The sequence below is a fragment of the Phyllobates terribilis genome, unplaced genomic scaffold, assembly GCF_046119375.1.
Source record: "Phyllobates terribilis strain yellow unplaced genomic scaffold, ASM4611937v1 Scaffold_5__5_contigs__length_657084704, whole genome shotgun sequence".
Lineage (NCBI taxonomy): Eukaryota > Metazoa > Chordata > Amphibia > Anura > Dendrobatidae > Phyllobates > Phyllobates terribilis.
In genome coordinates, this window is record NW_027362765.1 from 5,982,828 (window position 1) to 6,117,251 (window position 134,424).

The 134,424-nt window shown below is 45.3% G+C and overlaps 2 protein-coding genes across 3 annotated transcripts; both read left to right on the forward strand.

Moving 5' to 3' along the window:
- The first annotated feature begins 3,591 nt into the window (after positions 1-3,591).
- On the forward strand, positions 3,592-94,833 carry LOC141271723 (uncharacterized). Its single transcript, XM_073681818.1, has 12 exons — positions 3,592-3,677; positions 6,820-6,910; positions 9,023-9,156; positions 9,286-9,465; positions 9,549-9,672; positions 9,755-9,852; positions 10,051-10,141; positions 11,679-12,513; positions 28,242-28,260; positions 36,817-37,587; positions 58,101-58,106; positions 92,198-94,833. Exons 3-12 carry the CDS (start codon positions 9,079-9,081, stop codon positions 92,762-92,764), a joined length of 2,769 nt encoding a protein of 922 aa, XP_073537919.1. The 5' UTR covers positions 3,592-3,677; positions 6,820-6,910; positions 9,023-9,078; the 3' UTR covers positions 92,765-94,833.
- On the forward strand, positions 61,360-91,995 carry LOC141271718 (gastrula zinc finger protein XlCGF66.1-like). Of its 2 annotated transcripts, none has more exons than XM_073681813.1 (6): positions 61,360-61,444; positions 82,418-82,567; positions 82,697-82,879; positions 82,968-83,091; positions 83,175-83,272; positions 91,824-91,995. In XM_073681813.1, the coding sequence occupies exons 2-6, from the start codon at positions 82,490-82,492 to the stop codon at positions 91,857-91,859; spliced, it is 519 nt and encodes a 172-aa protein (XP_073537914.1). In that variant the 5' UTR covers positions 61,360-61,444; positions 82,418-82,489; the 3' UTR covers positions 91,860-91,995. The 2 variants fall into 2 exon arrangements, with proteins under 2 accessions (XP_073537914.1, XP_073537915.1); XM_073681814.1 differs by having other exon boundaries at positions 91,827-91,995.
- Positions 94,834-134,424: the final 39,591 nt, after the last annotated feature.

A 134,424-nucleotide genomic window follows, 5' to 3' on the forward strand; every position in this document is an offset into this window, starting at 1 on the left:
GCGTAATGCTACTCAGACAAGGCAGTGGGGGGTAAAATAGCGTGGCAATACTTTATTGAACCACAAACCGGACAATAAACACACAGAACAGTCCCAGCAAATACCCAAGATGGTACAACATTACACAGTCTCACTGTTCCTTCTCCGCCCGCCTGGGATAGAACAGCTGCGACTTTGGAAACTTTCAGGGCCGACTACCTCAACCAGTGGCCTTCCGCTTCTGGTGGGCCCCCACAGAGAGGAGGTAGTGGCAAGCTTAGGAAGCTAGCAGTCCATCGAGGTACAAGACCAGGAGCCTTGAGGGTCCAAATCTGGCCTCTCCGAGAGTTTCCATGGTGTAGGTGGGTCCCTCCTAGCAAACCCAAAACAACATATCCATGGGGCCCAGTGACTTCTTCGTTGTCTCCTGGACTCCCCAAAAGTATCCATGGTCTCCATGATGGTTGATGGAGCAGATCCGAATCTTTCCAGTAAGTGCCGGAACCCTTCGGCTATGTGCCCACGATGCAGAAATGATGCAGAAAATTTCTGTAGCATTTCTGCATCTCCCTGGCAGAAAAAACGCATGTGGATTGTACATGCAGATTGTGCATGTGTTTTTCCTGCCAAATACATGCGGATGTGAAGCGTTCTTCACATGCGTTTCCGCATGCGGGTTGACAAGCGCTTTCCAAGCGATTTTAGCATCACTTGGAAAGTGCTTGACAACTAGGTCACACTATATAAATCCATGCAACCGGCATGGATTTATATAGTGTGACCTTAAAGAATGGTTAAAAATAAAAAAATAAATCTATACTTACCTACCTGCTGGGAGATCGCGGGACACTGTACTGAAGGGCCTGCCGTCACATGACTGTACTATGGTACCATCCGCACATTGAAACGCATATAATCCGTGTGTACTAATGTACTGACACGGATTTTATGCATCTCAATGCAAGTCAATGGCGGCGATTATGCTGCGTGTCCGCAAAATTAATGGACATGCTGCGGATTTTTGAGCGCAGCATAAACGCTGCGGAAAAATCCGCAGCATGGGCATTGACAGTGCGGCTTTTCATTGAGGACAATGGGGGGCGGATTACCAAGCGTTTTTGAGGCATTTACGCTGCGGAGTTCTGCAGCATAAACACTTGAAAAACGCATAGTGGGCACACAGCCTTAGACTAGAATCATGTAGAATACAAATCTGTGTCTCTTTAAATGCCATGCAATCCATCTACTTTCCTGAAGGATGTCTCCCATTATCCTTCCAAAGTTCTTCTGAATCTCAGCCCCAAGACTCACTGCTACAAAAAAAACAACACATGTCCCTTCTGCTTCTCCTTGATTCTGTCTGCAGCACTACAGACATCCCAGTTTATATTTACATCTGTATATGCTCATCAGTCACAGGGTGGGGAAAAGCACATGGCTCAGCTATCATTGTGTGAGATAGGCTAGTTACATAGTTGGTATCACAGGGGCTGTTGTAAATAAACTTTCAGCTGACTAGTACAATTTGTCATTAGCATAGTAAACATGATTGTTTCCAAATGAATAGAATTCAGCATTCAGGGTTATACAAATACTATGACCTTTAGAAATAAACATGTACAAGACAATTTAAACACAATAGTGTATTTCTCCTGACTTAACAAAATCTTAACATTTGGTTTACTAAGATTATCGCTACAGAGACCCCTGTACAGGAATATTAGGGCTGCAGCGACATCACATCTATTATACAGAGAATAGCGCCATCTCCATAGCTCTGTACACAAGGACATAGAGATCAGACAAGGTCCTCATATTCAGGCAGCTTCTATTCTACTCCAACCCTCTTTATAAGAACAAGATCAGAGTCTCATTATACCGAGCAGAGAAGCTCCAGGGACAAAGACCCCGTCTGCTCCTAACACGCTGGGGTCCCGGAGTATCCAGCCACGGGGCCCGGATTCTCTCATTTGTGGCCCCAGCGTTTTCTGTAGAATAAATCCCTTTCTCATCCAGTCCTGTAGTAATGACTTTATTAGGTTTTGTAGGAGGGTTCGTCTGACTCCATCTTATGTTATCAATATCTGTGCGAGAAACAAGAGACGTCCGAGCGCAGTTTTACCGAGTGTCCAGTGTCAGTTCTCCTACAGTCTGATAAAGAGCTGCGGTGTCTCCGACAGAACCTGGGGGGTATACAGCTGTATACAGCGTACACACATGGCTCCATACACACATGGCTCCGTACACCTCAAACACACACAGCTCCGTACACACACGGCTCTGTACACACGCAGCTCCGCTCCGTACATCTCTTACACACACGGCTCTGCTATATCCACACTGTAAACCCCTCCTGAATTGGCCGGCTGCATTGTTTCATCTGATTTTATATTCGAACAAGTAATGAGCGCACCCCGATGATTGATCAAGTATCGAGCAGTGGCGAGTATGCTCACTCATCACTAATATTTACAATACATCGACAGATATTGCATCTCTCATACACGCGCAGCTCCGCTCCGTACACCTCGTACACGCGCGGCTCCGCTCCGTACACCTCATACGCACGCGGCTCCGCTCCGTACACCTCGTACGCACGCGGCTCCGCTCCGTACACCTCGTACGCGCGCGGCTCCGCTCCGTACACCTCGTACGCGCGCGGCTCTGCTCCGTACACCTCGTACACGCGCGGCTCTGCTCCGTACACCTCGTACACGCGCGGCTCCGCTCCGCACGCCTCGTACACACGCGGCTCCGCTCCGTACGCCTCGTACACACGCAGCTCCACTCCGTACGCCTCGTACACACGCAGCTCCGCTCCGTACGCCTCGTACACACGCAGCTCCGCTCCGTACGCCTCGTACACACGCAGCTCCGCTCCGTACGCCTCGTACACACGCGACTCCGCTCCGTACACCTCGTACACACGCGGCTCCGCTCCGTACGCCTCGTACACACGCGGCTCCGCTCCGTACGCCTCGTACACACGCGACTCCGCTCCGTACGCCTCGTACACACGCGACTCCGCTCCGTACGCCTCGTACACACGCGGCTCCGCTCCGTACGCCTCGTACACACGCGGCTCCGCTCCGTACACACGCGGCTCCGCTCCGTACACCTCGTACACACGCGGCTCCGCTCCGTACACCTCGTACACACGCGGCTCCGCTCCGTACACCTCGTACACACGCGGCTCCGCTCCGTACACCTCGTACACACGCGGCTCCGCTCCGTACACCTCGTACACACGCGGCTCCGCTCCGTACACCTCATACACACGCGGCTCCGCTCCGTACACCTCGTACACACGCGGCTCCGCTCCGTACACCTCGTACACACGCGGCTCTGCTCCGTACACCTCGTACACACGCGGCTCTGCTCCGTACACCTCGTACACACGCGGCTCTGCTCCGTACACCTCGTACACACACGGCTCTGCTCCGTACACCTCGTACACACGCGGCTCCGCTCCGTACACCTCGTACACACGCGGCTCTGCTACATCCACACTGTAAACCCCTCCTGACCCCACACATAAACTTCAGCTCATCCAGCACCATGACAACCAGCACAGCAGAGTCCTGCATCCACTGAGGCCCCTGATCATGTGACCCCTGACTCCTCCCCTCCTGTGACCTCATCACGGCTCCTGTGCGCACAGAGCAGCCATATATGTGGTGGCGGCTCTGCAGGTGGAGGTATGTGGAGACTCCATTACTGGGTGCAGGGGGTATTAACCCCTTCAGCACGGAGACTCTTTTGGGGTCTTGTGTTGCCCCTTTATAAGAATCATAAGGTTTTTCTTCTGTTTCCTGTAATAGATACATACGACCCAACTATGGAGACAGGAAGGGGGGAAACGTATTGTTCTCATAGTACAGGACCCCTTTACTGTCCCCCCAGTGTAATGCCCCCATTATGCCCCTTATGCAGGATGTATGATGCCCCCCACACAGTGTAATGCCCCCATTATGCCCCTTATGCAGGATGTATGATGCCCCCACACAGTGTAATGCCCCCATTATGCCACTTATGCAGGATGTATGATGCCCCCCACAGTGTAATGCCACCATTATGCCCCTTATGCAGGATGTATGATGCCCCCACACAGTGTAATGCCCCCATTATGCCCCTTATGCAGGATGTATGATGCCCCCACACAGTGTAATGCCCCCATTATGCCCCTTATGCAGGATGTATGATGCCCCTACACAGTGTAATGCCCCCATTATGCCCCTTATGCTGGATGTATGATGCCCCCACACAGTGTAATGCCCCCATTATAACCCTTATACAGGATATATGATGCCCCCACACAGTGTAATGCCCCCATTATGCCGCTTATGCAGGATGTATGATGCCCCTACACAGTGTAATGCCCCCATTATGCCCCTTATGCACGATGTATGATGCCCCCACAGTGTAATGCCCCCATTATGCCCCTTATGCAGGATGTATGATGCCCCCACAGTGTAATGCCCCTTATGCAGGATGTATGATGCCCCTACACAGTGTAATGCCCCCATTATGCCCCTTATGCAGGATGTATGATGTCCCCACACAGTGTAATGCCCCCATTATGCCCCTTATGCAGGATGTATGATGCCCCTACACAGTGTAATGCCCCCATTATGCCCCTCATGCAGGATGTATGATGTCCCCACACAGTGTAATGCCCCCATTATGCCCCTTATGCAGGATGTATGATGCCCCCATACAGTGTAATGCCCCCATTATGCCCCTTATGCAGGATGTATGATGCCCCTACACAGTGTAATGCCCCCATTATGCCCCTTATGCAGGATGTATGATGCCCCTACACAGTGTAATGCCCCCATTATGCCCCTTATGCAGGATGTATGATGTCCCCACACAGTGTAATGCCCCCATTATGCCCCTTATGCAGGATGTATGATGCCCCCATACAGTATAATGTTCCCATAGTATCGCCTGAGGTCCTGCAGTTGGAATAAGTCCTGAGGTTTTACAGTTGGAGTAATCCCTCTGGAAAATGGTTTTCCCTTTGCCTGCTCCCCTATATGTATACCCTCGAGCATGTATACAGGCATGTAGGGGAGCAGGCCTTACCAGATATCGAGGCTTTGTACAGTAATATACCGCATGAGGATGATATCAGAGGAGTAAGACCTTTCTTGAAATCGAGATCAATAAAGTGTAGCAGACATAATGACTTCATGGAGGATCTTCTAAAATTCACTCTTACTCATAACTTTTTTTCTTTTTGACAGGAAGTACTTCCACCAGCTCAGGGGTACTGCGATCGGGACCCCCTGTGCCCCCTTTTATGCTAACCTGTTCCTGGGCTGGTGGAAGGAAACCAAAATATTCAGTGATTATCAAGTGGTGGCATCCATATATTGGGGTGTGGTATAGATATATTGATGACATTTTTATCATTTGGTCGGGACGAGTGAACAATTTCTTGAATTTGTCAGGGAACTCAACATCAATAGAGTCGGCCTGAGATTTACAACGGAGTTTATTTATAACCCGTTGCCTTTCCTGCATGTGCTAATCAAGAAAGAACTGGATGGGACCCTAGGGACACTCATCTACCATAAACCTACAAGCACTAATAAACTATTGAAGTGGGATAGTCACCACCCCATCTCCCTGAAAAAAATAATACTCAAGGGCCAATTTTTATGGTTGAGAAGGAAGTGTTCAAATGTCACAGATTTTAATATACAGGCAATAGACATGAACACCAGATTCATGGAAAAAGGTATCCACAGTGCATTTTGGATTCCGCATGATTGTTTACAGAAAAAAGGAGAGACAGACACTCCTCCATACCTATGCAAGAGACCAAGAAAAAGATGGTATAACACGGGTAATAAGAACTGAGTAACCGTATCTTTAATATCCTAACAAACACTAGGATGCACTCGTGGCCGACCCGGACTTGAAGGGAGCTGTGGGATCTATTCCCACAATAACTTCCAGAAAGGGTCTGTCAATTAGAGACCATTTAGTGCATAGTGTCTATAAAAACCTGCGCCCAAGGGGACATGGCTAGATAGAAGAATCTGCGGTTTCTTTAGATGTGGAGAATGTACATGCAATTGGATGAGACCATGTAAATCTTTCTCGAGTTCCTCTACCGGTAAAACCTTTTTCCAGAGGGAGTATTTCAACTGTAAAACCTCAGGACTTGTATATATGGCCATATGCACCTGCTCCCAAGATAATATAGGCAACATGACCAAGACGGGATCTATGAGGAGGGTGGTGGAGCATTTGACCAATATACGCCATGGTCGGGACACCCCATTATTGATACACATGAACAGTGCACATCGAAGTGAAACCTGAGACCTCTCCAATTGTATCATTGAGGTGGTTAAACCCAATGTGAGAGGAGGTGATCACGATAGATTTGTCCTCAAAAAGGAAAGTGAGTGGATTTCCAGACTGGATTCACTAGCCCCGAAGGGACTCAATGAGAAAATTTCATATGCCTGTTTTGTGTGAATACAGCCCCATTCTGGATTACATTTTTGGGTTTTATACTCTATTCATTGCTACTCAGTTCCCTGTGAATGGGGTTCACTTTTGTTGTACTTTATCGAGATATCTGAGCTTTTATATCAGAATTATTTCTTATCAGTTACTTGTATATTCTACGTTTACTATTTAGTAATTAACAAGTATGATGATCCTTGTGTATCTCTAATTATGCAATAGGGTTCAAATTTGACCATTTAGGAATATACTGAGGGCCATCATCCAATATTTTTTGTAGTGATAAAGTAAATCTACATGCCTATTGCATGATGGGAGGATGTGCAATATGTGACTCTGACTCACTTTTCACAGCCAGGCCGTGAGACGGAATACTCAAGGAGTCCGAAGTCAAAAGCCAGGAGGGAACGTCATAAACAGAGGGAAGAGGCAAAGGCATAGTCAGGTAACGTTCCGTTGGTCAGAATAGCAGGAGGATAGCGGATCAGAGCAGAAGGGGTTAGGCAACAGAAGTCCCATACACAGAACACTTAGGCACAGAGCCACAAACCTCACACTAACTGAATGCACATCTGGCAGAAACAGCCCAGTTAAGTAGCCTGGCAGTCACCTGGGATAATGAACACCTGAAGATAGCCAGTGCCTCCCAGTCTCAGATTGGACAGCTGAGCTGTCAATAAACACACTGACAGCTTCAGCACGCCCCTGTACCAGATTGGATGACTGAGCTGTCAATCAAAGTACCGACAGCTTTAGCATGCCCCTGTACATGATTGGATGGCTGAGCTGTCAGTAACTGCATCCCGGACACAGTGAGGGGTGGAACCGTGACACAATACTAGTTTTTAACCTCCCATGATGCTGATCTCAGAGACAAGACTTTTCTATATTGGTGGAATGCAATCCAAATTCATTATGCACTTCGGCGTGGAACGCATTCTTCCGGACATGGGCAGTCGCAGATAGGAGACTGGGATGCTCTTCAGCGTGGAACGCGCACATCCAGGCATGCGTAATCTGACAATGTTCCTAGATTCGCTCCGGCGTGTAACACATAACTACGGACTTGCGCAGTCATAGGTACGAGTGGGGCGGTGGCAATCAGTTTATCTGGCGTTTCAGTGTAAAGCACGTCACTTCCGGACATGTACACTAGGGGATGGACATTATCAGACCTCTAGTGCATGAGAAGTAGCGTAAGCGCAGTACATTATTGTAGACAGACTCCATTCTATATACACTATGACAATTCACCTCTAGGAATAGGAATGGGTCTCTTAGCCCGGGGAGGGGTTTTGGATGAAGTGGAATATTCCACCTGGCTATTAGGCTCACTCCTGAAGAAGACGTTTCAGCTGCCTTTGATTCAGCCTGTCTCATCTGTTTCCCTTCAAGCCAGGACTCGCGTTTTTTATTTGTCTCAGCTATTTGAGACAGTTTTGCTTTCTTAGCTTTTGGATTAATTTGCCCAATTGATGGTTGTTTTTTGGGTGGCATTTTTAAAAGCAGTCCTTAGTATTATGACCCTTTATAATCACCTCACACTGATCAGAGATCTAATAAGTGAATCTATACATAAAGCAGAAAGTGTATCACTTCCTCACAGTAAGACTCTTCTAGTTGTCCATAGCAACCAATCAGAGCGCAGCTTTCATTTTACATCAGCAGCTTCAATGTTGAAAGCTGCAGTCTGGTTGCTATTAGTGATGAGCGAGTATGTTTTGTTAACCCTTTCGCCGAGTATACTCGGCCGAGCACAGAGTATTTATAGCGTGCTCGGGCTTTAAGTTTTCTTGCTCCTTGAACATGATTTGCGACTGTTTGACAGATTTAATACATGTGAGGAATGCCTGTTTTTCCAGCATTCCTCACATGTATTAAATCTGTGAAACAGTCGCAAATCATGTTCACGGACCGATGAAAACTTAAAACCCGAGCACGCTATAAATACTCTGTGCTCGGCCGAGTATACTCGGCGAAAGGGTTAACAAAACATACTCGCTCATCACTAGTTGCTATAGCCAACCAAAACGAACTTACTGTGAGGCAATTCTCAAAAATGAGCCCCAAGTTACCTCTGCAACAGCCGTTGCTATAATTACAGACTTTAGACCAACTTATCAGGTTGCCCCACCTTAGTGATTATATGGTTGCTGCCCCTATAAGAGTGACTCTTTGGATGCAATCTCTCTAACTCTTTGAGACCCTTTAGGCAAAAACTGTGGTTTTGCTTTCAACACACAGACACCCATTTTTTCCTTTCTTTCTATAGAGCCTAAATTCTGGGGACAAATCTTGTCAAGGGGAAAAATTTTGATGTTAAAGACTGACCGCGCAAAATTTCACTCAAACCAGATGAAAAATGTCTTGTATTCTACGGGCTCCACACACATATTTACTGCTTTATATATGTAGATATAAAGAAGAAAACTAAATACTGTAAAATAATAAATATCATATGTTTCCCTTACTACCTCCAGTAATTGTATTATTACACAGGATTTTTATGATGTTACATCGACTCATCATCTTCTCATTCATGTCCCTACAATATCAGATCCTCTCAGTGAAGATCTTCTATATAAGAAAATTTTCCTGATTCACCCATCAAAGATGGATATGGATAGAGACAAGATGGCGGAGAGGATATTACACCTCACCCTAGAGATCCTCTTCCGGCTTACTGGAGAGGTGAGAGGTTCTGATGACGTCACATTACATCATTCTTATCTATGGGAATAACAGATGGACAGAACTGGAGAGGTGAGGACTCTGGAAATGTCTGGAGTGAGATTTATTAATGTGTCTCTCCATAACCAGGATTACACAGTAGTGAAGAAGACCTCTATTGAGCACTGTCAGGACCCTGTGTCTGAGGGATGGGGAAGACCCCTGAGCCCAACCACGGGGTGTCCACCCCTTCCCCTGATACATGAGGACATTAATGAGCAGAAGATCCTAGAACTCACCTACAAGATGATTGAGCTGCTGACTGGAGAGGTGACACTGCTGGAAATGCTGGGACATTTATACAGTAACGCTATGAAGGGATCGGGGGGTGACCTTATCATTGTATGTGTCAGGTTCCTATAAGGTGTCAGGATGTCGCTGTCTATTTCTCCATGGAGGAGTGGGAGTATTTAGAAGGACACAAAGATCTGTACAAGGACGTCGTGATCGAGGTTCCCCAGCCCTTCACATCACCGGGTAATAGACAGGACTAAATACACACAGCCCATAATTGTATATATGTAAAGAATGAATTCAGTCCCTTATGTGTTTCCTCCAGATCTATCCAGTAAGAGGACAACACCAGAGAGATGTCCCCGTCCTCTTCTTCCACATGACTGTAAACAAGAAGATCCCAATGTTCCTCAGGATCATCAGGTAGATGGAGGGAAGGTGTCATGAGATCTCCCCTATGATGTGTAGACGGCTGTGAAGGTCTTATGTTCTGTCTTGTTTTATCCACCAGTATTATATGTTTTATACTTGTGTAATGAGAACAGTGGAGATGGCAGGATTAGAGCTGATCATAGATGTGACTTCTCCATCTGTCTGTGACTTTTATAATATTTGTTTCAGGGTGAAGATCTGACCCATATTAATACTACGGAGACATATGTGAGGTATGATGAGCGGTGTAAAGAGGAGATTCCTACATATGACTACCCAGGTGAGTAGTAACCACTAAATACAGAAAAGTAACAGATTTATCTCAGTCACTGGCTGTGGCTGTTATATCGGTCGTGTAGTCCGGCAGTATCACAATCGTGTGATCACCATTTTGCCTCTAGACCACAACATTCTCTTCCACCCAAAACTGTACAAATGACTTCGGGCATTGAAAGCCTTCCTCTATAGAACTTACAACCTGGAGGATCCCGTTACCCCTGGCGTTGGAAGACGCTGACTGTGACCTGCTCAAGTCTGTAAATTACAAAGCCAAATGACAGCGTACGTAGAATGAGCTGAAAAGTTAGAAAATCACTTGAAAAAAAATTATCATGATGGGCCTTTAAGAGAAAACGGAGGGTAATGATGGTGTTGGCTTCTTAGAACCCTGATATCTTATTGGATGAATCTACCTTCTCTCCATTCTGTGCTGCTGAATGGTCCCTACTCTACCAAGTCCAGTCTTAGTGGCCAAACTTGGCTGTAATATACATTTATTCACACCTACAGAAGATGTGTTGGCATGGCTATAAAGTACATTGTTTTCAGTCCTAAGGAATTCAGATTACCTCACAATCTCTCCTGAAATGGGGAGCACTAATACTTACTCTACTCTCCTGAACAGAACTCATAGTAGCTCCAATGGTCCATAATACATGAGTGCATCTCCGGTTTAGCGTTGTGGTTCTCTGCTGATACATACGTTCTTGATGAAACATGTTTTTTTATTCTATGTCTATTTGTTTACAGTTTTTCATTTTTTATGATTTGTGGTGGGATTGGCCTGTCTCACTTATGTGAGTCTGCAAGTCCCTGATAGTCTTTAAAAAAAGGTCTCCATTGACTCCTGCCTCCTTTCCATGTTTGGGAGGCAGGATGAACAAACAATTGAACGCCACGCTCCATTGGTTCATGCTATGAGGTTTTCTATTAGGCCTGAGTTACATCAGTGTATGGTATCTGATACGAGAGCATCAGATGTGATATGCTATTGACCCTCTGCTCCTGCTCTGCTTCGATCAGGAGCCGAGTGTCATGCTACTGTGCTGCGATTCTCTTGCATGAGATGATAGCAGCACAGGTGCAGAAGAGATGGAGAAAGTATTTTCTCCATCTCCTCCATGGTCTGACCCGGCGTATATCGGACTGCACTGGGTTGACATCCGTGTGCAGTCCGTTGTTTCACTCGCACCCATAGACTTGTATGGGTGTGAATGAATCGAGTATTGCTGCAAATCGCAGCATCCTGCAACTGTTTTCTCATGCCGAATCAGCATGAGTAAATAATCGCTGATCTGATCTGGCCCATAGAATAACACTGGGTCGAGTGCTTTGTGATGTTTTAGCGCATAGCACTCGGCCATGTTAAACAGTAGTATTACTCCGGCCTTAGACTGTGAACTGTCATTGTCTTGGTGAATAATTCAATATTTTTACATAACTTGCCATTTCTACCGACAGTTTAAGTAGAAATGTTTAAAAATATAAAATTCGAGGATATTTTATTCAAAAATAATAATTGGTTTTATTCTTGGCAGATTACTGTACCAGGAGATCAGAGGCACAGCTGACATCTTCAATTTTTAAATTAGATGAGCTTGAGATCCCACAGGATACAACTGAAGTGAATTCCATTACTCCAGATATACCATCATCCCTTCACAGCAAAGATCTATCATGTGATCCTTTGAAACAGGTCCTGTCTTCTGATTCATTACTGACTACTAAGGAAAATCAAAGTCACGAAATAAGCATTAAAAAACGAACTACTCCTAAAGCTAAGAAGCCATTTTCACAATCAGAATATGGAAATAGTTTTCCCCTCGAAAAGTCTTTTCTTAAACATCCAAAAATTCACACAACAAAGAAAATATTTTCTTGTTCCACGTGTGGAAAATGTTTTAACCAGAAATCAGGTCTTGTTAAACACCAGAGAAGTCACACAGGGGAAAAACCTTTTTCATGTTCAGAATGTGGGAAATATTTTACATGGAAATCAAATTTGTTTCAGCACAAAAGAACTCACACAGGAGAGAAGCCTTTTTCATGTCCAGAATGTGGGAAATTTTTTACCCGGAAAGCGAATCTTGATATCCACCAGAGAACGCACACAGGAGAGAAGCCTTTTTCATGTCCAGAATGTGGGAAATTTTTTACCCGGAAAGCGAATCTTGATATCCACCAGAGAACGCACACAGGAGATAAGCCTTTTTCCTGTTCAGAATGTTTAAAATGTTTTAATTTTAAATCGCTTCTTGATAGACACCAGAGAACCCACACAGGGGAGAAGCCTTTTTCTTGTTCAGACTGTAGAAAATGTTTTAACCAGAAATCAGATCTTGTTATTCACCAGAGAAGTCACACAGGAGAGAAGCCTTTTTCCTGTTCAGAATGTGGGAAATGTTTTGTGAAGAAATCTTCTCTTCTTAGTCACCAAAGAATTCACACAGGGGAGAAGCCTTTTCCATGTTCTTAATGTGGGATTTGTTTTACACAGAATTCATCTCTTAATAAACTTTAAAGAAGTCACACAGGGGAGAAGTCTTTTTCATGTTCAGAATGTTGGAAATGTTTTAACTGAAAAGTGTATCTTCTTAAAGGGGTTGTCCACTACTAGGGCAAACTCTTGTCATTCCTTTTTAGCCTCGTTAAAATAAAACCACTCATACTCGCCTTCCGTGAAGGCGCGCTGTTCCAGCGGTGTCTGCTCTCGTATTCCCAGTTTTCATGTGAAGTTGTAACATCACATGAGCCCTGCGCCCAATCAGCTTCAATCGACTTCACTGTCCCTGACTTCGGACATATTGAACATCAACCGGAAGCCAGGGCTGCTGCTGCTTTCTGATTTCCTCTTAGTGTTCGATGTGTCCAAAGGTTGGGACAGTGATGCCAGCGCTAAATGGCCGCAGAGCTCACATGACATAGCAACACCACATTAGCCTCGGAAACGCAAGTGCTCACACCACTGGACCTGCACAGGCATGGGACATTTGTATAATTGTTTTTATTTTAACAGGACCAAATATGAGGAATGAGAAGGGGTTGTCTAAGTACTGAACAACCCCTTTGAAGATCAAAAATCCCACACAGAGAGAAGCCATTATAGTATCTAGAGTGTGAAAAAAGAATTACTGGAACATTTTATTTTGTTAACCATGAAAAATAACTCAGAAGAGGAGAAAAGGTATAACAAACTGTACAAAAACATATAACAGACAAGCATATAATTAAACGAGAAAGGAAAATTACTTTAAAACTTTTTTTTTGACTATAAGATACAGTTTTAGCAAGAAAAAAATCTAGCTAATAAGTGAGTGCATCTTCTAGACAGTGTCCTTCCAGATCACTGAGAGAACTGCTCTCCCACCTCCAGCCCCACACTTATCTAACTGATTAGTGCAGAGCAGGAGAGGAAAGTAGCGGGATCTGCATAGAGGCTGCACATCCTGAGTGAGCAGCTGAAGAACCTTCTAATTGATTAGCTCAAGGAACTTCCAGATCACGTAATCTAATCACATAACCTGGAAGGAGCTGCAAAATGGGGTAATGTATATACAGTATATGTGTATGCAAATGTGCATATGTAGCAGAGGTGTGTATATAAATGTGCATATATAGCAGAGCTGATTGTGCATGTACTGTCCATGCAGCAGTGTTATGTGCTTGTCTGTAGAAATGCTGCATGGGCAGGAGCTCATCATATTGATTGCCCGTACTCCTTTCCTGTGAGCATAACACTACTCAGACAATGCAGGGTGAGGGTAACACACTCCGGTAAGACTTTATTGGTCACCAACGGTTAACAGCATATGGTATTAGGTATTCAGTGACGGTGGTAAGTATGCCTCTTTGAACCTGCTGCAAGTAAGACGACTTACCACAAGTGGTCAGGGAATGGCAGAATAATATGCTTATGAACTTGCCCTGGATGAAGGCATATACCAATGGGGGGTGACACTCGAGTTAATTAAATATAAGACAATTTATTAAGACAAAATGATAAAAATAGGTCTTTTTGGTAAAATAGTTAAATAATTTAAAAAGGAGGGATGAGGGGACGTGTCATATGGGTATAGTTGGAGGGGTGACCGACGTTCTTCTCACGTTGTAGGACGAGTTTGCCCCTGGTTAAAAAGAGGATAAGTATTAAGTGAAAGTGAGGGGGGTTTGGTAAACAATTCTTAGAGAGTGTATTATTGGAAGCTACAAATGCGATACGCGCCCTAGTGGCACTCTGGACCACTTCTCCCGACCTTGTGTAATTATAATTGATTTGATGGTTATTGATGTACTTTAACCGGCATATACAGGTCTGGCAAAAATTAAGACACCACTGCAAAATTTTCAGTTTCTCTGATTTTTCTCTTTATAGGTATACTTTTGAGTAAAATGTACATTGTTGTTTTAGTCTACTGACATGTATTCGAAATTCAAAGCAAACATTTTGTATTTATTTGCAGGAAATGATAAAGCGTCAAAATGTTAAAAAATAAAGTGCTTTCAGACCTCAAATTACTCATGTTTTAACTGTGAAATCAATATTTGGTAATATTTGGTGGACTAACCATGATTTTTAATCACAGCTTTCATTCGTCTTGGCCTGCTTTCCACCAGTTTTTCCATGTTTTCCAATAGAAAACTGTTCAGTGGTCTGATTTTTGCCAGAGCTGTATACTGTTTTGTTAGGTATTTTCTATTCATGTGTATGGCACGGTTTCCTTTAGTTTAAATCCTATGACAGGGTGATAAGCATCTATTATTAGCATTGGTGATGGTGTGATATTTGTTCACTCTAACACAGTGGAACTATACAGGATTTAGTATTTATATGTGATACATATTTTTTTGATGCCCTGTTGTGTCTACCTGCTGTCTATACGATATGTCGGTACTTACCCACTGCAATAAGTATATAGTGCATGTGATTCCCCAGATGTATCTACACTTCCCTCTTGTTAAATTTGTCATACAAAATAGATGCCCCCTAGGTCAGGTTTATATTCTTGGTACAACTTATTTTTCGGTTTTTAATATTTTTATTATTTCTGCTCAGTACAATTTGTTATATTGTATCTCTATTTGGCTGTAGGCTCCTAATTTTTTCTATGTAGGATTTATGCTTGATACATAGGAAGGCCCTTGATTTATCGGTCTTATATCGGTACCTTTGCAGCCTTATTGTTCAAGATATACTGATGGCATTGATTACTGAAAAAATTCTAAACTACTGAAGGTTCCAGAGAGTACTGTTGCAGCAATAATTCGGTAGTTGAAAGAACATTATTTCACCATCAACCGGCCACAGCCAGATTTCAGACCGAGGAGTGAAACAAATTAACCTAAAAATTGTTCAAGAGCCAAGTAATATCTGAGGAAAGCTACAGGAGGACCTGGAATCAAGAGGTAAAATTGTTTCAAAGAAAACTATAAGTAATGCACTCTAGCTCCATTTCTGAACAAAAAGCATGTTCAAGCATGTTTAAAGTTTGCTCAACAACATGTAGACAAGAATGTGAAATATAGTAAGGTCCATATATATTTGGACAGAGACAACATTTTTCTAATTTTGGTTCTAGATATTACCACAATGAATTTTAAACAAAACAATTCAGATGCAGTTGAAGTTCAGACTTTCAGCTTTCATTTGAGGGTATCCACATTAAAATTGGATGAAGGGTTTAGGAGTTTCAGCTCCTTAACTGTACATAGTCTGATCAGATGAGACCAAAAGTGAACTCCATATATGGATGCCATAATACACACCAAGTTTTGACGCTAAAACGCACTACATGTCACCCCAAAAACAACATACCAACAGTGAAGTTTGGAGGTGGGAGCATCATGGTGTGGGGCAGATTTTCAGCATACGGCACCAGCAAACTTCATATAATTGACGGAAGGATGAATGCACAAATATACAGAGACATTTGTGATAGAAAATCTGCCATCTTCCAGGATGATGAAGATGAATCGAGGGTTTACATTTCAGCTAGATAATGATCCAAAACACACAGCCAAGGAAACTAAACTGGTTTCAGATAAAAAAATAAAGCTGCTAGAATGACCCACCCAATCACCTGACCTGAATTCAATAGAAAATTTATGGAAGTAACTAAAGCCCAGAGTTCATAGAAGAAGCCCATGGGATCTTAGGATTTGAAGAGTGTTTGTGTTGAAGAATTGGCCAAAATCACGCTTGAGCAGTGCTTGCTACTAGTTTCTCCATACAGGAGGCATCTTCAAGTTGTCATCACCAACAAAAGCTTTTGTACAAAGTATTACTTTTATTTTTCATGATTACACATAATTAAATTTATGGCTATCTATGATTTGATTTTTTTACCTGTGTGGATTAGATGGGTTGTTACCGACAACTGGTGAAAATTTCATGTCAATAGCACCTTTAGATAGTTAGGTCCAAAAAATATTTGGACAGTGACATAAGTTTTGGAATTTTAGCTGTTTACCAAAACATATTCAAGATACAATTATATAATCAATCTGTCCTTATAGTGCCAACTTTCAGCTTTAATTTGAAGGTATTAACATCCTAATTGGAGTAAAGGTTTAGGAATTACAACTATGTTATATGGAGCCGCCTCTTTTGGACAATTCTCAAAAGCTCTTTCATTGGCTGTATGGGCTCTTCTCTCATTAATCTATCATCAATGAAGCAAGTAAAAGGTCTTGAGCTGATTCCAGGTGTGGCTTTTGTGTTTGGAAGCTGTTGCTATGAACCCATAACACAGAAAAGTTCTCTCAATGGAAGTGAAAAGATCAAATCCCCAAAGGGATTGGAGAAATGTTAGGAGTGACCAAATCAACAGTTTGATACATTCTGAAAAAAAAGTGCACTGGTGAGTTTGGAAACTCAAAAAGTTGTGGATGTCCACTGAACAAAACAGTGGTGGCTGATTGAAGAATCCTTTCCATGGTGAAGAAAAGCCCCTTTACAATATCAACCGAAGTCAAGAACACTCTCCAGGAAGTAGGTGTTTTTTAGTGTCTAGGTCCAACATAAAAGAGAAGACTTCAAGAGAGAGCAAATACAGAGGGTTCACCACAAGGTGCAAAGCATTAATGAGCCTTAAAAATACAAAGGCTAGATTAGACAATATGAGGCGGGTGTGTAGTACCGTGCCACGGCCACTACCAGAAGACGGCTAGCTCAGCAAGTGAGTATTTCTGGACGGCAACAATAAGTGATCGGCAGGGGAGTCGGGTGTTTGACCCCAACCCATCAAACATCGATGACCTATCCTAAGGATGGATCATCAATGAAAAAGTAGTGGACAACCTCTTTTAGTTGCCCCATTACTTTTGAGCCCTCGAAATGAAGAGGCTTTGTAGACAAATGGTTGCAATTCCTAAACGTTTCACAGGGTATTTTTGTTCAACCCCTTTTTTTGTATCATTTTAAATCCAAATTAGTGGCCTGCAGAGCTTAAATCACAAATATTCAGTCACTTTCCAAATACTTCTGGACCCAACTGTATTCATATATTTTCTAATCATGAGCAAGCATGCTTGCCACTGCTCGATACTTAATAGATCATTGCGGTGCTCGGATTTTCAATCAAATATCTCTGGTGCCATAGTTCCTGCCCCACATGTTTTGCGGCTGTTAGACAGCCAATAAACATGCAGGGATTGCCTGCCTTACAAGGTAAAGCCGTATTGCCTTGTTGGCTACTGGAATTACTGTGATTGGCCGGCCGCATTGCTTCATCTGGTTTTATACTCGAACAAGTAATGAGCGCACCCCAATGATTGATCAAGTATCGAGCAGTGGCGAGTATGCTCACTCATCACTAATATTTACGATACATCGACAGATATTGCATCTCTCATACACGCACGGCTCCGCTCCGTACACCTCGTACACGCGCGGCTCCGCTCCGTACACCTCGTACGCACGCGGCTCCGCTCCGCACACCTTGTACGCACGCGGCTCCGCTCCGCACACCTTGTACGCACGCGGCTCCGCTCCGCACACCTCGTACGCACGCGGCTCCGCTCCGCACACCTCGTACACACACGGCTCTGCTCCGCACACCTCGTACGCACGCGGCTCCGCTCACCTCGTAAGCACGCAGCTCCGCGCCGCACACCTCGTACGCACGCGGCTCCGCTCCGCACACCTTGTACGCACGCGGCTCCGCTCACCTCGTATGCACGCGGCTCTGCTCCGTACACACACAGCTCCGCTCCGTACACCTCGTACGCACGCGGCTCCGCTCCGCACACCTCGTATGCACGCGGCTCCGCTCTGTACACCTCGTACACACGCGGCTCTGCTCCGTACACCTCGTACACGCGCGGCTCTGCTCCGCACACCTCGTACACACACGGCTCAGCTCCGTACACCTCGTACACACGCGGCTCTGCTACATCCACACTGTAAACCCCTCCTGACCCCACACATAACCTTCAGCTCATCCAGCACCATGACAACCAGCACAGCAGAGTCCTGCATCCACTGAGGCCCCTGATCATGTGACCCCTGACTCCTCCCCTCCTGTGACCTCATCACAGCTCCTGTGCACACAGAGCAGCCATATATGTGGTGACGGCTCTGCAGGTGGAGGTATGTGGAGACCCCATTACTGGGCGCAGGGGGCATTAACCCCTTCAGCACCGAGACTCTTTTGGGGTCTTGTGTTGCCCCTTTATAAGAATCATAAGGTTTTTGTTCTGTTTCCTGTAATAGATACATACGACCCAACTATGGAGACAGGAAGGGAGGAAACCTATTGTTCTCATAGTACAGGGCCCCTTTACTGGCCCCACAGTGTAATGCCCCCATTATGCCCCTTATACAGGATGTATGATGCCCCCACACAGTGTAATGCCCCCATTACGCCCCTTATGCAGGATGTATGATGCCCCTACACAGTGTAATGCCCCCATTATGCCCCTTATGCAGTATGTATGATGCCCCCCACACAGTATAATGTTCTCACAGTACCGCTTGAGGTTTTACAGTTGGAATAATCCCTCTGGAGTTGGTTTTCCCTTTGGCTGCTCCCCTACATGTAGACCCTTGAGCATGTATACATGCATGTAGGGGGGCAGGATTTACTAGATATCGAGGCTTTGTACAGTAATATACCGCATGAGGATGGTATCAGAGGAGTAAGACATTTCTTGAAATTGAGATCAATAGAGTATAGCCGACATAATGACTTCATGGAGGATCTTCTAAAATTCCCTCTTACTCAAAACTTCTTTCTTTTTGACAGAAAGTACTTCCACCAGCTCAGGGGTACTGCAATGGGGAGCCCCTGTACCTCCTTGCATGTTAACCTATTCCTGGGCTGATGGGAAGAAACCATAATATTCAGGGATGATCATAAAGTGGTGGCATAAATATATTGGGTTGTGGTATAGATATATTGACGACATTTTTATCATCTGCTCAGGGACGAGTGAACAGTTTCTTGAATTTGTCAGGGAACTCAACATCAATAGAGTGGGCCTGAGATTTACATCTGAGTTTTTTTTACCAGTTTCCTTTCCAGGATGTATTAATTTAGCAATAACGGGATGGGACCCTAGGGACACTCTACCATAAACCTACAAGCACTAGCAAAATATTGAAGTGGGATAACCACCACCTCATCCCCTTAAAAAAAGGAAAACCCAATGGGTCAATTTTTACGGTTGAGAATTAACTGTACTAATGTCACAGATTCTAATATACAGCCAATATACATGAACACCACATTCAGGGAAAAAGGTATCCACAGTACATTTTGGATTCCGCACAATCATTTGCAAAAAAAGGGGAGAGACAGAAACCCCTCCATACCAGACCATGAGACCAAGAAAAAGATGGTGTTTTAAAACCTCCCTTTGCCAACCCGCCTGACGTCACTATTACAAATATCAAAGAAGACTGACCGTCACTGCCAAAACAGAAAACTGGTGTGTACAGGTGCTTACTAAGAGTAGCCATCTCCATATATAACAATCAAATAAAGTAGGACTCTGTAACGCTAAGTATGCAAATATGAAATATATGAAATTTGAATTGCATTACTGCTGTAGAAAGTAGAAATAACTGAGAAATCTTAGCGCTTAAATTGGCCAATTCATGTGTACCCGGCAGCCATGATAAGGAGTTTCTCATTGCCTGGGCCTAACTAGTGTGAATCCTCTCTTAGGCCGGTTTCACATGCCCGTATATTTCCGGGACCGGAAAAACTGGTACCTGAGATATCCGTGTGTGGCAACCGTGTGCCGCCGATGTGCTGCATCAAGATCACACGGAATGGCGCCTGGGAATCAGCGCTACAGTTAGCACTGTTCCCAAGGGCCGGGTGCTGAACACTGCCCTCATCCTGGTTCCCTGGACAAAGAAGACTTACCGTCCCTGCACCCCCCTCCTCATCTTCCATCTCCAAATTGTCGTCCAAATTGTGACAAACTGGAAACACTGCCTCAGTGAAGCGGCAACAGGTTCTGTTGAAACTCATTTCTTAAGGTGACAAACAGCACACCACTGCAGAGTTGTTGAAAGGTCTAACAGACCAAGCAAATCTGTGGCTTTCGCCACTGAACCTACAACCAGGTATGGTTGTGTGTGATAATGGTCTTAACCTGGTGGGGCTCTGAAGCTTGGCAAGCTCGCATACGTACCATGCCTGGCCCACGTGCTCAACTTAATGGTTCAGCGTTTTCTGAAACCTACCCAGATTTGCCTGAGCTACTTGTGACAGTACGCCGCCCTTTCGCCCATTTCCCCAAGGCAGCCAAAGCTGTTGCCGGACTAGCAGTGCTGCAGCAGCTCTCAAGTTCGAGCTCACAGACTGTTGTGCAATGTGACCACGCATTGGAACTCCATATTACATGTGTTGGCAAAGCTTTGTGAGCAGCAGAAAGTTGTAGTTGAATACCAGCTACAACATGCCCGTCGGTATTCCGGTCAGCCTCCGCACATCACAACCGACAAGTAGGCATGGATGTCCGACATCTGTGAGGTTATACAAAACTTTGAGGAATCGACAAAGAGGGTGAGCGGCAATGACGCCATAATCAGGGTAAACAACCCGCTTCTGTGTCTACTCAAACGCTCGCTGCTCACAATTAAAGAGGAAACTTTGCATGTGGACCAGGTGGAGATGGAGGAAGAAAGTAGACAGGGTAATACTACCCAGCCCAGCCTCATCTCAACTTCTCTGGATTGGATGATAATGAGGAAGAACAGGAGATGATTGCCTATGCTACAGAGGGTACTAGCCACACCTGATTCATCCTATCTGTTTAGCGTGAATGGGCTGAAGAGGAGAAGGAGAGCGAGGAGGAAAATGAGGAGATGGATAGTAGTCCTCCTGGTGAGGACAGGGAAGTCTGTTGGGAATCTGGCACACATGGTTGACTTTATGTCCCGCTGCTTTCCCGTGACGCTTGCGTTGCACGCAGTTTGACCAATACTGATTACTGGTTGTTCACTCTTCTTGACCTATTCTACAAGCCGAACTTTCAATCTCTCCTTCCTGCAATGGAGAGGGCTAGTAAAATGGTGCAATAACAGAAGTCCCTAGTTGAACAATTAGTACAAAAATTACCATCTGACAACACTGGCAGCAGAGGTCATAGTTCCTTGGACAACGAAGGAGTAGAGATGAAGGAGACTCAAACCAGGTCACATAGAGACAGGGGGAGACTATCAAAGGTCTGGGACAGTTTCATTAGATCCTCCCAGTTCCCTGATGCACGGGATACTCTAACAAGGAGGGAAACGTTTTGGAACAGCATCCTCCATGATTCCTCTGTGCCATACAACTATTGGATATCCGAACTGGACATGTGGCATCAACTGTTTCTCTACACTTTGGAGGTGCTGGCCTGTCCTGACACTAGGGTTTTGTCAGAGTGGGTTTTTAGTGCCGTTGGGGCATAATAACTGATAGGTGCATCCTTCTGTCAAATGAAAAGGCTGACAGGTTGACTCATCAAAATGAACAAAAGCTAGATTGGCCCAGGCTTCTCAACCCCATCGGATGAGAGCAGCAGAACATAAATCCAATTAAAATGTTCCTTTTTTTTTGGTGTATTCCCATACACCCCTTTTCCACTCAAACAAATGTATACGGTTCATGGTTTATTATTTTCCGTGTCCTCCTCCTCATCCACCATATCAACAGGGTGATCGTGAGACCCTCGCTCTTATATTTTACAGGGTGTGTATGATGCCCTTCGTCATCATTTTGAGAAGCCTACTTCTAAAAATCTCTTACACGCACACATATATATGTGTATAATCCCTATGGGGAAATGTTTTTCAGCCCTTGCACTTAGTGAATAGGCTTTACTAATCTAGGAGTCCCACTCCTTTCAACTGGGAAACAAATGTTTTTTGAGGCCCTCCTCTACGTCTCTTCTAAGGCATATTGAAGTCCCTCCTTCTAATTTTTGGCCGCCCTTGCACTTAGTGCATATGCTTTATGACTCGGGAGTCCCACTATCTAACAATTTTAACAGAATGTGTATGAGCTCTTTTTATGTCTAATACAAGGTGTATCAGAGATCCTTTTCCTTCTAATTTTTGGCAGTTCTTAATAGGGAAAAGAAAATATGTAACCTGAAAAGGACTTTTGTTTTAGGTTGCTGCAGCAGTAAATATTGTAGTGCGGGGGTGTTCACAATGTGCGGTAATGAGGAAGTGACCTAAGGAAAGTTCAACTTAAATGTCTTTATTTACAAAAGCTCACAACTTAAATGCAAATGATGTCCTCTGTATTGCAGCTGGGTGGTCCAAACAGCCCGTATAAACTGGTTGACGTGGGCGACTGCAGCGCTGTTTTCCTCTGAGGTGTGCCAGTTATGTTGCCTTCACAGGCCTGTGTTATGCCTTCACACAGGCTTGCAGTGCACAGAGCCTCCTGCACTGGAGCAAGTAAACAAGCCACTGACACTTCCAAACCTTTGCTGCTGGTTTTTAAATTAAAACTGTCGACATGAGCCACTTGTAAGTCCCGGGCTGGAGGGAGTGATCCGCCCCACTTCCATCCTGTAGATCACTCCGAAAATAAAAGCCCATGTTGGGTCTTCTTAACCCAACTTCTTAAGCTTGACCTAGTCCAATCTTACTTTTATTTTGCACTACAACCACAGCTGTGTCTGTGATTGCAATGCACTCTAGCGGGTTCAATAACCTTCTATGAGAATGCTGGGGGATACATACCATCTCTTGCATATGATCCTCCTCACTGCCTCACAATGGACTTTACCAGTCTAGGAGACACACTCCATACAAATGGGAAAAATTTCAGAAATCTCATGCATACTATTCCTTTTTTTTCCTGACATGGAAGACTGCTGCATTTTTGAAACAAGCAACATGTCAATTCTTTTAGCATTTTTCCAGCGTTTGTGCTGCATTTTTTCAAAATTGAAAGCAATGAGAAAGTGCAAAATGCAGTAAAAATGCTACGGGTGAACATAGCCTAAGGAGTGGAGGAGGCGGTTTTTTTTTCTCTTTTTATTTTTGCCGCTATGGTGCCCATAAATTGAGAAGGCTCGTGCGGCTCAGCACCAGACACCATCTCTTTTCCCATCATCACAATTTCAACGATCTCCACATTCCCACGATAGTGATGCAATTGAAAAAAATAGTAAATCAGGGAGTCGAAAACTCGCTGACCCACCAATCAGCCTTTGCCTGTGAGTCTGAGACTCCGTGCACTGCAGGCACAATGACGTCACACCTGTAGGGCCTCAGTACTCACACTGTAAACAGTACTGTGTTGTTTTTTTTAAATATCAGGAATAGTGGGGGCATCATATTACGTGAAGGACTGTGGGGGCTCTCATACTGAGTGGGCGGCTGGTGGGGCCATTATACTGAGTGTGGGTCTGTGGTGGACTGTAAGGGCCTCCATACAGGGTGGGGGTTCTCATTTTGTGTAGCAGGCTGTTGTTGCCATAATACTGTGCGAGGTCCTGTGGGGGCCATCATACTGTGTGGGAGCCCTCATTCTGAGCTACATGGGCACACAGGAGAACAATTTTCTTGGTGATGAGTCAGATAGAGATAAGTAAGTGAGAAATGCAGACCTTTGGTCTATCTGGTTGCAAACTTAAATTTATATGGTGCTGTGTGTCAGGAGGGAGATATCAGATCTGATCCGATCTGAAGGAAAGCAAAGATTTAATGGCAATGTGAATCCAAATTCCAGGCAGGGAGCATAGCCGAGACAAAGAGCAGGGCGAGGTCCTTATCTCAGGCCAGGAGGCCTACTTGAACGGTATGGAAGGTCTAATTAAAGGGGATTAAGTTAAGGAAGGATTCCTTATCTTAGGCCAGGATTTAATCAAGGTCTATACTAGAGAAGAAGCCACAGTGTCTCTAAAGTGGGACGCAAGTTCTCCTACTGAAAGCTGAAGAAGCTGTGCCACTGCAAGGTGTGTGTGGCCCTCATCGAATGGACTTTGAGAGCACAAGTAACGAGTCGTACCAATGCACCTCAACCAATGAGGTCCTCACAAATCAACTGGGAGTTGCTCTGAGGGGCCATAGTGACACATCTCGACCGGTAAGGTCCCCACAGGGTATGAAGTGCCTTCCCACATTTTTTTCTTGCTGGCTGTCATAGCTTGTACAAACAAGTTATGTACCACCACATGTAACTGGAAAGTTCCTGACTCTGCATAATGCAGGAGAAGCATTCATAAAGTGTTGTGCCTGCTATCTGATGTATATAACTCTCATCAGGTTCTTGTTAAAGAAAAGTTTATTTTTAGACTTTGGTCTCCCGCATTCGACTCCACTCCAACTGGTCCGGACCTGCCAAGTACAACAGCAGCATGTGGTCTGTAGAGTCGGGGAATATGACTCGACTAAATATATATATATATATATATATATATATATATATATAATATAATATATATATTGTAATGCAGCTTCTTGCTGCATTGCTAAAATGTCCAAGGGGTGTGTTCTGGCTGACCATTTACCTCCCCCTCAGGTGACTGATCACATGAGTGTGACATCATCACAGGTCCTGTGTGCACAAAAGGATATATAAATCCTGGTGGTTTTGAAACAGTAGAGAGTGAGAGGCCTGGTGATGCCTGGAAGGCAGAGGCTGTATCCCTGTGTCCCGGATACCAGTAGCCTTGGAAGGCAAGAGGCTTGGTAGGCCTGGAGTGATGCCTGGAAGGCAGAGGCTGTATCCCTGTGTCCCGGATATCAGTAGCCTTGGAAGGCAATCGGCTTGGTAGGCAAGAGGCCTGCAAGGCGGAGGCTGGATCCCTGTGTGTGTGGGGGGGATACCGGTAGCCTTGGAAGGCACGCCACCTGGAGACTACGTCTGGGGAGCCTTAAAGTCACAGCTGTGGCAGAACAGAGCTGATAGAAGCAGCTGAGACCCGGCAAAGGTAAATCGGCGCTATAAATGAATATTGTTGCTGTACCTTGCTGAAGTCTGTATTTGAAGCCAAGCAGGCATAGCTGCCACTGGAAAGGCTCTAGGATACATGTGTAACATTCCTGCGAGCTACTAAGATGGACTGTGTTCTAAGCGGTTTATGATGTGTAATAAACTGCTGAACTTCATATTACCGGAAAATGTTGCATGTGTGCTTTAATTGACCTGGTGAAGTGAGTGCCCCCAGCATGATGAATAGCGCTACCTTACAATATATATACAGTACAGACCAAAAGTTTGGACACACCTTTTCATTTAAAGATTTTTCTTGAAGGAGTTCCCAGAGATGCTTAGAACGTGTTGGCCCTCTTGCCTTCACTCTGCGGTCCAGCTCACCCCTAACCATCTCGATTGGGTTCAGGTCTGGTGACTGTGGAGGCCAGGTCATCTGGTGTAGCACCCCATCACTCTCCTTCTTGGTCAAATAGCCCCCCTTACTCAGCCTGGAGGTGTGTTTGGGGTCATTGTCCTGTTGAAAAATAAATGATGGTCCAACTAAACGCAAACCGGATTGAATAGCAAGCCGCTGCAAGATGCTGTGGTAGCCATGCTGGTTCAGTATGCCTTCAATTTTGAATAAATCCCCAACAGTGTCACCAGCAAAGCACCCCCACACCATCACACCTCCTCCTCCATGCTTCAGAGATATATATATATATATATATATATATATATATATATATAAATATTCAACTATATACAGTACAGACCAAAAGTTTGGACACACCTTCTCATTTAAAGATTTTTCTCTATTTTCATGACTATGAAAATTGTACATTCACACTGAAGGCATCAAAACTATGAATTAACACATGTGGAATTATATACTTGCATGCTGGTTCAGTATGCCTTCAATTTTGAATAAATCTCCAACAGTGTCACCAGCAAAGCACCCCCACACCATCACACCTCCTCCTCCATGCTTCACGGTGGGAACCAGGCATGTTGAGTCTATCCGTTCACCTTTTCTGCGTCGCACAAAGACACGGTGGTTGGAACCAAAGATCTCAAATTTGGACTCATCAGACCAAAGCACAGATTTCCACTGGTCTAATGTCCATTCCTTGTGTTCTTTAGCCCAAACAAGTCTCTTCTGCTTGTTGCCTGTCCTTAGAAGTGGTTTCCTAGCAGCTATTTTACCATGAAGGCCAGCTGCACAAAGTCTCCTCTTAACAGTTGTTGTAGAGATGTGTCTGCTGCTAGAACTCTGTGTGGCATTGACCTGGTCTCTAATCTGAGCTGCTGTTAACCTGCGATTTCTGAGGCTGGTGACTCGGATAAACTTATCCTCAGAAGCAGAGGTGACTCTTGGTCTTCCTTTCCTGGGGTGGTCCTCATGTGAGCCAGTTTTGTAGCGCTTGATGGTTCTTGCTGCTGCACTTGGGGACACTTTCAAAGTTTTCCCAATTTTTCACACTGACTGACCCTCATTTCTTAAAGTAATGATGGCCACTCGTTTTTCCTTACTTAGCTGCTTTTTTTTTGCTGTAATACAAATTCTAACAGTGTATTCAGTAGGACTATCAGCTGTGTATCCACCAGACTTCTGCACAACATAACTGATGGTCCCAACCCAATTTATAAGGCAAGAAATCCCACTTATTAAACCTGACAGGGCACACCTGTGAAGTGAAAACCATTTCCGGTGACTACCTCTTGAAGCTCATCAAGAGAATGCCAAGAGTGTGCAAAGCAGTCATCAAAGCAAAAGGTGGCTACTTTGAAGAACCTAGAATATAAGACATATTTTCAGTTGTTTCACACTTTTTTGTTAAGTATATAATTCCACATGTGTTAATTCATAGTTTTGATGCCTTAATTGTGAATGTACAATTTTCATAGTCATGAAAATACAGAAAAATCTTTAAATGAGAAGGTGTGTCCAAACTTTTGGTCTGTACTGTATGTATATATATATATATATATATATATATATATATATATATATATATATATCCATAAATATATATATATATATATATATATATATATTTTTTTTTTTCTCCCTTAGAGGTCGGGGAGCCCAATAACATCTATTGCTGTTTGACCTGTGATTTCTATCTACGCCACTGTGTATAGGATAATAGAGTATATTAAAGTTGTTATGGACGAGACTTAACCACTTCGGACCAGAGCCTGTTTTTGCCTTCGTGACCGGGCCAATTTTTTCAATTCTAACCACTGTCACTTTATGATGTAATTACTCTGGAACGCTTCAACGGATTCCCCTGATTCTGAGATTGTTTTTTCGTGACATATTGTACTTCATGATAGTGGTAAAATGTCTTCGATATCACTTGCGTTTATTTGTGAAAAAATCGGAAATTTGGTGAAAATTTTGAAAATTTTGCAATTTTCAAACTTTGAATTTTCATGCCCTTAAATCAGAGAGATATGTCACACAAAATAGTTAATAAATAACATTTCCCACATGTTTACTTTACATCAGCACAATTTTGGAACCCAAATTTTTTTTTGTTAGGGACCTATAAGGGTTAAAAGTTGACCAGCGATTTCTCATTTTTCCAACAAAATTTACAAAAACATTTTTTTAGGGACCACATCATATTTGAAGTCACTTTGAGGGGTCTTTATGACAGAAAATACCCAAGTGACACCATTCTAAAAACTGCACCCCTCAAGGTGCTTAAAACCACATTCAAGAACTTTATTAACCCTTCAGGTGCTTCACAGGAATTTTTGGAATGTGGAAGAAAAAAATTAACATTTAACTTTTTTCACAAAAATGTTACTTTAGACCCATTTTTTTTTATTTTCACAGGGGTAACAGGAAAAAATGGACCCCAAAATTTTTGTGCAATTTCTTTTGAGCGCGCTGATACCCCATATGTGGAGGCAAACCACTGTTTGGGCGCACGGCAGGGTTTGGAAGGGAAGGAGCGCCATTTGACTTTTTGAATGTAAAATTTGTTTGAATAATTAGCGGACGCCATGTTGCATTTGGGGGGCCCCTAATGTGCCTAAACAGTGGAAACCCCCCACAAGTGACACCATTTTGGAAACTAGACCCCTTAGGGAACTTATCTAGATGTGTGGTGAGCACCTTGCACCCCCAGGTGCTTCACAGAAGTTTATAATATTGAGCCATAAAAATACAATTTTCAAATTTTTCCCACAAAAAATGTTTTTCATTCCCTAATTTTGCATTATCATAAGGGTAACAGGAGAAATTGCACCATGAAATTTGTTGTGCAATTTCTCCTGAACACGCCGATACCCCATATGTGGGGGAAAACCACTGCTTTGGTGTACGGCAGGGTTCGGAAGAGAAAGGAGAGCTATGTTGGCTGGGATAGGTTGCAGACACCATGTCACATTTGAAGAGTCGCTGACATGCCGAAACAGCAGAAACCCCCACAAGTGACCGCATTTTGTAAACTACACCTCTCAAGGAATTCATCTAGGGAAGTAGTGAGTATTTTTTAATTTTTAAATTTATACCATTGGGCAGTGAAAAAAGCATAATTATATTTTTACCGCAAAAAAATGTTTTACCCTCAGATTTTACATTTTCACACAGGGCAATGGGTAAAAATGGTGCCAAAATGTGTCACACAATTTCTTCTAAAAGTGGCAATACCCCATATGTGGCTGTATCGTACCGCTCAGCCATACGGCGAGATCTGGGGGGGGACGGAGCGCTATTTGACAATTGGAGAACAAATTATTGTAGAATAGGCATTTGGATTTGGGAGCACAAAATTTTATGAATTTCTTTTGGGGGGCAAGCGCCATTTCGCTTTTCCAGAGCCTTTCTGCTACCAGTAACTTGGAAGTCCCTTATATTTTTAACAGATGATGGACCTGAGTGGGGACTAGCTTTTTTTGAGGACTGAGTTGAAGCTTTTATTGGGAACATTTTACGTAACATTTATCCGGCGCTCTAGGCTGAGCACTTACTTCGGGGTTTCCATCTAAATTTCCAAGTGATGTAATTCAGATGAAACCCCTGCAGGATCCATTCACTGTAATGAGGCAGCAGAGTTACTCTGGACTCCGTCTGGCCTCTGTTTAGCGGTGTCCTTTTTTTCAGAAGTGCACAAAACTGTGGCCAACCACACTTTTATGCACCCCTAAAACAAATGACACCGTGGGATCACAGGCCAGACGGCATTCACAGTGACCTATATCTGCCTCATTACAGGGAATCTTCCGTCATGGGTTCCGTCTGAATCACTTATTTCAGAGATTTACACGGAAACTCTGGCGTAAGTGCTCAGCGCAGAGCACAGGATAAATGTGAGCAGAGCATTACTGCGATCTTTGGGAGACATAATAAACAAATCAGTAGCAGGTGATTACTTTATTCTTCGGGTCGGTGAGATTACAGAGATACCAGATTTATATCGGGTTTTTATGACTGACAGCTGTCACACACTAAGAGATGCTTTTTTTTTTGCAAAATCTAGTTTTTGCATCGCCATATTTTGAGAGCTATAATTTTTCCATATTTCGGCCGACAGAGTCATGTCACGGCTTTTTGCGGGACGAGTTGACATTTTTATTGGTACCATTTTTGGGTACGTGACATCTTTTGATCGCTTTCTATTCCGTTTTTTGGGCGGTAAAATTAACAAAAGCCAATAATTCAGGAATTGTTCTTTGAGGGGTTTTTTTGTGCCGTCCTGCGCGTGGTAAAAGTGATCAGGCAGCGTTATTCTTCGGGTCAGTACGTTTACAGCGATACTACACTTACTGTATATTTTTTTTTTATGTTTTAGCGCTTTTACACAATAAAACAATTTTATAGAAAAAATATTTTTTTTGCATTGCTTTATTCTGAGCGCTATAACTATTTTATTTTTCGGCTGATGGAGGTATATGGCGGCTTTTTTTTTGCGGAACAAGATGACGTTTTCAGCGGTACCATTTTTATTTCCATTTTGCTTTTTGATCGCATTTTTTTCCACTTTTTGTTTGGCGATATGAGGAAAAAGCATAGTTTTTTGCTCCGTTTTTTATTTATTTTTATTACGGTGTGCACAGAAGGAGTTAATTAGTGTGACAGGTTTATAGCTCGGGTTGTTTCGGACGCGGCGATACCAAATATGTATACTTTTTTTATTTTTGCATAAACATACGGATTTATCGGTTTAATATTTTATTTATTTATTTTGTTTTGTTTTTTTAACAGTTTGAAAACATTTTTTTTTATTTTTTTCACATTTTTTCTTAGTCCCTGTATGGGACAATAATTTTTATTTTTCTGATCACTGATCTCATGTAATGTAATAGACATATATTACATTACATGAGATCTTCACTGACTGTTTCACAGTCAGAGTCTCCTGCCTGGCTTCAGAAGCAGGCTGAGCCAGGCAGGACACCATATATGGCAGAGCTGGAGGCGGTCATGTGACCTCCAGCTGCCATAGCAACCCAAGGTCCTGGAAGGTATCAGGGTCTTCGGAGAGGTAAGTATACCACCCCCTCTCCTCCTGCTGTCTTCTATATGCCACGATCACTATAGATTGCGGCATATAGAAGACAGCAAAGGGTTAACATCACTGGGACCTGATCCAATCAGGTCCCGATGATGTTCCCTGTCAGAGCTATCGCTCTGCACCGCTACCGCAGCGCTTGCAGGACCCTGGGGGTCCTGAGCGCTGCGGGACCACCCACCGTTTTTAAACGTCCGTGCTGCACAGAGCCCAGGCAGCGCGGACGTTTATGTACAGTGGGCGGTCGGGAAGCGGTTAACTAACATTGTGCAGTGACTCTGTTTTCCGTATAGTGATGGATATTTTTTGTTGCTAAATCTTTTATATTGTTTTTTCACTTTTAACCTTTTACTAAACTTTTTTAAACAATTCTGATTAGTGCGATCATACAACATACAAGCCTCTGATTGCTCCGGTGATGCACTGTACTACTGTAGTGCTGTGTATCATCACTGCCTGTCAGTGTAATACTAACGACCCCATACACATGAGATAAGTGTTGGCTGAATGGTCATTTGGCAGATGGCTATCTCTCCTAACTCCCCTATACACACAAATGTTCAAGCTATGGTTGGTATAAGAGAGTCGGCTCCAGACTCCTCTACAGGAAGAGCAAACGGATTAGTCTCTGAAATTCAGGATGCCAAATCCTTCTCTGCCCTGACATCATAGGTCAGAAGGCCCCAAATAAATTATATAGTCAACCAAACCTCCCAAAAATCAGTGCTTTCATGCAACTTTAGTCTAATGTGAATAGGGGGCGATAAAAGGTATTTTATTGGAAGCTGTCTCTGGCCCGGCATAGTAGACTTTCATACATTGCAGGCCCAGACACCATTATTAGGCATTTAAGTATTGTAGTAACTAAGTAGCCCCAAACAATCGAGTACTTGGGGGAGGAGGGGCATTTAGCCCATCTGTGTCAAACCTTATTAGATGCCATGTTTGCTTTTGACAGCAGCAAGTGGTTAAACTACCAGGGTTTTTATTACAGCCGCACCTGTGCCATCCCTGCGGTGTACATCTATGTTCTGGTGCCCAAAAGAGTTCATTTTTTTTACAACAAATGTTTAACGTGTTAAAAAATAACAAAATGTGTTCTTTGGTATTTGCATGTTTTTTTCTTTTTACAAGAATTGTTGGTGCCAATAATATTTACTTTTTTCTGGTGTTTTTCTTGTAATATAGGAAAGCCTAAGGCCAGAAATAAACCCCATAATACAATGTACATGGAGACTTTAGTATCAAATCATTTCTGTCCACGGTGTTTGTGCAAACAAAACAGCTTTATAAATGCCTCAAACTTCTGTGTGTGAATCAGACATGAGATCTAACGTGATAGAAGATTACAGTCCGGGGAAGACGGGAAACATTCATATAGACGACCGGTGGAGATGTAGTCAGTGACAGACTGTGGCTAACTATGTTTTAGAGCCGTAGTAGAAGATGTTGTCCTTATTATGAAGTAGTTATTTCTCATGTCACGTGTAATGAATATCTCCTGCAGTATTGCTAATGCCGATTCCAGTGTCGGTAAATGAGACGAGAATTAGCATCATGGAAGATGAGTCTATGAGAAACGTATTCAGCTGCATACTCCAAGGAAGAAACTGCTTGTTGTCTGTGGCCTAAAATATATAGGTTTTATTACTAGATGTAAAGAAGAAAACTAAATACTGTAAAATAATAAATCTCCTCATATGTTTCCCTTATTATCTCCAGTAATTGTATTATTACACAGGATTTTTATGATGTTCCATCGGCTCATCTTCTTCTCATTCAGGTCTCTACAATATTGAATCCTCTCAGTGAAGATCTTCTATATAAGAGAATTTTCCTGATTTACCCATCAAGGATGGGTATGGACAGAGACAAGATGGCGGAGAGGATATTACACCTCACCCTAGAGATCCTCTTCCGGCTTACTGGAGAGGTGAGAGATTCTGATGACCTCACATTACATCATTCTTATCTATGGAAATAACAGATGGATAGAACTGGAGAGGTGAGGACTCTGGAAATGTCTGTAGTGAGATTTATTAATGTGTCTCTCCATAACCAGGATTACACAGTAGTGAAGAAGACCTCTAGTGAGCACTGTCAGGACCCGGTGTCTGAGGGATGGGGAAGACCCCTGAGCCTAATCACTGGGCCTCCACCTCACCCTCTGATACATGAGGACATTAATGACCAGAAGATCCTAGAACTCACCTACAAGATGATTGAGCTGCTGACTGGAGAGGTGACACTGCTGGGAATGCTGGGACATTATACAGTAACGCTATGAAGGGATCGGGGGGATGACGGTATCATTGTATGTGTCAGGTTCCTATAAGGTGTCAGGATGTTTCCGTCTATTTCTCCATGGAGGAGTGGGTGTATTTAGAAGGACACAAAGATCTGTACAAGGACATCATGATGGAGGTTCCCCAGCCCCTCACATCACCAGGTAATAGACAGGGCTAAATACACATGACCTATAATTATCTGTATGTAAAGAATGAATTCAGTCCCTGTATGTGTTTCCTCCAGATCTATCCAGTAAGAGGACAACACCAGAGAGATGTCCCCGTCCTCTTCTTCCACAGGACTGTAAACAAGAAGATCCCAATGTTCCTCAGGATCATCAGGTAGATGGAGAGAAGGTGTCATGAGATCTCCCCTATGATGTGTAGACGGCTGTGAAGGTCTTGTGTTCAGTCTTGTTTTATCCACCAGTATTATATGTTTTATACTTGTGTAATGAGAACGGTGGAGATGGCTGGATTAGAGCTGATCATAGATGGGACTTCTCCTTCTGTCTGTGACTTTTACAATATTTGTTTCAGGGTGAAGATCTGACCCATATTAATACTACAGAGACATATGTGAGGGGTGATGATCAGTGTACAGAGGAGATTCCTACATATGACTACCCAGGTGAGTAGTAACCACTAAATGCAGAGAAGTCACAGATTCTTCCCAGTCACCGGCTGTGGCTGCTTTATTGGTCGTGTAGTCCGGTCGTATCACAATCGTGTGATCACCATTTTGCCGCTAGAGCATAGCATTCTCCCCTAGTTACTCATTTTTCTGATGGAGACTGTTGAGTTTGATCATTTCAGTAGATGTGTTATTGTCTATAGTCACAGTTTTTTACTACAGTAGTTAGTGCCCAAAATACTGATTTAACCCCTTCCTGCAGCCAGATTTGTGTTCCTAATCAGGGCCCATTTTTCAAATCGTGTGTCACTTTATGTGGTGATAACTTTGGAATTCTTCACAAAGGATAATAGGAAACAAATGGACCTTACAAATTATTTTCAAACTTCTCTTGAATCCGACAATCCCCTATATACGGTTGTGCACTACTGTCTGGGCACATGGCAGGTTTAGAAGGGAAGGAGCGCCATTTAGCTATTTGAATGCAGATCTTGCTGGAATAGTTTACAGACACAATGTATTGGGAGCACTGTTCATGGTCACATGGCAGCTGAAAAGATGGCTACCATCTACTCCGGAGCTATCTACTCCGTTTTCCAGATCCCAGGGATTGTCTTGCTCATCACTTATTTAACCCCTCTACATGGATCTGGAGTTACACAGAGACCCTAGGCTTGCGCCTCGGTGTTACCTGCTATTCTGTGGAGTGAGATGGAAAGAAGAGTAGTCAGATAGCCGGGTCAGAACCAGGAGGACAGAGAAAATACAAAATCAGAAGACACAAGAGTAGTCAGTAAACGGGCCGAGGTCACAAGAGGAAACAAATACACAAGCCGGGAGCTGAGCACAGAGGACTGAACCAGAGGAGAACAAGGCTGGATCTGGCAGCTTCCAGCAATATGCTTCCAGCTTTAGTAGGGTGTGGTACTCTCCAAATGGCTGAAGCAGGGAGCAGATTACTCCAGCTGGACAGCACACACACCCATACTGCCAGACTGGATGGTACTACAGGTCCCAGGCACCCAAATCATAGTGGCTGGACAGAGCCTGTGCTGCCCAGAGCTTCTGGTTCTGACGCCGCCTCCATTACCAGCGCCGCCTGCAGGATGAATAAGTCAATAAGTCATTGCCTGATGATAGAAACAGACGTCACAGGAGCAGATCCCAGAGGAGATGGGACCCACCATTTGCAGAAGCCCTTATATGTCACAATGTCAGAAAACCAGGGCTGTAGAAATCCCCATAAAGTGACTCCATTTTGGAAATTATAACCCTCAGTGAATTAATCTATAGGAGTAGTGACTATTTTGACTCCACAGCCAATTTCCTGGAAATTAGCACGCAGTGAATTTTGGTGAGTGAAAATTGCAAATACGAGGGTCAGTCAATAAGTAATGCCTCCTATTTTTTCTCATTTTAATTGGCAAGAAATTCAAATGCAATTAGATAGGTTGAAAACCACAACATTAACGATTAATTTGTCACTTTTCAATATAATCTCCATCCATTTCCACAGTCTTAGTTTAACAAGGGCATGTATTCCAGCATGGTAAAAAGCATGGTCTTGCTTCCTAAGCCATTGACGCACGGACTTTTTCACGGCCTCCTCAAACTCAAAGTGAATCCCATGATGAGCTTCTTTTAGCAGCCCGAACAGATGGAAGGTCACCACGAATGATGTCATCGACTCGCTGAATGTTGCTTGGAGTCACTGCAGTTACTGGCCTGCCACTCCGCATTTTGTCAGCCAACGGTGATGGCCCTTCAGCTGTGTTACAGTGACAAACCCATCGTCTAACAGTACTGACATCCACTGTTGTATCACCGTACACATTTTTCAGTCTCTCATGAATTTGAATGGGCGTTTCACCTTCTGCGTGCACGAATTCAATCACAGAACGTTGTCTAATACGAACATCGATGTCAGCCATTTTGCAAACAGATACAGTCCTGCCACCTGTTGGTGCAGGAAGTTGCAATTGCTGTGGATTGGAGAAGAAGGTTTGAGGAACTGTGCCAAATTCGAATATTTAACATAACTACCTTATTTAAGGAGAAAAAAATAAGAGGCATTACTTAATGACTGACCCTCGTATATTAATTTATTACCCAACACATAGTGCCCAGATTGTGCTCCAGGAGACACACACCGTAAATTAAGTGGGTTCTTCTCACTATATTAATGCCAAATACATGGAGGCTAAATGTGGTTTGGGCGCACTGCAAGGCTCAGAAGCTGAGGGGAGATTTGACTTTGGGAGAGTGGATATTGCTGGATTGGTTTATGGAAGCCATGTTGTTTTTCAAGAGCCTTTGAGCCACTAATAATATGAAAACATCTGTTTTTCCACTGATAGATGATGGACCTGAGTGGAGACTTGTTTTTTGTGAAATGAATTGAAGTTTTTATTGGTATTATTATCACTTACATAACATTGGTATGAAATGGAATGTAAAATTCAAGGATATTATATTAAAAAATAATATTTTTTTTATTCTTAGCAGATGACTGTATCAGGAGATCAGAGGAACAGCTGACATCTTCAATTTTTAAATCAAATGATCTTGAGATTACACAGTATACAATTGAAGTAAATACCATTACTCCAGATATACCATCATCCCTTCACAGCAAAGATCTGTCATCTGATCCTTTGAAACAGGTCCTGTCCTCTGATTCATTACCGACTACTAAGGAAAAAAAGAGTCACAAAATAAGCATTAAAAAACGAACTGCTCCTAAAGCAAAAAAGCCATCTTCACATTCAAAACCTGGAAATAGTTTTCCCCTCAAAAAGTCTCTTCTTAAACATCAAAAAATTCACACACCAGAGACTAGATTTTCTTGTTCCAAGTGTGGGAAATGTTTTAACCATAAATCATATCTTGTTTGTCATGAGAGAACTCACACACAGGAGAAGCCATTTTCATGTTCAGAATGTGGGAAATGTTTTAACCGGAAATCAGATCTTGTTAGGCACCAAAGAACTCACACAGGGGAGAAGCTTTTTTCATGTTCGGAATGTGGGAAATGTATTAACCAGAAATCAGATTTTGTTAAGCACCAAAGAACCCACACAGGAGAGAAGCCTTTTTCATGTTCAGAATGTGGGAAAAGTTTTAACCGGAAAGCAAATCTTACTAGCCACCTCAGAATTCACACAGGGGTGAAGCCTTTTTCATGTTCAAAATGTGGGAAATGTTTTAACCGGAAAGCGAGTCTAGATATCCACAAGACAACCCACACAGGGGTGATGCCTTTTTCATGTTCAGAATGTGAGAAATGTTTTAACCAGAAATCAGATTTTGTTAGTCACCAGAGAACTCACACAGGGGTGATGCCTTTTTCCTGTTCAGAATGTGGGAAATGTTTTGTGAAGAAATCATCTCTTCTTAGTCACCAAAGAATTCACACAGGGGAGAAGCCTTTTTCATGTTCAGAATGTGGGAAATGTTTTGTAGAGAAATCAAATCTTAATAAACATCAGAGAACCCACAAAGGGGAGAAGCCTTTTTCATGTTCAGAATGTGGGAAATGCTTTAACAGGAAAGCGCATCTTGAAAGCCACCAGAGAACCCACATAGGGGATAAGCCTTTTTCATGTTCAGAATGTGGGAAATGTTTTGTTGAGAAATCAAATTTTAATAAACATCAGAGAAGCCACATAGGGGAGAAGCCTTTTTCATGTTCAGAATGTGGGAAATGCTTTAACCGGAAAGGGCATCTTGATAGCCACCAGAGAACTCACAGAGAGGAGAAGCCTTTTTCATGTCCAGAATGTGGGAAATGCTATAACCAGAAAGAGCATCTTGATAGACACCAGAGAACCCACACAGGGGAGAAGCCTTTTTCCTGTCAAAAGTGTGGCAAATGTTTTGTACAGAAATCATCTCTTCTTAGTCACCAAAGAAATCACACAGGGGAGAAGCCTTTATCATGTTCTTAATGTTGAATATGTTGGAAATCAACTGTTAATAAAAATCAGAGAAGTCACACCGGGGGGAAGCCTTTTTCATATTCAAAATGTTGGATATTTTTAACCGAAAATTATATCTCCTTAAAGGGGTTGTCCACTACTAAAGCAACCCCTTGTCATTTCTCATGTTTGGCCTGGTTAAAATAGCACTCATACTCACCGTTCCGGCGCTGTTCCTGCGTTGTCATCATTCACATTTTCGGGGCCCATGTTAGGTTGTTACATCACTGGAGCCCTGCGCCCAATCAGCGCCGGATTCACTGTCCCCTTTTTCAGACTTATTGAACATCAACAGGAAGCCAGGAGTGCGGCTGCTCTCTGACTTCCTCTTGATGTTCAATTTGTCCAACTGTGGAGACAGTGACGCCAGTGCTGATTGGGCATAGGGCTCACATGAGCCCAGGGAATGCAAGTGCCAACAATGCTGGAATGGCGCCGGCATGGGAGATTAGTTTGTGTTTTCACAGAAGAAAACCTGTATGTGTTTGAAAATGTGCATATTGCTCCCCCATCTTAATTAAACAGACGTGATAGAATTCTAATAATCCTTCTACACTGATTGGGGACAGTTCATCAGCATTTCTTTACGCGCAGACACTAATGTCTTCCTTGCAAATAAACTCCACATGTAATTGATGAGAACCGACTCATATCCATTGCATCCACACATGTCGTCCTCCACACCCTGTGGTTCCTGTGTTAAATCCAATATAGTGTTGGTGGCCTGGTATTCAATCCGTTGAAGCTGGCACAGTTCCTGTAGTTGCCATTTCTTGTTGCGACTATGCATCCACTCTGGTACTCTTCCCAAGGCGTAGCTTCTGGGGTTGGACATGGTAGCATCTGAAACCTGCTATGTATGCCTCACCTATGGTCTCCTGGGTCTGTCTATATTCCTCCCTGGTTGTGGAACCTTTGAACGGTGTCTACAACCACTAGTCCCCTGCAGCTCCCCCGGATCGGCCGGGCTGAGTAGTATCCCACCGCTGCCACCAAATGTGAAGACACGGGGTCTTCCATGGACATAATACTACTCAGACATCATAGAGTCAAGCAATATGGCAATACTTTATTTAACCAAAAACCATAACCATATAGAACAGTCCCAGCAATGACCCAAGATGGTGCAAAATTACACAGTCTGGCCCCTGCGCTTACCCTTCCAGGACCAACTACCTCAACCCCGCACCCCGCTTTGGTTGGACACCCACAGAAAGGAAGTAGCTGCAAGCTTAGGAAGCTGATAGTCCATTCAAGTAAGTGGCCAGGAAATCCGAGGATCCTACCCTGGCTTCTCCGAACATATCCATGGAACCAGGTGACTGGATGGTACCAACCTGGCTTTCTCCGAGTGTACCATGGGTTCCAGTTGACCAAAGGGTCCCACCTGGCAACCTCAAAAAACATATCTGTAGCATCGGCGTCTCTGCCTCGTACTAGGCAGAGACGCCGTCCCTCTCACCTCCCCACTCCTGGCGCGGCGCCCTCCAGCGCTTCTCTCCCCGCTGCTTCCGGCACGCGCTCCTTCCCCGGCAGTGTGCTTAGGGCGCGCGCGCTCCCCCGCTCTTAAAGGGACCGCGCGCGCCGTCCTAAGGAGTCCTCGGCCAATTGCCGGAGGACCTCCCATTTATAAGGCACCTCCTCCAAAATGGAGGTACCCGAGCAATGTTGTTTGCACTGTGTCTCACCTGTGCTTCAGCCCTCAGGTTCCGCTGCTAGCCTGACTTCTCGTCCTGCCTGCCAGCCTGTTACTTACCTGCCTTGTCCGTCAGACCGCTCACCTGGGAGCGTCTCCTACTTACCTGCCTTGTCCGTCAGACCGCTCACCTGGGAGCGTCTCCTACTTACCTGCCTTGTCTGCCAGTCCGCTCACCTGGGAGCGTCCTTCAGTTACCTGCCTGTTACCTGCCTCGTCAGTCAGACCGCTCACCTGGGAGCGTACACCAGTTACTTGCCTGTTACCTGCCTTGTCTGCTGACTGCTCACCTGGGAGCGTCCACCAGTCACCTGCCTGTCTCCTGCCTCGTCTGTCAGACTGCTCACCTGGGAGCGTCCTCCAGTTACCTGCCTGTTACCTACTGTCTCCGTCAGCCTGCTCACCTGGGAGTGCCCGCCAGCTACCTGTCAGGTACCCGCCTCGCCTGTCTACCCAGAGACTGTCCCGGTCACTTGCTGTGACCACCTGCCTATCTACCCAGAGACTGCCCCGGTCACTTGCCGTGACCACCTGCCCATCTATCCAGAGACTGCCCCCGTCACTTGCCGTGACCAACTGCCTGTCTACCCAGAGACTGCCCCCGTCACTTGCCGTGACCACCTGTCTATCTACCCAGAGACTGCCCCGGTCACTTGCCGTGACCACCTGCCTGTCTTCCCAGAGACTGTCCCTGTCACCTGCCGTGACCACTTGCCCGCTTACCCAGAGACTGTCCCCGTCACTTGCTGTGACTACCTGCTTGCCCTCCCTGGGAGTCACCCGCTTCCTTACAAGGACTTCCCCCTTGTATTGCAGCTCAGAGGTTCCACCTCCCAGACCCGTTACAGTTTGCTCGGGCCATGGAACCCGGTGGCACCCAAGCTCCCTCGCTCTCGGACCTATGTCATGAACTGTCCCGTCAGAGGTCCCAACAGGAGTCCATCCTGAGTCACCTGCGGAATGTCAACTCTCGCCTGGACACTCTGACTGCTCCACCAGCAACTACCGCTAGTGTCATGACTCGCAACCCGGCAGCGCCGCTGCCCACCAATACCATGGCATCCTGTCCCGGACCCCGGCTGTCTGCACCTCCTCGCTTCGGAGGCGACCCCGCTCAAGCTCGGGGCTTCATAAACTAGTGCACCCTGCACTTTGAACTCTTGACTCACCAGTTTATCTCCAACCGGGCCAAAGTGGCATTCATCATGTCCCATCTCACTGGGGAGGCACTGGCATGGCTTAACCCCCTGTGGGAGAGAGGGGATCCCCTGGTGTCCGACCTGTCGTCTTTCCTCATTGCTTTCCGGAGAGTCTTCGATGAACCGGGACGAAAGACCTCATCTGCCTCCTCTTTGCTACGTCTCCGTCAAGGGAGTCTCACCGTGGGCCAATATGCCATACGGTTCCGCACCCTCGCTTCTGAGCTTGCCTGGGATAATGAGGCCCTGGTGTCCGTCTTCTGGGAGGGTCTTTCCGGTCGGATTAAAGATGAGCTCGCCGGTCGGGATATTCCTACCACCCTGGATGACCTGGTGTCGCTGGCTACCCGGATTGACATCCGGTTTCAGGAACGCACCAAAGAGACCACCCATGAGAGAAGGTTTCCCCGCCTAGCTCCTACTTTCCAGAAACCTGTCTCCTCTTCTGTCACTCCCCGGGCGTACTCACCCGAGCCCATGCAGATCGACCTGACCAAGGTGGTCAAATCTCGCCAAGAGTCTCGCCGAGCCGAGGGGAGCTGCTTCTATTGTGGCAGTAAGGAGCACCTGATTCGTTCCTGCCCGGAGAGGCCGGGAAACTCCAGTGTCTAGGACCGCTCGGAGAGGTCGCCCTAGACAAAAATAAATCCTCTCCAACCCTGACTTTGTCTGTATCTATCTCCTGGGGAGAGAACCGTCACTTTGAACTCGCCCACCTGGATTCTGGATCCGCTGGAAACCTCATCTCCCAGTCTCTGGTTGAGAAATACTGTATTCCCACCAAGTCTCTGGCTGAACCCTTGTCGGTCGCCTCAGTGGATGGAAGACTCCTTGCGGTGACCATCCTGCTCGCCACGGAACCCATAACCCTGCAGGTGGAAATGCTACACTCTGAGGTAATCTCCTTCCATGTGTTGCCCGGACTCTCCCACTCCCTATTGCTAGGTCTACCTTGGCTCCAGACACATGAACCCGTGTTGAACTGGCAGTCCGGTGAAGTACTCCGGTGGGGGCCGGACTGCCATAAGACCTGCCTGGTTCCAGTTCGTCCGGTTCGTCCTCCACCTACCCCAGTTAATTTACCCGGTCTTCCGGCTCCTTACTGGACCTATGCTGACGTCTTTGGTAAGAAGGAGGCAGAGACATTGCCACCTCATAGGCCATATGATTGCCCGATCGACCTGGTACCTGGCGCCACTCCACCCCGTGGGCGTATTTATCCGTTGTCTGCGGCCGAAACCCGGGCCATGTCTGAGTACATAGAGGAGAATCTGGCCAGGGGATTCATCCGGAAGTCTACTTCCCCGGCTTAAGCCGGATTCTTCTTTGTCAAGAAAAAAGATGGCTCGCTACGCCCCTGTATTGACTATAGAGGACTCAATCAGATCACGGTTAAAAATAAATACCCCCTTCCGCTCATCTCTGAGTTATTTGATCGCTTTAAAGGCGCCAGGATCTTTTCCAAGCTGGATCTACGTGGAGCGTATAACCTGGTCCGTATCCGTCAGGGAGACGAGTGGAAAACGGCATTTAATACCCGTGACGGACACTATGAGTACCGTGTGATGCCCTTCGGTCTCTGCAATGCTCCCGCCGTCCTCCAGGAACTGGTCAACGACATCTTCCGTGACCTTCTTTACTCCTGCGTGGTGGTATACCTGGACGACATCTTGGTCTTCTCTCCGGATCTTCCCTCACACCGGAGGGATGTTCGTCAGGTCCTGCTGAGGCTCAGGCAGAACCACCTCTATGCTAAATATGAGAAGTGCCTTTTTGAGCAGACCTCTCTTCCATTCCTGGGCTATGTTATCTCCCAGACAGGTTTGCGAATGGATCCCGAGAAGCTCTCTGCTGTTCTAAAGTGGCCCCGTCCGGAGGGCTTGAAGGCGATACAGCGATTCCTGGGCTTCGCTAATTACTATCGTCTCTTCATTCCTCACTTCTCGTCTCGGACTGCGCCCATATCTGCGCTCACCCGTAAGGGAGCAAATCCCAAGATATGGCCACCCGAAGCTGAGGAGGCCTTCCTTTCCCTGAAGCAAGCCTTCTCCTCTGCCCCTGTGCTGCACCGTCTGGACTGCAACAAACAGTTCTACCTGGAGGTTGATGCTTCCTCCTCTGGAGCCAGAGCGGTGCTCACCCAAAAGTCTTCTTCCGGGAGAATGGTAACCTGCGGCTTCTTCTCTAAAATCTTCTCCTCCTCTGAGCGCAATTACTCCATTGGAGACCGAGAACTGTTAGCTGTTAAATTGGCACTGGAGGAGTGGCGTTACCTGCTTGAAGGGGCTCTATACCCGGTGATCATCTACACGGATCACAAAAACCTGGCATATCTCCAAAATGCCCAGAGACTTAATCCACGTCAGGCCCGGTGGTCTTTGGTTTTTGCCCGCTTCGATTTCATTCTTCATTTCCGCCCGGCGGACAAGAATGTCAAAGCTGATGCCTTGTCCTGATCCTTCCTGTCCTCCGACCAAGAGGAGGAGCCTATGCACATTATCGACCCCTCCAAGGTAATGAATGTGGCCCCCCTGGATTTGACTCGTCTTCCACCCGGCAAGACGTTCGTGGCGCCTCCTGACCGTGAGAAGGTTCTTCACTGGGGTCATTCTTCTAAACTTGCTGGGCATGCCGGCCAAAAAAAGACCTTCCTACTCATTTCCCGGCATTACTGGTGGCCTACCCCGCGTAAGGATGTGGTAGACTTCGTCTCTGCTTGTTCATCTTGTGGCCGCAACAAGGTTCCCAGACACTTACCAGCTGGTCATCTCCTGCCGCTTCCCATACCTGTTGCCCCGTGGCAACACATCGCTATGGACTTCATTACCGATCTTCCTGTCTCTGCCGGGTGTACTGTCATTTGGGTGGTCGCGGACTGCTTTTCTAAAATGGCCCACTTCATTCCCCTGCCTGGTCTTCCGTCTGCACCTGAGCTGGCTAAGGACTTTATCCGCCATATCTTCCGTCTTCATGGCCTACCCCTCCACATCGTATCGGATCGAGGGGTTCAGTTTACCTCGCGCTTCTGGAGAGCCACATGTAAACTGCTGGACGTCACCCTGGACTTCTCCTCCGCTTACCACCCTCAGTCCAATGGTCAAGTGGAGCGGATCAATCAGATCCTTACCAGCTATCTCCGGCACTTTGTTAATGCCCACCATTCTGATTGGGTGGACCTCCTCCCTTGGGCCGAGTTCTCTTACAATAACCATGAGAGCGAGTCCTCTTCCAAATCCCCGTTCTTTGTTGTCTATGGCCAGCACCCCCGGATTCCGTTTCCCGTCTCCGCCTCTGTGGACAACCCTGCCGCGCAGTCTCTTGTCAGCGAGTTTTCTACCATTTGGGAGAGTACCAGGTCCGCTCTTCTTCTGTCCTCCGAGCGGATGAAGAGATATGCTGATAAGAGACGTCTGGATCCGCCTCAATTCCGTCCGGGAGACAAGGTTTGGCTCTCCTCCAAACATGTACGGCTCAAGATACCCTCCTACAAGTTAGGTCCTCCCTTCATCGGCCCATTCGAAATCCTCAGGCAAATTAATCCAGTGGCCTACAAATTAAAACTCCCGGCCACCTTACGGATTCCTAACTCCTTCCATGTATCTCTCCTCAAACCCGTTGTCTTTAACTCTTTTTCCAATAATCCAGGTGCCCCTCCTGCTCCGGTTTCCGCTGATGACGTCTTTGAGGTAGAGAGTATTCTGGCCTCCAAGAGGGTAAGAGGAAAGACCTTTTTTCTGGTAGATTGGAGGGGGTTTGGTCCTGAGGAGACAACTTGGGAGCCCAGGGAAAACATCAACGCCCCGCTTCTCCTTGAAAAATTTCTTTCTGGCCAAAAAAAGAGGGGGCCTAAATGGGGGGGTACTGTAGCATCAGCGTCTCTGCCCCATACTAGGCAGAGACGCCGTCCCTCTCACCTCCCCACTCCTGGCGCGGCGTCCTCCAGCGCTTCTCTCCCCGCTGCTTCCGGCACACGCTCCTTCCCCGGCAGTGTGCTTAGGGCGTGCGCGCGCTCCCCCGCTCTTAAAGGGACCGCGCGCGCTGTCCTAAGGAGTCCTCGGCCAATTGCCGGAGGACCTCCCATTTATAATGTACCTCCTCCAAAATGGAGGTGCCCGAGCAATGTTGTTTGCACTGTCTCACCTGTGCTTCAGCCCTCAGGTTCCGCTGCTAGTCTGACTTCTCGTCCTGCCTGCCAGCCTGTTACTTACCTGCCTTGTCCGTCAGACCGCTCACCTGGGAGCGTCTCCTACTTACCTGCCTTGTCCGTCAGACCGCTCACCTGGGAGCGTCTCCTACTTACCTGCCTTGTCTGCCTGTCCGCTCACCTGGGAGCGTCCTTCAGTTACCTGCCTGTTACCTGCCTCGTCAGTCAGACCGCTCACCTGGGAGCGTACACCAGTTACTTGCCTGTTACCTGCCTTGTCTGCTGACTGCTCACCTGGGAGCGTCCACCAGTCACCTGCCTGTCTCCTGCCTCGTCTGTCAGACTGCTCACCTGGGAGCGTCCACCAGTTACCTGCCTGTTACCTACTGTCTCCGTCAGCCCGCTCACCTGGGTGCGCCCGCCAGCTACCTGTCAGGTACCCGCCTCGCCTGTCTACCCAGAGACTGTCCCGGTCACTTGCTGTGACCACCTGCCTATCTACCCAGAGACTGCCCCGGTCACTTGCCGTGACCACCTGCCCATCTATCCAGAGACTGCCCCCGTCACTTGCCGTGACCAACTGCCTGTCTACCCAGAGACTGCCCCCGTCACTTGCCGTGACAACCTGCCTATCTACCCAGAGACTGCCCCGGTCACTTGCCGTGACCACCTGCCTGTCTTCCCAGAGACTGTCCCTGTCACCTGCCGTGACCACTTGCCCGCTTACCCAGAGACTGTCCCCGTCACTTGCTGTGACTACCTGCTTGCTCTCCCTGGGAGTCACCCGCTTCCTTACAAGGACTTCCCCCTTGTATTGCAGCTCAGAGGTTCCACCTCCCAGACCCGTTACAATATCCATGGGACCAGGTGACCTCATTGTCCCAACCTGCTTTCCCCAAATGTATCCATGGGTTCTGTGATCGTCAATGGCGCAGATCTGTATCCCTTTCAGCTGAGCCGGGGTCCTCCTAAGCTAACATCCTGTATCCCGCTTGATCGAGCCATGTGTCCTGCATGCTGTCCTAAAGAGTCTCTCAATCTACTTGCAGCATGACAGAAATCCCTTTTTATATTTAAATCTGTGGCTCATTCACAGGTATGGGGGGAAGGTGGCAGAGGCTTAGGTTTCATTATTTGAGCATTTAATCGATTTGCATAGTTTGTCCTCTGTTTTGCGAGTCAACAAGCCACAGGGCTCACACAATAGTTAATCAACATATATAGCAAAATTGTTCAAAGACCATACATCTCTGTCTCACAAAATTATCAGGGAATAAGTTGCAGTAAATATCAACTTAAGTGTCAACATTCAGATAATATGACAAAGTCTCCTGACTTACTGAAAATAGACGTCTGAATAATTAAGATTAAACTCTGTGTTACAGCAAATGTGCATATGTAGCAGAGCTGTGTGTATGTAAATGTTCTTATGTAGCAAATCTGTGTGTATGTAAATGTGCATATGTTGCAGAGCTTTGAATGTATGTAAATGTGCATATGTAGCCGAGCTGTTAATGTATGTAAATGTGCTTATGTTGCAGAGCTGTGAATGTATGTAAATTTGTGTATATAGCAGAGCTGAGTGCATGCATTGTCTATTCAGCAGTGTTGCGTGTGTATATATGTGCGCTGTAGAGTGTTCATTAATGTTCTTGCTGTGAACCTATATGTGAATAAAACACATGGTGCAGAGAAACACTAACAATAGATCTACTAGTTCCATATTGTACCCTAGTACATTAAAATGTGTAATATTCACCCCTCCACTTTACACCAGCAAGGAAAATTTAATTAGTAGAAAAAATATTTTTCCTTTTTTCTGCAGTCTTAACCTTGGATGTGTCTTATGATTAGGTGTGTTTTATAGTCGGCAAAGTATAGTATATTAGAATTAAAAATATATGCAGTTACTAATATCTTTAATCCAAAAAGCTATATTCAATGTGCATTCAATATTTCACATTGTTATACAGTGGGTGAAATAAGTATTGAACACGTTGTCAAGTACACACTTCTCAACATGTGACGTGGGGTGTGCCTGCAAGGGTTAATTCATCTCCTCACACTCAACCCAACACTCAACCTCTGTTCTAGGCTATAAAATGAGCGTAAATAACACCCCGACTTGGTCCGCACACCCCGGTTACAGAACACGATGCCACCTCTCATCAAACCCCAGGTGATAAGTCCCCTAAATACAGTGGGTACGGAAAGTATTCAGACCCCTTTAAATTTTTCACTCTTTGTTTCATTGCAGCCATTTGGTAAATTCTAAAAAGTTCATTTTTTTCTCATTAAAGTACACTCTGCACCCCATCTTGACTGAAAAAAAACAGAAATGTAGACATTTTTGCAAATTTATTAAAAAAGAAACACTGAAATATCACATGGTCATAAGTATTCAGACCCTTTGCTCAGACACTCATATTTAAGTAACATGCTGTCCATTTCCTTGTGATCCTCCTTGAGATGGTTCTACTCCTTCATTGGAGTCCAGCTGTGTTTAATTAAACTGATAGGACTTGATTTGGAAAGGCACACACCTGTCTATGTAAGACCTCACAGCTCACAGTGCATGTCAGACCAAATGAGAATCATGAGCTCAAAGGAACTGCCCAAGGAGCTCAGAGACAGAATTGTGGCAAGGCACAGATCTGGCCAAGGTTACAAAAGAATTTCTGCATTACTCAAGGTTCCTAAGAGCACACTGGCCTCCATAATCCTTCAATGGAAGAAGTTTGGGACCACCAGAAGTCTTCCTAGACGTGGCCATCCAGCCAAACTGAGCAATCATGGAAGAAGAGCCTTGGTGAGAGAGGTAAAGAAGAACCCCAAGATCACTGTGACTGAGCTCCAGAGATGCATTGGGGAGATAGGAGAAAGTTCCACAAAGTCAACTATTACTGCAGCCCTCCACCAGTCGGGCCTTTATGGCAGAGTGGCCCGACGGAAGCCTTTCATTAGTGCAAGACATGAAAGCCCGCATAGAGTTTGCTCAAGAACACATGAAGGACTCCCAGACTATGAGAAATAAGATTCTCTGGTCTGATGAGATGAAGATAGAATTATCACCAAAAAGTTCTAAGCGGTATGCGTGGAGAAAACAAGGCACTGCTCATCACCTGCCCAATAAAATCCCAACAGTGTAACATGGTGGTGGCAGCATCATGCTATGGTGGTGTTTTTTAGCTGCACGGACCGGACGACTGGTTGCAATTGAAGGAAACATGAATGCGGCCAAGTACAGAGATATCCTGAATGAAAACCTCTTCCAGAGTGCTCTGGACCTTAGACTTGGCTAAAGGTTCACCTTCCAACAAGACAATGACCCTAAGCACACAGCTAAAATAACAAAGGAGTGGCTTCAGAACAACTTTTTGACCATTCTTGACTGGCCCAGCCAGAGCCCTGACCTAAACCCAATTGAGGATCTCTGGAGACCTGAAAATGGCTGTTCACCATCCAACCTGACGGAACTGGAGAGGATCTGCAAGGAAGAATGGCAGAGGATCCCCAAATCCAGGTGTGAAAAACTTGTTGCATCATTCCCAAGAAGAATCATGGCTGTACTAGCTCAAAAGGGGGCTTCTACTCAATACTGAGCAAAGGGTCTGAATACTTATGACCATGTGATATTTCAGTTTTTCTTTTTTAATAAATTTGCAAAAAATTCTACATTTCTGTTTATTTTCTGTCAAGATGGGGTGCAGAGTATATTTTAATGAGAAAAAAATGAACTTTTTAGAATTTACCAAACGGCTGCAATGAAACAAAGAGTGAAAAAATTTAAAGGGGTCTGAATACTTTCCGTACCCACTGTATGTTAGTGTCAGACAATCAAAAAGGCCACACACTCTCTGAAAGGCTATGGATTCTTTAAAGCATACAAGGATCAAACCTATTAAAGATTTTAAGCTTTAATATAAAAATATACAGTGTTTACAAATAAAGGTATAAAAAGGTAAAAATAAAACCACACAAATATGCAAAACAGCTATAAAATAAAAAGGGATAAATAACAGAATGCCTTAATGTTTACATCTACAATTAAGTTCTATTTCCTTGAGGGAAGGGGAATGAATTCTGAATCAGACCGGCACATCAGGCCCTCACATGTGAGCAACTTTCTTTTGTGCAACCCATTTTTTATATGCCTGGTCCTAGGCTCATGTTTCCTGGACGGACTGGATTAGAATATTACAATTGCTGGTCTGTGACTGGATCCTGGGCTAATTTAGGGGCAAGCACTTTGCATTTTAAATAGTTTGTGTCTCAGTATTCTTCCAGGAGACCCCACTATGGTTCTGAGTTCCAGCAATAAGAGTAGGCAGACATTGTCTTTGTGTAGAGACGGTCATGTGGATGCTAACTTAACTAGTTATTTTACTGCTGTTCTACATTTCCTTTACAATGATAAGTTTCCTTCACACGCATTTCACCAATTTTGTAACTAAATATATTTCTAAATGTGCTATTGACATGAAATTCTCACCAGAATGTCACACAAGAAAGATCTCATCATGGGTAAAACCAGTGAGCTGTCTCAAGACCTATGCAACTTTATTGTTGCAAAACATACTGATGGCATTGGTTACAGAAGAATTTATAAACTACTGAAGGTCCCAGTGATCACTGTTGCATCAATTATCCGGTAGTTGAAAAAAACATAATTTCAGCATAATTGGCCATAACCAGGTTTCAGACAGTTTTAGAAAGAGGAGTGAAAAGAATTATACAAAAATTGTCCAAGAGCCAAGGATTACATGAGGAGAGCAGCAGAAAGACCTGGAATCAGCAGGTACAATTTTTTTCAAAGAAAACTATACTCCTCCTTCATGGCCTGTGTTATGCACACGCCCGGACTGACTGGCGTGTGCGGGTGTTGTGGTTCCACTGGACCATGGACCGGAGAGTGCCTGGAGGGGCGTGACTAAGTATCTGGCCGATCCGACCAAGGTGGCACGACGGCATACGACGCCAGTGCACCAGGGAGAAACCGGGCAGAGGGACCAGGTGCTACTCCAGGTCAAACTCCGGACACGGGGGTTGACCCACACTGGGATTACTGGAACAGGCAGGTTAGGCTGGCACAGACTGGTGGATGTAAGCAAACACGGCAGGTATGCAGATGGGTGGATACAGGCGAGTATGCAGGCAGGGAGGTACTGGCCGAAAGGACGGGCTGGAGCACAGAGAGGTTAAGACCCAGTACAGACTGGGTCACAGAACCGCAGATGCGGTAGACAACCACAGCAGAGGGAACGCCCGAAGCGGTGGGCAAGAACAGAGCAGGACGGGGCTGCAGGAGCAGCGAGCACAAGCAGGGCAGGACAGGACTGCCGGAGCAGCGGGCAGAAGCAGGGCAGGGCGGAAACCGCAGAAGCAGTAAGTAAGATAAGAGCAGAGCAGAAACCGCAGGAGCGGCAAGCAAGGCAAGAGCAGAGTGAAAACCGCAAGAGCGGCAAGCTAAGCAGGAGCAGAGCGGACACCGCAGAGCGGTAAACAAGGCAGGAGCAGAGCAGAAACCGCAAGAGTGGCAAGCTAAGCAGGAGCAGAGCGGACACCGCAGAGCGGTAAACAAGGCAGGAGCAGAGTAGAAACCGCAAGGGCGGCAAGCTAAGCAGGAGCAGAGCGGACACCGCAGAGCGGTAAACAAGGCAGGTGCAGAGCAGAAACCGCAAGAGCGGCAAGCTAAGCAGGAGCAGAGCGGACACCGCAGAGCGGTAAACAAGGTAGGAGCAGAGCAGAAACCGCAAGAGCGGCAAGCTAAGCAGGAGCAGAGCGGACACCGCAGAGCGGTAAACAAGGCAGGAGCAGAGCAGAAACCGCAAGAGCGGCAAGCTAAGCAGGAGCAGAGCGGACACCGCAGAGCGGTAAACAAGGCAGGAGCAGAGCAGAAACCGCAAGAGCGGCAAGCTAAGCAGGAGCAGAGCGGACACCGCAGAGCGGTAAACAAGGCAAGGGGATAGGACTCTGTTCACAAAGAACAGACGGAGAAGGAAAGGCAGAACCAGAAGCACGCACAGTACTTACATAGAAGTAGCGAGCGTACACTAAATTCACAACAGAGGTACAGAGACGACGAGAAGGAATTTAGGAGCAGGTTCAGATTCTGCAGAAAGACGCAGAAAACAGACATAGAGGGAAAAGGGAGACAAGGTTAAAGTAGAAACGTGGCACAGACAACAGGGAACAGAGGAACGGGAACAGAGACAGCAAGGCAGGAACACATCAGGACTCTGTTCAGACGGGAACAGATACCGCAAGGCAGGAACACAAACAGGACTCTGTTCAGACGGGAACAGATACCGCAAGGCAGGGACACAAACAGGACTCTGTTCAGACGGGAACAGATACCGAAAGGCAGAGACACAAACAGGACTCTGTTCAGACGGGAACAGATACCGCAAGGCACAGACAGGCAGATCTAGGAAGGCGAAAGAACAGGCAAGAAGCGTGTTCACAAGAACAGACCACAGTTCAGACACAGAACTGGAAAACAGGCAGGAAAACAGGATAGGACCTGGCATGTCAGAGACAAAAAGCCAACTGACAAGAAACAATGCTCAGGCGCCATCTTGAGGAAGAAGGTGGTATAAATACCCAAAGATGGACAGCAATAGGCTGAAGGTGCAACAGGGGCGTGTCCGCAGCAGGTACAAGAAACAGGAAGTTCAGCGGGCGTCGCCCTATGCAGCCAAAGTGGAGCAGAGCAGAGCACAAGGAAAGAAACCAGACCAGGAAGCTGGGTGGGAGATGAAGTTTGCGATCTTGCATGATGAGAGATGGAACACCATGCAAGAACGCCGACAGGTATGCTACAGTACCCCCCCCCCCTTACGCCCCCTCTTCTTCAGGCCTGCAAGGATCTTCCGCAGGGAATTTGGGGGCCAATCCCTCTCTTCAAGGAGATTACTTCTATTGTCCACAGGAGGAGACAAAACTGGTCTTATAATCTGGATGGCTAGGATGCGACTTCCCATCCAGCCATCTTCAACAACAGATGAAACGGGTGAAGTACCAGTAACAGCACACAAAAAAGTCTCTCTACATTTATTTTTAGGCAGCACCCCAAAAAGTTCAGGAGACAACTGGAGGTCCTCTGCCGGGTTGGAGGGGTGCAGAGACTCGGGGGTAGCCTCTGCTTCGGGGTACATCTTGTCAAGCTCACAGGATGAAATGGGCAAAGTATCAGGTACAAGGTGTAGAGAAGACACTGCCTCTTTGTTATGTGATGGTACCCCGGAGGATTCAGGAAACAACTGGGGGTCCTCCGCCAGGCTGGAGGGATACCGAGACTCGAGGGTAACCTCTGCTTCGGAGTACACAAGGTCAGACTCACTGGAAGAAGCGGGTGAGGTATCAGGTACCGAGTAAAGGAGAGTCTCTGTCCATTCGCTATCAGGTAGCACCCCGAAGGGTTCAGGAGACGACTGGAGGTCCTCCGCCTGGTCGGAGGGGTGTAGAGACTCGGGGGTAACCTCTGCTTCGGAGTACACTAGGTCGGACTCACTGGAAGAAGCGGGCGAGGTATCAGGTACAGAGAATAGGAGAGTCTCTGTCCTTTCGCTACCAGGTAGCACCCCGAAGGGTTCTGGAGACAACTGGAGGTCCTCCGCCTGGTCAGAGGGGTGTAGAGACTCGGGAGTAACTACCACTTTGAGGCACCCATTGTCAGGCCCACAGGACTGAGCGGACGAAGTATCGGGTACCGGGTGTAGGGAAGTCTCTCTCCAATTGTCATCGAGTGGTATCCCGGAGGCTTCAGGAGGTAACAAGGGGTCCTCCGCCAGGTAGTAGAGGTGTACAGACTCGGAGGTAAACACAGCTTCGGAGCATCCTTGGACATGCACACTGGTTAAAGTGGGTGTAGAATCTGATGCCAGGTGCAGGAAGCTCTCCTGTGTGGACTCTGGATGGGTAGCAGTCTCTTCTGGCTGGAGAACTGGTGCACCACCCACGCACATCACCCGCTGGGGCTTCTCCGGGATACAGGAAGATGAAGCTTCAGTAGGGACTTCAAGGTTGGGGTCAGGAGGTCTCAGGGAGGACAGACCCTGGCGTGACGGCTTGCCTCTGCGTCTAGCACGTCTGGACTGCCTCTTGAGGTTGGGAGCAGTATTCCGGAGAGTGTAGTCATCCTGAGTGGATTCAGGGCAAGCAACAGTCTTTTCGGGCAGGAGAACTTGTGCGCTACCTATGCACATTACCCATCGGGGCTGCTCCGGGATACAGGGAAGTGAAGCTTCAGCAGGGGCTTCAAGGTTAGGATCATCGAAAGCCAAAAGGAAGGCCACCAGGAAGGCCTGTAGGTCAAGAACGATAGGATCCTGTGCTTCCCATAGGGGGTTGATCCATTCCAAGGCATCACCCGCTAGGTTGGACATTATAAATCCCACCTTAACCCGATCAGAAGAATAAGCATTAGCATAGAACCGGAACTGCAGCAAGCATTGCCACACAAACGCACGGCATTGTTTTGGATCCCCGTAGTACCGTGGTGGATCCGCGGGAGCAGGTGCAGCTTCAGCAGGGACTCCAGGGTTGGGGTCATCGAAGACCATTAGGAAGGCCACCAGGAAGGCCTGCAGGTCAAGGACGATAGGATCCCAAGCTTCCCATAGGGGGGTGACCCACTTCAAGGCATCCCCCGCTAGGTAGTCAATTATAAATGCCACTTTAGACCAATCAGAAGGAAAAGAAAGAGGGTAGAACTTGAAGTGCAGCATGCATTGCTCCACAAATGCACGACTTTGTTTTGGATCCCCATAGTACTGGGGCGGATCCGCAGGAACGGGTGCAGAAAGCTCCATCTGGACGGGTGCGAAATTAGCCTGGAACTCAGCTAGAGAAAAAAAAAAATATATATTTATTTATTTTTAATGCACGTATTAGCTGGAAAACGTCTCAGAGAGCGAAGGCCGTGGGGCTCAACGGGAACCATGGCCTGAGCATGCTGTTATGCACACGCCCGGACTGACTGGCGTGTGCGGGTGTTGTGGTTCCACTGGACCATGGACCGGAGAGTGCCTGGAGGGGCGTGACTAAGTATCTGGCCGATCCGACCAAGGTGGCACGACGGCATACGACGCCAGTGCACCAGGGAGAAACCGGGCAGAGGGACCAGGTGCTACTCCAGGTCAAACTCCGGACACGGGGGTTGACCCACACTGGGATTACTGGAACAGGCAGGTTAGGCTGGCACAGACTGGTGGATGTAAGCAAACACGGCAGGTATGCAGATGGGTGGATACAGGCGAGTATGCAGGCAGGGAGGTACTGGCCGAAAGGACGGGCTGGAGCACAGAGAGGTTAAGACCCAGTACAGACTGGGTCACAGAACCGCAGATGCGGTAGACAACCACAGCAGAGGGAACGCCCGAAGCGGTGGGCAAGAACAGAGCAGGACGGGGCTGCAGGAGCAGCGAGCACAAGCAGGGCAGGACAGGACTGCCGGAGCAGCGGGCAGAAGCAGGGCAGGGCGGAAACCGCAGAAGCAGTAAGTAAGATAAGAGCAGAGCAGAAACCGCAGGAGCGGCAAGCAAGGCAAGAGCAGAGTGAAAACCGCAAGAGCGGCAAGCTAAGCAGGAGCAGAGCGGACACCGCAGAGCGGTAAACAAGGCAGGAGCAGAGCAGAAACCGCAAGAGCGGCAAGCTAAGCAGGAGCAGAGCGGACACCGCAGAGCGGTAAACAAGGCAGGAGCAGAGTAGAAACCGCAAGGGCGGCAAGCTAAGCAGGAGCAGAGCGGACACCGCAGAGCGGTAAACAAGGCAGGAGCAGAGCAGAAACCGCAAGAGCGGCAAGCTAAGCAGGAGCAGAGCGGACACCGCAGAGCGGTAAACAAGGCAGGAGCAGAGCAGAAACCGCAAGAGCGGCAAGCTAAGCAGGAGCAGAGCGGACACCGCAGAGCGGTAAACAAGGCAGGAGCAGAGCAGAAACCGCAAGAGTGGCAAGCTAAGCAGGAGCAGAGCGGACACCGCAGAGCGGTAAACAAGGCAAGGGGATAGGACTCTGTTCACAAAGAACAGACGGAGAAGGAAAGGCAGAACCAGAAGCACGCACAGTACTTACATAGAAGTAGCGAGCGTACACTAAATTCACAACAGAGGTACAGAGACGACGAGAAGGAATTTAGGAGCGGGTTCAGATTCTGCAGAAAGACGCAGAAAACAGGCATAGAGGGAAAAGGGAGACAAGGTTAAAGTAGAAACGTGGCACAGACAACAGGGAACAGAGGAACGGGAACAGAGACAGCAAGGCAGGAACACAAACAGGACTCTGTTCAGACGGGAACAGATACCGCAAGGCAGGAACACAAACAGGACTCTGTTCAGACGGGAACAGATACCGCAAGGCAGGGACACAAACAGGACTCTGTTCAGACGGGAACAGATACCGAAAGGCAGAGACACAAACAGGACTCTGTTCAGACGGGAACAGATACCGAAAGGCAGAGACACAAACAGGACTCTGTTCAGACGGGAACAGATACCGCAAGGCACAGACAGGCAGATCTAGGAATACGGCCCCTAGAAGGCGAAAGAACAGGCAAGAAGCGTGTTCACAAGAACAGACCACAGTTCAGACACAGAACTGGAAAACAGGCAGGAAAACAGGATAGGACCTGGCATGTCAGAGACAAAAAGCCAACTGACAAGAAACAATGCTCAGGCGCCATCTTGAGGAAGAAGGTGGTATAAATACCCAAAGATGGACAGCAATAGGCTGAAGGTGCAACAGGGGCGTGTCCGCAGCAGGTACAAGAAACAGGAAGTTCAGCGGGCGTCGCCCTATGCAGCCAAAGTGGAGCAGAGCAGAGCACAAGGAAAGAAGCCCGACCAGGAAGCTGGGCGGGAGATGAAGTTTGCGATCTTGCATGATGAGAGATGGAACACCATGCAAGAACGCCGACAGGTATGCTACAGCCTGTATGTACGCTCACCACTCAAGACTCCATTGCTCAACAAAAAGTATGTTTAAGCGTGTTTTAAAGTTTGCTGAACAACATTTAGACAAGAATGTGAAATACTGGGAGAAAAAAGTCTGGTCAGATGAGACCAAAATTTAACTCTTTGGATGCCGTATTACACACCATGTTTGGTGACCGCAAGGCACTGCATGTCACCACCAAAACTCCATAGCCACATTGAAGTTTGGAAGTGGGAATATCATGATGTGGGGCTATTTTTCAGCATACGGCAAACTTTATATCATTGAAGGAAGGATGAATGGACAAATGTACCGAGGCATTCTTGATAAAAATCTGCTGTCATCTACCAACATGATGAAGATGAAATGAGGGTTTACATTTAAGCAAGACAATGATTCCAAACACACAGCCAAGTAAACTTTCAATAGATTTCAGATTAAAAAAAATAAAGCTGCTACAATGACCATATTAGAGGTCTCAAATCTCCCAGTGGGTGACAGATTCCCTTTAAAGTGGCGAGTCTCAACTTTAATTTAAGGGTAGTCACATCCTAATTGGAGTAAAGGTTTAGGAATCACAGCTCTTTAAAAACCCTTTGCAACCTATGACGTCTTAGTACGTCATAGGCTACCTCCCCCGCTTCAGTGAGGGCTGAGCCCGCACTGAACCGAGCACGTCAGCTGATTCTTACAGCTGACGTGCCCGCAACAGCCACGGGTGGAATCGCGATCCACCCGCGGCTGTTAACATGTTAAATGCCGCTGTCAATCTCCAACAGCGGCATTTAACGCGCGCTTCCGGGAAGCGCGTCCTAAGCCCCGCCCATCGGCAACCCCGTCATGTGATCGCGGGTCACCGATGGGTGGGCATGACATCCCAGGGTCTGCAGCAGACGCCTGTGGTTGTCATGCGCTGGTCGCTATGAGCGCCACCTAGTGGTCGGCGCTCATAGCACAGGACCAATTCTGCTATATGCAGGGGATCTGCTGATCCACTGTATGTAGCAGAGGCGATCAGATAGTTGCTGCTTCTAGTCTCCTACGGAGACTATAGAAGCATGCATAAAGTGAAAAAAAAGTTTTTAAAAGTATAATTTTTTTTTTTTAAAAAATAAAAGTTTAAATCACCCCCCTTTCGCCCCATTCAAAATAAAATATTTTAAAAAAAACCCTACATACACATATTTGGTATCGCCGCGTTCAGAATCGCCCGATCTATCAATATAAAAAAAGAATTAATAAAAACGGTAAACGGCGTAACGAGAAAAAAATTCTAAACGCCAGAATTACGTTTTTTGGTCGCCGCAAAATTGCAATAAAATGCAATAACGGGTGATTAAAACATCGGATCTACCCCAAAATGATATCAATAAAAACGTCAGCCCGGCGCGCAAAAAATAAGCCCTCACCCGGCCCCAGATCCCGAAAAATGGAGACGCTACAGGTCTTAGAAAATGGTGCTATTTTTTTTTTTTTTACCAAATTTTGGAATTTTTTTTCACCACTTAAATATAAAAGAACCCATACATGTTTGGTGTCTACGAACTCGTAATGACCTGTAGAATAATAATGGCTGGTCAGTTTTAGCATTCAGTGAACGTGGTAAAAAAAATAAATAAAAAACAACTGTGGTATTGCACTTTTTTTGCAATTTCACCGCACTTGGAATTTTTTTCCCGTTTTCCCGTACATGATATGGTAAAACTAGTAATGGCGTTGAAAAGTACAACTCGTCCCGCAAAAAATAAGCCCTCACATGGCCATATTGACCAAAAAATAAAAACACTATGGCTCTGGGAACAAGGGGAGCAAAAAACGAAAACGCAAAAAAGGAAAATGCTCTGGTCCTTAAGGGGTTAATATGGAGCTGCCTCTTTTTCAAGGGACCAAAAGTAATTGGACAATTATCGCAAAAGCTCTTTGACTGGCTGTATGGGCTCTTCCCTCATTAATCCATCATCAATGAAGCAGATAAAAGGTCTGGAGCTGATTCCAGGTGTAGCTTTTGTATTTGTAAGCTGTTGGTGTGAACCCATAACACAGAATGGAGCTCTCAACAAAAGTGAAAAGATCAAATCCACCAAAGAGATAGCAGAAAACGTAATAGTGGCCAAATCAACAGTACAGTGCATTCTGCAAAAAAAAAGTGCACTGGTGAGCTTTGGAACTCAAAAAGGTGTGGACTCACTGAAGAAAACAGTGGTGGATGATTGCAGAATCTTTCCATGGTGAAGAAAAGCCCCTTCACAATATCAACCTAAGTGCAGAACACTTTCCGGGAAGTATGTCTTTCAGTGTCTACATCTACCATAAAAGATGAGACTTTATGAGAGCAAATAAAGAAGATTCACCACAAGGTACAAACCATTAATCAGGCTTAAAAATACAAATACCAGATTAGACTTTGCAAAAAAAAACATCTAAATAAGTCAGTCCAGTTCTGGAAAAGCATTTTTGGGACAGATGAAACCAAGATCAACCTGTACCAGAATGATGGGAAGAAGAAAGTATGAAGAAGGCTTGGAATGTCTCATAATTCAAAGCACAGCACATCCTCTGTAACATATGGTGGAGGCGGTGTGAAGGTGCGGGCATGCATGGCTTCCAATGGTGCTGGGTCACTAGTGTTTATTGATGATGTGATTGAAGACAGAAGCAGCCGGATGAATTCTGAAATGTACAAGGTGATACTTTCTGCTTAGATTCAACCAAGTGCAGTAAGGTTGATTGGATGGTGCTTCACAGTACAGATGGACAATGACTCAAAACATAGTGCAAAAGCAAAGAAGTAGAATATTCTGCAATGGCCAAGTCAGTCACCAGAGCTGAACCCCATTGAGCTGCATTTACAGGCTTAAAGAAGTTGTCCACTACTTGGACAACTCCTTGTCATACCCTACACTTGGTCCGGATAAAATAAAAAAAGCTTATACTCGCCTCCCGTGATGTCGGGACTCGCAGTCCCAGGGCTCTCGTGCGGTTGTTGTGACACGTGAGCCAGGCCCCGAATCATAGCTGGCGTCACTATCCCTGCCTTCGTACGAATTAAACATGAAGAGGAAGTCAGAGATCAACTGCAGACCGGACTTTCTCTTTATGTTCAGTTCGACAGAAAGCGGGGGGATAGTGACACCAGCGTGTTTGATGACGTCCACGGCTTCCAGACTTCAGGCAGTAATTACAGCAAAGGATTCTCTACAAAGTATTAAACATGAACATTTTATTTATGGTAACGTTCATTTGTCCAATTACTTTTGAGCTCCTGAAAAGAGGAGGCTTTGTAGAAAAATGATTGCAGTAACTAAATGTTTAACAAGATATATTTGTTCAACCCCTTTAATTAAACCTGAAAGTCTCCACTTTAATTGCATCTCAGTTGTTTCATTTTAAATCCAGATTAGTGGCCTGCAGAGCTGAAATCACAAAGATTCACTGTCCAAATATTTCTGGACCGAACTGTATTCATATATTTACACTATATGGACAAATATTGCATCTCTTGCCCCCAAAATAAACCCAAAATGTTGTCCTGCCCCTTTTCCTAACTCACAATCCCAAAATAGACAAGGACATTCGGAGTTGCCAATCCTCCCTCTTTTGTAGACTTCAGGAGATAAAGCATCTTCAGCCTCGGCTCTTTACTTCTCCTACAAACAACATGGGGAGAAAACGAAACACTTTTTTTTAACCAGTTATTTTTTATTCTAGTTTTTTTTTTATGAAGGGGAATTACAAAAAAATGTCCCCAATCCCCTTTCCCTTCTCCCAATCCATAATGCTGGGGTAAGATTATCTCTACAGAGACCCCTGTACAGGAATATTAGGGCTGCAGCGACATCACATCTATTATACAGAGAATAGCGCTATCTCCATAGCTCTGTACACAAGGACATAGAGATCAGACAAGGTCCTCATATTCAGGCAGCTTCTATTCTACTCCAACCCTCTTTATAAGAACAAGATCAGAGTCTCATTATACCGAGCAGAGAAGCTCCAGGGACAAAGACCCCGTCTGGTCCTAACACGCTGGGGGCCCGGAGTATCCAGCCACGGGGCCCGGATTCTCTCATTTGTGGCCCCAGCGTTTCTTGTAGAATAAATCCCTTTCTCATCCAGTCCTGTAGTAATGACTTTGTTATCAGGTTTTGTAGGAGGGTTCGTCTGACTCCATCTTATGTTATCAATATCTGTGCGAGAAACAAGAGACGTCCGAGCGCAGTTTTACCGAGTGTCCAGTGTCAGTTCTTCTACAGTCTGATAAAGAGCCGCGGTGTCTCAACCGAACCTGGGGGGTATACAGATGTATACAGCATACACACGGCTCCGCTCCGTACACACGGCTCCGTACACACACGACTCCACTCAGTACACCTCATACACACGTGGCTCCGCTCAATACAAAGATGACTCCACTATGTAGATACATGGCTCTGGTCTGTATACAAACCGCTCTGTACACACGGCTCCAATCTCTGTACACGTACGGCTAAGCTCCGTAAACAGTGTACACACGCGGCTCCGCTCCGTACACCTCGTACACGCGCGGCTCCGCTCCGTACACACGGCTCCGCTTCGTACACCTCGTACACGCGCGGCTCCTCTCCGTACACCTCGCACACACGCGACGCGGCTCCGCTCCGTACGCCTCGTACACACGCGGCTCCGCTCCGTACGCCTCGTACACACGCGACTCCGCTCCGTACGCCTCGAACACACGCGGCTCCGCTCCGTACGCCTCGAACACACGCGGCTCCGCTCCGTACGCCTCGTACACACGCGGCTCCGCTCCGTACGCCTCGTACACACGCGGCTCTGCTCCGTACACACGCGGCACCGCTCCGTACACCTCGTACATGCGCGGCTCCGCTCCGTACACGTGCGGCTCCGCTCCGTACACCTCGTACACGCGCGGCTCCGCTCCGTACACCTCGTACACGCGCGGCTCCGCTCCGTACACCTCGTACACGCGCGACTCCGCTCCGTACACCTCGTACACACGCGGCTCCGCTCCGTACACCTTGTACACACGCGGCTCCGCTCCGTACACCTCATACAAGCGGGGCTCCGCTCCGTACACCTCGTACACAAACGGCTCCGCTCCGTACACCTCGTACACACACGGCTCCGCTCCGTACACCTCGTACACGCCCGGCTCCGCTCCGTACACCTCGTACACACGCGGCTCCGCTCCGTACACCTCGTACACACGCGGCTCCGCTCCGTACACCTCGTACACACGCGGCTCCGCTCCGTACGCCTCGTACACACGCGGCTCCGCTCCGTACGCCTCGTACACATGCGGCTCTGCTCCGTACACCTCGTACACACGCGGCTCTGCTACATCCACACTGTAAACCCCTCCTGACCCCACACATAAACTTCAGCTCATCCAGCACCATGACAACCAGCACAGCAGAGTCCTGCATCCACTGAGGCCCCTGATCATGTGACCCCTGACTCCTCCCCTCCTGTGACCTCATCACAGCTCCTGTGCGCACAGAGCAGCCATATATGTGGTGGCGGCTCTGCAGGTGGAGGTATGTGGAGACCCCATTACTGGGCCCAGGGGGCATTAACCCCTTCAGCACCGAGACTCTTTTGAAGTCTGGTGTTGCCCCTTTATAAGAATCATAAGGTTTTTGTTCTGTTTCCTGTAATAGATACATACGACCCAACTATGGAGACAGGAAGGGAGGAAACGTATTGTTCTCATAGTACAGGACCCCTTTACTGCCCCACAGTGTAATGCCCCCATTATGCCCCTTATGCAGGATGTATCATGCCCCCACAGTGTAATGCCCCCATTATGCCCCTTATGCAGGATGTATGATGCCCCCACACAGTGTAATGCCCCCATTATGCCCCTTATGCAGTATGTATGATGCCCCCCATTATGTAATGCCCCCATTATGCCCCTTATGCTGGATGTATGATGCGCCCACACAGTGTAATGCCCCATTATGCCCCTTATGCAGTATGTATGATGCCCCCACACAGTGTAATGCCCCCATTATGCCCCTTATGCAGTATGTATGATGCCCCCCACAGTGTAATGCCCCATTATGCCCCTTATGCAGTATGTATGATGCCCCCACACAGTGTAATGCCTCCATTATGCCTCTTATGCAGTATGTATGATGCCCCCACACAGTGTAATGCCCCCATTATGCCCCTTATGCAGGATGTATGATGCCCCCACACAGTGTAATGCCCCTTATGCCATATGTATGATCCCCCACACAGTGTAATGCCCCCATTATGCCCCTTATGCAGGATGTATGATGCCCCACACAGTGTAATAACCCCATTATGCCCCTTATGCAGGATGTATGATGCCCCTTATGCAGGATGTATGATGCCCCCACACAGTGTAATGCCCCCATTATGCCCCTTATGCAGTATGTATGATGCCCCCACACAGTGTAATGCCCCCATTATGCCCCTTATGCAGGATGTATGATGCCCCCACACAGTGTAATGCCCCTTATGCAGTATGTATGATGCCCCCACACAGTGTAATGCCCCCATTATGCCCCTTATGCAGGATGTATGATGCCCCCACAGTGTAATGCCCCCATTATGCCCCTTATGCTGGATGTATGATGCCCCCATTATGCCCCTTATGCAGTATGTATGATGCCCCCACAGTGTAATGCCCCCATTATGCCCCTTATGCAGTATGTATGATGCCCCCACAGTGTAATGCCCCCATTATGCCCCTTATGCTGGATGTATGATGCCCCCACACAGTGTAATGCCCCTTATGCAGTATGTATGATGCCCCCCACAGTGTAATGCCCCCATTATGCCCCTTATGCAGTATGTATGATGCCCCCACACAGTGTAATGCTCCCATTATGCCCCTTATGCAGTATGTATGATGCCATCACACAGTGTAATGCCCCCATTATGCCCCTTATGCAGGATGTATGATGCCCCCACACAGTGTAATGCCCCCATTATGCCCCTTATGCAGTATGTATGATGCCACCACACAGTGTAATGCCCCCATTATGCCCCTGTGATCAGGTGACGTGATGTAACGCATAGACAAACCCTCTAACCGAATGTTACTTTACTGACAAGGATGATGGTCCAGACACATATAGGCCATTCTGCTCTCAGGCGTGGAACTCATTACTACGAGTTTATCTGGTGTTTCAGTGTAAAGAGCGTCGCTTCCGGACATGCACACTAGGGGATGGACATTATCTGACCTCTAGCTCATGAGAAGTAGCGTAGGTGCAGTATATTATTGTAGACAGACTCCATTCTATATGTCTTTTAACAATTCACTTTTAAGAATCGGAATGTGTTTCCTAGTTTGGGGAGGGGTTTGGATGAAGTGGGATATTTATACATGGACACCTGACTATTAGACGCACTATGCCGAACATCATCAATTATCATCCCTGTATTAAGCCTCCTGATGAACGTGTTGAGGAAACACGTTGAGGCGGATGAACCATTCTCTGATGACTATCATACCCTTTCCTTTATATATACCTTGAGACATATGTGGTTCTATTTAATGCATCAGTGTACTTTTTTGATATATATCAGGGTTAACTCCGGCTTCTGAGGGAGAGCCACAGGTGAGTGGAGGCGCCATTGTCGTTCCTTAGGATGCCAAGCTCCGTGTTTAGGCAGGATAGGGTAAGGTAGTGACTGTATCAATTATTCAGCAGCATCATTGTTTACATCTGTTTATATACAACCACTACAAGCCACTCAGCTTGTAACTTTGCTAGTTTTAAATAGATATATATGTGTGTTGTTAGTCCAGTTTTCAATGCATATATTTAAAAAGAAAAGTTTTTAAGATTTTATTTTAGGGGAGTTTTCCCACAGTATTGCCCCTTATACATACAATATGGTACCATCCACCCCACCGACTACCCCGACTACTATACTCACTTAGGCCACGGCCCACTATCAGTATCTGGTCAGTAGTTTTACCCTTCATCATGACAGCACCGTACAGAGAGAGAGTATCTGCCCCCAGGAACAGGAAACCTACTAAAATAAAAGGGGCGGCACCTCTCTTCCTCCCCAGTGTGGTTTCCTGTTCCTGGAAGAGGATGCCTACGGTGGAACAGTATACCTAGGGAGATTTCTCCTGGTGCCGTTCTGACCCGGTAAACCTGGCAGCCGGAGGGCTGTTCCAAGAGGTGGGGGCACTTTTCTTGGAGGAATCGCTCCAACCGGAGCGCGGGACTTCCACGGGCCACCTCTGGATTCAGAGGTTGGTGCTGAGAGGACCGCAGAGAATCGGGAGCGCATAAGAAAGATTAGCGCCGGTTTGCAGAACGGCGCATGCGCGGTGCGGGGTCACTTACGGGGGCATAGTGATGCCGGATATGACGTCTTTGAGGGCTACAGGGCGGTCTGCTTCTGGAGGAGGAGACCACTGATTCACGTGGCTTTGCTTTGTGCGGAGGTCGCCGCAGTAAAATAAAAAAAAGAGAAGAGGAGAGACCAACCCCTGCTCCTCCCACACTGATTATAAGTGGCACATGGTGTGGGTCCCTGAGCAGCTGAAGGGCGCTTGGTATAACATTGCTCAGTGTACTACTGCTCTAAGTTTTTGGTGTTCCAGTCCCTGCGGAGAAGATGGAGAATCCAAACATGGCATAAGGAGATGAGCCAAGCCCTGCTCCTGGCGCGGTAGTTCCGGGGCGGGGTGTGTGTTTCTCCTGCACACACACACACACACACATACTGACTAGTGTCATTATCTATTTTAGGATAGACCCAGGAAAACAGTGACCAAGACAAAAAATAAAGCATATGCCTTATGCAAGGAAGCTTTAGTCATACACTAAAAAGCTTTGCCGGGCCGGTATAGAGAAAACAGTAATGGAGGAATCCCCGTCTCTTTTTCAGGAGATAAAAACCTTAATCAAAGACGAAGTTAAAAACACTGTAAAAAAGGAAATACGACATACTCTGGGTCCGTCCACCTCCTCAGGCGTACAGCATACACACTCAGACATTAGCTCAGGGTAATTAGTTGACTCTGATAGTTCAGAACCATCTTCAACTGATGGGGAATATGGCCAACCTTGCTTCCCGGTGTAAGAAACGACAAAACTACTAAAAATCATTAGGTCTACTATGGGGGTAGAGACCCCGAGAGAGCATAGATCTGTGCAGGATTCCATGTTCAGTAACCTGGAGGAGCACAAACATCAGGTGTTCCCAGTCCACTAAAACTTACTTTCCTTGATAAAAAAAAGAGTGGAAAAAAAACAGTTAAAAAGGTGTCAGTCCCAAACACACTTAAACGGAAGTATCCTTTTGAAGATTAGTTGACTAGTGTTTGGGAAAGATCCCCAAAGATTGACATGGCTATTGCCAGAGTTTCTAAGGAGGTAGCCCTTCCTTTTGAGGATCTAGGTTCTTTAAAAGATCCTTTAGATAAAAAGGCTGACACTTCCCTGAGGGGCATATGGGATGCAGCAGCAGGTTCCTTTAAGCCCAGCATCGCAGCCACATGTACTGCCAGGTCTCTAGTAAAGTGGCTACAAGAACTGGAGTCCCAGATAAGCAATAAATGTCCTAGGGAACAACTCCTGGAAGCACTCCCCACTATCCAGAAAGCAGCTTACTTCTTGTCTGACGCCTCAGTAGATAGGGTGAGGTTTGCGGCCTGGGCCTGTGGTCTCTCAAACTTGGCACAGAGAGCCCTTTGGCTTAAGAATTGGTCAGCCAATTTCCAATCCAAAATGAAATTGTGCCATTCCCTGCCAAGGTGACTATTTATTTGGGACAGTCCTGGACGACATATTAGAGAAGGTGGCTGATAAAAAGCAAAATTTTCCCCCTCCCTCTCAAAAATATAAAAAATCCTTTCAAGGGTCAACAACTAGGGGGGAAGAGGGGGTCAGAGAGAAGAAGCCAGAGAGAGGATAGTGGAAGAGGGGGTCGAGCCTGGAGAAGAGACAGGAGTCAGTCCAAGGGATTCCTGTTTAATAAGGGTACCATCTACAAAGGGGGGCCCAAACACTAATGATGTCAGTTTACCAGTGGGGGGAAGATTAAAGCAGTTTTTTCATCAGTGGGCCTCGCTGCCCGCTACTCAATGGGTAGCGGATCCCCCCGTTCCAGAGGCTTAAAAATAATTTTTTCTTCCATTCCCCCACTTTGGATGATAGAGACCCGGGTAGGCAAGACAAAGCAGATTGCATTAGAAGCGGAAATCATAAAGTTACCAGACAAACTCGTGTTAGTCAGTGTGCCAGAGCTAGAAAAAGGAAGAGGATTTTACAGCAATCTATTTCTAATAAAAAAAAAAGCCTTATGGTTCCTACAGAACAATAAAAAATCTAAAAGCCTTGAACGTATGTATAACAGAAAAATTCAAGATGGAGATTTTGAGATCGACAGTAAAGCTTTTGCACCTCTTCTGTTTCATGGCAGTGATAAACTTAAAGGATGTATACTATCACGTCCCAATCCACCCAGACCACCAACAATATCTCAGGGTGGCCGTAGAATTCCAAGGCGACCTCTTGCATCTGCAATATCAGTGCCTGCCATTTGGGGTGTCACTAGCGCCCAGAATTTTTACCAAGGTATTGGCAGAAATGACATCCTATGTATGGAAAAAAGACATTAATAGTGCCATACCTAGACGATTTTTTAATAGTCAAGGACTCAGAAAAAGCATGTACTGTAGCAGCCAAACAAGTTCTATCCATCATAACAAGGTTGGGTTGGATAGTAAACGAAGAAAAATCAAGACCCAAGCCCATCCAACTTCAAAGTTTTCTGGGCATCAACCTGGATGCTATTCATCAGCGTTGCTTCCTCCTATAAGAGAAGGTTCAAAAGATCAAACAAAAAATCGCAAATATTCAAGAAAGACATATCTCGGTAAGAGAAGCCATGTCCTTGCTAGGATCCCTGACAGCAACAATTCCAGCGGTACATGTGGGCTCATTTCCACACAAGAAGGCTACACTGGGAGATCCTGAAAATACAGACCTCGGTAGGAGATCGGCTGGACTACAAATTTCAGCTGTCTGCAAAAACACTAAATTCTCTAAATTGGTGGGCAGATTCAAAAAATCTCTTGAATGTCCCATGGACAGTACAAAATCCAGTCGTAATCACCACGGACGCAAGCCCAACAGGTTAGGGTGCCCACCTAGAGGGGGGTTGGTTTCAGGGTCTATGGGATTTCAAATTAAAAAGCGGTTCTTCAAACCTAAAAGAACTGACTGCAGTCAGGAAAGCATTACAGTCAACCTTAAAATACTGTATGGGGAAGGATGTAGCAATCCTATCGGACAACAGCACAGCAGTGGCTTATTTAAATCGCCAAGGGGGACCAGGTCAGACCCATTAATGTTAGAGGTAGAGAAAATATTCTCCATGGTGGGGCAAAATCTTCTATCACTTTCAAGCCGCCTCTTAAGGGGTTCAGAAAATATCATCACCGATTTTTTTTTTTTTTTTTTTTTTTTTTTTTTCATTCGCCATTCACTCAATCAAGGAGAATGGGCTCTAAACAGAGGAGTCTTCAATCAGATTTGTCTGGCCTGGGGTCTTCCAGAAATAGATTTATTTGCCACCAGAGAAAACCATCAGGTAGAAAAATTCTATTCTCTAAATCCAAGAGAGTCACCAGACGGGGTGGACGCCCTTCTGCAGGAATGGGGGTTTCGCATGGCAAATGCCTTCTGGGCCTTTCCCTTGATTCCCATAGTATTAAAGAAGATACACGAGGAAAAAGCCAGAATAATACTGATTGCCCCCTTCTGGCCGAAAAGGGCCTGGTTTTCTTGGCTAAGAGTCATATCAGTCTCGGACCCCTGGATCCCACCCAACAATCCAGATCTACTATCCCAAGGTCCGGTGACCCATCCTCAGGTTCCCAGATTACACCTAACTGCCTGGAACTTGAGAGGCGATTGTTATCGGACAGGGGTTTTTCAGAAAATTTAATTTCAACTCTCCTGTTGAACAGAAAAAGTCACCTCCCTTTAAATATGAAAAGATTTGGAATAAATTTCTTAAATATTCCGGTCGGGTCATGACTCCCTAAAGTCAGCTAGTTCCCATTTCGGAAATACTAGGATTCCTTCAAAAAGGTCTAGAGAGGGGTCTCTCCACTAGCTCCTTTTAAAGGTGCAGGTGTCAGCCCTAGGGGCGCTATTTGATCATAAAATAACTGATCATCCATGGATATATAGGTTTATAAAGGCATCTTTTTCGTCCAGACCTATAGACAGTCCTACGGTAGCTCACTGGGACCTTTAATTTAGTCCTGAATGCCCTTACAAGGCTCCCTTTGAACCCATCTCATCCGCTGCTATTAAAGTGTTTACACTAAAAATAGTACTACTGGTGGCACTAACCTCTGCTAGGCGGGTGAGTGAGTAAAGGCCCCGTCACACATAACGAGATCGCTAGCGAGATCGCTAATGAGTCACGGTTTTGGTGACGCAATAGCGATCTCGCTAGCGATCTCGTTATGTCTGACAGGTAGCAATGATCAGGCCCCTGCTGTGAGATCGCTGATCGTTACAAAGCTTCCTGGACCATTCCTGGGTCGTTGCTCTCCCGCTGGGCAGTGTGCATCGCTGTATTTAACACCTTATCAACGACCTCGTTAGCGATTCAGAACTGAGGCATGTTGGTGTGCATAAATTGGACTTTTCTGCGCTCCTCGTCCCCGATTGGTGGTCGCTACTGCCTCATTGTTTTTTCAGATCCCACCAGCGTTCTCCGGCTGTGACTCCACTTTGAAGAAATCAGGCATCTTTAGCGAGGTAGGTATTGTTTGGGGCCTCAAATGAGTTTCCATTTTTAATGGAGACGCAGTAGAGATCCCACGCAGTGTTAAACCAAGGCCACCGAATCAGAACGTAGTAGCGTCCACCAATTGGAGATGAGGGGGGCGCAGAAAAGTAATTTTATGTACGCCTTTCTGACACAGTACAGTCCCTATCAAGGTGTGGATCGTTGAAATAGCTGCTGTGTGAAAGCGTCACAACGACCGCCGAGATCGTTGGTTAGATCGCTGGGGCGGCCGAGATCGTTGGGAAGTTCTGCATGTTTGACATCTCCCCAGCGATCCCAAAACCGTGATGCAATAACGATCTCGCTAGCGATCTCGCTAGCGATCTCGTTATGTGTGACAGGGCCTTTACAGGCTCTCTCAATCAATCCCCCTTTTACAAACATCTTACAAGATAACGTGATATTGAGGCCAGATCTAGCTTTCCTCCCAAAAGTAAGCTCTAGATTTCACAGAAGTCAGGAAATAGTGCTCTCTTCATTTTGTGCTGAACTAAAGACCCAAGGAGAAATTAAATTTCACTCCCTAGATGTGAGAAGGTGTATCCTTAAATACCGTCCTTGAGGTAACGAATCAGTGGAGGAAGTCCTCAGCCATGTTTGTTTCTTTTCAGGGGGCAAACAAGGGTAAAGCAGTTACTAAGTGCACGATGGCCAGATGAGTTAGAATGACCATAATTTTAGCCTACTCTGCCTCTGACCCTGATCCCCCTCAGGGTATACGTCCTACTTACCTCCCTTCTCTTTTACTTTGGTGCTGCAAAAACTTCCTGTTTTCAGGAAAAAAAAAATCCACTGGTTTGTGCAAACACTATAAGGTGAATATTGATAACTATTGTTGTATGTATATATGTCTTAACAAGGCGTTTACCTCTTATTCTCTTTAAACACATTGGGGAGGAAGAGAGGTGCCGCCCCTTTTATTTTGGTAGGTTTCCTGTTCCTTGGGGCCGACACTCTCTCTCTGTACGGTGCTGTCATTGTTTTGGAAAATCGAATTACCGGTAAGCAATTATCAGATTTTCTCAGGAGTGGGAGCCAAAACCAGGTGAGAAACAGAGAAAAGGTATAATAGAAACAAGTGCACCAATTCTGCATTTATCACCCACTCCTGGTTTTGCCTTCCACTCCTGAGAAAAAATACTGACCAAATACTGATAGTGGGGCCGTGGCCTTAGCCCCATTCTTGGTGCAGATACTAATGAACTCAGGACCTATGAGATATTTACCACACAACAGTGCAAGTAGTTTGTATGTTCTCCCCTTGTTTGCGTGGGTTTCCTCCGGGTTCTCCGGTTTCCTCCCACACTCCAAAGACACACTGATAGGGAATTTAGATTGTGAGTGCCCATAATGTCTGTAAAGCGCTGTGGAATTAATGACGATATAAGTGAGTAAAATAAATAGTTAGCAGGACCGTTTCATTAATAGCGGCAGCCCATACGACCACTATGGTGCCCACGAATTGAGAGGGCTCGCCACCGAGCACACTCTCTTTACCCATCATCACAATTTCAGTGATCTCCATATTCCCATGACAGTGATACCATTGGATAAATAGTGAATCAGGGAGTCGAAAGTTCACTGATCCACCATTCATCCTTCGCCTTGTGAGTCTAAGACTCCATACACTGCAGGCACAATGGCTTCACTACATCACACCTGCAGTATGGAGACTCAGTACTCACAATGGACAGACCGGAGCAGCACACCTCAGGAACAGGGTTGGATGAGTAGTGTGTGTTTTAATATCAGAAATTGTGCAGGAAATCATACTGTCTGGGAGCCCTCATTCTGAGCTAGATGGGTACACAGGAGAACAATTTCCTGGTGATGAGTCAGATAGGGATAAGTACGTGAGAAATACAGACCTTCAGTCCATCTGGTTGCAGGGTGTTGTGTGCCAGGAGGGAGACATCAAATAGTATGTTCTAAAGGAAAGCAAATATATAATGGCAGTGGGAATCTGGATTCCAGGCAGGGAGCATAGTGGAGACAAAGAGCAGGTCAAGGTCCTAAGCTCAGGCCAGGAGGTCTACTTAGATAGTACAGAACTTTGCCCTGAGTAGACAGTAGGCCTAATTAAAGGAGATTAAGTTAAAGAAGGATTCCTTATCTTAAGCAAAAATTGTATATACTATTGAGGAAGCCAAAGTGTCACCAAACACCTCTGGAGAACTGAAGATGCAGTGCCATAGAAGGAGTATGTGGCCCTCATCAAATAGACTTTGACAGTACAAGTGAGGAGTTGTACCTATGCACCTCAGCCAGCGAGGTCCTCACAAATCAACTGGGAGCTGAGAGTAGCTCTGAGGGGCCGTAGCGACACATCTCAACCCGTATGATCCCCACAGGTGATGATGGGCCTTCCCATAATAGTTTACTGGACTGTTGTGGCTTGTAACAAAAGTTATATACTTTTACATGTAACCGGAAAGTTCCTGACTCTGCATAATGCAGAAGAAGCATTCATAAAGTATTGAAAAGTTTAGTTTTGGACTTTTGTCTCTCTCATTCATCCCCTTAACATCTGATGTGGACCTGCCAAGTACAAAAAATATATATATATATATATATATATATATATATATATATATATATATATATATATATATATATATATATATCTTTTAGTACAGACCAAAAGTTTAGACACACCTTCTCATTTAAAGATTTTTCTGTATTTTCATAAGTATGAAAATTGTACATTCACACTGAAGGCATCAAAACTATGAATTAACACATGTGGAATTATATACTTAACAAAAAAGTGTGAAACAACTGAAAATATGTCTTATATTCTAGGTTCTTCAAAGTAGCCACTTTTTGCTTTGATGACTGCTTTGCACACTCTTGGCATTCTCTTGATGAGCTTCAAGAGGTAGTCACCGGAAATGGTTTTCACTTCACAGGTGTGCCCTGTCAAGTTTAATAAGTGAGATTTCTTGCCTTTTAAATGGGGTTCGGACCATCATTTGTGTTGTGCAGAAGTCTGGTGGATACACAGCTGATAGTCCTACTGAATAGACTGTTAGCTGCTTTTTTCTTGCCATAATACAAATTCTAAGTAAAGAAAAATGAGTGACCATCATTACTTTAAGAAATGAAGGTCAGTTAGTCCGAAAAATTGGGCAAACTTTGAATGTGTCCCAAAGTAGAGTTGCAAAAACCATCAAGCGCTACAAAGAAACTGGCTCACATGAGGACCGCCCCAGGAAAGGAAAACCAAGAGTCACCTCTGCTTCTGAGGATAAGTTTATCCGAGTCACCAGCCTCAGAAATCGCAGGTTAACAGCAGCTCAAATTAGAGACCAGGTCAGTTTCATACAGAGTTCTAGCAGCAGACAAAATCTCTAGAACAACTATTAAGAGGAGACTTTGTGCAGCAGGCCTTCATGGTAAAATAGCTGCTAGGAAACCACTGCTAAGGACAGGCAACAAGCAGAAAAGACTTGTTTGGGCTAATGAACACAAGGAATGGACATTAGACCAGTGGAAATCTGTGCTTTGGTCTGATGAGTCCAAATTTGAGATCTTTGGTTCCAACCACGGTGTCTTTGTGCGACGCAGAAAAGGTGAACGGATGGACTCTACATGCCTGGTTCCCACCGTGAAGCATGGAGGAGGAGGTGTGGGGGTGCTTTGCTGGTGACACTGTTGGGGATTTATTCAAAATTGAAGGCATACTGAACCAGCATGGCTACCACAGCATCTTGCAGCGGCATGCTATTCCATCTGGTTTGCGTTTAGTTGGACCATCATTTATTTTTCAGCAGGACAATGACCCCAAACACACTTCCAAGCTGTGTAAGGGCTATTTGACCAAGGAGAGTGATGGGGAGCTAGGCCAGATGACCTGGCCTCCACAGTCACCAGACCTGAACCCAATCGAGATGGTTTGGGGTGAGCTGGACCGCAGAGTTAAGGCAAAAGGGCCAACAAGTTCTAAGCATTTCTCGGAACTCCTTCAAGATTGTTGGAACTTTTTATATTTTTTACATTTTTTTTTTATATTTTTAAAAACATTTTTTTACACTTTTTGCTTGCTTCTATAGTCTCCATAGGAGATTGGGGGTGGGGTTAGAACAGTCAATAAAGTATGAAGGAATAGAGGTACAGAGAGATACATAAAATGCATGTACACTAATGCCAGAAGCCTCATCAACAAAATGGAGGAATTAGAATTAATTTTGTTGGAAAATAATTATGACATGGTAGGGATATCTAAGACGTGGCTGGACGAGAGCCATGACTGGGCAGTTAATTTACAGGGCTATAGTCTGTGTTTATATGTAAAATCATCCTTAAAATCCGTCTTGCGGGAGGATATAGGTGAATCTAATGAAAATGTAGAGTCCCTGTGGATGGAGATAAGGGGAGGGGGAAAAAATAATAAATTACTGATAGGGGTTTTGTAACGGGTCTGGGAGGCGGAACCTCTGAGCTACTATACAAGGGGGCGGTCCTTGTAAGGGAGCGGGTGGCGACCAGGCAGGCAGTCACAGCAGGTGACCGGGACAGTCTCTAGAAGAACGGGCAGGAGGTCACGGCAAGTGACCGGGGCAGTCTCTGGGTGAACGGGCAGATGGTCACGGCAAGTGACCGGGGCAGTCTCTGGGTGAACGGGCAGATGGTCACGGCAAGTGACCGGGGCAGTCTCTGGGTGAACGGGCAGATGATCCATAGACAGACTGACAGGAGTTGGAAGGCAGACCGTCGGACCTCAGGCAAGCAGGCAGGTGGCTGATGTGCGCTCCCAGGTGAGCGGGCAGGCTGATCCTTAGACAGACTGACAGGAGTAGTAAGGCAGACCGTCGGACCTCAGACTAGCAGGCAGGTAGCAGATAATCAGGCAGGAATCTGGCAGGTAACAGGCAACGGGACCTGAGGGCTGAAGCAGAGTAGAACAGTGCAACAACATTGCTCGGGCACCTCCATTTTGGAGGAGGTGCCTTATATATGGTAAAGTCCTCCGGCCATTGGCCGGGGACTCCTTAGGACGGCGCGCGCGGCCCCTTTAAGAGGGAGGAAGCGCGCGCGCCCCCTAAGCACAGTGGCCGGGAAGGAGCGCGCGCTGCCAGCAGAGCGGGAGGAGGACGCCAGGCTCGGAGCAGAGAGGTGAGGGGAACAGCGTCCCTGCCTAGCAGAGGGCAGGGACGCCGACGCTACAGTACCCCCCCCCTTAGGCCCCCCCTTTTTTAGGCCAGACAGAAATTTAGCTAGGATGAGAGGGGCATGGATGTTCTCCCGGGGCTCCCACGTTCTCTCCTCAGGACCAAACCCCTTCCAATCTACTAGAACTTTCCTCTTACCCTTTTGGTGGCAAGAATGTTCTCTACCTCAAACTCGTCCTCAGCAGAAACCGGAGCAGGAGGCGTACCTGTAGACTTGGAAAAAGAGTTAAGTACCACAGGTTTGAGGAGAGATACATGGAAGGAGTTAGGGATCCGTAAGTTGGCCGGGAGTTTCAATTTATAGGCCACCGGGTTGATCTGACTGATGACCTCCAGAGGACTGATGAACCGAGGCCCTAACTTATAGGAAGGAATCTTGAGCCGGACATACTTGGACGAGAGCCAGACCTTATCCCCTGGACGGAATTGAGGAGGATCCAGACGTTTTTTGTCGGCATGTCTTTTCATACGCTCGGATGACAGAAGGAGTGCGGACCGGGTACTTTCCCATGTGGAGGAAAATTTGTTAACAAGAGATTCCGCAGCCGGATTGTCCACCGAGGTGGAGACGGGAAACGGGATCCGAGGATGCTGACCGAAGACTACAAAAAACGGGGATTTGGAGGAAGATTCGCTCTCGTGATTGTTGTACGAGAATTCGGCCCATGGCAGGAGATCCACCCAGTCAGAATGGTGGGCATTAACGAAGTGCCGGAGGTAACTGGTCAGGATCTGATTGATCCGCTCCACTTGACCATTAGACTGTGGGTGGTAAGCGGAGGAGAAGTCCAGGGTGACGTCTAGTAATTTACAAGTGGCTCTCCAGAAACGAGAAGTGAACTGTACCCCACGATCCGACACGATGTGACGGGGCAGGCCATGAAGACGGAAGATGTGGCGGATAAAGTCTTTAGCCAGCTCGGGTGCAGACGGGAGGCCTGGCAGGGGAATGAAGTGAGCCATCTTGGAAAAGCGGTCAGCGACCACCCAAATGACCGTACAACTGGCAGAGACGGGAAGATCAGTTATGAAGTCCATCGCTATATGCTGCCAGGGGGCAGCAGGTACTGGCAGAGGAAGAAGGCGACCGGCTGGCAGGTGTCTCGGAACTTTGTTGCGGGCACAGGACACACAGGCAGAAACAAAGTCTATTACATCCTTGCGCAGGTTAGGCCACCAGTAGTGCCGGGAAATAAGCTGGAGGGTCTTTTTCTGACCGGCGTGGCCAGCTAGTTTAGACGAATGACCCCAGTGTAGGATCTTCTCCCGATCAGGTACCGATACGAACGTCTTACCGGGAGGGAGACGATTTAGACTCACGGGAGCCACCTTCATTACTCTGGCGGGATCGATGATATGTTTAGGTTCTTCCTCGAGATCAGATACCAGAAAGGATCGGGACAAGGCATCTGCTTTGATGTTCTTGTCAGCCGGGCGAAAATGTAGAACAAAATCAAAGCGAGCAAAAAACAAGGACCACCGGGCTTGGCGTGGATTAAGTCTCTGGGCATGCTGGAGATAAGCCAAGTTCTTGTGGTCAGTGTAAATTATTACCGGATGAGGAGCCCCCTCGAGTAGGTAACGCCACTCCTCCAATGCCAGCTTGATGGCCAATAACTCTCGGTCTCCTATGGAATAATTGCGCTCTGAGGAGGAGAAGAGTTTAGAGAAGAAGCCGCAAGTTACCATCCTCCCGGAAGAAGATTTTTGAGTAAGTACAGCTCCGGCTCCAGAGGAGGAGGCGTCAACCTCCAGAAAGAACTGCTTGTTGCCGTCCGGACGATGCAGCACCGGGGCGGAAGAGAAGGCCTGTTTTAAGGAAAGAAAGGCCTCCTCTGCTTCGGGCGGCCACTCTTTGGGATTAGTACCCTTACGGGTGAGTGCGGAAATTGGGGCAGTCCGGGAAGAGAAGTGCGGTATGAAGAGGCGGTAGTAGTTGGCGAAGCCCAGGAACCGCTGAATGGCCTTCAACCCCTCCGGTCGGGGCCATTTCTCGATGGCAGACAGTTTCTCTGGATCCATTCGTAGGCCGGTCTGAGAAATAATGTAGCCCAAAAACGGAAGCGAGGTCTGCTCAAAGAGGCACTTCTCATATTTAGCGAAGAGGTGGTTCTGCCTGAGCCTGAGCAGGACCTGACGAACGTCCCTCCGGTGAGTCTGGAGATCCGGAGAGAAGACCAAGATGTCGTCCAGGTACACCACAACGCAGGAGTAGAGAAGGTCCCGGAAGATGTCATTGACCAACTCTTGAAAGACGGCAGGAGCGTTACAGAGACCAAAGAGCATTACCAGATATTCATAGTGGCCGTCCCGGGTGTTGAATGCAGTCTTCCATTCATCCCCTTGACGGATACGGACCAGGTTGTACGCCCCACGGAGGTCCAGTTTGGTGAAGACTCTAGCCCCCCTCAGGCGATCAAATCATTCTGGAATGAGCGGAAGGGGGTACTTATTCTTCACCGTGATCTGGTTAAGGCCTCTATAGTCTATACAGGGACGGAGAGAGCCGTCCCTCTTTTTTACGAAGAAGAAGCCTGCTCCCGCCGGGGAGGTAGATTTCCGGATGAATCCCCTGGCCAAATTCTCCTCAATATATTCGGACATCGACCGGGTCTCAGCAGCGGACAATGGGTAAATACGCCCACGGGGAAGAGTAGTACCGGTTAACAGGTCGATAGGACAGTCGTATGGTCTATGAGGGGGTAATGTCTCTGCCTCCTTTTTATTAAAGACATCAGCAAATGACCAATAGGGAATAAGAAGTCCAGGTAGATTAGTTGGGGTAGGAGAAGGACGGACGGGATGAACAGGAACCAAACAAGTCTTATGACAGTCCTGTCCCCAGCGAAGGACTTCTCCGGTCTGCCAGTCAAGCACGGGTGCATGTCTCTGGAGCCAAGGTAGACCTAGTAAGAGGGCGTGAGAGAGTCCAGGCAGAACATGAAAAGAGATGCTCTCAGAATGCAGCATTCCCACCTGCAGAGTTACGGATTCGGTGATGAGTTGGATGGGACGTGGTAAGAGGCCCCCATCCACAGCAGCGACAGATATTGGTACAGCCAGAGGTTTGGTGGGAATGCGGTATTTTTCTACCAGGGACTGTGAGATAAGATTCCCGGCCGCTCCAGAGTCAAGTTGGGCTAGTTCGAAATAACGATTCTCCCCGCAGATAATAGAGACTGAGAGTAGCAGAGATGGAGAGGATTTATTCTTGTCTAGGTTGACCTCTCTGAGCGAACCTAGACACAGGCGTTTCCCGACCTCTCCGGGCAGGTACGGATCCGGTGCTCCTTACTGCCACAGTAGAAGCAGCTCCCTTCGGCACGGCGTAAGTCCTGACGGGTTTTGACCATCTTGGTCTGGTCGACCTGCATAGGCTCAGGAGAGTGTACCTGGGGAGAGACGGATTTCTGAAAAGTAGGAGCTAGACGTGGAAACCTCCTCTCACGGGTGACCTCTTTGGCACGCTCCTGGAACCGTAGGTCAATCCGGGTGGCAAGAGTTATTAGGTCATCGAGAGTGGTAGGAATGTCCCGACCGGCAAGTTCATCTTTAATACGGCCGGACAGACCCTCCCAGAAGACGGATACCAGAGCGTCGTTATCCCAGGCCAGCTCCGAGGCAAGGGTACGGAACCGTATGGCATATTGGCCCACGGTGAGACTTCCCTGACGGAGACGTAGCAGAGATGATGCGGATGAGGTCTTCCGTCCGGGTTCGTCGAAGACTTTCCGGAAAGCCATGAGAAAGGCAGGCAAGTCGGACACCAGGGGGTCTCCTCTCTCCCATAGAGGATTTAGCCAGGCCAGGGCCTCCCCGGTGAGATGGGACATGATGAAGGCAATTTTGGCCCGGTCGGAGTTAAACTGGTGGGACAGGAGTTCAAAGTGCAGGGTGCACTGATTTATGAAGCCCCGAGCCTGAGTGGAGTCGCCTCCGAAGCGAGGAGGTGCAGAAAGCCGGGGTCCGGGGTAGGATACCATGGTATTGGTGGTGGTTGCTGGTGGAGCAGTCAGAGTGTCCAGACGAGAATTGACATTCCGCAGGTGACCCAGGATGGACTCCTGTTGGGACCTCTGACGGGACAGTTCATGACAGAGGTCCGAGAGCAAGGGAGCTTGGGTGCCACCGGGTTCCATGGCCCGAGCAAACTGTAACGGGTCTGGGAGGCGGAACCTCTGAGCTACTATACAAGGGGGCGGTCCTTGTAAGGGAGCGGGTGGCGACCAGGCAGGCAGTCACAGCAGGTGACCGGGACAGTCTCTAGAAGAACGGGCAGGAGGTCACGGCAAGTGACCGGGGCAGTCTCTGGGTGAACGGGCAGATGGTCACGGCAAGTGACCGGGGCAGTCTCTGGGTGAACGGGCAGATGGTCACGGCAAGTGACCGGGGCAGTCTCTGGGTGAACGGGCAGATGGTCACGGCAAGTGACCGGGGCAGTCTCTGGGTGAACGGGCAGATGGTCACGGCAAGTGACCGGGGCAGTCTCTGGGTGAACGGGCAGATGGTCACGGCAAGTGACCGGGGCAGTCTCTGGGTGAACGGGCAGATGGTCACGGCAAGTGACCGGGGCAGTCTCTGGGTGAACGGGCAGATGGTCACGGCAAGTGACCGGGGCAGTCTCTGGGTGAACGGGCAGATGGTCACGGCAAGTGACCGGGGCAGTCTCTGGGTGAACGGGCAGATGGTCACGGCAAGTGACCGGGGCAGTCTCTGGGTGAACGGGCAGATGGTCACGGCAAGTGACCGGGGCAGTCTCTGGGTGAACGGGCAGATGGTCACGGCAAGTGAACGGGCAGATCGTCACGGCAAGTGACCGGGGCAGTCTCTGGGTGAACGGGCAGATGATCCATAGACAGACTGACAGGAGTTGGAAGGCAGACCGTCGGACCTCAGGCAAGCAGGCAGGTGGCTGATGTGCGCTCCCAGGTGAGTGGGCAGGCTGATCCTTAGACAGACTGACAGGAGTAGTAAGGCAGACCGTCGGACCTCAGACTAGCAGGCAGGTAGCAGATAATCAGGCAGGAATCTGGCAGGTAACAGGCAACGGGACCTGAGGGCTGAAGCAGAGTAGAACAGTGCAACAACATTGCTCGGGCACCTCCATTTTGGAGGAGGTGCCTTATATATGGTAAAGTCCTCCGGCCATTGGCCGGGGACTCCTTAGGACGGCGCGCGTGGCCCCTTTAAGAGGGAGGAAGCGCGCGCGCGCCCTAAGCACAGTGGCCGGGAAGGAGCGCGCGCTGCCAGCAGAGCGGGAGGAGGACGCCAGGCTCGGAGCAGAGAGGTGAGGGGAACAGCGTCCCTGCCTAGCAGAGGGCAGGGACGCCGACGCTACAGGTTTGTTATAAGTCTCCAAAAATAATGGAAGTAGCGGAGAATATCGTCGTAAAGCAAATAGATGAAGCAGCGACTCAAGGAGGAGTCATTATTATGGCAGACTTCAACTATCCTGAAATACATTGGGGGACAGAAACATGTAGTTCATGCAAAGGTAATAGGTTTTTGACAACTATGAGAGACCATTACCTTTCACAACTGGTTCAGGACCCAACAAGAAGGGGGGCACTGCTAGACCTAATATTAACCAATAGGCCAGACCGCATATCAAATATACGAGTTGGGGGTCACTTGGGTAATAGTGATCACAAAATAATACGTTTTCATGTAACCTTTAATAAGATGTGTAGTGGAGGGGTTACAAGGACACTAAACTTCAGGAAGGCAAATTTCCAACCGTTGAGAGATGATCTTAGTGCAATAAACTGTGAGGATATCCTGAAACATAAAACTACACAAAGCAAATGGGAGACATTTATTAACATCCTGAATAGGACCTGTGCACAATATATACCCTTTGGGAATAAACATGCTAGAAATAGGAGGAAACCACTATGGCTAAATAGAGCTGTAAGGGGCGCAATAAGTGACAAAAAGAAAGCATTTAGGGAACTAAAGCAAGTAGGTAGTGATGAGGCATTAAATAAATATAGAAAATTAAATAAATTATGTAAAAAAACAAATCAAGGCAGCAAAGATTGAGGCAGAGAGAATCATTGCCAGAGAAAGTAAAAATAACCCCAAAATATTCTTTAACTACATAAATAGTAAAAAATGATAGTGTTGGCCCCCTTAAAAATAGTCTGGGTGAAATGGTGGATGAGGATGAGGAAAAAGCCAATATGCTAAATGATTTTTTTTCAACCGTATTTACACAAGAAAATCGCATGACAGAAAACCTGATTAGTGATAACAAAAATTCTCCATTAAATGTCACTTGCTTAACCCATCAGGAAGTACGGCGGCGTCTAAAAAATCACTAAAGCTGACAAATCCCTGAGCCCGGATGGGATACACCCGCGAGTACTGCAGGAATTAAGTAGCGTCATAGATAGACCATTATTTTTAATCTTTAAAGATTCCATAATAACAGGGTCTGTACCACCGGACTGTTGTATAGCCAATGTGGTGCCAATATGCAAAAAGGGGACAAAAACTGAACTTGGAAATTATAGGCCAGTAAGCTTAACCTATACTGTGGGTAAAATCCTGGAGGGTTTCCTAAGAGATGCTATACTAGAGTTTCTGAAGAAGAATAACCTCATGACCCAATATCAACATGGGTTTACGAGGGACCGTTCCTGTCAAACTAATCTGATCAGTTTTTATGAGGAGGCAAGTTCTGGACTGGACCAATTAAATGCAGTGGATGTTGTGTATATGGACTTTTCAAAAGCTTTTGATACGGTTTCACACAAAAGGTTGATACATAAAATGATAACAATGGGGATAGGGGAAAATATATGTATGTGGGTTAAGAATTGGCTCAGTGATAGGAAACAAAGGGTGGTTATTAATGGAAAACACTCAGACTGGGTCTCAGTTAACAGTGGGGTACCACAGGGGTCAGTATTGGGCCCCCTTCTTTTTAACATATTTATTAACGACCTTGTAGGGGGCATACAGAGTAATATTTCAATATTTGAAGATGACACTAAACTCTGCAGGGTAATCGATACAGAGGAGGACAATTTTATATTACAGGAGGATCTATGTAAACTAGAAGCTTGGGCTGATAAATGGCAAATGAGCTTTAATGGGGATAAATGTAAGGTAATGCACTTGAGCAGTGGAAATAAAATGTATAATTATATGCTTAATTGTAAAACACTGGGCAAAACTGGAACTGAAAAAGACCTGGGTGTATTGGTGGACGACAAGCTCACGTTTAGTGGCCAGTGTCAGGCAGCTGCTGCAAAGACAAATAAAATAATGGGATGCATTAAAAGAGGCATAGATACTCATGAGGAGAACATAACTTTACCTCTATACAAGTCATTAGTGCGACCCCACTTAGAATACTGTGTACAGTTTAGTCTCCGGTGTATAAGAAAGACATAGCTGAACTAGAGCGGGTGCAGAGAAGAGTGACCAAGGTTATTAGAGGACTGGGGGGTCTGCAATACCAAGACAGGTTATTACACTTGGGTTTATTTAGTGTGGAAAAAAGAAGGCTTAGGGGTGATCTTATTACTATGTACAAGTATATGAGGGGACAGTACAAAGACCTTTCTACTGATCTTTTTACTCTGAGGCCTGAGACGGGGATAAGGGGGCATCTTCTACGTCTGGAGGAAAGAAGGTTTAATCATAATCACAGACGGGGATTCTTTACTGTAAGAGCAGTGAGACTATGGAACTCTCTGCCGCATGATGTTGTAATGAGTGATTCACTACTAAAATTTAAGAAGGGCATGGATGCCTTTCTTGAAAAGTATAATATTACAGGTTATATATACTAGATTCCTTGATAGGGCGTTGATCCAGGGAACTAGTCTGATTGTCCTATGGAGCCGGGAAGGAATTTTTTTCCCCAATGTGGAGCTTAGTGTTTGCCACATGTTTTTTTTTTGCCTTCCTCTGGATCAACATGTTAGGCTATGGGTTGAACTAGATGGACTTAGTTTTTAAGGTTGAAGGAAGACTATGTTACTAATTTATTTTTTACAAAAGAGGGGAGTAAGTATGGGCAGCAAATTTTCACCGTCATTGGATTAATGTCCAAAAGGGAGGAGCAACACATTTACCATGAGAGCAAAATTTATAGCCCAAAAAAAATGTATGGTACGGTCGATTTATCGACAAAATCCTGATGTTGGGTGGCACACAGGAGGAGGCGTTGAAATTTACACAAAATCTCAACAACAATGATTTCAATTTGAGATTCACACTTTGTTTTGAAACCCCATAAAACACTGTACATGGAAATTTTAGTATCAAATAACTCCTGTCTTTGTGGTCTTACAAACAAGCTTTTATAAATGCCTCAAACTTCTAAGTGTGATTCAAACCTGAGATCTAACGTGATAGAAGATAACAATCCGGTGAAGACGGGAAACATATAGACGGCCAGTGGTGATGTAGTCAGTGACTGACTCTGGCCAAATACGTTTATAGAGCCGTAGTGGAAAATGTATTATTACACAGGATTTTTATGATGTTACATAGGCTCATTATCTTCTCATTCAGGTCCCTACTATATCGGATCCTCTCAGTGAATATCTTCTATAGAAGAGAATTTTCCTGAATTACACGCTAAAGATGAATATGGACACAGACAAGATGGCTGAGAAAATATTACACCTCACCCTAGAGATCCTCTTCCGGCTTACTGGAGAGGTGAGAGATTCTGATGACGTCACATTACATCATTCTTATCTATGGAAATAACAGATGGACAGAACTGGAGAGGTGAGGACTCTGGAAATGTCTGTAGTGAGATTTATGAATGTGTCTCTCCGTAATCAGGATTACACAGTAGTGAAGAAGACCTCTAGTGACCGCTGTCAGGACCCTTTGTCTGAGGGATGGCGGGGAAGAACCCTGAGCCCAATCACGGAGCTTCCACCTCACCACCTGATAGATGAGGACATCAATGACCAGAAGATCCTAGAACTCACCTACAAGATGATTGAGCTTCTGACTGGAGAGGTGACACTGCTAGGAATGAGGATGCTGAAACATTTTATAGTAAAGCTATGAAGGGATTGGCGGTTAACTCTATAATTGTGTGTGTCAGGTTCCTATAAGATGTCAGGATGTCGCTGTCTATTTCTCCATGGAGGAGTGGAAGTTTTTAGAAGAACACAAAGATCTGTACAAGGATGTCATGATGGAGGTTCCCCAGCCCCTCACATCACCAGGTAATAGACAGGACTGAATACACATGGCCTATAATTGTCTATATGTAAAGAATGAATTCAGTCCCTGTGTGTGCTTCCTCTAGATCTATCCAGTAAGAGGACAACACCAGAGAGATGTCCCCGTCCTCTTCTTCCACAGGACTGTAAACAAGAAGATCCCAATATTCCTCAGGATCATCAGGTACATGGAGATAAGGTGTCATGAGATCTCTCCTGTGATGTGTATACAGCTGTGAAGGGCTTGTGTTCGGTCTTGTTTTATCCGCCAGAATTATATGGTTTATACTTGTATAATGAGAATGGGGGAGATGGCTGGATTAGAGCTGATCATTAGTGAAAAGTGAGTGTATTCGTTAATATTCGCACGAATAGTACGGTATTCAGATACTTGTTATATTGCGAGTATTTGTGTACTCGCCTCGCTATATTCGAATGTCCCGCCCTGCAGTTTTGGTGCCTCCTTTGCAGCCACTAAACATGCTGGACTTCAAAACCAATCACAGTAATTCTTCAGACATCTTGGTTGTGGCATTACTGTGATTGGCTGGCCACCCAGCGTCATCAGCGTCATAGGGTCTATTTAAGCCCTGTCGTCGCCATTTTGTGCACATTGCGTCTGGAGTCTGCATTCTATAAGCATAGGGAGAGATTGCTGAGCTGCTAGGGAGAGTGTTTAGGCCTCTTGATAAAACAAAAGCCCTTTTAAGGGCTACCTGCTGTGTATACTAGTTATGTGTTGAAAGGAGCCGCTCACTAGCTCCATAATACCACCAAAAAATAGCTCTTTTCAGAGCTGAAGACACACAACAAAGTCAGAGTACAAGGAGGGAGAGATTGTGTATTAGGTAGGAAGTGTATTAGGTAGTGTTCTTCCAGTGTCCATATTAAAATAGCTCTTGTCAGAGGCAAAGCAATATTTTGCCATCACACACTGAAGTAGCATTTTGTGCTGCCTTTTTTTTTTTAGCACCGGTCTATTTTCCCTGCTGTTTTAGGGGTCAGAGCCTACCTTCTGTCCATATTAGTCCACTTAAAAAAAGTGTTTTGTGCCCTACACAAAGCAGTAGTCCAAACATTTGCTACTGCCTGCTACAAAGCACGCACCGGGCCATTTTAACCACTATTTTTGGGGTGTCAGCCTTCCTTCTGTCCACATTAGTCCACTTAAGCAATCATTGAGTGCCATACACAAAGCAGTAGTCCAAACATTTCCTACTGCCTGCTACAAAGCACGCGCCAGGCCATTTTAACCACTAATTTGGCTGTGACAGCTAGCTTGGCTTGTGCCATCAACATCTGAAATTCTGTCAACAAAACCCAAAATGCCAAAAAAGACTTGTTAAGGTACGTGTCAGTTGTGCGCGAGAAGGCACTCAGTCTGTGTCAGGTCAGAAGAAGCTTGATGCATCCACTATGTTCCTGGAAAAATTTTCCGGTCTGGAACGTAAACGTGTGTGGAAGCCACAAGAGTGGGTGCAGATTCTGTCTTGGATAGCAGACAAGGTCTCTACGCATTTGTCAAGCAGCAACAAATCTTCCACGACCACACAGTCTACTGTGGATACAGAAGGCTGGCCCATCCAATCCTGAAGCTGGTTCTCCTTCCTCCAACCATTATCAGTCAACATGAGACATATGACTCCAAGCTTGGCCACTCCGAGGATCTGTTTGGTACGTATCCTTTGGTTGGCTCTGTGCAGCATTGAAGAGGGACAAGAGGAGGTGGCGTGCATTGATGCTTATGTATTTGAGGACCTATGGCCAGAAGAAAGACACTTGGCGGAACATCATTTTTTGTCTCCAGAGGTGGAGGCTGACGAAGATGAGACACAGTTTCTATCAAGTCAGCCTACAATGTCAACTGGGAAGGAGGAAAGATGGAAGACGAGGTAGTCGATGAGTCCACTGATCCGAGCTGGACCGTGGGCATGCATAGCCATGGTTGAAACACAGAGGAAGATGGATATGTAGCACCAACATAGGCACCAACGGGTCGTGGTTTGCCCAGAGTGAGAACTGGGTCATCTGTTCCCAAGAGCACCCCTGCTGTGCGCCAAGTCAGGGCAAGGGGGCGTTCAGCTGCTGTGTGGAATTTTTTTTTCTGAAAGTCCTCCAGAGAAAAACATTATAGGCTGTAGCATCTGCCATACCAAATTGAGCAGAGGCCAGGGCAAAGGCAACCTACATGCTCACCATCCAAGGCTCATGTTCGATGCTTGGAAACCTATTCAGGAGACTTAAATACAAAACAAAAGACATCAGCCCACCACCTGGATATAGGAGTACTACCGGACTAAGGCACCCTGAAGGAAAAGCCCCTCCAAAGAGGGGCCTCCCTCCGGGCAGCCAGTCTTTCATACTCCAGAGAACGTACCTTCACCAGGTCACCTATGATGTTCCTACAAACTTCATCTGCACTTAGGATTTTACTCTGCGTCGAAACTAAAACATGTGCATTCCACGTGAAATACCTGACCACACTTAGTATGAATAAAGTGGTTCGGTCCCTTCTCCTAAGGTCTCCGAACGCTCCATTGGCCCACCCGGCATAGGACAGAGTAGCCAGCCGTGGCCAACCAATGGAAGCTCCCACCCTGTTGTACACCTCTGTATTAAAGGGACAATGAAGCAGGAAGTGCTCCATGCTTTCCAGCATGTTAGCACAAGCCTCACAGGGGAGCAATTCCTGTCCTCGGAGCTCCTGTTCTTCAAATTGCCCCTTACACACAGCTTACCTTGGAAGCAGCGCCAAGTCAAGTCACAGTACTTCTTGGGGATCCTGCTAGAATTTAACAAACTCAACCCAAACTCCAGATCCCGACTTGGGCAGTTCTTGAGGACCAATGGACTCTGAAAATGAGAAAGCAAGACCCTCCTATGGAGGAGTTTCCTCGGGAGGGACCTCACCTCCCATATTCCCAGACCCCACCGGTGGATCATTTTTAGAACCGGGGTAACATAAGCCGGGAGATGCCCATGCACTGTGCGAGGATCTTTCAATCTTCCCCCTGAAGATTGATGGCTGAAACCATCCCTTGCAGGATAATACCCATGGAGGAGCCCTCACCTTCCATAGGTTTGCCACGTTAACTTTCAAGGTGTTCACTAGGAACACCACCGGGTTCACCATATCCAACCACCCTAGTCTCCTCGTGCGGTAAGTGACCTCCCGCTTGACTAGGTTCAGTCTATTCCCCCATAGCATCTGGAAGAACAGACTGTAGACCCGTATCCAGAGAGGCTTTGGCAAGACACAGACGCTGCCCAGGTAGATTAGCAAGGGGAGCAGGAAAGCTTTGCACAAGCCAACCCTTTCCCTCAGGCTCAAAGACCAACCCTTCCATTGGTCCACTCTTTGGGCGACACCTTTGATTCTGCCTTCCCAGTTTTTCATGGGGTAATCACCCTGGACGAATTCAGTGCCCAGGACTTTGGCGTGTTCTTTGGGTTCGGGGAGGGTGTCCAGAAGATCAAACCCGGGATCTCCGCTTCCCAGCCAGAGATTTTCACACTTATCCTGGTTGACCTTGGACCCGGATGCCTCCGATTAGCGCTCCACTTCTGACATCACCACCATTGCCTCCTCTTGCGAAGAAACAAATACGGTGACATCGTCCACGTAGGCCACTACCCTCAAGATAGCCTCCGGCACCGCCCTGCCCATCCGAACCCCTTCCAACGATCCACAATCGATCCTTTTGAGGAAGGGATCAATTGCAAAGGCGTAAAGCAAAGGGCTAAGAGGACAGCCCTGACGGACATCAGATCCTACCCTGAAAGGTTGCCCAATCCACCCATTTGTTTCAATTGACATCTCTTGTGTTGGAGCCATGATTCATGTCAGTCCACTTGGTGCAACAGCTCTCCAGGGTGTGATCACTCCTTTTTAGATGCAGACACCCGAGCATATCTAATTTGACGCAGGTGTTAGTTTTGGAAATGAAAATTTACAGGGTGATTCCATCATTTTTTCCCTCTGCTTGGTCTGAAAAAAATTACCCTTACTGAGTACCACATTTTTAATCTTGATTTCTTTTAGTGTTTCTTAAAGCCCTAAAGTTGCCATTTGAAAAGACTTTAGTTTTGTGCCATGTCTGTGATCTTCTTTTTTTCAACAACATTAAACAACAGAATGAACATCCTCCAAGCCCGGTGATTCCATAATTTTTGCCAGGGGTTGTACAATGGTATCGTTAAGGGGGCCGTTGTAGATCAGTTGCTGAAAACATCACCCTCAGATAATGCTGGTGGCAGAGGTACCAGCTCTTTTCAACACCAAGGGATAATGGGGAGAGACACGAACACCAGCTCCAACGGAGGTGGAGGGAAAATGTGCCCAAATTGGGCAATTTTCAACAAACCAGCAAGGGCTATCTGTGCCTATAAAAATGCTAAGGAGGGATAAGTTGCAGAACATGGTCAAGGGTTACTTTAAGTGACTATACGTGTGTCCTTTCTGACGCTTCAGTTCCCTTTAATTATTGGGTGTCTAAGCTGAACACTTGGCCCGACCTCTCTTTATATTCCTTGGAGGTGCTGGCCTGCCCTGCTGCTAGTGTGGTGTCTGAGCGTGTTTTCAGTTCTGCTGGGGAAATCATCACTGATAGGCTCAGACTCCTCTCCACGGAAAATGCAGAGAGACTTACTTTGATTAAATTCAACAAGGACTGGATATCTCCACAGTTTGTAATCCCTCCAGATGACAGCAAGCCAACCTAAATTCCCCAAAAATGCAGATTCATGCTACTGCTGTTAACGTCACCCTCTTCTCATAAAAAACAGATTCCTTGCTTCGTCAACCATGACTCAGCCCATAGGGCTAATTTTTACAAACTTTGCACATCGTGCAGTGGACAAACCAGGACAGTATTCCTACTCCAGCCTAACTACGATTTGTGATTGGAGACCTTTGGAATGGTGGTTTCCTGCACCAACCATGACTCAGCCCATAGGGCTAATTTTTACAAACCCTATGCACATTGTGCAGTGGGCAAATCTGGAATGTATATTGGTCCTACCAAACTAATATTTGTCATTGGAGGTTGGAGGCCCTTCTCACATTGTGATTGAGATAGGGGATACATAGTCAATAGAAATTTACATTGACTGTTGATGACCGACTGATGGCCTTCTGAAAATTTGAATTGAGGGGCACAACTACAGTACTCCATCGTAGATAATGTTTTACAAGGGAGGCCCTTGTCAAGGAATCTCCCTGCAGTTATGACACAGCCCCCAGGAGTAATTTTTGGAAGTACGATGCACATTCTGCACTGGACCAAGTAGTACAATATCAAGTCTTCTCTTCCTATATAATCTGGGGAATATTGACAATCAAAATTTCGGACCCATTTGGAGAAGCTTCACCAACCCATCCTGGAGAGGAGCACCATATATCCTTTGTCCATTGACTTGCACAAGTGATATATTTGAGCTCGTCATCCAGTTAACTAGTGCAGCTTTATTTTTCCGGTTCACTAAGTTCAGCCATACCTGAAGATCGCAGGCCATACTCACTGCTACCTTCTAGTACTCCATGTCTCTTGGCTTTTTTTCTCTGTAGTCTCTGCCCCTAAATGAGTTAAATAATACAGTGAGGGCCCTACAATATGAGAAAGTGAGGGCACTCTCAGATGTACACGAGCAACCTCCAAAATCTTTAGAGTAGGGCACTTCAAAATGTATGTTACAGGGCCACATGAGGGCTCTCACAAAACTCAGCTTTCCTGCCTACTGCAGTACCTCTGAACATTTGAATTTAGGGCCGCAGTATCACATGGTGGTGGAGGAGGAGGAGGAGGAGGGTCAAGCCCAACGCTACAATGGGCACATTGTAAACTGCTATTGAATGTGTATTCCACTATCTGAGTGTCAATGATGGAGGGACTGCCCAAATGTCTAAGTAACAGATGTCCTTCCAAATCGCATGTTACAGAGCCACCTGAGGCCTCTCAGGTCAAAGATCTACATACCTACTGATTCTTTCTAGCTGTGATTGTAAAGTGCTGGGGAATAGCGAACTGAAAAATGATTCATGACAGAGGGACCTACAAAATGTATAAGTCAGGGCCCTCCCAATTGTAAAAAGAAAAAAAAAGCCACAGCAGTATGTGTGAACAAAGGCTAAAAGGGATATTTTTTAGGCTTCTCTGGTTTATTTAGCCTTATATACAAGTGATTATGCAGGAAAAACTGTTTCTTAACCTTTTTGGCCTGTTAAATGCAATTTAGGTTAGGTTTGGTAGTTGTTCTTGTGTGTCTGTAAAAGTGGCGTAATACTGCGACAATCTTATTCCCAGAAACCATATGTGAGTCAGAAATGCATGCAGGCCCATTCTCCAGGCTCTTCTCATTCTGTTTCATCACTTTCCCATCCATTTCAGCCTTTTCCTCAGGCCCCTTTGTATAGGGTCTAGCAGAAAATTACTCGCATTTCCCATTGACTTACATTGTACTCGCTATTCGGAGCGAATACGCGATTATTACAAAGTACTCGTTACGAGTATAGCGATTTACGAATCTTACAGTACCCGCTCATCACTACTGATCATAGATGGGACTTCTCCATCTGTCTGTGACTTGTACAATATTTCTTTCAGGGTGAAGATCTTACCCATATTAATACTACAGAGACATATGTGAGGGGTGATGAGCGGTGTAAAGAGGAGATTCCTACATATGACCCAGGTGAGTAGTAACCACTAAATGCAGAGAAGTCACAGATTCTTCTCAGTCACCGGCTGTGGCTGCTTTATCGGTTGTGTAGTCCGGCTGTATCACAATCGTGTGATCACCATTTTGCATCTAGACCAAAACATTCTCCTCCACCAAAAACTGTTCAAATGACTTTGGACATTGAAACTCCTTTTCTATAGAACTTACAAACTCTTACCTGCCCAAGTCTGTAAACTATCAAGCCAAATGACAGCATATGTAGAAAGTGCTGTCAAGTTAGAAAATCACTTGAAGAAAAATATTATGATGAGCCTGTAAGAGAAAGCGGAGGGTAATGATGCTGTTGGCTTCCTAGATCCCTGATATCTTATTAGATGAATCTACCTTCTCTCCCTTCTGTGCGGCTGAATGTGCTCATATGGTCCCTACAAGACCAGATCCAGTCTTTCTGGCCAAACCTCGCTTTTATGATCGGCAATATTAAACATGCAGTGAGGGCCAAGTATGAATTTCTGTATGATAACAGAGTTTCCCTTTACCCTGACTTTTCAATTTCTTTTTAAACCAAATTACTTCAAATAGATAAAGTATACAAAAAACATTACGCCTGTGCCGTGACATATCTCTAAGCTGTGAGTGGCTGATGGCTATAAAAAAATGTATTCATGCCTGCAGGAGATATGTTGGCATGACTCGAGCCCTGGTTTCATGGATTCACTCCACGTCATAAATAATATTATCAATTCTAGAGAATTTAGATACAATTTATCCTAAAATGGGGAGCACTAATACGTTCTCTACTCTTCTGGTCAGGATTCATAGTAGCTCCAATGGTCTACCATAAATAAGTGCAACTCTGGTGTAGTGTTGGATTTCCCCCCCCCCCCCTCCCTCCCCTTCCCCCTAAACATACATTCTTGTTGGGGATGTAATGTGTTTTTTTTATTCTGTCTTTCTTTTTACAAGTTCATTCTGTATGATAGTTTGATTGTGGTGGGATTGGCCGGCCTCACTTAACTCTGTAATTCCCTGGTAGTCTTTCAAAAAAAAAGGTCTCCATTGTCTCTTACAAATACCCGTGTTCTAAATTTAAGACACTTCAGCTCTGCACTATTATAAAAAGTTCTCATTACATGTATATTTCTTCTTGAGACTCATTTGCCAGAAAATATTGGCCCTTACTATGGGTTAAATTGCCAGGAGCTACTAAGAAGCATACTCTAATTATCCCAGAGAGGTTTCACCACTAGTTACTCTCTCTCTCTTTTTTTTTTGATCTTTTCATTAGATGTGTTATTGTTTATAGTCAAAGTTTTGCCCTACACCCTTTAACCCCTCTACATGGATCTGTACTTACACAAAGACCCTTAGGATTGGACTTAGTGTTGCCTGCTGTTCTGCGGTGTGAGATGACTAGAAGAATAGTCAGGTTGCCGGATCAGAACCAGAAGGGCAGAGAAAATACAAATTCAGAAGACACAATAGTAGTCAGTAAACGTGCTGGGATCACAAGAAGAAACTAAGAAGAAAATACACAACACGGATGCTGAACACAGAAGACTTAACCAGCGGAGAACAAGGCTGTATCAGGCAGCTTCCGGCATTATGCGTGTGCTTTAGTAGGGTGTGGTGCTTTCCATTTGAGTTAAGTAGGGAGCATATTTGATTTTGGGAGAGCGGATTTTGCTGGATTGGTTTATGGAAGCCATGTTGCTTTTCAAGCGTTTTTGAGCCACTAATGATGTGGAAACCTTTGTTTTTCCGTTGACAGATTATGGACCTGAGTGGAAGCTTGTTTTTTGTGATATGAGTAGAAATTTTTATTGGTATAATTTTCGCATATTTCATATTTGGGAGGCAGAATGAACAAACAGTTGAACACCAAACTCTACTGGTTCATGCTATGAGGTTTTCTATTAGACTGAGAACTGTCATTGTCTTGGTGAATAAATCAATATTTTTACATAACTTGCCATTTGTACTAACAGTTTAAGTAGAAATGTTCAAAAATATAAATTTCAAGAATATTTTATTCAAATATATATTTTTTTACTTAGCAGATGACTGTACTAGGAGATCAGAGGGACAGCTGACATCTTCAATTTTCAAATCAGATGAGCTGGAGATCTCACAGGATACAATTGAAGGGAATGCTATTACTCCAAATATACCATCATCCCTTTACAGCAAAGATGTGTCATTTGATCCTTTGAAACAGGTCCTATCTTCTGATTCATTACCGACTACTAAGGAAAATCAAAGTCACAAACTAAGCATTAAAAAACTAACTCCTCCTAAAGCTAAGAAGCCATTTGCACGGTCAGAATATGGAAATAGTTATCCCCTCAAAAAGTTTTTTCTTAAACATCAAAAAATTCACACAGCAAAGAATAGATTTTCATGTTTCAAGTGTATGAAATGTTTTAACAAGAAATCAAGTCTTCTTAGTCACCAAAGAACTCACACAGGGGAGAAGCCTTTTTCATGTTCAGAATGTGGGAAATGTTTTACAGGGAAATCAAATCTTGTTAAGCACCAGAGAACTCACACAGGAGAGAAGCCTTTTTCATGTTCAGAATGTGGGAAATATTTTACAGAGAAATCAAATCTTGTTAAGCACCAGAGAACTCACACAGGAGATAAGCCTTTTTCCTGTTCAGAATGTGGGAAATGTTTTAACCAGAAATCAGATCTTGTTACACATCAGAGAACTCACACAGGGGAGAAGCCTTTTTCCTGTTCAGAATGTGGGAAATGTTTTAACCAGAAATCAGATCTTGTTACACATCAGAGAACTCACACAGGGGATAAGCCTTTTTCATGTTCAGAATGTGGGAAATGTTTTACAGTGAAATCAAATCTCCTTAAGCACCAGAGAACTCACACAGGAGAGAAGCCTTTTTCCTGTTCAGAATGTGGGAAATGTTTTAACCAGAAATCAGCTCTTGTTAGACATCAGAGAAGTCACAGAGGGGAGAAGCCTTTTTTATATCCTTAATGTGGAAAATGTTTTACTTGAAAAGACACACTTTTAGCAAGAAAAAATCGTGCTAATAAGTGAGTGCGTCCTATAGACTGAAGGTAGCTTCCTGTGACCGAGAACAATGAGTGTCCTTCCTGATCAGTGAGAGAACTGATCTCGCCTCAAGCCCCACACTTATCTAACTGATTGGTGCAGAAGAGGAGCGGAAGATACTGGGACCTGTACAGAGGCTGCACATCTTGACTGAGCAGCTGAAGAATCTAGCTCATGGACCTTTCAGATCATGTAACACTCTTTTACATATTTGTAAAAGTTGTCAGGTTCCGTTATGAACTTAGCCATTTCTTAATGAATTTGACCTCCTGAATTCAAATTGGACAATGAGTTTTTCATTTTACTGCTACATACAATTTAAAGATAAAAGTTCCAGTACTTTGAAAAATTATTATTTCAATAAATATACAGATGCAGAATATTTTGTTATGCCAATTTTCTGATATTTATTTAGAGAAAACTTAGAAACAATTCAAATAACTAAAACCTGTCTAAACCCTATTGCGAATTTAAACAGTTACAGAAATTGCACTACAAAATAGTCCTCATTCAGTGACCACTGTTTTTTTGCTTGTTTCTTGTACTCCTGTATCGGGTCATCTCTTAAAATTATACAACAGTAATCTGCAAGCATTGATGGATTTCATCTTCCTTGATATCTTTTCTCCATAGTTGCAATATCTTCGTTACATTTCTCACCATCCTCGTCTCTCACTACTCCACAGTTTGGTGGAAAAAAAGTCTACAGTATAAGAAATTAATCATTAAGGACATGTTACAGCCAAGATTCTTACACGTTTTGAGTAGAAATAACACCAACTCTTCATAGTTACTGTATCTGCTCTTGAGTTTCCCAAAAAGTTAGTTACCACAAATGCAAATATAAACCATACAGACTTTTCCTTGCCCTGGAACAAATGAAGAAACTGCTCATCTTGAAGAAGCTTACGAATCTGAAGTCCAATAAAGACTCCTTCTTTTATATTTGCTTCACTTAACTTTCCAAGGTTATCAATCAGATTCATGAATGCTTTTACATTTTTATCCATAGCCTTTACTAAGTTCTTCATTAGGCCCAACTTGATAAGATTTTGTTACCACCATTGCCTAGGTGGATCCTCAACTTCTGGATGCAGGACAGTTTACTCCCTTGCTGAAGTGAATGTTGGAGAGGCCAGTCCCTTTTTTTGTAGCCATATTCTTTTGCACGACTATCCCACTCACACACAAAAAGCAGTAGTACTTGTGTGCAACAACCCTGACAACATATGTGAACAAGCAGATGTAGGAGCTCCGGCCGAGCATCTAGCTATTTATCCGATATAGGACCTGACGACCATCTTGAAAATCGGCATACATCTACCAGTTAATTGTCTGAGTGTGGAAGTAGTTTGCTCCAGGGGGAAAAAATGACCAGGAAAAGCCACATAAAGACTGCGGGAGAAGCAGGTTCTCAGCTCTAAGATGACACCACGGTTGTCACGCTGGAGACAGATTGAGCAGGGGAGACGAGGAGGAGGGAAGTGGTGGCCTGGCTGTAGCAATTTGCCTGCACAGAAACACAGGTCTCAGCAGGTGACAGTGGCCTTATAACAGCTACCCCACACCTGTGCACGGGCTCCAAGTGGAGGAGTTGGGTGTGCAGGAGATGGGAGAGGCAGCCGCTTTGAAGGGGATGAAAAGACCACAAAATTGCATGTGGCACAATACTCACTGCTCCACGGCCTAACCTGCACCAATGGGACATACAGGTACCTGAGGAACCTACTTTAAAAGATGTTTTCATTGCAGTGGTACATTGTAAATTCTCTCTCTGCTTTCAGTGTACATTTTGGTGATCTTAAAGATGAGACAGCAGGTATATGACTCAAACTGCAGAAAATAGAGCAGGGGCAGTGGAAGGCTAAGTCAGTGCCATTGAGGACCAGATAGCCGATAAAAGCTATGAGAACAGGCTTGCAGAACATCAAATATCAGCACAGCTGGCGGAAACAGATGATCTTGAAAATAGGTCAAGGCTCAAAGATATACCACTTATTGATGTGCCTGAAAAAAATAGAAGCCTCCTTTCCAACTGAATTCTTTGAAAACTGGCTGAAATTAATAATCAGGCTTGAAACAACCCTCCTATAAGCTGTAGAACGATCTCATAATGTGCTCATTTAACAAATGAATTAAAGGAAGCGTGGAATTAATTTATAATGATATTTATTTTCCTTCTAATAAAATTATACAGGAATTGATAAAACACACTGATATCAGTATAATGACACAAAATAATATTCTGACATATGAAACACAACAAATGGACTGTAACAAATATAATAAACTAAAATAACATTTAGAGGGATTCGGATAAGAGCATTTTAGCTCATCAAAAGACATATTAAATAAAATAAAACAAGAATTTTTTGACATACAATGAACTACAAGTTTTTTACAAACTTTTCTCCTACCCTTGGATTTGCTTTTCTTTTTAATCTTTTGTTAATTCCTAAATACACATAGCGGCTTAATGAGTAAAGAACACAGGACACAGCTATGGAAATACTTTGCCCAGTCTCTCACCCAGAGAAAGGTGTTTTATATCTGCCTTTTATGGGGAGGGGGGTTCTTTTTTATTTATTGGGGTATGTTTTATATTGTTGACAATCTTGTAATATGCGCTTAACAAGCTATGTAAAACAGAAATGCTCTGCTGATAGGATATTGGAAACTACATACAGGTGCATCTCACTAAATTAAAATATCATCAAAAAGTTAATTTATTTCTGTTCTTCAATACAAAAAGTGAAACTCATATATTATATAGAGTCATTACACACAGAGGGATCTATTATATAGAGTCATTACACACAGAGGGATCTATTATATAGTCATTACACACAGAGGGATCTATTATATAGAGTCATTACAGACAGAGATCTATTTCAAGTGTTTATTTCTGTTAATGTTGATGATTATGGCTTACAGCCAATGAAAACACAAAAGTCATTATCTCAGTAAATTAGAATACAGTTTACAGTGGGTACGGAAAGTATTCAGACCCCTTTTAAATTTTTCATTTTGTTTCATTGCAGCCATTTGGTAAATTCTAAAAAGTTCATTTTTTTTCTCATTAAAGTACACACTGCACCTCATCTTGACTGGAAAAAAACAGAAATGAAGTTTTTGCAAATTTATTAAAAAAGAAAAACTGAAATATCACATGGTCATAAGTATTCAGACCCTTTGCTCAGACGCTCATATTTAAGTCACATTCTATCCATTTCCTTGTGATCATCCTTGAGATGGTTCTACTCCTCGGGAGTCCAGCTGTTTTTAATTAAACTGATAGGAGTTGATTTGGAAAGGCACACATCTGTCTATATAAGACCTCACAGCTCAGACCAAATGAGAATCATGAGCTCAAAGGAACTTCCCAAGGAGCTCAGAGACAGAATTGTGGAAAGGCACAGATCTGCCCAAGGTTACAAAACAATTTCTGCATTACTCAAGGTTCCTAAGAGAACAGTGGCCTCCATAATCCTTTAATGGAAGAAGTTTGGCCCAATAGAAGTCTTCCTAGACCTGGCCATCCAGTCAAACTGAGCAATCGTGGGAGAAGAGCCTTGGTGAGAGTGGTAAAGAAGAACCCCAAGATCACTTTGGCTGAGCTCCAGAGATGCAGTAGGGAGATGGGAGAAAGTTCCACAAAGTCAACTGTCACTGCAGCCCTTCACCAGTCGGGCCTTTATGGCAGAGTGGCCTGACGGAAGCCTCTCCTCAGTGCAAGACATGAAAGCCTGCGTAGAGTTTGCTCAAAAACACATGAAGGACCCCAGACTATGAGAAATAAGATTCCCTGGTCTGATGAGACGAAAATAGAACTTTTTGGTGATAATTCTAAGCGGTATGTGTGGAGAAAACCAGGCTCTGCTCATCACCTGCCTAATACAATCCCAACAGTGAAACATGGTGGTGGCAGCATCATGCTATGGGGGTGTTTTTTCAGCTACAGGGACAGGATGATTGGTTGCAATTGAAGGAAACTTGAATGGGGCCAAGTACAGAGATATCCTGGATGAAAACCCCTTCCAGAGTGCTCTGGACCTCAGACTTGGCCGAAGGTTCACCTTCCAACAAGACAATGACAATAAGCCTTCAGAACAACTCTGTGACCATTCTTGACTGGCCCAGCCAGAGCCCTGACCTAATCCTAATTGTGCATCTCTGGAGAGAACTGAAAATGGCTGTCCACCAACGTTCACCATCCAACCTGACGGAACTGGAGAGGATCTGTAAGGAAGAATGGCAGAGGATCCCCAAGTCCAGGTGTGAAAAACTTGTTGCATCATTCCCAAGAAGACTTATGGCTTTAATAGCTCAAAAGGGTGCTTCTACTCAATACTGAGCAAAGGGTCTGAATACTTATGACCATGTGATATTTCAGTTTTTATTTTTTAATACATTTCAAAAATTTCTACATTTCTGTTTATTTTCAGTCAAGATGAGGTGCAGAGTGTACTTTAATAAGAAAAAAAAATGAACATTTTAGAATTTGCCAAATGGCTGCAATGAAGCAAAGAGTGAAAAATTTAAAGGGGTCTGAATACTTTCCCTACCCACTGTATCTATTACATTAAATATGGTGGAGTCAATGAAAATAGCTGGAATGTAAGGGGTCATTCTTCTAGTGTTAAAAGACAGGTGATCTTTCAGTATCTTCAAATGGAAAAATTTGCTCTGATTTGTCTGCAAGAAACACATCTTACCCCTGAGAAACTTCATCTACTAAACAAGAAGTGGTTACAGCCGACTATCACTCCACGCACTCTCCATACTCTCGGGGAGTCAGTCACAATGTGAGTGTCTTACATTGATAACAGATACAGAGGGTCAGTACGTATGTTTGTTCTGTAAGTTGTTACTAAATTTCTATTAATAATCTCTATCTACATATCACCACCATATTCCAGGAGAATCATACACAAAATTCTAACTATTATTGCCGACTTCTCGCAAATCCCCTATATTATAAAATGGTACTTTAATAATATACCGGACTCTCACTGGGATAGAGGAAGGTATGAAGCTAAGAGGGTAGAAGGCAATTGTACCCCTTTTGATTACTTACTTAAGGAGACAGCTTTAATTGCTCTTTGGAGAGGCCGTCATCCTAATGTATACCAATGCTACTTTTTTTCATCCACATTCTCCTCTTTGTCGAGCATGGACTTGGCTCTTGGACATGGTATGATACAGAGTCTTATAGTCCTGCATCAGTTCCTGCCCAGAGTTCTTTCTTTCTCCTCCCTGTGTCTCCCTAAGCTTAGTCTCCCAACACAGTATAGACCCACATGGAGATTAAACCCTTTTTGGTTGCAAGTTATAGACTTTAGGGGAACTAAAGGAGTATCTTGTGATTAATAAAAATAACAATTTCTATTTTATACGTGTAGTGCCCCAAAGTTCGATGTGTATGTCCCTTTAAGATGTAGCAGAGCCGGCAGCTACCTCATTATGTCTGCACAATGTTTATATTTCCCTTTGCAGATAATGTACATGAGGATCCAGTATACAGAATGGTTTATATATGTAGAGAGTGATTATTCTGTTCTGCTATCAGATTACTAAGCGTTAATGAATTAGCCCTGGTTTCCATATATGGCAATAAGGTGGTTAGACCACATGCCAAGGTCCTGAGCTTGTGTGCTCAGAAAGAGAAGGAGAGAGGAGGAGACATGGTGTAGTGTCTGGTCTTGCCTGTGATAAGCTGAAGGAGCAGGTCTGGAAGCCCAGATATCTGGTGTATGAGAGACCACAGTCACAGCTGCAATCAGCTGTGTGATAGGACTGTACAGAAGCCAGGACCCAGGAGTCACTGCACCGTCTGTGTATCTGCATTATCATACTGGAGAGTAACTGTGCTTGCTGCATTGAAAGAGAAACTCTGCTGAATCATCTGTCTGGATTTAGCTGAAGTTGTTTGCAAGAAGTAGAGTTTACCAGTAGCCTATCGGTCTCTGTTTTCTGGATTATTAGGTGCACAACATATCATCACACCAGGAAACAGAAGTTAATACAGTGCACCCTGGTGTCACAAACTACATTTTTTTTTACTTTTCTTCCTGCCTTAGTGTAGTGATAATACTAGCACACCACCTGTGTGTGATCTATGGCAGAGTAGTGCATCACTGGCATTGCAATCTTTTGGCGTGCACAAACAGAATCCTACTAAATGAAAGGTGTGCAAGAAACCCCAGCCATTGTTGCTGCAGAGCTTAATGAACTTTACATGTGCTAATGGCCGCCGTGAGAACAAGCACAGCACCAGAGTGAAGTCCCGCCGCCTTCATCGTACTTCAGCCAATTGCAGCACAGCACACCCAATAAGGGAAAGTCCAGCCTCATACACAGGATTCCAGTGCAGCATCAGTGATCCCTGCAGCAAGATAGAACCAGATCCTAATAAAAGGCACAGCACCTCTGGAAGAGGGTAAGCAAACTGTACCGGCGTCTGAATATAATAGAGTTTATCCACAGACATCTTGTACAGAGTGTGATCTGCCCAGCAATAGTGGAGCTTATGTAGCAAAAGCGAGAGAGCTTGTAAGGGAATTCCTACATGATGTTTCAAAGATGGAGAGAGGCTGCCATCTGCTGGTCAGACACAGTCAAGCGGAACCAAGATATGCAAGGGAAGTTGAAGGGAGAGCAGATTTAGACGCTGGACCCGATCAGGTGACTTCCAGGAAGGAATTCCGGGAGATAAGAGGCCAGCGTGCCAAACCTGAGGGGTCTTTGGCGCCAAGCAGCAGAAAGGAGCAGACTTGTTCCCTGCGTGCTGAGAAGCCCCGCGTGACAGGCCTAAGCCAAAGGCCTGTGAGGTGCCACAGCCGGGCACCAGTAGAAGAGTTCCAGATCCCTCACAGATGTGACCCGAGTGCTGTGCCCGCTGAGGAGACTTGGAGCCTGCTTGCGGTGCTGAGTGAGTTCGCGGAACCCGACGCTGCCCGCCGGCAGACAAGGTCTGGACCCCCCTACCCAAGGCTTGAGAGACTGCCTCCAATGGCCAAGCAGAGAGGACTTGAGAGACGGCTGCCCCAGGAAAGTCACGCCAGCGAAAGCAGAGGAGCTGCATACGTGAACAGGGCCGTCACTTCTACTGTTCACTCATGGTACCGGGGACAATTGGGTTTCGGTACTCAGGTTGGGAGGGGAAAGGTTGAGGCTAAAGAAGCTCAACGTGACCTAATTGAATTTATCCGGAAAAAAGACTCACGGCCCAGCGGGAATAACCGGTGACCCCCGCTAGAGCCATATGTACAGTTAAGGAACTCACGTGGTGTCTCCCATGATCTAGGGCACCACATTACCTTGAGAGACTTCGCATTTTGCTAATACTTCAAATTACTGTTTATTACCCTTGTTGCAATCCCTTGTTCATCGTACCTGTTAAATATATATATAAACTGTTTATATTCAACTCTTACTGTTCTCGCCTTGTGTCTCTGTGCATTGCATTCTGGCACCTGCATTACATTTGGCGTAGTCGGCAGGATGCAACATTCAGACGCAGAGATGGCGGAGCAGCCTGTGACTGGGTCCGGCCGGAGCCATATACCTTTGGGGGCTATGCTCAGCCACCTACCCAAGTTTACGGGGGATGGCATGTCACTGTGGGACTGGGTAGAAAGACTGAGAAGTATGCTACGTATGTATCCCCTCTATCCTCTAGCCTAGGTGGAGCTGGCCCTCCTAACCCTTGATGGAGAGGCCCGGCAGACTGTGATGTACCGCCCACCTGGGGACCGTGACACCGTGGACAAAGTGATAAAAATTCTAGAGGACATGCACGGTGACACTACAGATTTGGGACACTTGCGCTTACGGTTGTTTCAGCGGGTCCAAGGGGAAAATGAGGCAGTAAATCAGTATGTTAATGCATTACAGGAACTGACGGCCCATATCACCAAGAAAGTTTGAGATGGGAACCGAGGACTGGGACCATTGGATGAGGTGTTGCGTGACCAACTGATTGCTGGCTTGAAAGACCCTTCCCTGAGGCAGATCTTGAAGGAGCGGCTGCGATTGAGCCCTGATCTGGGCTTCCTGGAGGTAGGGGCTGAAGCTAGAGTCCTGGATAGAGAAGTTCCTGTTCTCAAAGCCACAGTTAGAAGTCATGAGGCAATTGCCCCTGAATTCACCAACAAAGAGCCTGATTGGGTACGGGAAATACGTCAAGAAATTCGGGGTGAGTTGAATGCTATTAGAAAGACCCCTACTGCCCCCTTGCCGACGGACCGTATTGCCCAACGCGGATGGAGACCAGAGCGAGAAAGACGTTCCTACACAGCCCCAGCACGGTATGTACCCGACCTGTCGGTAGAACGAGGACCAGAGTGCTGGACCTGCGGAGGTAGGGGGCATATCTCCAAAGACTGTCCCAACCGAAAAAGGAGGAGGAGGGGACAGCCGTTAAACTAAAATGCCCCACAGTTGTGGAGCATACCGTGGGGTCTCAAGCTTCAGAGAGTGGAAGAGGGAGCTCTGAAGACATTGTCTCCGAGAGGCCCATTTTCTGGGCTGAATTCAATGGGCTGCAGATCCGCTGTTTAATGGACACCGGGTCTCAAGTGACCACTATGCCTGAGACATATTTCCAGAGTCACTTTCCTGAAGTCACTCGTTCTTGCCGGGAACCCACTGTCAAACTGGTGGCGGCTAATCAACTACCTATCCCAGTAGCGGGAGTAGTATGGATGTCCGTTCAGGCATGTGGAAAGGACCTCGGTCGGAAAGGGATCGTACTGACCACAGGGCCCAGAGGCGATGGGCCCATTGTAACCCTGGGCATGAATGTACTGAAAGAGGTCGGACAGTTCCTGGCTGAGGGCTGTAACAAAAACAACTGGACCCGTGCCACTCGAGATCCAGCTAACAACAGAGTATTCCAGCATCTCGTGCAGGTCAGTCAGATTCAAAAATTGCCTGCTACCTCTCAGTACCTTGGTAAGGTATCGATACCACCCGAAGCCACAATGACACTGCCAGTGGGACAGACTGTACTCACTCTACCGGTGCTGGCACATGTGTCCTTAGAGGGCGTGGACATTCAAATTGAACCAATGGAGGGAGAGGAAGCACCCTCTGGACTCCTGGTTGCTCGGACCCTGGCCACCGTGCGACACGGTCGAGTACCCATGCGTTACATCAATTTAAATGGCACAAGTTTACAGTTGTTGCCCCGACAAGAGGTGGCGCGGGTGTGTATAATGCCAGAAGCCTTTACTAGAGCTGACGCTATAGGACTGGCACCTGTGGAAGGAAAGCCATGGACCCTGGAGGTGTCCCTCAATAGCCAAGAGAATGGAAGAGAACCGTTGGCTGGGCGCCACCTCTTGGAGGAAATGGAGGCTAACCTGACCGAGTTTTCTGCTGGACAAGTAAGGCAGATCGAACAACTTCTACAGCGATATCAGGGAGTGTTTGCACAGCATGAAGATGATTTCGGGTGCACTCGGGACATTCAGCACGAAATACCCACCGGAAATACTGCTCCCATCAGAGAGAGATATCGGCAGATCCCGCCTCAAATGTACCAGGAGGTGAAAGAGCTGTTGGCCCACATGTTGCGGAACGGTGTGATCCGTGAAAGTCAGAGTCCTTGGGCGGCTCCGATCGTGCTGATCCGGAAGAAGGATGGTAGCCTGAGATTCTGCGTAGACTATCGAAAGCTGAATGCCTGTACAGTACGGGACTCCTATCCACTCCCCCGACTTGAAGAGTCTCTATCTGTACTAAGGAGCGCCAAGTTCTTCTCTTCCCTCGACCTAGCCAGTGGCTATTGGCAGGTCCCAGTAGCTGAGAGGGATCGTCCGAAGACAACTTTTGTTCTCCCTATGGGCCTGTTTGAGTTCAATTGGATGCCGTTCGGGCTAACAAATGCGCCAGGAACCTTCCAACGGCTGATGGAGAGATGCTTGGGGGACCTCAACTTTGAAGCCACTTTAATATATCTGGACGATATAATTATCTATTCCGCTACGTTTGAAGATCATCTCCGCCGATTGGAACAAGTGTTAGAACGGCTTCAAAGGCACGGCCTGAAAATTAAACCTCGTAAGTGTCGTCTCTTCAAACAAGAAATTGAATATCTGGGGCACACTGTGTCCAGTGCAGAAGTGCACCCCACTGCGGAGAAAGTAGCTGCCGTGCAGAAGTGCCCCACGCCGGCCAATCTAAGGGAACTGAGGGCGTTCCTGGGGCTTGCTGGATACTACCGCAGATTCATTAAAGACTTCGCTAAGATTGCGATCCCGCTCAATGAATTGCTGAGAGGAACGGCTGGTGGAGCCAAGCGGCAGTCCATTCAGTGGGGCCCATGCCAAGAAGAGGCATTCCGAGCATTGAAAATGGCGCTAACGATGCCCCAATTCTGGCCTATGCTGACTTTTCGCAGCCTTTTATGTTGTACACTGATGGAAGCTTGCATGGACTGGGAGCAGTGTTGGCTCAAGTACAAGGAGGAAAAGAGCGAGTGATCGCATATGCCAGCAGGTCACTCCGAGACATGGAGAAGAATCCGGACAACTACAGTTCGTTTAAGCTGGAGCTACTGGCACTGGTGTGGGCCATGACCGAGAAATTTGCTGAGTACCTGTCAGGGTCAGAAGTGCAAGTGCGGACAGATAACAACGCTGTGGCCCACTTGGAGAACGCCAAACTGGGTGCGTTAGAACAGCGGTGGGTCGCAAGGATGTCCAAATACCAATATAAAATCGCCTATCGGTCCAAGGCCCTGAACACTCATGCAGATGCCCTGTCCCGGGTCACTCAGGCGGGGCTGAAGAGGAACAGAGATGAGGAGCTTGAAGGCGACGAGATCCCGGATTTCAGCCAGTTCGCCGCTGCTGTTGTCGACGTCCAGGAGACCAGAGAGGAGCCGAGGCCCACTCAAATTCTGGGCCGTTCAAGAGACGAATGGATACATCTGCAGCAATCCGACCCAGAGTTAGCAAAGCTGAGAGAATGGGTCGCCTTTAGGCAAAGACCCGACCAGGAAGCCAGAGCCGCTTCACTTCCTACTACCCTACAAATCCTAGGCCAGTGGGAGAGACTCTTCCTGAAGGACGGCTTGCTATGCTGAAGAATCCAGCTGCCTCGAGAGTTTGATGTTACCTGGCAGGTAGTAGTTCCAGGAGCGCTAGTAACGCAGCTAGCCCAAGAAGCTCATAGAGGTGCTCACTTCGGTGTAGAAAAGACCTTTCAGTGGTTGCAACGGCTGGTGTATTGGCCTCAACTGCGGCAAGAAGTCGAGGGGGTCTGCCGAACATGTCGTCAGTGTGAGTTGAACAAGCCCCCGGAACTAAGAGCTCCCATTCAGACCATCCGAACTTCTGCCCCCTTGGAAGTCTTGATGATTGACTACCTGATGATAGGAACTTCATACAATGGTTATGGACACTGTTTAGTCATGACTGATCACTTCACCAGTAGTGACGCCTACTAAAGGCCAGACAGCAGAAGCCGCGGCTAAGGCCATCTGTCAGGATTTCATCTGGATTTATGGGTGCCCGAAGCGAATACATTCTGACCAGGGGGCCTGCTTCCAAGGACGAGTGATGGATGAGCTATACCACATCTATGGGATCGACCGATCCCGAACAACGCCCTACCACCCTCAAGGGAACGGCGCATGTGAGCGCTTCAACCAAACCCTGTTGCAAATGTTGCGAACGCTGGAAGCGGACAAAAATATGAAGTGGCCCGAATTTGTGTCCGAGCTGGTGTGGGTGTATAATAATCGAGTTCATGCGACTGCCGGCTACACCCCTTACATGTTGCTGTTTGGAAGAAGTGGGCGAGAAATTACTGAACTGGAGCTAGACTCAGAAGACTCCGGCCCGGGCAGTAGCCCAAGTACCTGGATTCGAGAACACCAGCGTCGGCTCCATACAGTGAGAAGACTGGTTGCTCAGAAGTTTCAGGAAGTAGAGCATGCAGATCGTCCCCCAACCGCAGGCGGGTCACTTCAGCCAGGAGACCGAGTACTGGTAAGGGCCAAACGATTTGGGAGTAAACTGGACCATCGTTGGGAGGCGATACCATATCAGGTGGTGAAGAATGTTCACCCAGACAACCCCGTCTACGAGGTTAGGCCCAAAGGGGATGACGCCGCGACACCCAGGGTGTTGCACCGCAATATGCTGCGACCTTGCTCCTCTGAAGCAGAAGTATGTAACGAAGTTGGGCCTTCAAACGTATTGGCTGTAGTGCCACATGCTGAAGTGCCACATGCAGGAACTTTGGGGGATGAAGAAGGATGGGCCACAATGCAGTTGGGCCCGTCATAACCATTGAGGCCAACCCCGAGTGGAACCCAGAATGAGTCGAGAAATGACTTGCAATCCCCAGTAGTTGATTCATCGGATCTCCCGGAGTCACCTCCGCAAGAGGAGCCCCGCAGAACTGAGCGGGCTAATGCCGGAATTCCTCCTAACCGGTATGCTCAAGATTAGTTTATGTGGTCTGAAATCCAACAGAAAACGCAGGAGTGTGCTCAACTCCTGACTGAACTTGCACTGCCTGGAAAGAGGCATCAATTCTGCGAGAAGTCCACTCGCCCGAGGACTGGCGAGAAAAAAGGAGGGAGGAATGTAGCAAAAGCAACAGAGCTTGTAAGGCAATTCCTAAATGATGTTTCAAAGATGGAGAGAGGCTGCCATCTGCTGGCCAGACACTGTCAAGCGGAACCAAGATATGCAAGGGAAGTTGAAGGGAGAGCAGATTTAGATGCTGGACCCGATCAGGTGACTTCCAGGAAGGAGTTCCGGGAGATAAGAGGCCAGCGCGCCAAACCTGAGGGGTCTTTGGCGCCAAGCAGCAGAAAGGAGCAGACGTGTTCCCTGCGTGCTGAGAAGCCCCGCGTGACAGGCCTAAGCCAAAGGCCTGTGAGGTACCACAGCTGGGTACCAGTAGAAGAGCTCCGGAACCCTCACAGATGTGACCCGAGTGCTGTGCCCGCTGAGACTTGGAGCCTGCTTGCAGTGCTGAGTGAGTTTGCGGAACCCGACGCCGCCCGCCGACAGACGAGGTCTGGACCCCCCTACCCAAGGCTTGAGAGACTGCCTCCAACTGCCAAGCAGAGAGGACTTGAGAGACGGCTGCCCCAGGAAAGTCACGCCAGCGAAAGCAGAGGAGCTGCATACGTGAACAGGGCCGTCACTTCTACTGTTCACTCACGGTACCAGGGACAATTGGATTTAGGTACTCAGGTTGGGAGGGGAACGATTGGGGCTAAAGAAGCTCAACGTGACCTAATTGAATTTATCCGGAAAAAGACTCACGGCCTAGCGGGAATAACCGGTGACCCCCGCTAGAGCCATATGCACAGTTAAGGAACTCACGTGGTGTCTCCCATGATCTAGGGCACCACATTACCTTGAGAGACTTCGCATTTTGCTTATACTTCAAATTACTGTTTATTACCCTTGTTGCAATCCCTTGTTCATCGTACCTGTTAAATATATATATAAACTGTTGATATACAACTCTTACTGTTCTCACCTTGTGTCTCTGTGCATTGCATTCTGGCACCTGCATTACGCTTACAGCATGGCCCACACAATGCCTATAACTATGGCCTATTATTTTGGACCACCGTGGCTCCCAAGCTATAAAGGGGATGACCATGAACTAAGAGACTTCAGAGAAGAGATGCAAGCTATGTTTAGGCTTTATCCAGTGTCCACAGAGCAGGAGGTGGAGATATTAATTGGGCAATTGAGTGGAGCAGCTCTAAGGGAGGTGAAATCCTGCCCCATACTGAGAAAAGAACTGTTGAACAAATCTTTGAGAGACTTCAGAGCTGATTCCAGGAAGAATCCTGACGATAATGCCGTTTCAGGAATCCCCTGACAAAAGGTCAGCAACAGCTCCAGAAGGTAATGTTTCCCCTTGGATGGCCATTTGGTCCCTGTTTGCAGTGGTCTATCCCGCAACCAGCCTGCCCACAGTATGAACTTGTTGACTCTCAGTCACCCCCCACTGAGCATTGGGAGTACTAAACTGCATATTGGGATGATGGGCTGCAATGCTAGACTCGACCACTAGATGGCAGCACATTTTTCAAATGGAGACCAGGAAATGACTTCTGGATTTGATACTGGATTAGAAGAAGCAGCAGTTTTTAACTCTTGACCTGTAATATAGAAAGAAATCAGAGGGAATTCAATGGAAATACTAAAATGAATCAGAACATCCACACGGCTGGATTAAAGTTTAATAATAGAACCAGGGAAAACAGATTGTAACTATTTGGGATTATGTGTAGAATATCGGGGTTACACAAGCCTGGTGATATATCTCATCAACATCTCATAGGAATATAGGTATAATTATTGTTCTGTATGGGGATTATGGCTAAAATATTACAAATACACATGCCCAGGAACATATTTCATCTACTTCTGATAGGAATATGGGTATAACTATTGTTCTGTATGGGGATTATGGGTGAAATATCTCAAATACACATGCCAAGGAACATATTTCATCTACTTCTCATAGGAATATGGGTATAACTATTGTTCTGTATGGGGATTATAGGTGAAATATCACCTATAAATATTTCACCCATAATCCCCATACAGAACAATAGTTATACCCATATTCCTATCAGAAGTAGATGAAATATGTTCCTGGACATGTGTATTTGTGATATTTCACCCATAATCCCCATACAGAACAATAGGTATACCCATATTCCTATGAGAAGTAGATGAAATATATTCCTGGGCATTTGTATTTGTGATATTTCACCCATAATCCCCATACAGAACAATAGTTATACCCATATTCCTATCAGAAGTAGATGAAATATGTTCCTGGGCATGTGTATTTGTGATATTTCACCCATAATCCCCATACAGAACAATAGTTATACCCATATTCCTATGAGAAGTAGATGAGATATGTTCCTGGACATGTGTATTTGTGATATTTCACCCATAATCCCTATACAGATCAATAGTTATACCCATATTCCTATGAGATGTTGATGAGATATATCACCAGGCGTGTGTAACCCCGATATTCTACACATAATCCCAAATAGTTACAATCTGTTTTCCCTGGTTCTATTATTAAACTTTAATCCAGCCGTGTGGATGCTCTGATTCATTTTAGTATTTCCATTGAATTCCCTCTGATTTCTTTCTATATTACAGGTCAAGAGTTAAAAACTGCTGCTTCTTCTAATCCAGTATCAAGGCCAGAAGTCATTTCCTAGTCTGCATTTGAAAAATGTGCTGCCATCTAGTGGTCGAGTCTAGCATTGCAGCCGATCATCCCATCATCCCAATATGCAGTTTAGTACGTCCCCAAATCTTTGAGAGACTTCAGAGCTGATTTCAGGAAGAATACTGCCGATAATGTCGTTCCAGATCAGGTATCCGCTGACAAAAGGTCAGCAACAGCTCCAGAAGGTAATGTTTGCCCTTGGATGGCCATTTGGGCCCTGTTTGCAGTGGTCCATCCCACAACCAGCCTGCCCACAGTGTGAACTTGTTGACTCTTAGTCACCCCCCACTGAGCATATGGACTTTGAACCCCTTGAGGATGAGCCCTCATCAGGTATCATAAGTGACTCTTTGAGAAGGTCAGAGAGAGTGACCAAAGGCCGTGTCCCAGCTAGATACCTTAACTGACTGAGTTAATGCTTTACTCTATGTACTTTAATTGGGACTATTAAATGAGAACATAGCCCACCACAACAGGCTGTTATACTACAGCTCCTTGCTCTTCATTTCCTTCATTTTATGCAATGTTCAAGCTACGTGCCTTCAAAGACTTTTGAATGATGTTATTTGTTCCAGGTTACAGCATGTATACTCATAATATTTCACTGTTTGCATTTTATGTGTGTTTCTCCTTATAGGTTGTCCTAAAACACGTTAAGATGTTCCAGATGCATGAGGACATGCATGTTTTTAAAGTGGATGAATGGGTGAATATGTAGTGCCCCAACATTGGATGTGTATGCCCCTTTAAGATGTAGCAGAGCCAGCAGCTACCTCATTATGTCTGCACATGAGGATCCAGTATATGGAATGGTTTATATATGTAGAGAGTGATTATTGTGTTCTGCTATCAGATTACTAAGAGTTAATGCATTGTTCTGCTTTCCATATATGGCAATAAGGTCACATGGTTAGACCACTTGACCAAGGTCCTGAGCTTAGTGCAGTGAGTGCTCAGGAAGAGAAGGAGAGAGGAGGAGACATTGTGTAGTGTCTGGTCTTGCCTGTGATAAGCTGAAGGAGCAGGTATGGAAGCCCAGATATCTGCGGTATGAGAGACCACAGTCACAGCTGCAATCAGCTGTGTGATAGGACTGTATAGATAAGCAGAAGCCAGGACCCAGGAGTCACTGCACCGTCTGTGTATCTGCATTATCATACTGGAGAGTAACTGTGCTTGCTGCATTGAAAGAGAAACTCTGCTGAATCATCTGTCTGGATTTATCTGTAGTTGTTTGCAAGAAGTAGAGTTTACCAGTAGCCTATTATCTGTCTCTGTTTTCTGGATTATTAGGTGCACAACATATCATCACACCAGGAAACAGAAGTTAATACAGTGCACCCTGGCGCCACAAACTACATTTTCTTTTACTTTTATTCCTGCCTTAGTGAAGTGGTAATACCCGCACACCACATGGCGTGTGATCTATGGCAGAGTAGTGCATCACTGGCATTACAGATGTAGCAGAGCCGCGTGTGTACGAGGCGTACGGGGCAGAGCCATGTGTGTACGAGGCGTACGGAGCAGAGCCGCGTGTGTACGAGGCGTACGGAGCAGAGCCGCGCGTGTACGAGGTGTACGGAGCGGAGCCGTGCGTGTACAAGGTGTACGGAGCGGAGCCCCGTATGTACGGAGCGGAGCTGCCTGTGTACGAGGCGTACGCAGCGAAGCCACGTGTGCACGAGGCATACGCAGCGGAGCCGCGTGTGTATGAGGTGTACGCAGCGGAGCCTCGTGTATACATTAGGGAGCCGTGTGTGTACGGAGCAGAGTCACATGTGTATGAGGTGAGCAGAGCCTTGTACGGAGCAGAGCAGTGTGTGTAAGAAGTGTATGGAGCGGAGCCACGTGTGTATGAGGTTTACGGAGCAGAGCCTTTTACGGAGCGGAGCATTGTGTGTAAGAGGTGAGCAGAGCCGCGTGTGTATGAGATGCCATGAGTATACAGAGTGGAGCCATGTGTGTACGGAGCCGTGTGTGTATGATGTATACGGAGGACAGCCGCGTGTGTACGGAGCAGAGCCATGAGCCTATGACATGTACGGCGCGGAGCTGCATGTTTACAATGTGTACGAAGTGTAGAAGAACTGACACTGGACACTCGGTAAAACTGCGCTCGGACGTCTCCTGTTTCTCGCACAGATATTGATAACATAAGATGGAGTCAGACGAACCCTCCTACAAAACCTGATAACTAAGTCATTACTACAGGACTGGATGAGAAAGGGATTTATTCTACAAGAAACGCTGGGGCCACAAATGAGAGAATCCGGGCCTCGTGGCTGGATACTCCGGGCCCCCGGCGTGTTAGGAGCAGACGGGGTCTTTGTCCCTGGAGCTTCTCTGCTCGGTATAATGAGACTCTGATCTTGTTCGTAGGCCACAGTCCCACTATCAGTATTTGGTCAGTATTCGGTCAGTAGTTTTTCTCAGGAGTGGGAGCCAAAACCAGACAAGGAACCATCAGAGGAAAGGTATAATAGAAACAAGACACCAATTCTGCATTTATCACCCACTCCTGATTTTGGCTCCCACTCCTGAGAAAAAGTACTGACCAAATACTGATAGTGGGGCCGTGGCCTTATAAAGAGGGTTTGAGTAAAATAATGGAAACTGCCTGAATATGAGGACCTTGTCACTGTAGCCCTAATATTTCTGTAAAGGGGTCTCTATAGAGATAATCTTTCCCCAGCATTGTGGATTGGGAGATGGGATTGGGGACATTTTATTGTAATTTCCCCCTGAAAAAACCTTTAATAAAAAATAACTGATAAAAAAGTGTTTCATTTTCCCACCATGTTGTCTGTAGGAGGTAAAGAGCCGACACTGAAGATGCTTTATCTCCTGAAGTTTACAAAAGGCCGCAGCCCCACTATCAGTATTTGGTCAGTATTCGGTCAGTATTTTTTCTCAGGAGTGGGTGATAAATGCAGAATTGGTGACTTGTTTCTATTAGACCTTTTCTCTGATTGCTCCTCACCTGGTTTTGGCTCCCAGTCCTGAGAAAAAGTACTGACCGAATACTGACCAAATACTGATAGCAGATAGCAGGGCAGTGGCCAAAGAGGGAGGATTGGCAACTCCGAATGCCCTTGTCTATTTTGGGATTAGGTGGTAGGAAAAGGGGCAGGTGGACATTTTGGGTTTTGTTTTGGGAGGGTGGGGGAAAGAGATGCAATATCTGTCCATGTATTGTAAATATTAGTGATGAGCAAGCGTACTCGCCACTGCTCGATACTTGATCAAGCATCGGGGTACTCGGGTGTGCTTGTTACTCATTCGAGTATAAAACCTGATGACGCAATGCAGCAGGCCAATCACAGTAATGCCAGTAGAAAACATGGCTACGACATTACTGTGTATGACAGGCCATCTCTGCGTGTTTATTGGCTATCTAACACCCGCAAAACGTGGGGCGGGGACTCGAGCACCTGAAATATTTGATTGAAAACCCGAGCACCACGATGATCTATTAAGTATCGAGCAGTGGCAAGCATGCTTGCTCATCATTAGTAAATATATGAATACAGTTAGGTCCAGAAGTATTTGGACAGTAACTGAATCTTTGTGATTGCTGCTCTGCAGGCCACTAATTTTGATTTAAAATGAAACAACTGGGATGCAATTTAAGTGTAGACTTTTAGATTGAATTATAAAAAGGGGCTGAACAAAAATATCCTGTGAAACGTTTAGGAATTGCAACCATTTATCTATAAAGCCTCCTTATTTCAGGGGCTCAAAAGTAATTGGACAAATAAAAGAGGTTGCCCACTACGTTTTCACTGATAACCCATCCTTAGGATAGGTCATCGATGTCTGATGGGTCGGGGTCAGACACCCGGCTCCCTGCCCATCAGCTGTTATTGTTGCTGGCCAGAAGTACTCACTTGCGGAGCTAGGTGTCCCCTGGTAGTGGCCGCGACAGGGTACAATACATCCGCCTCATATTGTCTAATCTAGCCTTTGTATTTCTAAGGCTCATTAATGGGGTTCAGAGTATGTATCCAGCCAATTGAGTGCTCCCAGGGTCACAAGGAATGATTATCCAAAAAAAGGATTTACTTCTTCAGAAGATTTATTCAAGTTAGTAAATAGATAAAACTTATAAATAAAACAACGCGTTTCGGCTATTAAAATTAAAGATATATAGCCTTCCTCAGGTCTAATGTAAGAGAGTCAATAGTGGTGGTTATATAGTCACTATAAAAACCTACCTAGTGAAATAATTATCCTAATCACATGTAAATTGGTTTGAGTTGGAACGCCCAAATCCCATTCTATAGAGACTCAGCTTTCTCAGAGTTAGGATTTTCCAGCTTTTTCCTCTGATTATAGAATAAACAAATTATAGAGCAGCTAAACTTGTCATAATAAAATTTGTCATAATAAAATTTTCCATAATAAAATTTTGGTAATGAAGATATTATACTTTCTCCTTTTCTTTCTTTCCTTTCTTTTTCTATCCCTTTAAGAGAAGAAAATAAGTGCATTAGTAGAAAAATCTATACCATGAACCTGAATTTAAGAAGATTTTCATTCAATAGGTATATCAATGAAATTCAGATAAGGGGAGTTTAATTCACATGGATATATATGCCAAAGGTAGTAAAACGGAGAGAAAAAAAAAGGAGAGAGGTTATTATTATACATAGTGAATGAAACATTAATTGTGGAGATATCTCCGTGAACTCTATACATTCTCCAATTTATCATTGAGGCCATCAGGATACAAACAACGTAGTCTATATATCCAGAAGGCCTCCTTCTTGTTAAGTTGTTGGATCCTGTCAGGAATATCAGCCGGGATCTGCTCCACCGGTGTAAGTCTCACTTTAAACTTTTTGTTATGGGTAGTAAGAAGATGTCTGGAGAGGCTGTGTGTTAATAAGCCATTTTTGGCATTGTATCTGTGGGCATTGAGTCGGGATCTCACCATTTGTGTGGTCCTACCCACGTACTGGAGACCGCAATCACATGTAATAACATAGATTACATAGTCACTAGTACAGGTCAGGTGATCCTTGATATTAAAAGTCTCTCCTGTGCTATTCGATGTAATGGAATGGGACCCATGAGTAATTATATGACAGCACTGACATTTTTTCTGAGAGCACCTATAAGTGCCATTCTGTGTGAGTCTATTTGTACTAATCAAGGGACAAATGTTTTTAGATTGAGAGAACACTGGATGGCCTCCTGGTTTCCGTTTTTTTAAACGGCTAGGTGCGAGGAGGTTTCTTAGAGTTTTTCCTCTCCTAAATGTAATGCCAGGTATTTTTGGCAATATATCTCGTAGGAGAGGATCTTGTTTCAAGATATGCCAATGCTTTTGCAAAATATTCCTAATCAATTGGTTCCCCTTATTATAAGAGGTGATAAAATTATGATTCCATTTATTCATATTCCTAGTGTCACTATCCCTGGATTCCTTATGGGGCAATTCATCCCCATTCCCCAAACAATCAGTTTGGGTTTTAGTCAAATTTATACGGTATGCCTCATCAATAATTTGCTTGGGGTACTTTTTCTCTTTAAATCTCTTCTTGAGTATATCCGATTGTCTGATATAATCCGAATCCTTAGTATTATTTTTTCTGATTCGATGAAATTGGCTGAAAGGGATGTTATTTTTCCATTTGATGTAATGGGCACTTTCATAGTCTAAGTAGCCATTCACATCAACAGATTTGAAATGAGTTTTCGTTATTATTTTTTTTTCTTCATGTGAAATTTCTAAATCAAGAAATCAGCTATTTTTGGTTCGATACTAGAAGAAAAAGTAATGCCCCAGGTGTTCTCATTCAATTCATTGACTAGAGACTGAGCATCCTCTTTGCTGCCCCTCCATATCACAAATAGATCATCTATATAGCGCTTGTACAGTACTATATTGTTGCTATATTTAGGGGAGCATAGGGGCGACTGGAACTCGAATAGCCCCATGAATAAATTAGCAAAACTTGGGGCTACCCGAGTCCCCATCGCGGTACCAAGCCTCTGTAAATAGAGGTGTCCCTCAAATTCAAAAAGATTATGTTTGAGGATAAAATTTAAGCCTCTCAAAAGGAAATCTACCTGACCTTGTGGCATATCTTTATCCTGCTGTAAAAAAAATTTCACTGCATTTATACCTAAATCATGACCAATATTTGAATAAAGTGCATTAACATCCATTGTAATCATGAGATAATTATCTTCCCATTGTAGTGCATTCAATTCAAAAATAAGTTGAGTAGAATCTTTTAAATAGGAGGCGAGAGATTTTACATATTGCTGAAGGTATAGATCTATAAAGTGGGAGAGTGGACTAGTAAGGGAATTAATTCCTGAAATGATAGGTCGTCCAGGAGGATTATTGCAATCCTTGTGAATTTTCGGCAAGTGATAAAAGAATGCCAATGATGGTTCTTTATTGTTTAAAAAGGTTTTTTCTTTTTTTGTAAGGATACCTGCTGTGTAGGCATAATTGATCAGGTCATGGTATTCCCTTGTGAAATCCTTTGAGGGATCCACCTCTAGCCTTTCATAATATTTAGTATCTGATAAAATGTTATATGCTTCCTTAATATAGGTCTCCCTATCTTGGACCACCACGCCCCCTCCTTTATCAGCTTCCCTAATAATAATATCCCCATTGTTTTTTAATTTAGTAATGGCTATTCTCTCTCTTTTAGTAATATTTGGTCTCCGCATTTGGAATGCACCTTTTTTATTAATATTGTCCCTATTTTTTATTGTTAATTGATTTTTAGAAAATTTTATTGAATCTAGGGTACGAAAATCTTCATTAACTAGTGCTAGGAAAGTTTCTATATAACTACCCCTATGGTGTACTGGATTAAAATTTGAATGGGTTTTGATCTCCAGATGTATATTTTTATCAAGTTCCATACTATTGTCAGGGGGTATTATCAAATCTGATGTTGTTTTTGTAGTGGGTTTCTCTGCATTTTTCTTTTTCAATTCAAAGCACCTTGTAAGAGTAACACGTCTCACAAACTTATTCAAGTCAGCAAAGAGATCAAAGTGATTCGTTTCTTGACTTGGGCAAAAATTAAGACCCTTAGTAAGGACTTTTTGTTCAACCTCATCCAAAGGGTATTTGGATAAGTTGAAGATTCTATTAGGTTCTTTTGTTGGTGGTTTACAGATTGTTCTTACAGTCTGCGATCCTATGTCATCAGTGTAGGTAGATTGACAAGGTTTTTTGTATTTATCCCTATCTAAAAGAGAGAGAATAGCCATTACTAAATGAAAAAACAATGGGGATATTATTATTAGGGAAGCTGATAAAGGAGGGGGCGTGGTGGTCCAAGATAGGGAGACCTATATTAAGGAAGCATATAACATATTATCAGATACTAAATATTATGAAAGGCTAGAGGTGGATCCCTCAAAGGATTTCACAAGGGAATACCATGACCTGATCAATTATGCCTACACAGCAGGTATCCTTACAAAAAAAGAAAAAACCTTTTTAAACAATAAAGAACCATCATTGGCATTCTTTTATCACTTGCCGAAAATTCACAAGGATTGTAATAATCCTCCTGGACGACCTATCATTTCAGGAATTAATTCCCTTACTAGTCCACTCTCCCACTTTATAGATCTGTACCTTCAGCAATATGTAAAATCTCTCGCCTCCTATTTAAAAGATTCTACTCAACTTATTTTTGAATTGAATGCACTACAATGGGAAGATAATTATCTCATGATTACAATGGATGTTAATGCACTTTATTCAAATATTGGTCATGATTTAGGTATAAATGCAGTGAATTTTTTTTTACAGCAGGATAAAGATATGCCATGGGGCTATTCGAGTTCCAGTCGCCCCTATGCTCCCCTAAATATAGCAACAATATAGTACTGAACAAGCGCTATATAGATGATCTATTCGTGATATGGAGGGGCAGTAGAGAGGATGCTCAGTCTCTAGTCAATGAATTGAATGAGAACACCTGGGGCATTACTTTTTCTTCTAGTATCGAACCAAAAATAGCTGTTTTTCTTGATTTAGAAATTTCACATGAAGAAAAAAAAATAATAACGAAAACTCATTTCAAATCTGTTGATGTGAATGGCTACTTAGACTATCAAAGTGCCCATTACATCAAATGGAAAAATAACATCCCTTTCAGCCAATTTCATCGAATCAGAAAAAATAATACTAAGGATTCGGATTATATCAGACAATCGGATATACTCAAGAAGAGATTTAAAGAGAAAAAGTACCCCAAGCAAATTATCGATGAGGCATACCGTATAAATTTGACTAAAACCCAAACTGATTGTTTGGGGAATGGGGATGAATTGCCCCATAAGGAATCCAGGGATAGTGACACTAGGAATATGAATAAATGGAATCATAATTTTATCACCTCTTATAATAAGGGGAACCAATTGATTAGGAATATTTTGCAAAAGCATTGGCATATCTTGAAACAAGATCCTCTCCTACGAGATATATTGCCAAAAATACCTGGCATTACATTTAGGAGAGGAAAAACTCTAAGAAACCTCCTCGCACCTAGCCGTTTAAAAAAACGGAAACCAGGAGGCCAACCAGTGTTCTCTCAATCTAAAAACATTTGTCCCTTGATTAGTACAAATAGACTCACACAGAATGGCACTTATAGGTGCTCTCAGAAAAAATGTCAGTGCTGTCATATAATTACTCATGGGTCCCATTCCATTACATCGAATAGCACAGGAGAGACTTTTAATATCAAGGATCACCTGACCTGTACTAGTGACTATGTAATCTATGTTATTACATGTGATTGGGGTCTCCAGTACGTGGGTAGGACCACACAAATGGTGAGATCCCGACTCAATGCCCACAGATACAATGCCAAAAATGGCTTATTAACACACAGCCTCTCCAGACATCTTCTTACTACCCATAACAAAAAGTTTAAAGTGAGACTTACACCGGTGGAGCAGATCCCGGCTGATATTCCTGACAGGATCCAACAACTTAACAAGAGGGAGGCCTTCTGGATATATAGACTACGTTGTTTGTATCCTGATGGCCTCAATGATAAATTGGAGAATGTATAGAGTTCACGGAGATATCTCCACAATTAATGTTTCATTCACTATGAATAATAATAACCTCTCTCCTTTTTTTTTTTTTTTTTTTTCCCCTCTTGCGTTTTTTGTTGCGTTTTTTGATGCGTTTTTATGCGTTTTTTTTTTCCTTTTGCGTTTTTTGATGCGTTTTTATGGGTTTTTTTTTTTTTTCTCTTGCGTTTTTTGATGCGTTTTTATGCGTTTTTTTTTTTCTCTCCGTTTTACTACCTTTGGCATATATATCCATGTGAATTAAACTCCCCTTATCTGAATTTCATTGATATACCTATTGAATGAAAATCTTCTTAAATTCAGGTTCATGGTATAGATTTTTCTACTAATGCACTTATTTTCTCCTCTTAAAGGGATAGAACAAGAAAGGAAAGAAAGAGAAGAAGGAGAAAGTATAATATCTTCATTACCAAAATTTTATTATGACAAGTTTAGCTGCTCTATAATTTGTTTATTCTATAATCAGAGGAAAAAGCTGGAAAATCCTAACTCTGAGAAAGCTGAGTCTCTATAGAATGGGATTTGGGCGTTCCAACTCAAACCAATTTACATGTGATTAGGATAATTATTTCACTAGGTAGGTTTTTATAGTGACTATATAACCACCACTATTGACTCTCTTACATTAGACCTGAGGAAGGCTATATATCTTTAATTTTAATAGCCGAAACGCGTTGTTTTATTTATAAGTTTTATCTATTTACTAACTTGAATAAATCTTCTGAAGAAGTAAATCCTTTTTTTGGATAATCATTCCTTGTGACCCTGGGAGCGCTCAATTGGCTGGATACATACTCTGAACCCCATTAATGAGCCTTAGAAATACAAAGGCTAGATTAGACAATATGAGGCGGATGTATTGTACCCTGTCGCGGCCACTACCAGAGGACACCTAGCTCCACAAGTGAGTACTTCTGGCCAGCAACAATAACAGCTGATGGGCAGGGAGCCGGGTGTCTGACCCCGACCCATCAGACATCGATGACCTATCCTAAGGATGGGTTATCAGTGAAAACGTAGTGGGCAACCTCTTTTATTTGTCCAATTACTTTTGAGCCCCTGAAATAAGGAGGCTTTATAGATAAATGGTTGCAATTCCTAAACGTTTCACAGGATATTTTTGTTCAGCCCCTTTTTATAATTCAATCTAAAAGTCTACACTTAAATTGCATCCCAGTTGTTTCATTTTAAATCAAAATTAGTGGCCTGCAGAGCTGCAATCACAAAGATTCACTGTCCAAATACTTCTGTACCTAACTGTATTCATATATTTACTAATGATGAGCAAGCATGCTTGCCACTGCTCGATACTTAATAGATCATCGTGGTGCTCGGGTTTTCAATCAAATATTTCAGGTGCTCGAGTCCCCGCCCCACGTTTTGCGGGTGTTAGATAGCCAATAAACACGCAGGGATGGCCTGTCATACACAGTAATGTCGTAGCCATGTTTTCTACTGGCATTACTGTGATTGGCCTGCTGCATTGCGTCATCAGGTTTTATACTCGAATGAGTAACAAGCACACCCGAGTACCCCGATGCTTGATCAAGTATCGAGCAGTGGCGAGTACGCTCGCTCATCACTAATATTTACAATACATGGACAGATATTGCATCTCTTTCCCCCACCCTCCCAAAACAAAACCCAAAATGTCCACCTGCCCCTTTTCCTACCACCTAATCCCAAAATAGACAAGGACATTCGGAGTTGCCAATCCTCCCTCTTTGGCCACTGCCCTGCTATCTGCTATCAGTATTTGGTCAGTATTCGGTCAGTACTTTTTCTCAGGAGTGGGAGCCAAAACCAGGTGAGGAACAATCAGAGAAAAGGTCTAATAGAAACAAGTCACCAATTCTGCATTTATCACCCACTCCTGAGAAAAAATACTGACCGAATACTGACCAAATACTGATAGTGGGGCTGCGGCCTTTTGTAAACTTCAAGAGATAAAGCATCTTCAGTGTCGACTCTTTATCTCCTACAGACAACATGGTGGGAAAATGAAACACTTTTTTATCAGTTATTTTTTATTAAAGGTTTTTTCAGAGGGAAATTACAATAAAATGTCCCCAATCCCATCTCCCAATCCACAATGCTGGGGAAAGATTATCTCTATAGAGACCCCTTTACAGAAATATTAGGGCTACAGCGACAAGGTCCTCATATTCAGGCAGTTTCCATTATTTTACTCAAACCCTCTTTATAAGGCCACGGCCCCACTATCAGTATTTGGTCAGTACTTTTTCTCAGGAGTGGGAGCCAAAATCAGGAGTGGGTGATAAATACAGAATTGGTGACTTGTTTCTATTATACCTTTTCTCTGATGGTTCCTTGTCTGGTTTTGGCTCCCACTCCTGAGAAAAACTACTGACCGAATACTGACCAAATACTGATAGTGGGGCCGTGGCCTACGAACAAGATCAGAGTCTCATTATACCGAGCAGAGAAGCTCCAGGGACAAAGACCCCGTCTGGTCCTAACACGCTGGGGGCCCGGAGTATCCAGCCACGGGGCCCGGATTCTATCATTTGTGGCCCCAGCGTTTCTTGTAGAATAAATCCCTTTCTCATCCCGTCCTGTAGTAATGACTTTGTTATCAGGATTTGTAGGAGGGTTCGTCTGACTCCATCTTATGTTATCAATATCTGTGCGAGAAACAAGAGACGTCCGAGCGCAGTTTTACCGAGTGTCCAGTGTCAGTTCTTCTACACTTCGTAAACTTGCAGCTCCGCGCCGTACATGTCGTAGGCTCATGGCTCTGCTCCGTATACATCATACACACACGGCTCCACTCCGTATACTCATGGCTCCGCTCACCTCTTACACACTGCTCCGCTCCGTACAAGGCTCTGCTCTGTAAACCTCATACACACGTAGCTCCGCTCCGCACACTTCTTACACACACTGCTCCGCTCCGTACAAGGCTCTGCTCTGTACAATTCACACATGTGGCTCTGCTCTGTACACACACGGCTCCACTCCATATACGCGAGGCTCCGCTCCGTACGCCTCGTACACACACGGCTCTGCTACATCTGTAATGCCAGTGATGCACTACTCTGCCATAGATAACACACATGTGTAGGTATTACCACTTCACTAAGGCAGGAATAAAAGTAAAAGAAAATGTAGTTTGTGACACCAGGGTGCACTGTATTAACTTCTGTTTCCTGGTGTGATGATATGTTGTGCACCTGATAATCCAGAAAACAGAGACAGATAATAGGCTACTGGTAAACTCTACTTCTTGCAAACAACTACAGATAAATCCAGACAGATGATTCAGCAGAGTTTCTCTTTCAATGCAGCAAGCACAGTTACTCTCCAGTATGATAATGCAGCTACACAGACGGTGCAGTGACTCCTGGGTCCTGGCTTCTGCTTATCTGTACAGTCCTTATCACACAGCTGATTGCAGCTGTGACTGTGGTCTCTCATACACCAGATATCTGGGCTTCCATACCTGCTCCTTCAGCTTATCACAGGCAAGACCAGACACCACACAATGTCTCCTCCTCTCTCCTTCTCTTTCTGAGCACTCACTGCACTAAGCTCAGGACCATGGTCAAGTGGTCTAACCATGCGACCTTATTGCCATATATGGAAAGCAGAACAAATGCATTAACTCTTAGTAATCTGATAGCAGAACACAATAATCACTCTACATATATAAACCATTCTGTATACTGGATCCTCATGTACATTATCTGCAAAGGGAAATATAAACATTGTGCAAACATAATGAGGTAGCTGCTGACTCTGATACATCTTAAAGGGACACACACATCCAATGTTGGGGCACTACATATTCACCCATTCATCCACTTTAAAAACATGCATGTCCTCATGCATCTGGAACGTCTTAACGTGTTTTAGGACAACCTATAAGGAGAAACACACATAAAATGCAAACAGTGAAATATTATGAGTATACATGCTGTAACCTGGAACAAATAACATCATTCAAAAGTCTTTGAAGGCACGTAGCTTGAACGTTGCATAAAATGAAGGAAATGAAGAACATGGAGCTGTAGTATAACAGTCTGTTGTGGTGGGCTATTTTCTCATTTAATAGTCCCAATTAAAGTACATAGAGTAAAGCATTAACTCAGTCATTTAAGGTATCTTGCTGGGACACGGCCTTTGGTCACTCTCTCTGACCTTCTCAAAGAGTCACTTATGATACCTGATGAGGGCTCATCCTCAAGGGTTTCAAAGTCCATATGCTCAGTGGGGGGTGACTAAGAGTCAACAAGTTCATACTGTGGGAAGGCTGGTTGTGGGATGGACCACTGCAAACAGGGCCCAAATGGCCATCCAAGGGCAAACATTACCTTCTGGAGCTGTTGCTGACCTTTTGTCAGGGGATACCTGATCTGGAACGACATTATCGGCAGGATTCTTCTTGAAATCAGCTCTGAAGTCTCTCAAAGATTTCGGGACGTACTAAACTGCATATTGGGATGATGGGATGATGGGCTGCAATGCTAGACTCGACCACTAGATGGCAGCACATTTTTCAAATGCAGACCAGGAAATGACTTCTGGCCTTGATACTGGATTAGAAGAAGCTGCAGTTTTTAACTCTTGACCTGTAATATAGAAAGAAATCAGAGGGAATTCAATGGAAATACTAAAATGAATCAGAACATCCATACGGCTGGATTAAAGTTTAATAATAGAACCAGGGAAAACAGATTGTAACTATATGGGATTATGTGTAGAATATCGGGGTTACACACGCCTGCTGATATATCTCATCAACATCTCATAGGAATATAGGTATAATTATTGTTCTGTATGGGGATTATGGCTAAAATATCATAAATACACATGCCCAGGAACATATTTCATCTACTTCTGATAGGAATATGGGTATAACTATTGTTCTGTATGGGGATTATGGTTGAAATATCACAAATACACATGCCCAGGAACATATTTAATCTACATTCAATAGGAATATGGGTATATCTATTGTTCTGTATGGGGATTATGGCTGAAATATCACAAATACACATGCCCAGGAACATACTTCATCTACTTCTGATAGGAATATGGGTATAACTATTGTTCTGTATGGGGATTATGGGTGAAATATCACAAATACAAATGCCCAGGAACATACTTCATCTACTTCTGATAGGAATATGGGTATAACTATTGTTCTGTATGGGAATTATGGGTGAAATGTCACAAATACAAATGCCCAGGAACATATTTCATCTACTTCTGATAGGAAGCACCATTTTCAATGCTTGGAATGCCTCTTCTTGGCGTGGGCCCCACTGAATGGGCTGCCGCTTGGCTCCCCCAGCCGTTCCTCTCAGCAATTCATTGAGCGGGATCGCAATCTTAGCGAAGTCTTTAAGGAATCTGCGGTAGTATCCAGCAAGCCCCAGGAACGCCCTCAGTTCCCTTAGATTGGCGGGCGTGGGCCACTTCTGCACGGCAGCTACTTTCTCCGCAGTGGGGTGCACTCCTGCACTGGACACAGTGTGCCCCAGATATTCAATTTCTTGTTTGAAGAGATGACACTTACGAGGTTTAATTTTCAGGCCGTGCCTTTGAAGCCGTTCTTACACTTGTTCCAATCGGCGGAGATGATCTTCAAACGTAGCGGAATAGATAATTATATCGTCCAGATATATTAAAGTGGCTTCAAAGTTGAGGTCCCCCAAGCATCTCTCCATCAGCCGTTGGAAGGTTCCTGGCGCATTTGTTAGCCCGAACGGCATCCGATTGAACTCAAACAGGCCTATAGGGAGGACAAAAGCTGTCTTCGGACGATCCCTCTCAGCTACTGGGACCTGCCAATAGCCACTGGCCAGGTCGAGGGAAGAGAAGAACTTGGCGCTCCCTAGTGCAGATAGAGACTCCTCAATTCGGGGGAGTGGATAGGAGTCCCGTACTGTACAGGCATTCAGCTTTCGATAGTCTACGCAGAATCTCAGGGTACCATCCTTCTTCCGGACCAGCACGATCGGAGCCGCCCAAGGACTCTGACTTTCACGGATCACACCGTTCCGCAACATGTGGGCCAACAGCTCTTTCACCTCCTGGTACATTTGAGGCGGGATCTGCCGATATCTCTCTCTGATGGGAGCAGTATTTCCGGTGGGTATTTCGTGTTGAATGTCCCGAGTGCACCCGAAATCATCTTCATGCTGTGCAAACACTCCCTGATATCACTGTAGAAGTTGTTCGATCTGCCTTACTTGTCCAGCAGAAAACTCAGTCAGGTTAGCCTCCATTTCCTCCAAGAGGTGGCGCCCAGCCAACGGTTCTCTTCCATTCTCTTGGCTATTGAGGGACACCTCCAGGGTCCATGGCTTTCCTTCCACAGGTGCCAGCCCTATAGCGTCAGCTCTAGTAAGGGCTTCTGGCATTATACACACCCACGCCACCACTTGGGGCAACAACTGTAAACTTGTGCCATTTAAATTGATGCAACGCATGGGTACTCGACCATGTCGCACGGTGGCCAGGGTCCGAGCAACCAGGAGTCCAGAGGGTGCTTGCTCTCCCTCCATTGGTTCAATTTGAATGTCCACGCCCTCTAAGGACACATGTGCCAGCACCGGTAGAGTGAGTACAGTCTGTCCCACTGGCAGTGTCATTGTGGCTTCGGGTGGTATCGATACCTTACCAAGGTATTGAGAGGTAGCGGGCAATTTTTGAATCTGACTGACCCGCACGAGATGCTGGAATACTCTCTTGTTAACTGGATCTCGAGTGGCACGGGTCCAGTTGTTTTTGTTACAGCACTCAGCCAGGAACTGTCCGACTTCTTTCAGCACATTCATGCCCAGGGTTACAATGGGCCCATCGTCTCCGGGCCCTGTGGTCAGTACAATCCCTTTCCGACCGAGGTCCTTTCCACATGCCTGAACGGACATCCATACTACTCCCGCTACTGGGATAGGTAGTTGATTAGCCGCCACCAGTTTGACAGTGGGTTCCCGGCAAGAACGAGCGACTTCAGGAAAGTGACTTTGGAAATACGTCTCAGGCATAGTGGTCACTTGAGACCCGGTATCCATTAAACAGCGGATCCGCTGCCCATTGAATTCAGCCCAGATAATGGGCCTCTCGGAGACAATGTCTTCAGAGCTCCCTCTTCCACTCTCTGAAGCTCGAGACCCCACGGTATGCTCCACAACTGTGGGGCATTTTAGTTTAACGGCTGTCCCCTCCTCCTCCTTTCTCGGTTGGGACAGTCTTTGGAGATATGCCCCCTACCTCCGCAGGTCCAGCACTCTGGTCCTCGTTCTACCGATAGGTCGGGTACATGCCGTGCTGGGGCTGTGTAGGAACGTCTTTCTCGCTCTGGTCTCCGCCCGCGTTGGGCAGTACGGTCCGTCGGCAAGGGGGCAGTAGGGGTCTTTCTAATAGCATTCAACTCGCCCCGAATGTCTCGAATTTCTTGACATATTTTCCGTACCCAATCAGGCTCTTTGTTGGTGAATTCAGGGGCAATTGCCTCATGACTTCTAACTGTGGCTTTGAGAACAGGAACTTCTCTATCCAGGACTCTAGCTTCAGCCCCTACCTCCAGGAAGCCCAGATCAGGGCTCAATCGCAGCCGCTCCTTCATAATCTGCCTCAGGGAAGGGTCTTTCAAGCCAGCAATCAGTTGTTCACGCAACACCTCATCCAATGGTGATATGGGCCATCAGTTACTTTAATACATTAACATACTGATTTACTGTCTCATTTTCCCCTTGGACCCGCTGAAACAACCCTAATCGCAAGTGTCCCAAATCTGTAGTGTCACCGTGCATGTCCTCTAGAATTTTTATCACTTTGTCCACGGTGTCACGGTCCCCAGGTGGGCGGTACATCACAGTCTGCCGGGCCTCTCCATCAAGGGTTAGGAGGGCCAGCTCCACCTGGGCTAGAGTATAGAGGGGATACATACGTAGCATACTTCTCAGTCTTTCTACCCAGTCCCACAGTGACATGCCATTCCCCGTAAACTTGGGTAGGTGGCTGAGCATAGCCCCCAAAGGTATATGGCTCCAGCCGGACCCAGTCACAGGCTGCTCCGCCATCTCTGCGTCTGAATGTTGCATCCTGCCGACTACGCCAGATGTAATGCAGGTGCCGGAATGCAACGTACAGAGACACAAGGCGAGAACAGTAAGAGTTGAATATAAACAGTTTATATATATATTTAACAGGTACGATGAACAAGGGATTGCAACAAGGGTAATAAACAGTAATTTGAAGTATTAGCAAAATGCAAAGTCTCTCAAGGTAATGTGGAGCCCTAGATCATGGGAGACACCACGTGAGTTCCTTAACTGTGCATATGGCTCTAGCGGGGGTCACCAGTTATTCCCGGTAGGCCGTGACTCTTTTTCCGGATAAATTCAATTAGGTCACGTTGAGCTTCTTTAGCCCCAACCTTTCCCCTCCCAACCTGAGTACCTAAACCCAATTGTCCCTGGTACCGTGAGTGAACAGTAGAAGTGACGGCCCTGTTCACGTATGCAGCTCCTCTGCTTTCGCTGGCGTGACTTTCCTGGGGCAGCCGTCTCTCAAGTCCTCTCTGCTTGGCCATTGGAGGCAGTCTCTCAAGCCTTGGGTAGGGGGGTCCAGACCTCGTCTGCTGGCGGGCAGCGTCGGGTTCCGCGAACTCACTCAGCACCGCAAGCAGGCTCCGAGTCTCTTCAGCGGGCACAGCACTCGGGTCACATCTGTGAGGGATCCGGAACTCTTCTACTGGTGCCCGGCTGTGGCACCTCACAGGCCTTTGGCTTAGGCCTGTCATGCGGGGCTTCTCAGCACGCAGGGAACATGTCTGCTCCTTTCTGCTGCTTGGTGCCAAAGACCCCTCAGGTTTGGCGCGCTGGCCTCTTATCTCCCGGAATTCCTTCCTGGAAGTCACCTGATCGGGTCCAGCGTCTAAATCTGCTCTCCCTTCAACTTCCCTTGCATATCTTGGTTCCGCTTGACTGTGTCTGGCCAGCAGATGGCAGCCTCTCTCCATCTTTGAAACATCATGTAGGAATTCCCTTACAAGCTCTCTCGCTTTTGCTACATAAGCTCCACTATTGCTGGGCAGATCACACTCTGTACAAGATGTCTGTGGATAAACTCTATTAAATTCAGATGCCGGTACAGTTTGCTTACCCTCTTCCAGAGGTGCTGTGCCTTTTATTAGGATCTGGTTCTATCTTGCTGCAGGGATCACTGATGCTGCACTGGAATTCTGTGTATGAGGCTGGACTTTCCCTTATTGGGTGTGCTGTGCTGCAATTGGCTGAAGTACGGTGAAGGCGGCGGGACTTCACTCTGGTTCTGTGCTTGTTCTCACGGCGACCATTAGCACATGTAAAGTTCATTAAGCTCTGCAGCAACAATGGCTGGGGTTTCTTGCACACCTTTCATTTAGTAGGATCCTGTTTGTGCACGCCAAAAGATTGTAATGCCAGTGATGCACTACTCTGCCATAGATCACACACAGGTGGTGTGCGGGTATTAATACTACACTAAGGCAGGAAGAAAAGTAAAAAAAAATGTAGTTTGTGATGCCAGGCTGCACTGTATTAACTTCTGTTTCCTGGTGTGATGATATGTTGTGCACCTAATAATCCAGAAAACAGAGACAGATAATAGGCTACTGGTAAACTCTACTTCTTGCAAACAACTACAGATAAATCTAGACAGATGATTCAGCAGAGTTTCTCTTTCAATGCAGCAAGCACAGTTACTCTCCAGTATGATAATGCAGATACACAAACGGTGCAGTGACTCCTGGGTCCTGGCTTCTGCTTATCTGTACAGTTCTTATCACACAGCTGATTGCAGCTGTGACTGTGGTCTCTCATACAGCAGATATCTGGGCTTCCATACCTGCTCCTTCAGCTTATCACAGGCAAGACCAGACACCACACAATGTCTCCTCCTCTCTCCTTCTCTTTCTGAGCACTCACTGCACTAAGCTCAGGACCCTGGTCAAGTGGTCTAACCATGTGACCTTATTGCCATATATGGAAAGCATAACGAATGCATTAACGCTTAGTAATCTGATAGCAGAACACAATAATCACTCTACATATATAAACCATTCCGTATACTGGATCCTCATGTACATTATCTGCAAAGGGAAATATAAACATTGTGCAGACATAATGAGGTAGCTGCTGGCTCTGATACATCTTAAAGGGACATACACATCCAACTTTGGGGCACTACACGTATAAAATAGAAACTGTATTTTTATTAATCACAAGATACTCCTTTAGCTCCCCTAAAGTCTATAACTTGCAACCAAAAAGGGTTTAATCTCCATGTGGGTCTATACTGTGTTGGGAGACTAAGCTTAGGGAGACACAGGGAGGAGAAAGAAAGAACTCTGGGCAGGAACTGATGCAGGACTATAAGACTCTGTATCATACCATGTCCAAGAGCCAAGTCCATGCTCGACAAAGAGGAGAATGTGGATGAAAAACAGTAGCATTGGTATACATTAGGATGACGGCCTCTCCAAAGAGCAATTAAAGCTGTCTCCTTAAGTAAGTAATCAAAAGGGATACAATTGCCTTCTACCCTCTTGGCTTCATACCTTCCTCTATCCCAGTGAGAGTCCGGTACATTATTAAAGTACCATTTTATAATATAGGGGATTTGCGAGAATTCGGCAATAATAGTTAGAATTTTGTGTATGATTATCCTGGAATATGGTGGTGGTATGTAGATAGAGATTATTAATAGAGATTTAGTAATAACTTACAGAACAAATATATGTACTGACCCTCTATATCTATTATCACTATAAGATGCTCACATTGTGACTGACTCCCCGAGAGTATGGAGAGTGCGTGGAGTGATAGTCGGCTGTAACCACTTCTTGTTTAGTAGATGAAGTTTCTCAGAGGTAAGATGTGTTTCTTGCAGACAAATCAGAGCAAGTTTTTCCATTTGAAGATACTGAAGGATCACCTATCTTTTAACACTAGAAGAATGACCCCTTCTATTCCAGCTATTTTCATTGACTCCACAATATTTAATGTAATAGATACAGTGGGTACGGAAAGTATTCAGACCCCTTTACATTTTTCACTCTTTGCTTCATTGCAGCCATTTGGTAAATTCTAAAATGTTCATTTTTTTTTTCATTAAAGTCCACTCTGCACCCCATCTTGACTGAAAAAAAACAGAAATGTAGAAATTTTTGAAAATTTATTACAAATGAAAAACTGAAATATCACATAGTCATAAGTATTCAGACCCTTTGCTCAGTATTGAGTAGAAGCACCCATTTGAGCTAGTAAAGCCATAAGTCTTCTTGGGAATGATGCAACAAGTTTTTCACACCTGCATTTTGGGATCCTCTGCCATTCTTCCTTGTAGATCCTCTCCAGTTCTGTCAGGTTGGATGGTGAACGTTGGTGGACAGCCATTTTCAGTGCTCTCCAGAGATGCTCAATTGGGTTTAGGTCAGGGCTCTGGCTGGGCCAGTCAAGAATGGTCAGAGTTGTTCTGAAGCCACTCCTTCGTTATTTTAGCTGTGTGCTTATTGTCATTGTCTTGTTGGAAGGTGAACCTTCGGCCAAGTCTGAGGTTCAGAGCACTCTGGAAGGGGTTTTCGTCCAGGATATCTCTGTACTTGGCCGCATTCAAGTTTCCTTCAATTGCAACCAATCGTCCTGTCCCTGCAGCTGAAAAAACACCCCCATAGCATGATGCTGCCACCACCATGTTTCACTGTTGGGATTGTATTGGGCAGGTGATGAGCAGAGCCTGGTTTTCTCCACACATATCCCTGTAATAATTATAATGGATACCACAGGAGTCTTTTTGCGTGGAACAAAGATACAACAGAACACAACTTATAGGTGTCAAAGTGTATATTATAAACACACGGTGTTTCAAACAAGTGCAGACGAAAACACAAAGTCCATAAACACTCAGGGGAAAATGCAATTAGCAGAGCAGTTTGTAAAGCACTGTTCACACTAGAGGATGCTAGAAAACAAGGAAGTCTTTATCCAAACAATATATTATATAATCCAGGGAGGCCTGGGTAGGAAGTCCCAGATAATGCAGCACAGTCCCGTGCTCTAAATGTAATCAGCAAAGCAATCTGTAAAGCACAATTCACACTAGAGGATGCTAGAAAACAAGGAAGTCCTTATCAAGTCCATGCAAGGAAGTCCATACAATATTTAGATAATCCAGGGAGGCCTGGGTAGGAAGTCCCTGATAGTGCAGCACAGTCCCGTGCTCTGCAGCTATCTAAAGCAGGTGAGTCAGAGCAGAAACCAGCTTACTTGTTAGCAGAATGCAGGTGAAGACTGAGGCTCAGAGGTAGCAGCAGGAGCAGCCAGGAGAAGGAGGAATACTGGTAACAACTGAATGCAGGAGAGTCTCTGAGAGCAGGTAACAGTAGATCCAAACAAGTCTGCAGGGCAGAGCAGGAAACTAGAAAACCACCAGGAGCAGATCACAGGCAGAATACTCTAGCACTGATTAGAGGCTGGGGTGGAGTTATAAAGCAGGAAGACAAGGGGCACATGAGACAAAAGACACCATCTTGAAAGAGGGCAAAAAGGGCCAAAATGTAATTAAAAATATTTGCAGTCCTGATAACCGCTTAGAATTATCACCAAAAAGTTCTATTTTCATCTCATCAGTCCAGGGAATCTTATTTCTCATAGTCTGGGGTCCTTCATGTGTTTTTGAGCAAACTCTACGCAGTCTTTCATGTCTTGCACTGAGGAGAGGCTTCAGTCAGGCCACTCTGCCATAAAGGCCCGACTGGTGGAGGACTGCAGTGACAGTTGACTTTGTGGAACTTTCTCCCATCTCCCTACTGCATCTCTGGAGCTCAGCCACAGTGATCTTGGGGTTCTTCTTTACCACTCTCACCAAGGCTCTTCTCCCACGATTGCTCAGTTTGGCTGGATGGCCAGGTCTAGGAAGATTTCTATTGGTCCACACTTCTTCCATTAAAGGATTATGGAGGCCATTGTGCTCTTAGGAACCTTGAGTAATGCAGAAATTCTTTTGTAACCTTGGCCAGATCTGTGCCTTGCCACAATTCTGTCTCTGAGCTCCTTGGGAAGTTCCTTTGAGCTCATGATTCTCATTTGGTCTTATATAGACAAATGTGTGCCTTTCCAAATCAAGTCCTATCAGTTTAATTAAATACAGCTGGACTCCCGTGAAGGAGTAGAACCATCTCAAGGATGATCACAAAGAAATGGATAGAATGTGACTTAAATATTAGCGTTTGAGCAAAGGGTCTGAATACTTATGACCATGTGATATTTCAGTTTTTCTTTTTTAATAAATTTGCAAAAACGTCATTTCTGTTTTTTTTCCAGACAAGATGGGATGCAGAGTGTACTTTAATGAGAAAAAAATGAACTTTTTAGAATTTACCAAATGGCTGCAATGAAACAAAATGAAAAATTTAAAGGGGTCTGAATACTTTCTGTACCCACTGTATACAGGTGCAGCTCTCTAAATTAGAATATCATCAAAAAGTTAAATTATTTCAGTTCTTCAATACAAAAAGTGAAACTCATATTATATAGAGTCATTACAGACAGAGGGATCTATTTCAAATGTTTATTTCTGTTAATGTTGATAATTATGGCTTACAGCCAATGAAAACACAAAAGTCATTATCTCACTAAATTCGAATAATTAACAAAAAATACCTATAAAGGCTTCCTAAGTGTTTACAAAGGTCCCTTAGTCTATTTCGGTAGGCTCCACAATCATGGGGAATACTGCTGACTTGATAGATGTCCAGAAGGCAGACACACTCCACAAGGTCCCAGAGTCAGGAGGAAGAGTGGAGAGGCCACAATCCAAGTTGCTTGAGGTTTAGTGTGAAGTTTCCATAATCAGTGATGGTTTGGGGAGCCATGTCATCTGCTGGTGTAGGTCCACTGTGTTTTATCAAGACCAAAGTCAGCGCAGCCGTCTACCAGGACATTTTAGAGCACTTCATGCTTCCCTCTGCCGACAAGCTTTTTGGAGATGGAAATTTCATTCTCCAGCAGGCCTTGGCCCCTGTCCACACTGCCTAAAGTACCAATACCTGGTTTAAAAACAACAGTATCACTCTGCTTAATTGGTCAGCAAACTCGCCTGACCTTAACCCCATAGAGAATCTATTATAGAGAATCTATGGGGTATTGTCCAGAGGAAGATAAGAGACACCAAACCCAACAAAGCAGACGAGCTGAAAACAGCTATCAAAGCCACCTGGGCTTCCATAACACCTCAGCAGTGCCACAGGCTGATCGCCTCCATGCCACATTGCCGCATTGATGCAGTAATTGATGCAAAAGGAGCCTCGACCAAGTATTGAGGGCATTTACTGAACATACATTTCAGTAGGCCGACAGTTCGGATTTTAAAAACATTTTCAAGCTGTTATAAAGTATTCTAATTTACTGAGATAATGATTTTTGTGTTTCATTGGCTGTAAGCCATAATCAACATTAACAGAAATAAACACTTGAAATAGATCACTCTGTTTGTAATGACTATATAATAGATCCCTCTGTGTGTAATGACTCTATATAATAGATCCCTCTGTGTGTAATGACTCTATATAATAGATCACTGTGTGTAATGACTCTATATAATATATGTTTCACTTTTTGTATTGAAGAACAGAAATAAATTAACTTTTTGATGATATTCTAATTTAGTGAGATGCACCTGTATGTAGTTTCCAATATCCTATCAGCAGAGCATTTCTGTTTTACATAGCTAGTTAAGCGTATATTACAAGATTGTCAACAATATAAAACATACCCCAATAAATAAAAAAGACCCTCCCTCCCCATAAAAGGCAGATATAAAACACCTTTCTCCTGGTGAGAGACTGGGCGAAGTATTTCCATAGCTGTCGCTTTTAAAGTAGAAAAAATGGCGGCTCAGTCACTGTTGAACATATGGGAGAATCCCACCTAGAACCTAAGCCTCCTTGGGGGATAATTCAACCCCAATTAGGCAAGAAAAATGTGATATAATCATAATAGAACCTGAACAAAAAACAACATTTGTAAAGAACTGTCCAACAAGCAGGGACACACTTCTTCCCATATACTCACGGATCACTGTGTTTTTGAAGAATTAGGGTTTGTACCACAGGATCTTCAACTTTTAACATCCCCAGTTTGATCCCGGTGTATTTGCCTCTCATTCATATCGAGCCAGTGAAGGGCTTATGAATCTTGAATAAAGTGCACAGTACCTCGGGCTACCACCCTTAATTTGGCAGGGAATATCATTGAATATCAGGATCTGGAGATATTTGTGGATACTTCCCACGCTGCTGGTTTATTGAAGACGTCAATTCAGAAAGGTTTATTAAATTGCTGTTTTCATTCGATGCATTTCAAAGTGACAAGCACTTCTTCAGGAAACAACTACAGTACAGACCAAAAGTTTGGACACACCTCATTTAAAGATTTTTCTGTATTTTCATGACTATGAAAACTGTACATTCACACTGAAGGCATCAAAACTATGAATTAACACATGTGGAATTATATACTTAACAAAAAAGTGTGAAAACAACTGAAAATATGTCTTATATTCTAGGTTCTTCAAAGTAGCCACCTTTTGCTTTGATGACTGCTTTGCACACTCTTGGCATTCTCTTGATGAGCTTCAAGAGTTAGCCACCGGAAATGGTCTTCCAACAATCTTGAAGGAGTTCCCAGAGATGCTTAGCACTTGTTGGCCCTTTTGCCTTCATTCTGCGGTCCAGCTCACCCCAAACCATCTCGATTGGGTTCAGGTCTGGTGACTGTGGAGGCCAGGTCATCTGGCGTAGCACCCCAGCACTCTCCTTCTTGGTCAAATAGCCCTTACACAGCCTGGAGGTGTGTTTGGGGTCATTGTCCTGTTGAAAAATAAATGCTGGTCCAACTAAATGCAAACCGGATGGAATAGCATGCCGCTGCAATATGCTGTGGTAGCCATGCTGGTTCAGTATGCCTTCAATTTTGAATAAATCCCCAACACTGTCACCAGCAAAGCACCCCCACACCATCACACCTCCTCCTCCATGCTTCACGGTGGGAACCAGGCATGTAGAGTCCATCCATTCACCTTTTCTGCATCGCACAAAGACACGGTGGTTGGAACCAAAGATCTCAAATTTGGACTCATCAGAGCAAAGCACAGATTTCCACTGGTCTAATGTCCATTCCTTGTGTTCTTTAGCCCAAACAAGTCTCTTCTGCTTGTTGCCTGTCCTTAGCAGTGGTTTCCTAGCAGCTATTTTACCGTGAAGGCCTGCTGCACAAAGTCTCCTCTTAACAGTTGTTGTAGAGATGTGTCTGCTGCTAGAACTCTGTGTGGCATTGACCTGGTCTCTAATCTGAGCTGTTGTTAACCTGCAATTTCTGAGGCTGGTGACTCGGATAAACTTATCCTCAGAAGCAGAGGTGACTCTTGGTCTTCCTTTCCTGGGGCGGTCCTCATGTGAGCCAGTTTCTTTGTAGCGCTTGATGGTTTTTGCAACTGCACTTGGGGACACTTTCAAAGTTTTCCCAATTTTTCAGACTGACTGACCTTCATTTCTTAGAGTAATGATGGCCACTCGTTTTTCTTTACTTAGCTGCTTTTTTCTTGCCATAATACAAATTCTAACAGTCTATTTAGTAGGACTATCAGCTGTGTATCCACCTGACTTCTGCACAACACAACTGATGGTCCCAACCCCATTTATAAGGCAAGAAATCCCACTTATTAAACCTGACAGGGCACACCTGTGAAGTGAAAACCATTTCCGGTGAATACCTCTTGAAGCTCATCAAGAGAATGCCAAGAGTGTGCAAAGCAGCCATCAAAGCAAAAGGTGGCTACTTTGAATAACCTAGAATATAAGACATATTTTCAGTTGTTTCACACTTTTTTGTTAAGTATATAATTCCACATGTGTTAATTCATAGTTTTGATGCCTTCAGTGTGAATGTACAATTTTCATAGTCATGAAAATACAGAAAAATCTTTAAATGAGAAGGTGTGTCAAAACTTTTGGTCTGTACTGTACATACAGACAAAATTGTGCAAGACAGTTTAAAGGCTTGAGTTTTGAATTAAGGCACCAAATCAACACATGATTGACTTGGATTGGCACATGATTACATTGGAAAATAACAAAATTGCGCGCATTTCAGTTATATAAAGAAATACCTCCAAAAAAATGTGTAACAATTCATATACTATAAACCTATTCGACATTATTTAAAAATTGTATA

Excerpts from the sequence above, each read along its gene's own strand:
- LOC141271723 (XM_073681818.1), top strand. The coding sequence starts at position 9,079 with ATGGATATGGATAGAGACAAGATGGCGGAGAGGATATTACACCTCACC. Across the intron at positions 9,466-9,548 it reads TTGAGCTGCTGACTGGAGAG|GTTCCTATAAGGTGTCAGGA; the intron begins GTGACACTGCTG and ends TGTATGTGTCAG. Across the intron at positions 9,673-9,754 it reads CCAGCCCTTCACATCACCGG|ATCTATCCAGTAAGAGGACA; the intron begins GTAATAGACAGG and ends TGTTTCCTCCAG.
- LOC141271718 (XM_073681813.1), top strand. The coding sequence starts at position 82,490 with ATGAATATGGACACAGACAAGATGGCTGAGAAAATATTACACCTCACC. Across the intron at positions 82,568-82,696 it reads TCTTCCGGCTTACTGGAGAG|GATTACACAGTAGTGAAGAA; the intron begins GTGAGAGATTCT and ends CTCCGTAATCAG. Across the intron at positions 82,880-82,967 it reads TTGAGCTTCTGACTGGAGAG|GTTCCTATAAGATGTCAGGA; the intron begins GTGACACTGCTA and ends TGTGTGTGTCAG.